The sequence below is a fragment of the Ambystoma mexicanum genome, chromosome 2p (genome assembly GCF_040938575.1).
Source record: "Ambystoma mexicanum isolate Mex_15411 chromosome 2p, UKY_AmexF1_1, whole genome shotgun sequence".
Taxonomy (NCBI): domain Eukaryota; kingdom Metazoa; phylum Chordata; class Amphibia; order Caudata; family Ambystomatidae; genus Ambystoma; species Ambystoma mexicanum.
Genome location: NC_090923.1, coordinates 1089257200 through 1089401378, shown reverse-complemented (window position 1 = coordinate 1089401378; position 144179 = coordinate 1089257200).

Genomic DNA, 144179 nt, shown 5'->3' with positions numbered 1-144179 from the left:
TACATGTTCCTGCTGCGTGGATTGCGACGACATAGTTGAGCTTGATCCACAGCTGGTTCAAATGTTCAGTGTTTCTTGGGTCTCTAATGTAGGTGAGTGTGTCCGTGGTTCTCCCGACGAGTCCTGGGCACTCTTCTATGATACAAAAGAAAAGCGTATATGTAAGTTCATCGATGATCACCTGTGGTGGAAGCATTTGTGTCCTTAGCACTGTATTCGGGCAACTCAGCGAAGGCCTCCGCGAGGACAGTCAGCAGTTGCCGTATTACTTTCTTGTTAGCAGGATCTTGAACAAAGTCTGTTCCACTGGTGACTCTCCCTACAAATGATGTATATGTCTCTAGTACTAACTGGAAACAGGACAGCATATCCCTTGTGATGTTCCTACTGGGGATTTCTGCAAAACAAAGTCTTGGTGTTGGTTGCTTCAGGTGACTGTTTTATGCTCTTAAATGAAAAGTCTTACAGTCTATCAGGGTCTTGTTTTCCTACAATGCTTAAATGTGGCTTGTTTCAAAAGTTTGTATTGTCAGTGCGTTGTGGCTTAGATGCGTGATTCTCTTCTTCACCCTGCAACTACGATGCACAGAGTGTCCATTATGTCCCTATCCCCTTTTTGCTTAGAGGATATGTCCAGTTTAAAGCCACAATTTTCAAACAGAGTTCTTTTGTCTTGGCTTTGCTGCTTATGCGTCCTTCTTCCTCGCCATGGATCTTGTCTGTAGGTTCTGAGGATCTTCCCCGTTGTTGTGATTTCTTTGCGGTGGGGTGCAGCTAGAAGGATCTCACCGATATAGGGTTTAATGTCATTAAGGAAGATCAATGCTCGTCTGCCTTGCAATTGAACGGCTGACGGTGTGCAGTCCTACGATGAAAGGGCAGTTGAATCTTGGCTCGTCCCACCTTTTTCTCGTGTGGTTCCTTACCAACATGGCATCTCCAGGGAAGACGAGAGGCGCACATAGACCTTGAACTGTGTCTGTTTCAGCATCTCTTGCTGGGTTTTGTGCTGTGCTGCACCCTTTTCGTCGTCGCTGTAGTTGGCCTGCAATGACATTAAGGCTTGATGTCATGCAGTTCAAGTATTCATGCAGTTCGGTCCCTAAGACCTCTTGGGTTGACTGAGCATCACATCTAGCTCTATCTCGTGGGGTACGGGGGGTGTTCATTCTCCTTCCCGTAACTATCTCGTGCGGCGTAAAATGATGGTCGGAGCCTGGTTGGTTCCAAAGAGCATACAATGCCAGTGGTAGACAGTGCAACCATCCCCTCTTTAGAGTAAGCTTCAACTTGGCTATCCTTTCCTTTAACAAGCCGTTGAGTCTCTCACAAATACCATTACCTTCTGGGTGATACGCTGAGGAGAACCTGTGCTTTATACCAAGCAACAAGCTAATCTGTTCAAAGACTGAGTTTACAAAATGAGACCCATTATCTGACCTCATCACCTCACGTACCCCCCATCTAGGAAACCCTTCCCTCACCACGAATTTGGCAGCACAGGTTGAGTCTGGGTGTGTACAGGGACCTGCTTCTATCCATCTAGAGAATGGACACACCACTATGATTAAGTACCTGTACCCGTTACACACTTGAATCATGTCGTCATAGTCGATATGTAAGTGCTGAAAAGGCCCATTTGGCCGGGGGATGAATCCTCTCACTACTTTTAATGTGTGCCCAGCGGTGAATTGCTGGCAGATTACGCAGTTCACCATAAAGAATGCAACATGCTCTGCTAAATTCGGTATAAACCAGTCTTCTGCAGTGCTGTCTTGCCTCCACAATCTGTCCGAGGGTTTTAAAGAACACCCTCGACGCTTCCACAGGTTCTTTTCATCCTGCAGTGCCTCTCCTTGCAGCTCCATCAATTGAGTCTGCCCCATACTACTCTAAGCCTCTGGTGTGGCTCGAGCTACCATCATTCGTTCATGGGTGCGTGCCACTTCTACTTCCATGATCGTCGCATTTTTAGACGCCATACGCTTGGCCTTCGTGTCTGCTGCATGGTTTCCGCGTGATACGAAATCTGTCCCCTTGGTGTGGGCGGCGCATTTCACGACTGCTATGCCCACTGGGAGCTGTAGTGCCTTTATCAGCCTGTTCAATAAGGCTGCATGTTGCACTGGTGTGCTGTCCGCTCGGAGGTAGCCCTTCCTTTTCCAGCGTGCTAGTCCTGCGTGCACTGTGGACATCACGTAGGCGGAGTCACTGTACACCATTACTTCCTGATCTGCATGATTCTCAATGGCGAGTATCAACGCCAATAGCTCTGCCGCCTGCGCTGAATAATGAGATGGTATTCGTGCACTGACAAGTATTTGAAATTCTCCGTTTGTTATGTGTTTCATTACAGCCACGCCTGTATATCTTTGTCCGTCTTCTTGGTCGATTCTTGAAGAACTGTTAATAAAAACGATCTCACCACCCACCAGGGCATTCTCTTTCACCCTGGGGATTTCGTCATAGAATTCTTCATAATTTGCACAGTCATGTATCGGCTCTCCTTCAGTGACTGGCTCGGCTATGAACATAGCTGAGTTTACTGTTTTACATCAAACTATTTTGATCAATGGATTTGATATGATCACCTCATAGGCAGAGGCCCTTTGAGATGTCAATGTACCTTTTGGTTTCTCTAATATGGCAAATAATGAGTGCTCGATGTACAACGTCATGGAGCATCCCATTACAATAGTTGTCGCCTTCTCTATGGCGAATGCTGAGCTTTGTTCGCATTGGAACTGGCCTCTCATTACTGGGTCCAGACTCCCACTGTAATATGGCAGGGGCTTGTACCCCAATGAGGTTCTTTGGGCAAGTACTGCCGTCATAACGTTGCCATTCGTGTGCGAGAACAGGTAGAATTCTTCTGCATAATTTGGAATCCCGAGAACTGGAGCTACGCAAATTGCTCTCTTGAGTTCTGTGAACCCTTTTTCCATTGGCTCAGTCCATTCAATTTTTTCCTTTGTTGCCTGGGCTTTCTTTAGGGCCTGGAGCAAGAGCTTGGTATACAATCTGTATTCGAAGACACATGCTCTAACATAATTGCACAGGCCTAAGAAGCTCTGCATTTGCTTTATCGTGAGTGGCTTAGCCATGTTCATGATGGCTTCAGCCCTTTCTGGGGTCACCTTTTTCCCTTCGTGCAAAATTAACTGACCTATGTACAGCACCTCTTGTTGACAGTATTGTAGCTTTTCCTTGTCAACCTTATATCCTTTCTCAGCCAGTATAGTCAGTAGCTGGATAGAATCGCATTTGCATTGCTCTTCAGTGGTGCTGCAGATCAGAATGTCATTCACATACTGCAAAACAACACTGTCTACTGTAATATTGCTTAGGTCCATTTGCAGGACTCTGTTGAAGATGGACGGGGATTCACAATACCCCTGTGGCAACCTCGTGCTTTTCAGACGCATTTGTCTGAAAGTAAATGATGTTAGATCTTGTGAGTCACGATGCAGCAGGATTGAGAAGAAAGCATTTTTCAAGTCAATCACCGTGAAATATTTTTCCTCAGTTGGTATGTTACATAGAATTGTAGATGGATTAGGGACCAGAGGGAACTCGGCTTCAACAATATTGTTTAATGTTCTTAAATCTTGGATTAAACGCCAAGATCCTCCCTTTGATTTCTTGACGGGATAAATCACTGTATTACAGGGTGATTCTGACGTCACTAGGATGCCCTGGTCCATCATGGCGGCAATTGTCTTTACAATCCCTTTATCCGCTTCTCTGGACATGGGATATTGTCGTGCCCTTGGTAAAATTGCTCCTGGTTTTAGTTAATTTTCACTTCCCCCACCCCTTTCAGAAGGCCCACATCATAGGGCCCTGTAGTCCATACTGAGACAGGCACCTGGGCCATATCGTCATCAAATTATGCGGGACGGACCAATGCTAACATCATCCTCTGTGGCACTTCTCATTTGATCATTTTGACCCAGAATGTGAGACTTACTTCCACCCTCGCCTCTTCTAAGTCAGGGTGTTCTTCGAACAGATCGTCGTCGGTGAGGTCAGTCACTCGAAATCCTTCTTCAATGGCAATAATTGCACACCATTGTCTGCCTTAGTCATCGACCCCTTCGACCATTGCTACTTTCCCTCGTACTGCTGCAATATGTATCGTCAAGGGAAATACTTCTCCCTCTTATTCATGCATAGGTATTCTCTGTCTGAATAGAAACTCGTCAGGGGTTCTCATGGTCCTATCTGAAAGACCCGGCAACCCCACCATGAGCACACATATGCCATATGCGAAGACCTCTGGTTCTAACAGTGTAGCTCTCATGGCTATGTGTCCTTAGTATGCCCTGATCATTTCGCACACGTTTGAATAATACATTCCAGGAGTGGAGCATACTATGCCCTCCTCCGTGAACAAGATTGTCATATTCAATTTTGTCATTAAGTCTCGACCCAAAATGTTTACTGGGGTCTGGCGAGAATTTAATAAGGGTACATTCATCTCACATTCTCCTACAGAGACTGGGAGATTGTCCGTGAAGGGAACTCTGCTGTGAGCTCCTGTAAAACTCTGAGTATCTATGGCCTGGCCGGACAAGGAAAACTTGCCATCTCATATGCACGAGCGGGTTGCACCCGTGTCAACTAAGAAGGAATATTCTTTCCCCCCTATGACGACATTCACCCTTGGTTCCTTGTTAGGGTCTGGTGTCACTGATAGGATAGAGCACATCAGAGTTCCCAGTGAGCTGTCCTAGTTCCTATATAAGTTCGGTCCACTGTATGCTTGTGGATTTTCTCCATTCCCAGGGTTTCCTCCCCTGCCGGAGTTTGTGCCCTGAGACATTTGTGGTGGTGCCTGTTGGGATTTTCCTAGTGGCAGGTTCCCCATGTTCGAGGGTTGAAACCCTTGTTGCGCACCTTGCTGCAAGCCTGCAAGCCTGGTGCTTGCTGCTGTACTGTGTGATTTTGTGCAACGCCCTGTTGTGGTATAGCAGGTGGATTCACCGTGCTTGCTCCAATTCCTTGTCCATTTTGCCACGTGCCTTGGCTTCTGCACGCGCGTGCCACATGTCCTGTCATACCACACAGCCAACATACTGGCGGTGGTCGGGCTATCTGTCCATATGACATATCTGGATTGCCCATCTGTACGTTTTGAAAGCCTCCTTGATTATTCTGGAAACCTCCCTGATTACTCTGCCATCTTCCTCCTCTGAATCCCCTTCCCCTCTTGTAAAATCCTGCGTTACCCTGGTTGTTCTGCGGCAGGTTAGTCGCCTGTTGTACGTTCGGTTCAGCTGGGCTTGTCAGCATGGCTCGTTCGAGAGCATACTTTGATAATTTCTTTTGCGCCAGCTTCGCTTCCTTACCCTTACGAGTTGCCTCCTTTTTTCGATTCTTTTCTTGCAACAATCTACAGTAATGCGCAATAGTCAACTGTATTTCAGCCCAAGGTTTACCCTCTACTCCTACCAATTTCTTGAGCTGTTTCTGCACCGGTTCTGGTAACCCTTGGCACAATATATGGTAGAATACAGGGATAGATTTCGTCCAAGATTTATGCGTTTCGAGCACCCAGGCATCTTGAAAATTCTGGATATAAAGCAATGGATCTTCTGACTGCTTCATTTTTCGAGTCATTATAGCTCCCATATCGGAAGTGTCTGGATACAGCACTCGTAGCGCTTTGCACAATGCTGCTCTACAGTTATTGAATGGTGCTCCGTCATGGGTAGTGTTAATTATGGTTACACTAGGGTACCCTGCCCGCTTCCACACATCGTCTGCTCTCTCACTAAGTATGGCGATCAGGAGACCCTTAATGTCCCCTATAGCTAACATGACACCCCCTGTCATTTTCTCTAACTCGTGTATCCACTTCCCGGCTCCCAATGTCAGCATTGGAAGTTTTTTTTTTTGTTTTTAGGTTCTCTTGATCCATGTGTGGCCATGGAATACATTGTGGTCTTATTCCCCCTTTTTCTAGCAGCGGGAATTGGAATGCGCAGTCTTCCTTCTCTTTCCCCATGGCTCTCCTGTCTATCGCCGGGGTAATATTCCAGCATCGCCTTCTTCCTGGCAATATCCTCAATCTGTCTGCATAGGTGGGTGCTGACACCGCCCTCTGACCGTGGGTTTTTCCTTCATGCCGACTGGGCTGCGTGGCAGACTCTGATGCCCTAGGTGCGGACTCGCTAGCATCTGACCACCGTACCCCTTTGTCCCTTGGGAGCCGCTTTTCGCACCATCTCTCGTCTTCATTTGTCTTGTCCTCCATTTCCCCTCCGGTGTCGGACATTGATTGTTCCCAATTCACACAACTCCTTGCATCTTCGTTGTTCTTACTAATTTCTAGCCTATAATGCAACAAGAATACCACAAAAACAGCAACCCGCCTACACACGTGCCAGGTGTGTCTAGTTGCACAACGTGCTACCTTTCATGTCGATCAATTATTTGCGACAGAAAACATAGAGAAATACATATTTTAATTCATGGATACAAAACACTTAGAAAAATTAAAAACAGGAGAGACAAAAATGCACATAACATTCCATAAGAGAACCTACACTGAAAAACAATTGTCTTGACCAGTTGGTTTCAACTGAACACATTCGTCAGATACTGGTGATGTAGTGAGATTAGTAAACAAATAAGGTGACATCCTATTATTAAATGAAACCTTGATGCAATTCACTATCCTTGACTTTGTTAATTTTTCTGTCCTTGACTTTGTCGACACCAAAGAGTGTGTTTCTGGGTCCTGGCAAAAGATGGTTAAACAGGCTCAGTAGCTAGTTATTTGACGCTATCAGGCATGCTTCGGACCCGTCTTCAGGACTTGAATATTTTTATAGATCTCCCAAATTGGGATTTCAGAAATAGTTCATTGGTAAATTTCCTAAAAACCAAACGAAAAAACCGTGTTGCTAACAAGATAAAAACAAAGAGTAGTGTCTCTATGTGTGTGTGCACATGCAACTAATTCAACTAACCTTTTCGTGGTTCATTTGGCGTGTGTGGCCTTGATTTTAGAACAAATGCGGACAGGATTCACTGGTCCCAACTGTGATTTCTTTTCAAAGATTTTGAAACTGCAACAAACGAAAATGATTTTTATGAAAAGTTTGTTTTTTCTTTTGCGCTACATTCATTAGAAGGCAAAAGTTCAAAAATGACTGACAACAGAGCCACCTAAATGAGCCAAATCGAGTTCATATTTAAAGCGGTACAGACTGCCTTTGAGTGTTTGTCATTTGTATTACATTCGTTAGACAGCGGGAGTTCAAAACGAAAATGGAAGTGAAATAGCAGCGAAGCCTACTAAATGAGCCAAGTTAAGTTCGTACCTAAAGTGATACAAACTGCCTTCAAATCAATTATGTTGCACTATTGTTTTGAGCATTTTTTAATAAAATACTACATGTTTTTTTGAAAAGGGAGGGACATACCTCTTGATCCAAGCGAAGATATTCTACGATATAGCTTCATTTGCGGACACACATGTCCCGTATGTGATGTTTTTCGTATTGTAAATTGAAGTTTACCTAATTTGTTAAAGGAAATACGGAGATGTAACAGTCCGGTAACAGTCCGTATATAGCTAACAGAATAGTGCTGTTTGCATATCACAAAAGCGCGATATGAGTGCTTACAATTGCTGCTTTTCAAGGAACTTACTTGATCACAAGCATTGTTGCTTCCACTCGAAACCGAAGGGGGGAAGTTACTGCCGGGTTCGCTTTCACTTACGTTAGGAAAAGGCTAGACTTGCTGTATTTATAAATTCATCTAATCGCGACCGCCATCTTGGAAGGAACAATGGCGGACGCGGCCAGATTACTAAAGGGCTGAAAAAAAGTATGCTGCACAAGAATGGGGCATCCTAATTGCAAACATTAAATAAAATTGTACTTTGGTAATATTCTATTTCATATTTCAAAGGAAATGTGAAAAAAAGTGGTCAATATGTATTGTGACATTTCCACCCAATAATGTGCACTGAGGGCATTAAAAAGCTGTGTTGTAAACATGCATATGTGATGGCTCAGCATGCACTAATGAATGTTTTGCGTGTGCTTCATGAATGTCACTTGTGCAAAGGAGTTACTTATGTAAAAACAAACTCCATTCAATTCCGATGTTAAGGCCAGCTTGAACAGTGTTTAGATTGTAAATCCACTTCTGTTCAAGCTGCCTCAGCTTTCGGTCGCGGTCTGCCCCACGAGGCTGTGATGGAACTGTTTGAATAATATACCACTCAATATCCTCACAGGTGTGTTTTGCTTTTACAAAATGAGCAACTAAAGGTTTCTCCGGAACTGAATTTTTAACACATGACCTGTGCTCGCAGATTCTCTGCTTTACAGGTCTTTTTGTCTTCCCGATGTAAATTAATTTGCACGGGCAGATGATAGCATAGATTGCCCATGCTGTGTTGCAATTGGTGAAGGCTTTTAAGTGCCACGTTAGACCCTTTAAGTTGACAGTTTTCACGTTTTTTGTCAAACCATACACCGAACAGTTACCACATTTAAAGTGACCGCTCACTGGTGGCAGATGCCACAGTGTAGCTTGTTGTTGTACTGACGTAGTTTTTGGCACTTGATATGTATGTACCAATTTGTCTCGTAAATTGGGCATACGCTTGAACGCAAATCGGGGTTTGTTTATAGAGAAGTCTTCAGTTTGAATTAAAGACCAGTTTTTTAGGATGCAGCGACGAAGGTCGTTGCTAATTGGGGAAAACGTGGAGACACATGTTATTTTGTCTTCTTGTACTCTATGGCGTTTCTCCAGACATTGGTCTCTGTTTGTGTTCCTTGCTCTTTTAAGTGATCGGCGGATCACGTGAGATGGATATCCTCGTTCTTTTAGTTTTGGCGGTCGCGATTAGATGAATTTATAAATACAGCAAGTCTAGCCTTTTCCTAACGTAAGTGAAAGCGAACCCGGCAGTAACTTCCCCCCTTCGGTTTCGAGTGGAAGCAACAATGCTTGTGATCAAGTAAGTTCCTTGAAAAGCAGCAATTGTAAGCACTCATATCGCGCTTTTGTGATATGCAAACAGCACTATTCTGTTAGCTATATACGGACTGTTACATCTCCGTATTTCATTTAACAAATTAGGGAAACTTCAATTTACAATACGAAAAACATCACATACGGGACATGTGTGTCCGCAAATGAAGCTATATCGTAGAATATCTTCGCTTGGATCAAGAGGTATGTCCCTCCCTTTTCAAAAAAACATGTAGTATTTTATTAAAAAATGCTCAAAACAATAGTGCAACATAATTGATTTGAAGGCAGTTTGTGTCACTTTAGGTACGAACTTAACTTGGCTCATTTAGTAGGTTTCGCTGCTATTTCACTTCCATTTTCGTTTTGAACTCCCGCTGTCTAACGAATGTAATACAAATGACAAACACTCAAAGGCAGTCTGTACCGCTTTAAATGTGAACTCGATTTGGCTCATTTAGGTGGCTCTGTTGTCAGTCATTTTTGAACTTTTGCCTTCTAATGAATGTAGCGCAAAAGAAAAAACAAACTTTTCATAAAAATCATTTTCGTTTGTTGAAGTTTCAAAATCTTTGAAAAGAAATCACAGTTGGGACCAGTGAATCCTGTCTGCATTTGTTCTAAAATCAAGGCCACACACGCCAAATAAACCACGAAAAGGTTAGTTGAATTAGTTGCATGTGCACACACATAGAGACACTACACTTTGTTTTTATCTTGTTACCAACACGGTTTTTTCGTTTGGTTTTTAGGAAATTTACCAATGAACTATTTCTGAAATCCCAATTTGGGAGATCTATATAAATCAAGTCCTGAAGACGGGTACGACGCATGCCTGATAGCGTCAAATAACTAGCTACTGAGCCTGTTTAACCATCTTTTGCCAGGACCCAGAAACACACTCTTTGGTGTCGACAAAGTCAAGGACAGAAAAATTAACAAAGTCAAGGATAGTGAATTGCATCAAGGTTTCATTTAATAATAGGATGTCACCTTATTTGTTTACTAACCTCACTACATCACCAGTATCTGACGAATGTGTTCAGTTAAAACCAACTGGTCAAGACAATTGTTTTTCAGTATAGGTTCTCTTATGGAATGTTATGTGCATTTTTGTCTCTCCTGTTTTTAATTTTTCTAAGTGTTTTGTATCCATGAATTAAAATATGTATTTCTCTATGTTTTCTGTCGCAAATAATTGATCAACATGAAAGGTAGCACGTTGTGCAACTAGACACACCTGGCACGTGTGTAGGCGGGTAGCTGTTTTTGTGGTATTCTTGTTGCATTATAGATTCATATTAGTCCTTTGCCACACAGCCCCCTAAAAAAGAGGACTCCGCAGCTCTAACTGCTTTATTTCACTAATTTCTAGCCTATCCAGGGACAGTCCCTTGTCTCCACTACTTCGGGTGACATCCTCTGTGTTATACAGCTCAGTGCTTTCCAAGTGCTCGTCTTCTCTTCTCCCGTCGGAATTTGATTCTAGCCCCATTTCATTGTATATTTTATCGATCGTTTCCCCGATGCTTCTGGTGTAGAAGTCATCTTCAATATTTGCCCCACTCGTGCCTGGTACTGAGTCCTACGCAGGAAAGAATTCTTTGATCTCTTCCCATTCTACAACAGGATTGGGTTTTTTAACTTCCCGCTCCAAATATTCAAGATCTCGTACCCTCTGTCTACGCTTACGTTCTATATCATCGTCGACTTCCTTGCGTTTCCTTGCATCTTCTCTAGTCCTATCTTCTTCCCTTTTTCTTTCATTCTTACGTTAATTTACCCTTCTAACTTCCTCATCCTTTCGCCTCTTTGTCCTTTTTTCACGTACTCTTTGCTCTTCTTCCAAACTTTGCTGATTCTGTCTGTGCTGGTCATAGGCTGCCTTCTGTTTGCGAACACGCTGTTTTTCTTGCTCTTTGTGATATAGCTGTTCTCGCCTCAGCCTATCTTTCCTTCTTATTCTCTCGTCCCTTATTTCCTTTTCCTTTTCCCTTCTCTGTGCCTCATCAGACCTCTCTCTCGGTCTCACATCATCACTTCCTTTACCATCGAGTTTCAACAATATCTGTCCTCCCATCCATTCGTCTTTTGCGAATGCTATCTCATCAGTTCTGTCTTCACTTCCTTTCCGTTTCTTTCCCTCTCTCTCCTTATCGAGAAGTGCACTAATCTGTGCCTGTGCCTTCCTTTCATCATCGCGCCTCTCCTTGTCCCTCGGGACTGTGGAGGTAACATTCATTTCCTCATCCTTCCCCTTATTGTCATCACCACTGTACGCAGGTGACTCATATGCAGGGTTACTATATCCCGTAGCTGCCTTTAGCTCTCTTAGTGAGTAGAGTCCCTCTGACTTACTTCCCTCGATTTCTGGCTCAGGCGGGGCTGGCGGCGCGGTAGGCGTCTCACCCCCCTCCGTGCATACGTTTAATATCCAGTCTGCGGTGGCTCTTCCTCCTTCGGCTGTTCAAACATTTTCCAAAGTTCTAGAACAGCAAGACGTTTCTCTAGTTTTTTACCTGTATATGTGGCATCTAGATAAGTCGTCATATGCTGTAATACGGCTTTAGATAAGGACCCGTTCTGTGGCCACGGCATAAACATCTTGTGGGCGGTACCCTTAACCCACTCAGTGCTGTATTTTTTAAGCTTGGGTGCATGTTTGGGCGCTGCTTACATAAGTGGGCAAGTGGGGTAATCTCCTCCATTCTAAAATTCCATTAACAGCAATATTTTCATGCAATTTCAATACTTCCAACAATATGAGCGAGCACCAAATACGGACGCTCCAATCCAGTCTTTTCCCGCCAAAATTCTATATCATCAATTTACTCAAGAACATCAATCCATGTGCGATCCATCTTAGTTACAAAATCGCGTAAAACCCAAACTTCATTTCAAACAATCAATGATACAGTCCTTTACATTTGACATATAACAGAACACGCACGACAGATACTTGACAGACCGGACAGACACCAGCTGGACACATATATCTCTGCCTTGTAATCACTACCCCGACATGGAGTTTAAACAAACCCCTTTTATGACATCTTTAATCGTCATAGTAGCCTAATTTTTCCCTATCATGTGGGACTATGAGTTCACGTTTCTTCTGACCGCTATATTAAAGCGCAGGAACAAGGCGAATCCTCTTACTTTTTTATCTCAGGTGTCCTTCCTGGTATCCTCAGTTTTCTCTGGGGTGTCCTCCCGGTAACTACAGTTTTCTCTCGGGTGTCCTCCCGGTAACCACTGTTTTCTCTCGGGTGCCCTCCCGGTAACCACTGTTTTCTCTCGAGTGCCCTCCCAGTAACCACTGCTTTCTCTCAGGTGCCCTCCGGGTAACCACTTTTTTCTCTATTATACTCAAGTCATTATCCCCTTATATGTATACAGTCTTCTCTACTTCTGATTATTTTATCTTCCGCCACCCTCCGTTACCTTTTCCCTTACTTGTTCTAATGCCTACAACACTTTTTCCAAAGTATTGAATCTTTTCGTTCACTCACCGCTCGCATTGGTTCCTCTCTGGATCTTCGGGATCTCCTGCCCCTCCGTTACCGCCTCTCCAGTCTTTTCGTCCGATCGGATGCCCGTAGGAATGAGAAGGGTTATGCTCTGTAAGGCAGGTTCCTTCAGACCCACTGCAGATTTTATGGACTTACACTATCATTGTCCATGGTAAGCTTCTCAGTCTACTCAGCCGAATGGCAAAGGACTTGTGATATTGCCGAAAACCTAGAGTTACTTCGTGCTGTTGGTCAATAGGTGTCTTATTAATAGTTAATCAATACTCGATGGTCAAAACCATCCTCGTCGCTACCAAGTGTACTGGAGGGCGGAGTGACCTCTGAACGGGCCCATTGAGATTCAGAGCTCGCCCTCGGGCACCTTTAGAACAAGATAGCTGCACCTTGAGGAGGATGAGGTGTAGGATTCTCTTACTCCGGCACAATCAATAAGGACAACTCAATGGTTTGACAAAGGGAAGTCCGTTTAATGACAAGTACAAAAAACGGGGAAACAAATGGTAATCAGCAGTGTTGCGATCGCCTGTCTCGCTTCAACTCCCCAATTCTTCATGCAAACAGTAACTTTTATAGTAAATTCTCATCATCATTGACGTGTAACACTCATAAGTTTGGCATAAAATTCTATTGGTTGGAAAAGGTAACTTAAGTGTAGGTGCTATATCTGTATATGGTAACAAAGCGTGAGGATTGGACAACTCTTATCGGTTGGGCGTCCACGCCCATACCTCTACATCACTCGTGATAGTCGTCACTACAACTACGATGTCTTATTGGTTATACAGCTATAGGACCCCAGATTATTTGGTCCATTGTGATTGGGTGGGTTACACCCCTAGGCATAATCTCCACTTTAATTAGCAGCATGCAGAATGGACACCCAGGTGCCTTGTGCCCCAAGATTCACCCTGCCACCTTTCTATCAATCAGTACTTTAGGGCTATGTGTCAATTAGTTGGCTGAGGATGGCCTCAAAACTGTAGCTTCTTATCAGGAAAAGTTATGGCATCCTCGGGTTCTGGGTGACATCAGACGTTGGTACCTCTTCGCCCGAGGCTGGTCACGTGTCTGTTCACTGTGAATCTGCTTCATTTTCCTTCTTTTCGTGTATTTGATTCTTCCTCGCCACCTGCCTGGGTCCTCCTTATCTCGACCTTCACTGGCTGGCTGCTATGCTCTGAAGTTTCGATTCTCTGAGGTTGCCGCTCTCCTCCCTTCTTGGAGTTGACCTTGAATTCCCAAGCATGAGCTACTTCTCACTGAGTTTCGATTCCGCTCTTCCCTTCCGGCTTTAGCTGGAATATGAATCTCGGCCTGTTTTACCGCTTCCGGCCTGGGCTTAATTCTGCTTTACAAAATGGAATTGCACTTCTAATGTGCTTCATTGAGGTAGATATATAGTTGGCCCTTGCCGCTCTATTAATCTACTAGGCATTGTCAGCAGTACCGTTTTCTTAGCTTCTTGTGTTCCAAGCCTATTTACAGGCATTTTAGTCAGTTATGTCTTTTCATCTCACTTCATGGTTACGTTTCTTTATATTAACATTGTTTCTTCTTACACATCCATTACATCATTATTCCTAGCATTTCGCCCTTGTGTGTCAACTTTCGTTCGTCGTTTATGTTCATTTGTACGTCTGTCTGGGCTCTTATGTCATCACCATTAAGACTCTTTGGGTCTCTTCAGGGACAGTTTGTAAGTAGTTTTCATTTCGTGTCAGCTGCTGGTACGGTTGTCTCAGTGGGTACCGAGCTGCCCATGGCTGTCTGGTTATAGGCCCTTCGACAGGTATTGCATTTCTGATGGACACCGGGCAGAGGCCTAGAATTGCTCTCTGTTGGTTCATTTGTTCCTCATATGTCACATATCTTGGCGAGTATGTCCCTGGTACCTCGAAATGGGGGGCTGGGGACGGCCATGTCTGGGACCTCCTCTACAGTACCTCTCTATTGTGTATTCTCAACCAATAAGTCACACACATCTCAAACACCATCTCGGCCTCTGACCTTTCGTCCCTGAATAGCTTTTCGTCTGTTACTGTCGTCAGCCTACACCCTTCTACCACCTCAATCACTGCTCGCCATGGTCTTCCTGTGTTGTCCATCCAATGGACTGCTATCCACTCTTCTCTCACAACCACTGCCTCTGGCTCTATCGCAACTATTGTCCCTTCTGCCGCATCCAGTGGTATCTCTGGTCTAAACAGATACTCATTTGGGACACGCCACATCTTCCCTGCAATCCTTGGGAGCCATGCAATGGCAATCGCCGTCTCATACTGGAACAGCTCCTCAGACACTGGCACCCCCCCTCTGTACCTTCTGTCCACAATAGGCTGGAATGATCTCTCTTACGTTGAACATGTGTATTCCTGGTGTGGAGCACCCTTGTCTGTGAATGAAATTGTCATGTTTAGTCTGCTCATATTGTCTCATCTCAATATATTGCCAGGTGTCTGTCGAGAGTAGAGTAAGAGCAGAGATAAATCGTGTTTCCCTATTGAGAGAGAAATATCTTCTGTGAAAGGAACCACTTACCAAGCCCCAGAGAGTCCTTGAGTATTCATGGCATCGCCTGACAATCTAAATGCTCCTTCTCGGATGCAGGACCTAGTTGCCCCTGTGTCTACAAGAAAAGAAAAAGGTTGGTCACCTATCGCCACCCCTATGCGAGGTTCCTCCGCAGGATTGGGTGTGATCGACAGGATGGAACACATCAAGTCCATCTGTGGGCTGTCCTATTGAGGGTATAAGGACATCCCATTCCCTGTAAAGGGGTTGTTCCCCACCATTGTGACCCCTCCCAGTTTTCTAATGGGGACCGTTGCTATGGATTCCATGTGTCCATGTAGTCCATTCTGTACCATCGTCTTGCTGCATGCTGTCTTGTATCTGTGACACCTGCTGTGTGTTTCTTCGAATCTGTGGTGCTTGCAAGTATTGTGGTACAGGTGCTTGCATCTGTGGTATGGGTGCGTGCATCTGCAGCGCCTGCTGGTGTGTGCTCTGTATCTGTCCTTGCTGTTGTTGGGGTTGGTCTTGTGTGTAATAGTCACCCTGGTCTCCCGCATATGCCTGCTGGTACTGTGCTCCCCAATTCTGCTGAATCCTCCTGCTTCTACAGGCTCTCAAAATGTGTCCTATTTGCCCGCACGTCCAAAACTGTGGTGGGTCCCTTGCCCTTGGAAACCCCCTGTATAATCCCCTGGGCCCCGCTGTACCTGTCGCCCATATCCCCAAAATCCTCCTGGGAAACCCCCTTGGTTGTGATGTATCTGTGGTCCGTACCCGCATCCTCTCGATGGCACTCCTCTTCCTCGAAACCCTTGCTGCATGTCCCCCCTAAATCCTTCCCCTGCGGGCAGCTGTGTGTACTGCTGCTGCTGTGCTCCCTGTGCGCTCGCGCTTGTCAGCACTGCCCTTTCCATGGCGTACTTTGATTGTTTCTTCTGTACTAGTTTCGCTTCCTCTAACTTCTTTTCGTGTGCTTTTTTTTGTTAGCTTTTCTTGCAATAGCCTACAATTCTGCCCATGGTTTTGCTTCCATGCCTACCAACTTCGTTAACTGTTTCTGAACTGGTTCTGGTAACCCCAGGCATAATATGTGGCAGAATACTGCTACTGTTGTGTCCCACGGTTCTCAGGTTGCGAAGCACAAAATCTCTTGGATCACCCGAATATACTGTAAGGGTCTTTGTCTATCTCCGTTTTGCAAGACATCATAGCACCGATGTCTGATGTGTCTGGGTATTGTGTCCTTAAGGCTTGCCATACGGCAGCCCTGCAATTTGCAAATGGAGAACCGTTGTGCGCCTTGTTCTGTGCTGTCACTGTGGGGAACCTCGCCCTTTTCCATACATCATCGGCAGCTTCCGTGAGGATAACTACCAACAGTCCTTTCACATCCCCCACTGTTAACCTCTGGCCTGCTGTCATCCTTTCCATTTCATATATCCACTTCCCAGCCCCCGCTGATAACAATGGTAACCTACACCTCACATTCTCCTTGTCAATGTGCTTACATGGTATATACTGAGGTCACCCCCTCCCTTTTCGAATAAGTGCATCTGTGTAAACCCTACCTCTTCATTCGCACTTCTAGTCAATCTGACCTGTCTGTCCTCGCTCCTAATGTCGGTGTACATGTCTATTGGTTCTGTTATGGGTGTTCGGATGTTGTTGTTGAGTCTATCCGGGATCCTCGTCCTGCAACATACTATAGCTGTCTCCCCCTTCTTTTATACTGGGAGGTCTCTGAGTCTCGCTACGTATGGTGCTAGGGTATCAATGTTACATAGCTCATCTACTGACCGTGGTGTGCCATCGTCCCTGCTTCCTCCTGTTCTCCGTGCACCAGTCACACTCTCCCATGTCACCCTCTTGTCTGTTCCTGTCCCAGTTGATGGAGGCCTATGTAACTCTCCCTCTCGTCCCCACTGTTTCGTCCTTCATTGTCAGACCCTGTGCCCATGTTGCTGCAGAAGTCATCTACAAAGCTCAGCCTTCTAGTTGTCATGTCCGTGTTGGGTTTCATGTTAATGTCAATATCCTGCAAGTCATATCTACATCTTCCCCCCAGGCCTCAAGGCCTGTTCTGACCGTTTCCATGGCACTCTTGTCCCGTGAGGTCGTGCTATCTGGCTCCGCTCGTCTGCCCCCCTCAACTCTGTCATTTCCCTGATCCATTGTCCATGTGTCTTTACAGCCCTTATTGCTTACTCGTCCTCCTCCTTGCTTGTGCGTTCCCTCACCAATCTGTCCACCTGCAACTTTCTTTGTTCTCTCTCAATCAACTTGCGTTTTTCCTGCTCTGCTACTTCCATCCGTCTCTCGATCTCTTCTACTTCTCTTATCCTCCTGTCCCGCTGCTCCCTCTCCTCTCTTTTTCCCTCTATGATTCCTTTCTATCCTCTCTTCTCTTTCTCTCTGTATCTGCTCCTTCTGTTCCTCTCTTCTCTTCTCCCTGTCCCCTCTCTCTTGCCTCTCTTCTCTTTCCTTCTCTTTTCTGTCTGTTTCTTCCATTATCTCAGCCCAATCCAAAGCTTCTCCCCATACATCTTCCCTTCCAATTTCAGGAGGATCTGTCCCCCTACCCCCTCCTTCGCATCCTTCTGCACCCAGTGGCCAGCTGCCCTGCCCCTCTTCCCTAGTGTATGGTGTTGGCTTATATGTTGGATTTGAATACCCTCCTGCTGCTCTTAATTCTCGTAATGGCTACATCCCCTGCTCATCGTCTGTGTCATCGGAGACCACACTCAGAGGGACATGTGGGGGAGCAGAGGGTGGGGCCGCGGGCCCCTGCACCTCTTGCTGGCTCAGCATATACTTGCGCCTTGCTGTGTCTCCCTCGCCCTCTTGAAAGGTCTGCCAGAACTCAAATATAGCCACGGGGCTTGCTAGTTTCTTTCCCTTATAGGCATCCTGTATATGTGTCAGCAGTGATTGCTGCACATATTTGGAGAAACTTCTGCAGGGTGGCCATGGTTTATTTAACTTCCCCTTTGTGCCCTTAGACCATTCTATGCTATACTTACATATTTTGTCCTTGTAGGGTGATGCGTCTTACACAGGTGCTGGAGGGGCGTGTTACCCCGCACTTCCCTTGATACATTGCTCTTGCGTTTACCTGACCTCAAATTGAGGGCTTCGATAGTCAGCTGTTAAGGGAGGAACACAATGCAATCACAATGTTATCAATTTGCTACAAACCTCTCTGGCTCCACAACCTGTCAGGTGTGCTTCGCCATACCTCACAATGACCGCCTCCTCAGGCACGCCCACACTCCTGTGCATGTACCTTCCGCGCACCACCACTTGTTTACCTTGTCTGACAATCTCAATTTTTCCAATGCTAGTTTCTCACCGTCTCATGCTCTCTGTGTCCTATGTACCAACCTACGGGTAATGTCACCAATTTACTAAACATGGTAGTGTTAAGAAGTAAAACACTGCGCACACAATGCTATAACCCGTTACCCCAGAATACACACAACCCCAACACCAACCCCACAGCTGTCTTTTTGCCTCCGGGCAGAGCATATCACTATTCTCTTGTGTTCGATCTGTACCTGCTGCGACACTTAGCAAATAATATACCTCCTCTCGAGACTTAACCAGTCGAATCACCATCCACAATCTCGGTCAGCTCCCTTGCTATACCTTACAGGGATACCGTCATCTATGACTCGAGCTAAAACGCCCAACCCACAGGAAGCCACTATTTACATACTTCTGTCATCCATGCTTTCGAGTCAATAGTCTAGGTTGTTCACCAGAACCGTTTACCTCTGTACTTGAATTTGCCCTAACCACAAATAATAGCGTGCACCTTTGCTCCTGTCCCTACTAAGTTTGACAATGCTGAACAGTACTTTGACAATATTTGACAGTGCTAGACAATACTAAACAATGCTCCACAATCCTCAAAACCCTCCCTCACACCCACAGTTGCCACGTTACTGGGTCAATACTTACAGTCCACGGTCTACTGGCGCTGCTCGGCTGCCACGTCCCTCAAAGCTGCCACTTCGGGCAGGATATTCTCCAACCTTATTCCTGACGGCCTTTCCACAGGTACGCTTTCCCCGTCTTTCTCGAAATATGCGAGGGGCCTGCAGCCTCTCAGGTTCTGCGGCAGAGGAAACGGCTTCATGCTGGGTTGGCGCAGCCAACCATCAGCTCTGCTGTCAACTTGTTGGGTGGGACTCCCAGGTATGCCAAAGAGATACTGGGGTCTGCAGGCTTCGAAGGCCCAACATCCTCCCAGAAAAAACAGAGGACTCAGTCAGCGGCAAGTACAAACTGCGGTTTATTGCAAATAAAGCCAACAGGGATCAATACAAGAAAACAGGAGATTCTGGTACATCTCATAGTCCATGGCACGCAGCCAGGTTTTGTGTGACTCTGGCGTCACCACTTGGGCCTTTCCCCAAAAAACCTATTCCCTCGAGGGTTCAGGTATCAAGAGCGTTATTACCTATGGGGTCTCCTATATAAGTTATTCTACTGGTCCTCACATGTCAGGTGGCTGGCCTGTCCCATCCCCAACTATCTATTACATTGTTGCAGAGTAGTGGGCTTAACATTGGTTCTTGCCCCTTGCCATCCACCCCTGCGATTCTTTTTTTTTTTTTTAAACTTTTATTTTTGGCGGCAAAGGTTACGTGGTACATACATCAAGGCAACAAGAAAAAAGTAAGAAACATTAGGTGGAGCAGTGCATGAGCAGTTGTACAAAATCACAGTAATGTCAGACAATAATCATACAAGATACATATGAGTACGAGTTTATGTTGTAGCAGTGGACACTGAAGGGGTGGGGGACAATCCAGAGCCGGGTGTGTCTTCACTACGACTGTTAAGGTACGAATTGAATTCCGCCCAGATATTCTTGGGTCGAGAAGTGACGGGGAGCATGGATATAAATTCCTCCTCACAGTTCCGTGCCCAAGTAAGCATATGGAGCCATTTCTGGTGGACCAGGGGGATGGGACTTTTCAAGTTCTGAAGTATGCATTTTTTGGCTATCATGCACCCAACATTAAGAAACTTGGCCAAACGTCTGGTGTCATCCGTTTTCCAGGCTCCAAAGAGGACGGCTAAAGGATCAGGGTCAATCACTGTGTCAGTGATAGCCGTGAGCGTTTCTAGGATGCTTTCCCAGAACCTCAGCAATTTATCACAAGACCAGAACATGTGTAAGTGGTCAGCTGCCGTCGCTCTGCAGCGGGGGCAGGGGTGCGCCGTATCACGGGCGAACCTCGAAGTCCTGTGAGGAGTGTAGTAAAGTCTATTTAGAAGTCTTTACTGCATGGCGCGAAAACGGAAATTGAGGGAGACTTTCCGAGTGTGTAGGCACATATCCCCCCAAACCCTATCTGATATTTCTAAATATAGTTTGCCAGCCCATTCATCACGTGCCTTGAGAGTGGGAGTAGGGGTAGCCTCCTGTAGGATCTTGTAAAGTGATGAGACTACTCCATGGGCACCTCCAGAATTGGCAATATATGCAATGGCTGAGTTGTCTGGGGGCTCATCGGGGAATGTGGGCCATTTGGTGCGAAACGCAGCTCGCAGTCTGTAGTATTGGAGGGTCTCCAAGGCGGACCCGGTGTGCCCCGGTTTCCAAGTTTGGGGGTCGATGAACCTGCCCTCGGGGTAGAAGTCCGTCAGTGCTTGGTATCCCAGCATCCCCCAGTGTCGGGCCAGTGCCGCATCATGAGTGGGTTCCAAGCCGGGAAAGGCCCATACAGGAAGCCACTTGTAGTATGGAGAGGCTTCAGGTGTCTGAAATAGCAAGCGAGCCCAGGCTTGAATGGTCGTGCTGATAGGGTCAATGGGAGAGTCCGGTGTGTAGTGCCGATGTAGTATGAGGGACATTAGATTGATACCAGCAGCTGCCGTTCGTTCCAGTTTGATATGGGGACGCACCGGGGTGCCAGGGTACCAGTGGGTGGCATGTTGGGCCTGGGCTGCGGACCAATAAAGTGACAGATCTGGAGCCGTGAATCCCCCTTGTTTATAGGGGAGTGCCATGTCCGTCCACTTTTTGCGTACTGCGCCAGAGTGCCAGAGAAACTGTGCACATAGTGTGTGTAGTCTAGTAAAATATCGCCTCCCGGGCCATACGGGTACGTTGCAAAAAGTATATAACAGTTTGGGGAGTAGGATCATTTTTATGAGGGAGACCCGTCCAGCAATGGATAGTGGGAGGGCACGCCACCGTAGAAGTTTAGTCTCAGCTATTTGTGATATCGCGGAAGAGTTGTCGGCGATGAGGGTGGATTTGTCTAGCGATATTTGCACACCCAGATATCTTATACGATTCGGTGACCAGCGGAGGGGGTATTCAGTGGTGGGTTGTCGAGTGGACTTAGTGAGTGGGAAGATCACTGATTTGGAGTAGTTAATAGTGAAACCGGAGTGGGTGCCAATGCGGGTGATGTCCCGTAGTATGGGGTCAAGGTGTGTTGCGGGGTCTCTGATGTATAGTAAAACATCATCCGCATATAAAGATATAATCTCAGGACTGTCTTTCAGTCTTATTCCCTTGCGGGCGTGATGAGCACGGACAAAGTCTTCCATCGGTTCTATTGCTAGGGCAAACAGAATAGGATGCCCCTGAAGAGTGTGAAAAGGTCAGATGTCAGTGTATTGGTTCTAACCCGCGCCACAGGAGAAGTGTACAGTAATTTGATGAACCTAATCATGTTTGGGCCTATGCCCATGGTCTCCAGCACTAGCCACGTGCATTTCCAGGAGACCATGTCAAAGGCCTTCTGGGCATCAAGCGTAACCGCCACAGCCTGTACATCTTGATCAATGCGGGACATCACGTTAAACAGTCTCCTGATATTGTGGGAGGTAGACCTACCGGGTACAAAGCTGGCCTGGTCTTCATGGACTAAATACGTCATAATGGGCAGGAATCGGTTGGCTATAATTTTTGCAAAAATCTTTGTGTCGAGATTCATAAGGGAGAGGGGTCTATAGGACCCACATTCATTGTCAGGTTTGCCAGGCTTGAGCAGCACTGTAATGGCCGCTTCGCGCATGGAGAGGGGGAGGATAGAGGCACGGAGCGATTCGTCCCAGACCTCAAGCAGCCTGGGGGCGATTATGGCGACGTGCTCTTGGTAGAAATCGGCGGTTAGGCCGTCAGGTCCCGGGGCCTTGCCTTTGGGCAGGTCAGAAATGGCTGTTACAATTTCATCTAGTGTGATTGGGGAGTCCAATTCGTCACGAGTAGCGGAGGAGATCTCTGTGGTGGGGATCTGGTCGAGGAGTTCACGCATATGTTGTTCTGTGTGTTCAGCGGGTTGCGAGTAGAGGGACCTGTAGAAGTCAGCGAACGCATCTAGGATTTGTTGGTCGGCCCATTGTGCGTTGCCATGTTTATCTTTATAGAGGTGATCTGCGTCCGGCCAGATTCCCATTTTAATAGCGTCGCTAATGTTCTCCCAGGCCTGTCTCCCTTTCCATATTTCCTGGCTGCCTGCGGGCGGGTAAAGTATTGTGTTTCACTGACGGCGAGCTTGTTGTATGCCTGGAGTTCATCGGCGACCTGAGCAAGTATGGCAGGGTCAGCCCTAGTGGCACATTGTAGTTCCAATTGCTTCAGTTTGGTTTCAGATCGATCCAGTGCGGCTCTGATCGATTTCAACACCCCAGCCTCCCGGGAGATGGACATACCCCTAATATACACTTTGAAGGCGTCCCACCTAACTGCAGCCGAGGTGTCCGAAAGAGAGTTGTTTTCAAAGAAAGACAGAATATCAGCAAATATTTCAGCCCTAAACACAACATCCCTAAGGGCCTCGGATTTGAAACGCCAGGTGGTGAACGTCGGGACAGGTATCCCCAGTCTCGCTGAGAGTGTAATTGGGGCATGATCAGACAGTGTGCAAGGTAAAATCTGGGCTTCCACCACCCCATCCATGACTCCTTTTGATACAAGAAATAGGTCTATTCTAGAGGAGCTATTGTGCACTGATGAGTAGTAGGTGTAGTCTCTCCGTTGGGGGTGTAGCTTTCTCCAAGCATCACAGATGTCAAGTGTCATAATGTGGGCTTGCAGTCTGCGTGCGGCATCGGACAAGGAACGAGGAGCAATTCCAGTTCTGTCCAGGACCGTGTTGAGGATAAGATTGAAGTCCCCACCCCACAGGATCGGTATGCCCACAAATCCCAGCAGTATGGTGGTGATATTGTCGAAAAATTCGGGGGAATCCACATTAGGGCAGTAGGTATTAACAAGTAAATATTCTTTGTTAGCCAGAGTGCAGTGCAGTATTACATAACGACCTTCGGGGTCGGTGTAGTTTTTGTGCAGTGTAAACTTAATGGATTTGTGGATCATCGTTAGAACACCCCTGGATTGAGTGGAATAGGAGGTGAAGAATCTCGCCGGTCCCCATGCAGGGGCCATGGTTCTTGGTATGAGGCCATTGGAGTGCGTCTCCTGTAGGAACAGTAACTTGCAGTTGCGTCTGTTAGTGTACGCTATGATTTTACGGGCCTTGGTGTGGTTGCTTAGCCCACGGACATTCCAGGACATTATGACGGTAGACATTGCAGTAGTAAATATCCTAACATACTGCACACATTTTTAGTGGACATCCCAGGGCAGTGGTGTGTGCCCCAACGTTTGAAGTCGAACATGCATTCATGGGCCTTTAATGCTCGCACCATGCAACCTCGTGTGCCTTTTTTAGATAACACCCCATTCCCACCCACCTCCCTCACCACTAACCCAAATTTAGTAGTGTAAGCGCCAACCCACCCTCCCTGTGCACTGCCAGATCGACCCCAACCTGAGCCAGCTGGTGCAGGAGCCCAACAGGGGCTAACCCATAACAACAGTATAACAAACAGTGCAATCACAATGGGGTGCGCTATTGCCGTGCGCTAGCACGCTTGGAGCCCGGTGGGATCCCTGAGAAAACAAGCAGTGTTTGCGGTATAAAAATGCAGGTCGCTGCATCTATGCCGGGCCTGTGTGTGGAACAGAGGAACGTTACACTAAACAACATTAGGAAGTCAACATAGACAAGATGAGAGGTTCAGTATTATGGTTATCTGTTTTCAAGAGATTAGGTGCAATAAGTACAGCCAGGGCTACTTAGGAAATGTAAATAGAACAACCAGATACTTGTATAGCCATAAGGACGCCCGGCCATAGGGCGATCAGAGGGAGCAAGCCTCAGATGGAGTTCAGTCATTCTGCATCATATCCTCAGCGGGTGGATGAAGGGGAATGTGTGCCTCTATGAATTTCACCGCCTCCGAAGGCACCGTAAAGAAGTAAAGTTTGTTGTTGAATGTGAATTTCAAACGTGCAGGGAATAGTATGGCATAAGGAATGTTCCTTTCCCTGATCAGTTTTTTAACTCCAAGGAATTGGCGACGTTCCTGCTGGACTCCAGTCGAGAAGTCAGGGAAAATTCGGATCACCTGCGAGTCCATTCTGAGCTCACCCTTCTCACGTGCGAGGCGGAGGATCTGGTCGCGATCTTTAAAACTCAGGATCTTTGCAATGACGGGTCTTGGAAAGTCCCCAGGCCTGGGATGTGGGGCCAGTGCCCTGTGGGCCCTCACGATCATGAAGAAAGGGGACAAAACCGGGTTGCCCAATAGATCCTTCAAGAGGTTCTCGACAGCCAGTTCGAGTCGGCCCTTCAGCGCGTTTTCCGGGACCCCAATAATGCGTATATTATTCCTCCTCGATCTGGATTCGAGGTCATCACACTTAGCCTTCGCTGACTTCATGTCCGTGACAAGGATGGCCACTGTACTCTGCAGTGTGGCTACAGTGTCTTCGCTGGCACCAATTCTATTTTCCGCCTCAGTGAGTCGCGTCCCCTGTTGATCCAACTTGGCCCTAAGAGATGCCACATTCGCATTGATGTCGTCGAGATTTTCATGAAATGCAGCGAAGTTTCTGGCCATAGTTTCCATCATGACCGTCAGGTCCGCCTGAGGCCCCTCCGCAGGGAGCGGTGTGTCGGTCTGATCGCATGAAGAATGGGCCGATTCAGATCTCGAAGTGGCTTTTGCAAATTTATCCATAGCCCCAGTCTTGCTGGTAATCCTGGATCTGTTGGACATTATGTGATTTATGAACTGGGGCTATGTAGAGTGAAGGCCAAATGGAGGAACCCACTCTCTTCTAGATGGTGTCGCAGTAACTCACAGAGTCATCCGGAGCTATCAGGGGAGGCCGTGTTAGGGGAGATGCCTCATTAGGTCACAGGAGAGCGGGCTGGCGTCGCGAGGCCCCAGGGGTGTATAACACGGGTGAGGGCGCAAGGGCCGCAAGCGGAGCGGAGGGATCTCAGAGACGCCCACACGTGGCAGCCACCCCGGCTCCTCACCTCAAGCCAGCGATCAATCCAGATGACAGGGTCCCCAGCGATTCCACCCGTCACCCGCGGGTGTCACACGCGTCTGGCGGCACAGCAGGGGGAGATGTCCTCGGAGGTCCCGCGGAGAAACAGAGGGAGGGAGGGAGCCAGGCAGCGGCGCCACGAGAGCGCAGAGCGGCAGCCGGCCACGGGAGATCCCAGGTGGTGAAGTTCGACGCGGGATCCACCCACGCGTAGCAGGGCGGTGAAGGTGGCCCTCGCGCTCCAGATCAGCCCCAGCCCCCAGGCGACGGTAGGCCAGCGTCGAAGCGAGGGAGGCGGGTAGTAGGATCACGTGAGCCGCAGGGCCGCAGGCAGCGGCGAGCCCGGCCCAGTCGGCCCACTACGGGGGGCAGCGCCGACGGACCAACCCAGGCTCAGAAGGACCGGTTCGGGCCAAAATTTCACAGGTAGGCGGCTCCAAGTGTCTGGAAGGCAGGAGCCGGGTTTGAAGATGGGGCAAGATGTGAAACCGCAGATGGAAGCAGATATAAAGCGGCAGCACACGGAGCTGGAAAGCTAGGCAGCCCTTTTGTCGGCTTCTCAACAGCGCCCCCACCCCTGCGATTCTAAGTTGTGATTGGTTAGAGCTGATTCCCCCGGGCCTGGGACTCGATCGAGTTCTCAGCTATCTGTGCACCTCTTTAAGGTGATGTGAACAATTATGTTTCTGTATTGTAACTTGTGTGTACCACCTTTGCCTATGAGAATATGCTCATTATGTCGCAACACTTGTTGCAGTCTGTGTCTGGCTTTCTGGGAGCGGCTCCTCTTTCCCACCATGGAAGACTGTCCATTGTCTCATTTGGATGTATAGGGTTTTTAGAGACCACAAATTGAGCTTTGCAGCTCACAATTATGAGGATTTATTCTATTTCTGTGCAGCTGGTCACCTTGTCATCTGGAGATTGCAATGTGTCCTCGTATCTCTGACCTTGGCTGTGGGCCTGTCGTGCACGTCTTGCTTTCTGTGCAGCCTAAGTCAGCTCGGCTCGTCTCATGTTCAGTGGCTTGAGGCCTGCTGTAATTTGCCTAAACCTTATAATGTGGTTTCTATATTGTTCATGGTATGCTATTTTCTCTGTATGTTAGTCATACTTGATCCTATCAGGTTAAATATGCATCCATGTAGTTTCATAGTGTTATTCTCATTATGCATCTTCAAGCTTGCTCAGGATCTCTTGTGCATTGTGGTTCTGCATTACTACATTTGGCTAATGGAAAAATAATAAAAATCAATGACAGTATGTATATGTAATAGAACTGTACACTCATGTTCTTTGTGTATACGAGTGTGTGTTTGTGTGATGGAGTGCAGGAATGCAAATGAGCTTCATGTCTAATGCTGCTACGTCGAGGTGTCACTAATGACGTCAACATCATGGCATCTTGGTACTTAGTCAAGGCTGCCCACATAGGCGTCTCTGTCCACGATCACAGGCTCTTCTCCCACACATGGAAATATTTGCATTGTATGTGTTCTCTATGGCTGGCTGAGAGGGTATCTCTCAGTGTATTTGTCAATCATTGGTGCACTTGGGATTTGTCTGAAATAAGATGGGTCGCTGCGAACATTTCTGGGCTTTCGCCTCATCATGAATTTCAGGGGTGTAGGGGTGGTCTCAGGACCCCGACTCCCTCTTCAGCATTGCCTGTTAAATATCCCTCCGTGTGTGGGGTTTTAGATTAATAACCCATCCAATATCTTCTGCACACTTTGAGTATAAGGTTTTTTTTTCTTTCATACCGTCTATTGAAGCACATTACTGAAAGTATCCAATAATGCGCTCAAAATGAGCATTATACTGTCCTGCCCTGATATTTGAATCGATAATGCTATTTTGTCTTGCCTGGTCTGAGAATTTATTACAACTTGTATTTCAGTTTTCCCCCTGTTCTTTCAAATGTGGGGTGCTGGTCTCTAAAGCGGCAGATAGCTTTTTTGAACATATTGCAATGTTCCATTTTGGTGCCCCTATTTAATCAAGAGGTTGCTGTCTTTGTACAGTTCAATTTGCAAATGTGTGTCCGTTTTCTATGTTGTTTTTGAGGACAAAGCTCTTGTCGGTTTTTAGAAAGCAGCCAACGGGTTTTCCGGTTCGCCTGAGGTTTTTTAATTGCATATACGAAGGTCTGTTTGTGGTAACTGGAAATGGTAGGTAGTAAAGTTTAATGCTCGGCACTTGAGCTTTGCAGGACTATTTCTTTGGAATGCATGGAGGACTTGTGACTTTTTGGATCTTTTAATCACATTTTATGGTGAATGTAGCGAGTAACGTGGCACTAGCGGCATAACTTTTTTCTGGTGGGGGGGGGTGAATTCTCATGCACACCATGTTTCTGCCCATAAACTGTTGTTGGTACTGATGTTGGGACTAGAGGCCTGTTGGTTCACTGGCGGTCATGGTTCACATTACAAGCATAGCCTTTTTTGCCTGCCACAGAGATTGACTGGAGCGTTTTGAAGTGTGGCCCTAGCACCTAGCACCTTGCTACCATCCAGGTAGGTAGGGTCCAAGGTTGGTGGAATATTTGTTGGATATTGTGGGGGGATAGAGTGAGAAATCATAGTTTTTTGATTGATACAGGGTACTCTCTTTTGTGTCATTGCAGTGTTTGGAGGGGGAAATCTTGGGATGACCTTTTGAAACTGAAACCAGCCTTACTAAGGAGGAACAGGATTGCATTGATGCATTAAAGGAAATACCGAGCACAGGAAGCAGGTATTGAGGATCAAACTTGGTTTTTTGATGGTGTATTAAAGTACACATATCAGATTGTTTTCCATAAGTGGTGCAGTCTGTGAAATTTGTGACCATGAAATTGTGCTTTTAAGTCTAAAAAGAAACACTTGGGTGACTCTCTTGTCCTTTCCTTTTCCCTTAGTTTATGGTGTGGTTGTTACGCTGTGGAGACCAGTTTTCCCACTCGCCAATCATTTTAGAATCTGTGACAGTTGAGCCCCTGAAGAATGCCCCAGTACCTATGTATGGGGACTGAAACATGTCGTGCTGTTGCTATAACCACACAGTGTGGTCTACTATTGATTTGAACTCAGGCCACTGTGTTGGTGTAATTATTAATGTAAATGTATTGTTGGTTGTATGAATGTGTGTAATATTTGTTCTATGTCTGTAGTGAGTGTTATGTGATAAAATGTTACGTAACTCCTGTTTTAACACATTCATTTTTACAATAAAAGTATGTTTTAATAATGTATTTTGATCTGTATAGGAGTAAATGGGGGATTCGATGGGAGTCACTAACATTTGTGTTTGAAAACTTGTTTTACATTAACTCTTTTTGTTATATACCCATAGCTATTCCCCAGACTGTTGGAATATTTCCACAACTAAAAAGCGGCTGTAAAATAGGTGTGTCAGTGACATGTAGCTACCTGGCCAATCTAGTTGAGCCCCATCCCTTGCTCACACACAATTAACTACAAATATGACCTAGCAATCAACAGGCACTTAAAAAGAGAGCTAAAACCTTTGAGTGTTGTCTGTGGGTATAAGGGACCTGATAATAAAATATAATATTTGTTTATGCAGAGGCAGGCTTATTGCAAGTACCCCAGCCCGGTCCTTAACAGAAAAAATAAGGTTGAGTGCAGTACAGGCAGCATGAGTGCATGGGCAGTAGAGTCTCACATACAGAATAGGCACAGAAATTGCAAGCTACACTTACACATTTCCTTCTCCTCTCTCGCCCACTGCTGACCTTCCTCATTTCACACACCTCTATTGTAATTAAAATATTTTGTAAAGTTTTTCTTCCATGCAGCTCACCCACCTACATCCCAGACCTATCCTTCGATATCCTTTATGCTTGAATGACGCCCTTCAATCTGGACCTCTGATTCTGAGGCAACTTGTAGATTCCATCAGTATTTAGGGCCCTGAACCCAGTATTCCCTGTGAGTTAGTCAAGCCCAAAGAGTGACTGTTGAGCCTTCACTCAAGAGCCATTATGGTGATTGCAGTGCAGGAATAGTGTGGGCAGATTTTTTCAAACCTCGGATGTCTGGCTGCATGATTTATGACTAATTAAGGGTTCTTCTGACATCTGGGTGCAACCTCAAATTACACATTTTGAGTTCTGGAAGAGTCAACTTGGTTCTTCATCCTTTAGAAGTTGATAAATTGAGTAGCTAGAAGGTCCTTCTCCTTCCTATTAATCAGGCTGTGGAACTCATGCCCATGAGATTCCACACAGGGAACGATCACGTAATCTTCCGAAGTGTTCTCAAAACCTTACTGTTCACTAGACCGCAACAGACAAAGTAGCATGACAACCTATAAAGACCCAACAAGGCAGACTTGGCAGAACCTTAAATCTCCATCCACCCCTGGTATTGAAGAAAAAAAAAAAAAGGACTAGGAAGCCTGTAAAGAATGGACAAATCAGTTCCATTTATTGGATTTGAAAGTTAACAAACAGACAGCACTCCTTCATGTGCAACGATCCGAGCCAACCCGCCCTTCAACTCACTTGCCCTTTTATTACTCTAGTGGTCAGACCCCCTTACAGAACAGGTCACTTCTATTTAACATTAAAAAAAAAAGGGGGAGGCGAGGCATGCACTCCAGTTCCCAGTCAAATATACCTGATGCAAGATATACCTGATGCAAGAAGTAACTGGGTTAAATCCCAAAAACGAACAAGGATTAACAGGGTTGAATCCCATCTTCTGCAGTTCAGTTGCTCTGTTGTTCTTCTCCTCCAAGCGCTTTCTTGTCACAAACAATCATCAGGGAGGCTGTATTTCTTTTCAGGTGTTACTAATTAGTTGCTCCTTATCACTACAGCTACCAGAATCCTTTGAGACCGAAAGAGCAACTAATTAGTAACACCTGAAAAGAAATACAGCCTCCGTGATGATTGTTTGTGACAAGAAAGCGCTTGGAGGAGAAGAACAACAGAGCAACTGAACTGCAGCAGATGGGATTTAACCCTGTTAATACTTGTTCATTTTTGGGATTCAACCCTGTTAATACTTGTTCATCTTTGGGATTTAACCCAGTTACTTCTTGCATCAGGTATATTTGACTGGGAACTGGAGTGCGCACCTCGCCTTCCCCTTTTTTTACACTTCTGTTTAACCTTTCCCATCCCTCAACACAACAATTGGGCCCCTTGTATCCTGTCAGAGTCTTTCCTCTATTTCCAGTTCATTACTAACAGTCATGTGATGCTCCTCTTCCAGGTCAGTTAACTCGATCTGATAACATCTGGTGTCCACCCCCTCAGGTGAGGGGCATCAAGCCCCTCCTTCGTATGCCCGTCTGCTGGAGAATAAGGCTCCATTGTGACAACCGGTATTGACCAGTGAAATTCAGAAATGGCAGCTGGGTGTCCTTCATCCAGTGCACTCTAGAGCTTCTTAAAGCACTGTGTCAGTCGTCCTACAGCACATGCCCCATCAAAGTGCCCTCGAGACCAAGCATTGGCCACAGTCCACCGATGGGGGTTACCTTACCAAATGTCTGCTACGATTTAAAGAAATAAAATTAACACGCAGGCTCATATGATGTCAATAGTGATTCAGGCATTTGGTGTTTGGAGCAATGTCCCATAATACATGAGACTTTCCCCTCCCAAAATCGTCATTGACCCACATGCCAACCGGTACATCATATGGTGCCTTTATTGCACTACATCATCACTGATCCTCCCAACTCCCTCGGGGGCTGCCAGCTGGCTAGGACTGTAAGACCCACCTGCAGCACTCCGATTTTAACAACATAACATCCATCACAAATCTGGATACATTGGCGGATCGAAGTATGGCCCTTGAAAACCAGACGAAATAGAGATTGACCCATTTGGGTCAGGATCACTGACATATGCAATACATGTGTGCACAACACATACATCAGGAACACATTGGAGATCGTGACCCTATCAGGTCATTCCTCTCACACTGTCACCACACATCAGACACTGATACCACACAACATCATAAAATGGAACCCAGAACAGTAACAGAATAGTATTCCATGAACAATACACAGTAAACCACAAGACTACATTCCTTTCAATGTGTTTTGGAGTACCTTTTTGCAATTGTTGAACATGAATTCACGTTTTAGGGTGTATGTTAACTTGAAGCAAAACTTGTATTACTTCAAGCATAGTCTGAACGGGAATACAGTCACTTTCTTTTAACATGCATGATAAAATATATGTTTACTTAACTCTGTGGCCTGTTGACACTTGTCCTATGTGCCAGCACCCCAGCCGCATTGTTCCATTTTCAGCCATTGCCCCCCCTTACCACCCACCCTTAATTTGGATTTCTAGAGAATGGAGGCAGCCCTACATCTCCACGCACGATCCTGGCAAGTCTACATCCAAAGGGGGACGGACCCAGGAAAGGAATGCGGTTCAGGCCATTGAGGAGAGGAGAGATGCGATATTGATGGCGTGCCAACTATATTAGAGTTGTGGCGACGAGCCCTATGTGGTGCAATGTACAGTGGAGATGTAACATGAGAGGAAGAGGAAAGAGACCCCTCAGCTCCTGGCCGTGTCAGTCACAGCGATACAAACTGCACGCGCTAGTCTTATTTCATGAGCTCGGCCACTGTGAGCTCCCAAAAATGTGCAGGAATGGACAATCCCAGGTCGATGCATGTACTGGTGCTGGCTGGGAACAATTCTATCAGCCTGGCTGCCCTCAGAATTAATCTACACTTTTGTGGTATCACCCTAGACAGGTGAGTATCCAGCATTGAAAGGAGAGGGTGTGTGTGTGAGGGGGAGGGGTGGGGGTAAAGGGTGGGGGTTGAGCATGCTACTTGTGGTGCAAAATACCCAACTTGCACTATTATTGTTTATGGAGCAACTCTATAGTTATTAGGCTTTTTTTTAATAGCAGCATGGTACATTAACATAAGCTATGAGATGAGTGTGCTTAAATGGTTTTGCCAGCATCACACACTTTGGTTAAATGGTGAAACCGGGATGTGGACAATTTAAGCAACTGAACACATCTTCCCAGGTTTAGCAGCAGGGACATCATTTGGGGGTTGCCAGAGGTCGCAAGAGCAACCGCTGGTGAATGGCCAGCGACCCCTGTCAATCTTTTGCGACCTCTGGCTGTTGACCAATCAGAGGAGGAGGGGGCGTGGCCACAGCGTGCTGCAATGCTTGTCCTCCATTTTGATTATTGATGCATGTGCGCGCCGAAACGTATGCTTCTCCTCCAGTTTGTTTGTGTCCATGCAGGCTGCAGGCATCCACCACGATCCGACCACCCACCCCCCCAGTGCCCCACTGAAGAAGGCCAGGCAGGCGCGGCAGGCCAGTGACTACTTCGACGAGGCTCAGGCTGCAGTGCAGGCAGGTGAGTGAGTTGACCGGTTGTCCGTGGTCGCCGCTGTCGCCGACGGTCACGGCCGCAGCACCAAATTCATTTTTACGAAAGTTACAAATATGTGGCGCTGGCGGCAGCTTAACCACATTGCAAGCCTCCGCCGGCACATATTTGCAACTTTAGTAAAATGAATTTGGTGCCGCAGCCATCCGACGGCAGCACCAAATTAATTTTACTAACGTTGCAAATATGTGCCAGCGGTAGCTTGTTAAGCTGCCGCCGGCTGCACATATTTGCAACGTTAGTAAAATGAATTTGGTGCCGCAGCCGACGACAGCACCAAATCCATTTTACTAACGTTGCAAATATGTGCCGGGCAGGCAGCAGCTTGTTAAGCTGCCGCCGGTGGCACATATTTGCAACATTAGTAAAATGAATTTGGTGCCGCAGCCCACGGCAGCACCAAATTAATTTTACTAACGTTGCAAATATGTGGCGGGCCGAGTCACGCAGGATGCAGCACCTGTTTGCCTTACCAACTGTCACAGTTGCCCAAGTCTTGCATCCAGTTAAATAAAAATAAGATGCTGGAATATGTTACTGGATGATTTAAAAACAACTGAAGTGGCTGAAGGCAACAGTGTTTTGCATTTTCCAAAATATGTATTGTCACTTGCTGAATGCCTCAGAATTGGTTACTCCAGCTATGCTGTTGGTGGTTCATTCATGCTTTCAAATTGAAACCATTAAAACGGATAATATTAGAATAAAAATGTTGACTTGGCTTCAGTTTGTTAAAAGTTCTTTTTATTGGCATTTCAACAATACAAAACAGTTTGCACAACTTTGGCTCTGAAAATATATTGCCGCATGTGCGGATTGCATCATTTAGGCTTGCTGTCTAAGCAGTAAGCCTACTTCACATCCTTGCTGCATGCTGGCACTTCCCTCTGAGTCTATTTTACGCCTTGAAAAACACATTACACTCAGCCGTGCTGCTCTCCCTTCTCCCCTAAACCCCAATTTATAAACAAATAACAAACTATGCCCGCTTCTCCCGTGTCCCACCCGCCCTCCATCTATCTGTCTCCCCCTCTCCCAACTCTGTTTTCGCCTTCACTTTGTCCTTTTATGGCAGAAGCACAACATACAATACCATAATGTCTTCAGCCTCTGTTATGCTTATTACTGCTTGATCTGTGCCTTTGCCTATATAGACTGCTTCTTCCACCCACAATTTCCACTGGGTCGCCCTCCGCATCTTTTTGCCTGCGAGCATTGACCCCTCTACCCACATTCGGCCCTCAGCCACAATGAAAAATGGCACGTGACTCCCAATTATTAAGGAGCTGGTTGTCTGCTACATGCTCCTGTTACTAAATCTCTCTACTCCAGGCCCGCTGAGGATTTATTTAGTAATCTTTGCCTCATCCCTTATGTTATCCTTTATTAAAACATGCTTTGCTTGTGCTAGACGAAACAAGGCCCATTTTATTGTAACCTAATGTCTGAGCTATGGCAAATGCGGATGAGAGCATCCCTTTGTTTTCTTTGTATTTTTGTGCATTTATTTTATTAAGACTTTTTATTTAGTGAAAAACGAGTACAGTAGAGTAAGGTGGTAAATACTGCCAGCACTGATTTACCACCACCAGGACATAGGAAAGCCTAAACATTCCTTTATATGTTCTAACTTTTGACTTTTAATGGAATTTAGATTGTAATCATTGTATTTGTTATTAAAGGATGAATGATAACCTTATGATACATGAATGAATAAGTAAATAAATAAACATTCCATTGATCACTCTATCTAGAGATACTAAGGGGGGGTCTCATGGTCACTTTCCAGTGTTCCAGAATATCAATTATTTCCACCATAAAGCTTGGTAGCACCACATCTTGTGTAATTGGGCATTTTCACAGTCAAATGACATCACTTCCTGTGGGGGTGTGGTCAAACGACACCACTTCCTGTGATGTCACTCTTGGAGGTGTGGCGCTGTGATGTCACTTCCGCTACCCCTGGCATTTTGGTGAAATGACGTCCCTGTTTAGTAGCCATAAATATTAAGGTTTTGCTTTGAATTTCATGCGCTTAGATAATACTTTATTAATAGCAATGCCTTGGAAGCAAACCACATCACATAATAAACTAGCCTTTCATAATAAACGAATGATACACTATATACCTCGTCATCAAAATATGATGAACAATAAGAGTATGGCTTTAGTTTTATTCTCCCCCATCCTGTATGCAAAGTCATCATGCACATTAATGGAGCCTGACAAATCCACCTTGGGTTTTGAAGCTATAATCATTTTTTTGTATAAAGCATGCACCATTATGCTCCCTTCTCACTTCTGATCACCCCCATTCACATGTCTTAAGGGACAAACGTCCCTTCTAATAGATAGGGTCTTCATCTGCATTTTACAGTAATGTGGAATGGAAACACAATGGAAAGGAACATCTCTTACAGAGAGCTAAACAAACACAAATATTCCAAAGAATATGTCTCCGTTCATTTCTCCTTTTCCAATAGGTGTCTGTCTAATTTGGCCGCACCCTCTTTTATACCTCAGTCTCTGGTCAGTATGGTGTGTTACACAAACGTGTCTCCAGGGATTCACCTTCTGGGTAACTCATATATCCCTTGCTTGTGTACATTGCGTGAAACTTCCCTCTGGGCGAAGGGTACCTTTGGTCACCTTTTGGGACCTCTCAGTTATTTGTGGATAGTGCTTCCAAACTCAAAAATAAATTGGCAATTTTTTCCCGGGCGTCTCCCTGGCAACACTCACATTCCTTGGCACAGACCTTGTCTGATGAAGGCAGTTCTGGTGGATGAGTGGACCCCCCAGTGGAGTACTTTTGGGGAACTCACAGTTGTTTTAGGCACTCTTGCTGGAGCTTGAGGCTTTGCATAAGCAAGTTCCACAGAGTTTCACTGGAGAGTGGTTGGTCAGGAGGGCTTTGAGATACAGTTGGGCAGAAGCGTTTCTAGGGGGGGCCAAGAAGGCTATAGCCCCAGGTCTTTCGGGTGTATCCCCGGATAGAAGCTCAGGGGTTACAACCAAAAGGCTAGCTAGCCCCGAGTCCCGACATTAGCATAGCCCTGGATCTTTTCCAGACCTACCAACACCCCTGCAGTTGGGTTCTTGTCAGTCTAGAAATACGGATACCTCTACTTTGAGACCGCAAACGCATTTTTGTGGCCGAGGGCCAACCGTCTCATGCACGATATGACAGAATATAGGTTTTCGAGTTTGCCAATGAACAGCCATTTTGATGTAACAAGAATCGCCATTTTGTTTTCTAACCATTGCTCATTGCTTTCTGTTCCTATTGCTTCGCAGTATATTTTCCGCTTACACTGCTCGACTGTGAAACATTGTTGTCTGGATGTGAAAAGGACAAGGCCGCAGGGCCGTGAGGATAACAAGAGTTCGCTGAAACACAAACGTAGGCACGCCAGGAAGAAGGCCCGGCTCCCTCCCGAATGTAGCCTTGAAGCAGAGCTGCAGGGCATTTAATCATTTCACAGCTACCAGCCAGTCTCGTTATATGGTAGAATATGTTAGAATAATACCGCTAAAGGCTTGAATTATGCTTTTCTTACGGCCCCCCCTTTGCTGAGCCCGCTAGAGCATGTCGGCTCCCAGGACGCGAATAGCACCTGATAGATAGCAAGGTCCGGAATGCAACTCCCCCCCGTATGTAGTTCGCTTCCAAGAACAGAAGCGCCGTGTTCTATTCAATAACCGAAAGATGCCTTTGCACTCACAAATTGCAAATTGTTACTAGAATAGATGTTTGAAGGTGTCATAGTGGTCGGAGATGTCCATCATCACACCAAGTTCAAAGAAACCCAATAAAGGGGGGTGTTAAACATGTCATAGCTGATTGTCTGATATGCATTTTGTATATATGTAACTGATGTATCTAATTCACTCTCTTGCGTCCCTCGAGGTTTAGAGATACACGTCGCAGGGCGTGAGACCGAGTTGGCCAACTGAGACTTTTCCTTTGCAATAAAACCCTAGCTTTGGGAATACAACCTTGTGTCTGGCGTCTCTATCGTGTGTGGTGACTCGCCTTGTTTCCATAGACGTCAGGGTCCCCTAGGGGCCCCTTTCATTCTGACTCAGGTCTGTGTCTCGAAGTTCTCAAACTATAACAACCCAAGCCTGTCTTGCTTCCCTCCTTGTTGAGCCATGCTCTTTCTTACTTCTTTGACATTTCACCACATTCTCACTCCTCCACCCACTTCAACCATCCTTTTCCCTTGGTTTTTGCTTCTTTTCCTCTCGTCAAACTACCATTCCATCCTCATCACCACTTTCCCACCTTCCTATGTTCAGCTTCTTTATCACTCTCAACTTGATTCCACTTTATCACCACCTCCACCCTCTTCTCCTCTCTCCTTGCCTGCTGCTCCTCTGTGTACACCTTCGACTTTCTCTCCACCTCGGCCCCTTCACAGCCAGCGGGGCTTCCTTGAATAAAGCCCTTTTTAACACACATGTGGTCACTGTGGCTTACGTAGTGCCAGGAGCACATGGTGTGAAAGGGGACGTGACACATTTCTGACAATATATCCTTGTAAAAAACGGCCCTCTTTAAAAGCTATTTGACAAGACTCTTTTTCCTTTGATGTTGTGCCACCAGTCTCTATAGCGATATTGGAAGTGACGCACTCAAAAGTATAGTGCTGTCCTCATCCGACATGGAGCCCTGACTTCTGGGACGCACTTTGGAGAAGCTCGTTTGTATTTCTCGGCTCGCTGCAGAGGTGCGTCACAACGTCGGTCCCTAAAATGATGGCCTTGACGCTTCGTTCGATTAGTAGTTGTTCCTGTCTGTTCCTCCCTGACATCTTGATCTCGTGCTAGTGTGAGTGCCTGCCTATCTTGCTGTAGCCATCTTCCTGGTTCCTCGAGCTTCAACCTCTTGCACAACTTCCTTCCTGGGCTCTGAACACCGGCACTGATTGGTTCCGCTTCTGCCGTCTCGAACCTCAAGCAGGGTTTTGCTCATCCCGGGTTCTTTTCTCCTGCTCTCATCGTCTCGTTCGGGGGTCCCTCTTCTGCTCCCAGAAAAGAACAAGAAGACGCTAGGGGGCGAAGAAGAAGAAGGTTCTAGTCCAGAACATGACACTACTGTCGAGTTTTAGATGTGTTATCAGGAGTTCCGATTCAGTGCTGCCCAACACATGACAGTATAATTTCACTGTGACGCTGCTAGCCATTCTAGCCTTCAATTCTGCATGCCTCCCCAGTCTGCAGCTAGCAGGATAGGACTGAATCCGAGCATCAGACATTGTATTGCAGAGGCTTTGCGAGTATGGCTGGGATGATTCAGAACATAAAGGCTAGAATAGTTTTAACATGCGCATTTAATGAGGACCTAATCAGTGCCAGACATGCCCTAATCAAAGGTCGCCCAGGTTAACCTGGCATTAGCAATTTCTTTTACTTCGTTGCAATGTAATTACATTTGTTTCACATGCGCCAACTACAGGGTCAGCCTTTCACACTTAAAATGCACCAGTCTATCCAGCACTGAGCACACAGTGGAGAGTGTGAGAATGTAGCAAGTCCTTTCAGGAGAAAGCATGCAAGAATACCCAGTCTCATGCCTCTCTGCAGTATGTTCCCGAAAGCTAGAGGATGGAACTCCTAGCTGCCGTCCCCTTTCACCAGATGTGACCCTCATCCATTGCTAATCATTGTCACGGTTCCGTGTCTCTGCAACGACTGCATCCACATCTCGATCATCGCATCTTTATTTTCTTCTTTAAGAAAATTGGAGTAAAGCTACCTATATCTGCCTTTCTGCTGTACTCAGGTGGGTATTTTGACCAGCTCTACCTGGAAAATATGTCATGATGCATCCTTCAATCAGGTATTTCAATATTAGCCAGACATGCTTATTATAGACGAGCTAAAGGCCAGACATGGAATACATATTTGTTGTTATATTTTTCAAATAGGTGTTTTTTCCTAAATGTATCATAAACAAATCCAAACTAGTTAATTTTAAATCTGGACTCTATAGTCCAACTGATCGACCGAAAAGATCTTCCTAGTGTCCTTATTTTTCGCTTTGTATTTATTTATCCAAAGTAAATGTTCTGCAGAATATATTTAGGAGCCTCAAAGATCATCGATGCACTATAGTTGTTTAATCTACTAGGATCTTTCATTGACATAACTAAGCTTGTCTATGTGCAGGGCTCCAAGTTGGATTGTGAAGTGGAGTATTTCACTACCTGTTTTTCAAGTTGTCAGTAAAAGCATTTTTAGAGAATACAAAACTAATTCCCATTCCCAATAGGGGTATTGTTTAGGCAAGTAAATATATATTTTAATCCTAAAACAGAAATCTTTTTTTAATGCATAATTGTTTTGTACATAGTAGTTCATGGAAATTAAAAGATGCATTTGTACCTCAAAGTTCCCCTTCAGGTCAGTCCACACTACTAGCGCTCCTTCCTGTGGCCCTGCTCTGCTGCTTACACTGAGCAGAACATATCTGTGCAGCGTTGTGGGGGAAAACTGCGGGCAGGCTTCTATGGCCCTCATTAGGACCCTGGGGTTAAGGGGTTAACGGCGCTGTAAAAGGCTGCAGTGCCGTTAACCCCTTAACGCCTTACTACAAGGTCCCTTTGCGGCTCCCGACCTGATCGGCTGGTCTGGACCTGCCGTTAAAGTAGGGACCCGCAAAGGGACCTTGATGGCAATTACGGTACCGCAATTTGCGGTACCGTAATTGCCGCCTTCCCCATTCCCATTGAGCCCTATGAGGCAAAAATGGGAATGGGGACGGGCCATGGAGAAAGGGGGAATAACCACCCCGCCAACCTTGGAATGGGGTGATAATTCCCCCTTTCTCCATGGCGGACTCCGGCATGGACCATGGTGCTAATAGCACCATGGTTTAGCGCCGGAGTCCTAATGAGGGCCTATGTGTCCTCTGTTTCCTATTTATTGTTGGGAGTATTTATATTCCCTATTTTTTGTTGATAATGTTTGCCTGCTTTTAGGGAGTAAATGTAGCCGATATGCAACTTATCTGCAGGGCTGCCTATGCTAGGGTGACCAGATTTTAAAAATAAAAAAACGGGACAGGCCACTGACAGAAGTAGGACTACAGATTCACCTGTGAAACTACTCCTACTTCTATGTGGGTGGCCTGTCCCGTGTCATGTTTATCGATCGAGGAGAGTGCCCGGGGTCCCAAGATTATTTAAAATTTTAAAAGCCCGCTTGGGATTTGCAGATCGGTTGGATACCATCCCATTTTTTGGCTAAACTTATGGAAAAAGTATGACATCGGGCCAAAACCCGGGAAGGTATCCACCCGATCCCCAATTCCCGGGACAGGGTTTTTAAACTTAAAAAAGTATCGGGACCCCGGGACGGAGGCGCAAATACCCAGACAGTCCCAGTAAAACTGGGAAGTTTGGTCACCCTAGCCTATGCACATGGAAAATATGTCATGATACATCCTTCAATCAGGTATTTCAATATTAGCCAGACATGCTTATTATAGACGAGCTAAAGGCCAGACATGGAATACATATTTGTTGTTATATTTTTCAAATAGGTATTTTTTCCTAAATGTATCATAAACAAATCCAAACTAGTTCATTTTAAATCTGGACTCTATAGTCCAACTGATCGACCTAAAAGATCTTCCTAGTGTCCTTATTTTTCGCTTTGTATTTATTTATCCAAAGTAAATGTTCTGCAGAATATGTTTAGGAGCCTCAAAGATCATCGATGCACTATAGTTGTTTAATCTACTAGGATCTTTCATTGACATAACTAAGCTTGTCTATGTGCAGGGCTCCAAGTTGGATTGTGAAGTGGAGTATTTCACTACCTGTTTTTCAAGTTGTCAGTAAAAGCATTTTTAGAGAATACGAAACTAATTCCCATTCCCAATAGGGGTATTGTTTAGGCAAGTAAATATATATTTTAATCCTAAAACAGAAATCTTTTTTTAATGCATAATTGTTTTGTACCTAGTAGTTCATGGAAATTAAAAGATGCATTTGTACCTCAAAGTTCCCCTTCAGGTCAGTCCACACTACTAGCGCTCCTTCCTGTGGCCCTGCTCTGCTGCTTACACTGAGAAGAACATATCTGTGCAGCGTTGTGGGGGAAAACTGCGGGCAGGCTTCTATGGCCCTCATTAGGACCCTGGGGTTAAGGGGTTAACGGCGCGGTAAAAGGCTGCAGTGCCGTTAACCCCTTAACGCCTTACTACAAGGTCCCTTTGCGGCTCCCGACCTGAACGGCTGGTCTGGACCAGCCGTTAAAGTAGGGACCCGCAAAGGGAACTTGATGGCAATTACGGTACCGCAATTTGCGGTACCGTAATTGCCGCCTTCCCCATTCCCATTGAGCCCTATGAGGCAAAAATGGGAATGGGGACGGGCCATGGAGAAAGGGGGAATAACCACCCCGCCAACCTTGGAATGGGGTGATAATTCCCCCTTTCTCCATGGCGGACTCCGGCATGGACCATGGTGCTAATAGCACCATGGTTTAGCGCCGGAGTCCTAATGAGGGCCTATGTGTCCTCTGTTTCCTATTTATTGTTGGGAGTATTTATATTCCCTATTTTTTGTTGATAATGTTTGCCTGCTTTTAGGGAGTAAATGTAGCCGATATGCAACTTATCTGCAGGGCTGCCTATGCTAGGGTGACCAGATTTTAAAAATAAAAAAACGGGACAGGCCACTGACAGAAGTAGGACTACAGATTCACCTGTGAAACTACTCCTACTTCTATGTGGGTGGCCTGTCCCGTGTCATGTTTATCGATCGAGGAGAGTGCCCGGGGTCCCAAGATTATTTAAAATTTTAAAAAGCCCGCTTGGGATTTGCAGATCGGTTGGATACCATCCCATTTTTTGGCTAAACTTATGGAAAAATTATGACATCGGGCCAAAACCCGGGAAGGTATCCACCCAATCCCCAATTCCCGGGACAGGGTTTTTAAACTTAAAAAAGTATCGGGACCCCGGGACGGAGGCGCAAATACCCAGACAGTCCCAGCAAAACTGGGAAGTTTGGTCACCCTAGCCTATGCACATATCATCAAACCAGGATGAGGAAAGTCTTCAACTAGAAAAGGCAGAAGAGATCTGAGATTTACACATTGAAGAAGGGGGGGCGATGATACACACCCATACTTGAGCCAATGGCAGATATTGATTTTTCCAGACAGAGTGCCAGACTCATTTAATGAAACTTGTATCAATTTTTCAGAGTGAACAGTGATTATGAGCTGAAGTAACCCCCTCTAGCATACCTTAATTAGTTAATATCTGCCACAAGGCACCACGATTAACACAATCAGACATTGTAAAGAAGTTAATGAAACAACAGAAAAGATTTGCTACATGGTTACAGCTTTTTCTGTCAGAGAACCCAGAAAAAAAGCAGTGTGTGGTTGTACACCAACTCCTGGTAAACATTGTTGAAGCCCCTGATATGGCGCACCCAGTGCTACAGATAACATTTGCAAGTGGGGGTATTTTACTCCCTATTTTTTTAAATTGTGAGTAAAACTGATTTCTCATGGAGTAAAAATTAAGTCCAATTCCCAATGGGAGTATTTTATAAGCAAGTAACTGGAAAACGGAAATGTGTTTGTAATTATTTCTTTGCACCTATTTATTCATGCACATTAAAAGATACAGGGCCTCATTACGACCCAGGTGCTAATGGGTTAACGGCGCCGTAAAAAAAGGCTGCGGCGCCGTTAACCTATTAGCACCTAATTACGAGGTCCCTTTGCGGGACCCGACCTTAACGGCTGGTGTAGACCAGCCGTTAAAGTAGGGACCCGCAAAGGGACCTTGGTGCTAATTACGGCACCGTACTTAGCGCCTTCCGCATTCCCATTGAGCCCTATCGGGCAAAAATGGCAATGGGGAAGGGCCATGGAGGAAGGGGGAATTACCGCCCAGCCAACCTTGTAATGGGGTGGTAATTCCCCCTTTCTCCATGGCAGAGTCGGTAACTTACCGGCATGGACCATGGTGCTAATAGCACCATGGTCTTCTGCCAGGGTCGTAATGAGGCCCACAGTCTTCCGATCAGACAGCAATGATAGGAGTTTCCTCTTGTGGAGCTACATCCATTGCTGCTCCAAACCTATCCATGGAGCTGTGTGGCTGAACGCAGAAGCACAAGGTTCTATGTGTCTGCTTCTTATTTTTGTTGGGGGTACTTTTACTCCTTATTTTAATTTTTTGGGAGTATTTGCCTATTTTTTCGGAGTATAAGTGGCTGATAAATCCCTTATCTGTAGGGCTGGGTGCACCTGTGCGTTAAACAGGACTGGGGCATGGCTCCTAAGGTAGCCACCTGAGCATCTTTGTAGCCTCCTATTCCAACCCACCCTCCTCCCCCCATTTGTTAATAATAGACAGCTGTGCCTCCACTATTTGCCTTTAGGGGGGGAACAAGACCTTTGTAATTAGGAATATGAAAAAAAGAAGTTGCTTAACGACTTGCCGGCTTTCGCATCCTCTAGTGGGTTAAGAGAATGCACTTTGCTTCCTGTTTCATAGCAGAGCACAAGAGACGGAATCGCTGATGGAGCCGCTGGGACTCAGAGTAGTTAGGTAGTCCTATTGTGCAAAATACACAGGAATATAAATCCAACAGGAGCATATCTGAAGAACCTCCCAGATTGGGTCTGCATTTCCTTGCCAAGCCTTAGCTCCGGTCTGAAACCATCTGTATAGCTTCTCTCCATGTACTAAATAGTCATAGTATCCATATTGTTGTACCCTATTAATCTATCCCCTTATCATGCAGCGCTCTGTTACTTCACAGCTAGATTCACACTATATAAAACTCTGCAAATGCATAGATATAGGGCCTCATTACACGTTGTGCACTAAAAACTGCAAATTAGCGGCATGGCGCTATTAACGTGTCCGCCCTCGCAAGAGGGCGCTAATGGCGTACCATTACGAGTACGCGGACACGAGCATAGCGCCATGCCGTTAATGACCCTACCGCCATGCCGCTAAAGTCCCCAAAAAGTCATTTACCGCCTTCCGCGAAAGTGCAGATAGCACCTCTGCCCTCGCGCCATTAGCGGTCACCGCTATTAGCTATTAGCGGTGACTGTTAATTTGCGGAACCGGAAATAGCGTCATCGCACAGAACGGGAAAGAGCACGGCGGCCATCTTTAAAAACACAATCCATTGCCATCCTCTGCACCCTGGACCTGTTTTGAATTGGGAGCTGTGCAAATTCATCTGGGACACCTGCATCATGCCCAAGGCTCTGAAGAAAACCAGTGACAGGCAGCGCAAGGAAAAATATACCAATGAGGAATTGGTCATGTTAACACAGACCCTTGCAGAGCATGCGGAGGTAGTCTTTGCAAATGACATGCGCCGCCCAACCTTGCTGAAGAAAAAAGCTATCTGGGAGGAGGTAGCTCTCAAAGTCAGTGCTGTGGGCACCAGCACGCGCACCGTGCGCGAATGCAAGAAGAGGTGGGACGACCTCAGGCTGCGGGTGAGGGGCATCCTGGCTGAGAACCACCGCATTGCCAGTGCCGGTGGAGATGGCTCACCAATCCGGATGAAGGAATGGGAGGAGACATGCGCAAACATGATTGCCGTTGAATCCATTGAGGGAGTGGGCAGCATGGAGATCGGCGTGGCTACCACGTCAGATGGAGGTGAGTGTACACATGACAGGATGCGGTGTGAATGTACTGTTGGACACACATCCACACATGCATCCATCCCTCACCATGTCAGTGCCAGACCCAAACACACACACATGCACACATCACCAGAGACAAGTCCCAAACACACCCATGCATGGATGAGGCACTGAACTGGCACATCACCTGCATCCACAACCACTGAGTCCCAATGGCCACAACTGCATCATTCATGTAATCTTCATTAAGTAAATTGAATCGCAACCAATGATATCCCCCTTCTCGTCCCTCACAGGCTCACATACAGATGGGGAGGATGCCGCTGATGCATCAAAGGCACCAGCTACATGCAAGAGGGCAACGGCACAGGAGCCGGAGGATACCCCAACAACATCCAGGGGCAAGGGGGGGAAGGGCACACCTGACGGGTAGGAAACATCGTCATGGTGCCACTGCCAGGGCAGTAGTAGCTGTACCACCAACTGCGGCCCCACCACCGGAGGTGAACCCACTGGCACCAATGCCAGCCACTGAGGGACCACCATCAGCTGCGGCTAGCTCCGCTGGTGAGGCAGCCGCCACTGCCCCCCTATCCGATCCGGAGGACACCCTAGGCCAGCACATGGAGATGCACACCCCAAGCCCCCCTGGAACCCCAGCGCCTGTGCCATTCCAGATCCCTGGGTCTGATGGGACTGTTGAGGACACAACCCTGCAATCATGTCCCCCATGTTACCATCACCTGCTGCAGTGGATGCATCGGAGGGCACAGCATCCAGTGCACGGTCACCCAGCACTGCCCCCCAACTCACCACCATCCTGCAGCGCCAAAACGAGCTGACTTTGCTGGTCGGCCAGCATGTTGAGGAGGCTGCCAATCTCAGAGAGAGAACATTGTGGAGGCGGCGAGGCACTGCACTGAGCGGATGGACGCCAACACCGACAGGCTATGCGATGAGATAGCGAGGCTCAGGGAGGTCCTTGTCCGCATGGCTGACACTATGGACCGCCACTTTTCCCAACAAGGCCAGTCTGCCCCGTCCTCATCTTCTGGGTCGAGACAAACAAGCCCCCTTCGGCGCTCATCGCGCACCACCAGGCGCACGTCTGGCAACCCTCAAGATCCTTTCAAGGACAATGGAAAATAGGGGGTTGATGGAGATTCCTCTGTATGCATTGTCCAGGGAATACATGGCAGACACATGAGGGACTGTAGTGGGGGGTGGTGGGAAGGGTGTTATGGGTCTGTTGTGGGGGGTGGTGGGAAGGGTGTTATGGGTCTGTTGTGGGGGGAAGGGTGGTGGGATGTTTTTGGGCTTACACTACTACACCTTTGTCACTCAATACACTGGTTTCTGATCAAAACACAGGCTTGGACATCTTCATTGTGTGTGTGTACTTTATTGGCGACAGGGTCCATTGCGTGCTTCAAAACATACACCAGTGCATTATCCCCCATATACATGTGACAGTACGGAAACATGTTCCTCAGAATATTTGGTTGATCAGATGCTGTCTCACAGCACGTCCCTCCTGGCCATCCCCTCTTGCAACACCTGCATCCCCTTCACCTCCGTCCTCATCACCATCATCATCCTCATCAGGTGCTTCTATTTCAACGTCAGGGGGCAGTGGCACATTCCATCTTATACACATATTGTGCAGCATTACACATGCCATGGTGATCTTGCCCACCTTCTCATGTCCATACAGGAGAGCACCACCAGACCTGCTAATGCACCTAAAACGTGACTTCAAAAGTCCAAAAGTCTGCTCGATCATGATGCGGGTACAGGTATGTGCACGATTGTATTCCTCCTCGTGCCTGTTCTGTGGGTTCCATACAGGTGTGAGGAGCCAGGACTTCAGGGGATAGCCCGCATCACCTGTATGGGGGAATGAACGGGGTCCTGTTACTGTTCACCTCAAGATCGGCCTGTTCACATCACACAAATTGACATTGCATTGTGATTCAAGTACTGAATTGACAGCATACATGCAGATGGTCTGTGTGACAGCAACGTGCAAGGGGGAGGTCGACCCTGCAAGTAGAAATGCCACATTCATGCCTCCAACAGTAATTGACATGTCCTGGGTGAGGCCAGGTCTTAGGTGTCCCTGGCCCATCCAAATTAGGTAACACACTGCTAGTGTACTGACATCCTGACACCGATGTTGCCATGCTGTGAAGCATCACTTCAGTGGTGCCATAGGTGTGTGGTTCAGTGCTATGTCTAGGGGTGATCCCTTTGCATACATTCAAGGGCGCGTTGCTGGATTGATGCAATCTCCTGGCCAGTGTGTGGCATGGATATGTGTTCAGGTGCATGCTTCAGGAGTGCATCGAGTACCTGGTTCAGCATGCGTGAGAATACTGGTTGTGAGATGCCATGCATCTATCCCACTGTATGCTGATAGGTGCCTGTGGCCAGGAAGTGGGGCACACTCACCACCTTCAGTAGCGGGGGGATGGCAGTTCTGATGTCTATGAGGCTCACAATGTCGTCGTGGATCATGTCCACGATGCTGGTGATGGTAGCCCTGTCCAGACGGTACAGGGTGTGTATCTGCTCAGGGGTCAGGTTGAATGGACTGGCTCTGATCCTGGGTATTGGTGGGTGCCTCTGTGGTATGATTAGGTGCCGTTGTGGTGCCTGCTGTGCCTGTCTTGCCCTCCTCCTCCTCCTCCTGCGTCTCCTTTGTGCTGCCTGTTGTTGTAGCAGCTGCGCTGCAATGAGGTCCTCCAGGCCATGTAATGCTGCCAGTATTGGAACCATCTTGGTGTGGGGAGGGGTGTGGGAAGGGGTGTGGGAAGGGGTGTGGTGTGATCCTTTTGAGCTGCCACAGTCTCCATTGCCTTCACCTGTGCTGATTTGGTCCACCTGTGGCAGGTGGGAACGCTGCTCATTTCCCTTAACGGGTGGTCCGCGATGCCGGTATTTGCACCATGGCGGTAAGGGGTTTGGGGGGATTTACCATGCCGCTATTAGCATGTGCACTGGCCTTGTGATGCTGTGCTAATAGCGGCATGGCGTAATTAACGGGATTAGTGGCACCGTAATTAGCGGTGCCGCTAATAGCGGTGTGCCGGGTCGTGATCCACATGGGGATTTAACGTTACCGGTAATACATTAACGTTAACGTTAAATCCCTACCGCCATCCGTGTAATGAGGCCCAGAGTTATTTGTTTATTCAGAATGTATCCATTACCAAAAGTTACCAACAACACAAAAAGCAAAACAAGGCAAGTATACATGAAATTCATACCTCAATCAACCTTTTTCTGAATGCTGACTTTTCATAATATGCGACATCATACAGGAAGTCTATATCATTACAAGTCATAAACAGATTCCTTGCATCCATGCATGTCCTCATGTTATTGTTCATAAAATGGGCCTAAGCCATTTTTTCCTAAAATCTGTAAAAAACGAACAAATGAATAGAACATATATGAAATATTCACCTCTACCCAAGCCAGACCTGCATGTCCTATCTGGGCTCAGCCGGCTTATCCTCGCTTTTAAAGGCAGCATATTTAGCCTAAGCATCAGTATTATCCTAGGCATGCCGGTGATGTGATTGTATCTAGAAGAGCAGCTGCCTTTGCATGCACGCAGGAGGGAGTTGTGTATGTAAATGATGGCAGTGTGCAAATTCTATCCTGTGTTCTGTGGGGTGCATTCAAAGTCCCTAAACAGAAATCCCTTTCACCTGAAAAACCGCATTTAAACACTGCCACCAAAAACGTCCGTGCTTTGCTTTCCCTGTCACATGAGTGGCAAGCAATTGAACACTGTAACCCCAAAAATAGACCTGCGTTGCTTTTTTTTCACCTAAATGACAAGAAGTTATGCACTGTAACCCCTAAAATGGCTCTGCATTGCTTTCATTTCATCTAAATGACAAGAAGTTATGCACTGCATCAAAAAAAGAACTTTTAATTCACATGAGGGGAATGCATTTCAACACCACAACCAGACACGGTTTTTGCTTTCCATTTCATTTGAACAGCAGCCCTTGAAACACTGCAAACGAAAATCAGCTTGGCTTTTTCTTTTGTTCATGTCAAATCAGAGAACCGTGTGGAAGGGGGCCTACCCCTCATGGTCAATGGACCAAATGCAAATTTGCTCAAAATTGTGGAATTAAAGAATCCCATGACATATAAGACAGGATTTCAAACATTAGATGAAAAAACGGCTTACACACGTGTGAAAAAGAAAAATGACTTTTAAAAGGCCACATTGATAAGATAGCACTGCTCGCACAGAAATGTCAGGGAAATGTGCTGTAGGGGGGTTGACTAAAGCAATGTACATTATGTTTCCACCGACAAGAGTTCAGTCACCTTTGAAGAGGCACAGAATACCAGAAAAAAGCGGTTTGGGCTAAGGCAGGAAACTTCACAATTAAAAGCTCTGCTTCCCACTGGAAGTTGCACCTACCAGTGAACCATCCCACAGTCAAATGTGATGTTACTGAGGGCGTCATAATTCACTGCTCTGCTAGACTTGAAGGCAGGGGCTCACTGATTTCAAAGAAAGCAAGTGTGGCTAAAGCTGGACTAGGAGGTGTGAGCTCCTTAGTACACCCACTACCAAGAACAAACTGACAACTTCAAAGGGGGTCACAACAATCTCTGGTCACCGGCTGTGGGGAATGAAGCGCCACTTCCACATAGGGGACAGATCCTCCCAATTGACATTAAAGAACTGATTTCATTTTTAGGCTTTTTTCGCAGTAATCAGAATGAGAAATAATTTTGTTTTATGCTATGTATGTTTTTATGCAATTTCCAGGTGGTTTTAAAGAGATAAAGTGCATTTTTCTAGGACTTTGGAGACTGAAATGGCCAGTTGGAATGGTTTTCTGGCTGATCTAAAAATGGGACAAATATGACAATTGGCGGAAAGATGAAAAATGAAATTATGAACATGCTTCATCATTTGCAGAGTTATAACTGTTATACATTTTGTGAAAAGGACAAAAACATGCAACCGGGCCATGCTACATCGTACAGAGTTGGCGGTTGGCTTACCTAATTCCCTATAACCAACTAAAACCTCATATCTAGTTCATATGTAAGGGGCTAGTAGAACTATGGAGTTATGAAACATAACTGGTCTTTGTCAAAAAGTGGCCAAGAGAACAAAGAACAGTAATAAAATTAACCAGACAGATGGTGCTCTCTTCCCTTGAACCAATCATGCCAGGGGCTGGAGAGAGGAATGCTGAACTGTCCTATCCGAGTTGTAGGGATAATTACAGGGTACTCCCCCTAGATTGTAAAGTGATGTCATGTGTGCTATATAAGGGGGATTGTACCAAATCAGTGGACACAAAAATCTGGGGAGACAGGAGAAGGAGGACGGAGAGAAGGTGGCTGTACCTTACTATCTTTGAGTGTGCAGTGACCAGACCCCTTGCCTAGCTAAGCAGAGTCTCCTAAGATCGAGCTGGCTTTCCAGAATCCCAAACCAAAGCAGAGCGCAGTGACCAGACCCCTTGCCTAGATGCCCAGAGCGTCCTGAGATCCAGCTGGCTTTCTAGAATCCCAAACCAAGGCTTAATTTGTAAGTAGCAAATAAACCAGCCCTAGGTTGCATAAGCCCTTCCTTTTGTAGCATTGCACCGAAAAATCCCCCCTTTGAAAACCCCACATTGCTAGTGTAATTCAGTCACTTTCCCATAGAAGAATCTGTGTTTATCCTGTGTATGTTAGCATAGAGTGCGTGCTAGGGGCTCGAGCTTCCCTTCAATGGCAGCCTCTCTCTGGAACAACCTGCCAAACGAGATCAGATCAATCGAATGCCATTCTGCCTTCCCCAAGGCATTAAAAACTAGGCTCTTTGTCTAGAGGGCCCACCCATGTGCGATTCCTGACACATGCTCCATCTCTGAATATTAAATATCACACCTTACATTGCATGTATAAGACTGTTTCTCTGTAACGTACCAAGCAAAGCAAAGTTTTTCTGGGCCGCTTATTGTAACCCTCAAGCAAGCCTTCTTAAGTATCCTTGATAGCGCCTCTATGCCCGTGGGCTGCAGTGCGCTTTACAAATGCAAAATGAATAAATACATACATATTCCTTTTGGTTAACCTCTATGTGTCTGTGTAAATCCTTAGCATATTTTTAAGTACATCAACTAATTCCGCCATTGAAATTCACTTTACAAAATGGTTGAAATTCGAAATTAACCACCTTGTCCCTGGTGTCTTTCTTTAATTATTATAGTCATTAAAGTGGTGCTTAAAAAATGTGAGTCTCCTTGTAACTGAAAACCGGGTTTGTCCGTGTATTGTGAGCATCAGCCCACAAATTCCTATTTGCATCTGTCCTATTAAAACCCCAAACCGTAGTCCCATTGAGAGCAATCGCTTTTGCCTACAAGTCAATGGGCCTCATTACGACACAGGCGGTACAGAAATAATGGTGGCGGTAAACCCACCGCCACCGTTGTTTCCGGACCGCCTGAGTCCGACCTCTGCAGGCGGGAGGTGATGTTCCCGCCAGGTCTGACCTGGCGGGTTTAACACCTCCCGCATGCAGGCGGACGAGGAAACACCGGCAGCATTACGAGATGCTGCCGGTGTTTCCATGATCCCCATTTCCATCGAGTCCCATAGGACTCAATGGGAATGGGGATTTACACCATTCCGCCTCCGTGATTCCCGGAAAACCGGGGTTGTAATGCCCCGGTAATTCCGAGAATCACGGAGGCGGAATGGTAATACGAGTCCGGCGTTAACCAGGCGGTTTTACCGCCTCGGTGAACGCCGGACTCGTAATGAGGCCCAATCTGTTATGTGCCTCTGTCCTTGTCATTGAAAACCGATTTTCCTATTCTGAGCTAAACCCCTTTCCTGAGCTGCCTGTCATTGTGAATCCAGTGTAAACCAAATTTTCATTTGCCATTGTATGTTTCCCTTTTGCATTGCTTTCTTTCAAAACCGATTTTTCAACTTTATTTCTACTTTGCCCTGGTGTGCTTGTTAGTATTATCTAAGCTTCCCTATCTCTGCAAGTTTAAGCAACACAAATTTCCTTTCATTCTGTCCCCTAGCAGTTGTGAGTAATAATCAAAATCCCAGTCTGCCGTTTTGCACCAAGAACGGGTTTTCACTTTCTTTGCTGGCTTCCCATCTTGTGATGGTGGGCTTTACCCCAAATTCGATTTTCTCTCTCTATTCCTACTCCTTGCCACTGCCTTTCATTCAAAGGAATCAAGTTAGCTGATGTTTGGGGGTGGGTATTGCAGGGGTAAGTGCTAAACCGCTGGTGTTATCTATTTAGAAAATAGTTCTTTTTCTGTGTTGCAATTAAGGATTGTGTGAATTGTAACAGGATAGCTTAACCTAATTGTTTTGTAGTGATTAGTGCATTTGTGTAACCACAACATTGGTGGCAGTGAAATTGTTTGATTTTTCCTTTTTCATTAAATAATAAATTAATAAATATCTGATTGAATATTTTATTGATATACACCGGCCTGATTCCTAGTCCATTGTGACATGGGGTGCTTGTAGTGGTGGGTTGCGAGACGGGTTGGAAGCCTACTCAAAAAGAATCTGTGGTATATAAATAATAAAAAGCGCTTTATTGTACGCCACATTCATTGTCGGGGAAGGAGTCCCTGGCTGGAGTGTGCCGTGTAATAAAACCGTGACAGTTAAAAGAAGCTCTATTTTGACTGCCCTTGTCTAAGCAGAGTGATGTAATATGCATTTGAAGATTTACTAAGGGCTGCTATGTATATATACATAGAGTGTCATCTACTATGAATGTTCTACACTCCAGCAACATACGATTCCCAGGTGAATTGTCCTGCCTTGCGAGAAGTGCACTCAAACACTATGGGGAAAGCATGAGTGACTGCTCTTGTCTTAACTCATTTCATGAATTTAATTAACATTTTAGCTTGCTTTTATTGTCTATGTCCTTTATTTAAATTCTCCTTTTGGGCCAATCCCACCTTTCTATAAAACAGCTATTTATTACATGTGTAAAGTGATGTATTTGAGCCTCAGAGTTAATTGTTGTGCTTTATTTGACATCTTGATTTTCCTCAGAGCAGAATGATCAGATCAAGCCATGCATATCTAACCAGTCGGCTTTTCTATGAGCTTTCTAGGGAATCAGGATTAGTCGTCTTTAAAGGGAAGCTTGATTGCAATCTGCTGTGGGAGAGTTTGCATTCAATGCACCAGGACATTCCAATCACATTAGCGATACACTTTTAACAATTTTTGGTATCTCACCAGTAGTGTTTGAGTCGCATGGGTCACAGACATTGTAGGAGCTGTGGGTATGTGGGTGCAGCACACTTTTAAGCACCTGGGCCCTTATTGGGGAGCCATTCTGTCTTCCTTCTGTCACCCATAATATGTTACTCTAATCTGTGGAGCCTAAATCCTGCCAGAAGCTCTGATCTCCGCACTGCAGAAACGGGTACTCTTCTGGGAGGCTTTCACGCTTGTTCTGTCCTGAGCTCTCTTCTTGAGAGGGCAGGATATTTGGGCCACCCTTCCTGAGCTACAGGGGGTGACTCTTATATTGGTCCCTCAACATGAGATAACCTATCTCAGGTTTTGTTGCACGGTCACTCTCTAGCTATCCCCCCTAACAGCTACCTAGGTGCATCAACAGCAGCACTTCCTGTTCTGGTCTCTCTGCATCACGAACTCCAGACTGTCTTTCAACCAACTCTCACTTTCTGTTAAGGGTGGCATAGATCTGCTGTTCTTCTTACTGGTCGTCTCTAAGGATAACTTACTTCTTCTATGGACTCACCAACCTGCAACCTAGTATACAGGCTGGGGCGGCTCGTTCATAATAGGCGACAGGGTATTGACCTGGCACCCGTTATAGAGGAGCTACCAACACAGTAAAGGGAATCTTGGTTTCCCCTCCTTTGGTTTTCAAGTCTCCAATACGCATGCTCAATGGGCCGTGCAAGGTGGGGGCGTTTTGCTTCCCCAGCCTTGCATGGCCCATTGGGGATGCACCCTGAGGACCTGCAGGCCTAAATGTGTTTATTAGGTGCTCCTGCACCTCGCTGCGCATTTAGGTCTATGTGGGCAGCGAGATGGAAGCACTAGAGCTCCACTGCACATACCAGGAACCTTTCCTGAGTGCTGACTGCATGAAGTGAGGGAGGCATGCAGAGCAGTCTCAAGTCCTCAAATGGAGGGAAACAGGTAAGGAAAAACCCTTTTTGTATGTGTGTATGCGTGGATGAGTGTGAGGATGTCAGATGTGTATGTATGCATGCATGCATGTGAGGGGTGTCTGTCTAAGTGAGTGTATGAGAGCGCAGTGGGAGTGGTTCATTGGGTGTGACTGCGTGTCAGTGTGAATGTTCTGGGTGTGCGTGTGAATGATTGCTTAAGGGATATTGTGTGGGAGCATGACTGCTTGTGTGAATGTGTATGAATAGTTGTGTGCATGCGAGACCGGGATCTGGGGTGGAGGGCTGGTCCACGCAGCTAGCAAGGACAAGTTTTCTTACTATAGCATGGCATTTTACAATGGCATAAAGGGCAAAGCCACCATGATGAGTGCTCTTACATGGGGGCAGGGAATTTCTGTAGCCAGGAAAAAACATGTTTTCTTAGTGTGGCATTGCATTTTATTTTGATGCTAAGGGGCAAAACCATGATGAGTATTCTTACATACAATGGGGGGGAGCATGCATTTTTGCAGCCAGTAAGGGCATGTTTTCTTACTGTGGCATAGTATTTTAGACTGGTTTTAAGGGCAAAGCCAACATAATGAGTGCTCTTACATGAGGGGTGGGGGGCGTTAGCATTTTAGCAGCCAGCAAAGATTTGTTTTCTTATTGTGACTTGTCATTTTTTCCTGGCGTTAAGGACAAAGTCAACATGATGATTGTTCTTACATGCCAATACTGGCCTACATTGGTACAACCAGTCTGGACAAGCTTTCTCACTAAGGCATGGCATTTTTAACTGGCATTAAGAGCAAAGCCAACATGGTAAGTACTCATACGTATGGGGGGTGGCAATTGCTCAGTCAACACGGACATGTTTTTTTACTGTGGCATGGTACCTTATACTGGCATTAAGGTTAAAGTCTATATAGTATTCTTTCATGTGGGGGTAGAGGAACATTTCTGCAGCCAGCAAGACCATGTTTTCTTACTGTACTGGCATTAAGGGCAAAGACATTTGATGAGTATTCTTACTGGCCATACTGGCTACATTGGTGCAGCCATTCTGGACACATTTTAATTTACTGTGGCATGACATTTTATACTAACATGTAGTACAAAGCCAACAGGAATATGTTGTTAAGTGGGGATGTTTTCATGTATTGGCAGAGTATGGGAATGTGCATGTTTTTTCTGATAGTATCTGATAGTATCATTACTGGCATTATGGGTAAAGCAAGCATGAGTTCACTCTTAGGTGGGAATACTAGCATATATTTGTGTGGCCGATATGAATGGACACAGTCACTATGAAAATGTTTTACACTGGCAGAATACTGGCATATGCTGGGAAAAGGCATCGTGGAAATACACTGGAAAATGACCTTTGTACTGTTGGGGACTGTCAGGGTCTTTAGAGTGTGAATTAATTTTTTTCACAAATCTACCCAACCAAGTAAATCTCGCTCCAAGATAAACAACTCCCCAACCCCGGCCACACTCTAAAGGTCCTGACAGTGACTTAGCATCTAATGGATTCTTCCATGTTTTAATCTACAAAACCTGCCAGTGCCAGCTCCACACAGCGCATATCACTGCCACCTCCTCACGCTGGCCACCACTGCCAGATCTTAAAACTATCTGAGGCTCAAGCCCATTACCTACACGCTACGCACAGATCGCAACAGGAGGCAGGCAACCCACCGAGCGTCCTAATCATGCGACAGATCTGTATAGGTCTAATTCAAATACAGGCACCAGAAAGACATGGGACTATAGATCAAAGACAAAGAGGGACAAGAAAAAGCAACATTGTGCGTTTGTTTACAGAACATGGTTTCTCTGATCTGCCTCTTCCTTTCACTGTAAGAGCAACATGCTATCCCCTTCTTACCCACTGTCCATCCTACCCTTCCTCTCCAACAAGACCCAAAGCACAGCAAGGACATTTGGAGCCAGTCCCACTACTAAATGACCAAAGCTGCCTACATTTTTATAAAAAATTTAATTTCTGATTTGCAGGTTTTGAAACTGAGGGGAGCTGGGAGCCATCTAGCTCCTGCATGTTGCCTAGAAGCGCCTGGTTAGCTTGATACCAACCTCTACCAGGAGCTACTTTTGACTCCCACGCCAACTGATGTCGAACAAACACACCTATTTGAATTTAACTCTGTGCATTTGGGATAATCTATAAATAACCTTTAGGACAAATCTATACAACATTTAAAGCATAAGGGGTTATAAATATTGGACAAAATGAAAAGTGTGCATCTTGTGTGGAAGTTAGATTTGTGTAACTCTATGTACTATCTCCTTGTTCTACAGAGGTAGCTCCTGGTCACTGAATAATGCTGGATATCCAGGAGCTACTTTCAGCTCCTGCTCGCCCAATCATAATGTCGATCTCTGGCTTTGTAAAATGTTCAGAGTATATGACTCAACATATGAAGAAATGCTAGCTCGCTGTAGTCAAGAGTGGAAATAATAACCATTGTATGTAAAAAAAAAAAAAAAAAAGCTCTTTAAATGCCGGTCGAGGCATGCTCCATGTTAGGTTAATGACTTGTGGTTATAGCAAAGAATAGCATTTTCAAACGCAGCATGACAAATAATATAGAACACGGGCTGCCTCTAGACAAAAAAGAAGGTTGAAAAGAGAGATTTGCGATTTTACGGCGCTTTTGAAAAAAAAGACATGAAATAGCAATAACACAGAGAAGGGATGACCTTTGCATGCGCGAGGTATAAGCAGAAAATGCCAGAACACTTTAATGTGACACAGACATTAAAATGAAGTTTTTATGCACCGCAATTTCTTCCTTTTGCTAAGCTTTGTAATAAATACAAAGTGTAATTATGACTCACTCTAATGGTACTCGGACCGATGAAGGGCTGAGACAGCCCCATCATGATTGGGGCCTGTATCCTTCTGGTTAAACACAGATACATATCGTGGGTGAAGTTTTAATTTGCTGAGCTATCTTGTTTGCAGCTTTACAATTCAATTAGCTGTGTTTTTAGTTTGTGTTCGCCAGGTTTTAAGTGCCATCGCTAAACATTGACTTGAAAGTACACTTACGAGTTTGGTGGTGTGGCCAAAAACAGTGGTAATGTAGTGCTACTGTCGCATTACCGCACCGCTGAACTATGGGTTTGGAGGTAAGGTGGAGGAAAACCCCCCAGCAAAATGCTGATGGTAATTCCTCCACCTTACTGTCAAAAAAACGGCCAAATCGCCGAAATCTCCATGGAGTCCTATTGTGCCCCAATAAATATAAATGGGGACTAACACAACCTACCACCACTTGTAATCCAGTAGTAATTGAGCCGGACCAAGTGGTAGTAACAGTAAATCCGTTTAGCGATATTTTGGCAAATTTACCACCGAAATACCACCAAACTCGTAATGAGTGAGGCCCACTGTTTGAAGCACTTTATTTCAAAATGTCCTGTGCTGGTCCCCCCAACCTTAATGCAGACCCTATCTTTACTGCTCCCACCGCTTTTCTTCAGGTGTCATGCCCCCAGCCCAAATATTTTTAAAATCACATTTCTGCACTTCATGACCAAAATATCAATCCCATAATCACATCTGCCATCAGCTTCTTTTACTGCAACTATATGGCTATGTTTTCTAGAGAAAGCATACGCGTCGTATGTCTCTCTGCAGGTCCCTAAAGCAGGCATCTCAGATGCATGCTTCAAACAGGAACACGCATTTCCAAAGCCAATCATTTTGTCATCATAAACTGGAAATATTTTTTGTGACAAATATATAAGTTATGATATGATATGTTATTTATAACGTGCCTGTACACACATGTTTTTAGGCGCAACAAGACAAGGGAGGGAAGACAGAGGGAGGTTAAGACAAACAATCTTACCAGGCCTTGTGTCATTCAGATCGTGCAAAGTGCAGCGGGAAGGGAGAGGGGGAAGCGTCGGGGAGAGGAAAGGGGGACATGCAATCATGGCAGCAATGCTCTTAGTAAGTGCAGCCGGCTCTGGGTAGTGCAAGGAGGCAGGGGACTGTAGGAGCTACAGTTACATCCCCTAAGTGCGCAGTAGGCCCAGAGGCATTGCAGGGGGAACTAATCATAGAGGAGCCTGGTACCCGGTGAGACTCTGAGGGTAGCCAAGCAATCAGTCAGCACAAAATACAGACAGGTAGGTCCGCAGGTGAGGGTGAGAGAGAAAGAAGAGGAGAAAAGGAAGGTCTTGAGCTGCTTCTGAAACTTCAACTGGCCCGGCTGAATTTTGAGAGGGGTAGGGAGGCCATTCCAGAGGGAGGCACCTGCAGAGTAGAGAGATCTACTCCCTACTCTCTGCCTGGAGAAGCATCTGACCCTGGGAGAGTTGGAGGTGGCTGAGCAAAGGGCTGGAGAAGGAAGGTATCTGAAAGAAGTTCCGTAGGTTAGAGGGACACAAGTATATTTCTTATTTGGGCATGGAATGTGTTATATTTTACAATGTTTTTAAAACTAATATACTTGATTTTTATGTTTATAAATGTTTTTCAATAATTAATGGATAAAACAAAACATGCCCGCACAGCGTCGTGACAGGACCACAGATCAAAGGCACAGCTCTTGATCTCATTAAGAATGTCTTCTCTGAGTATGATACAAGGCCCAGATCCTAAATATAGGCCCTTGCAGTTCAGAAAAGGGACAACCAGAGAGAGCCGGAGCTGTCCGAGTTCAACACGATGGAGGCACTGGTGAAAGGGTGACTGGGATCAGGGCCGGATTTAGGTAAAGGCAGCCTAGGCACCCATCCAAGGTGTCATGTCTGACGGGGGTGCCTGGAGCTGCGCATTCCCCTGTCCGCCAATTAATTTCTTCTTTTTTTCAAACTCTGAGATGTGGAGCTGTCCGAGTTGAATACGGTGAAGGAACGGATGAAATGGTGACTGGGATCAGGGTCGGATTTAGGTAAGGGCAGCCTGGGCACCCATTCAGGGTGAACAATAGAAAAAACCTGTTATTGCCAACGGATAACCCACATGCACTGCTAACGGAGTAAGTCATTCAAGAAAATCTTCACAAGATTATGCACAGATCAATTTGTGATTTTAGTAATATTCTTGCAAACAATATAGTGCTATACATTTAAACAAAACTCCCAATTCCTGGGCTTATGTGCATATTTGATGGCCAATATAGTTCAAACAATTTTGAACTCAAAGGCTAGTGAAAAGCAAAAAGACTTGAACAAACAGTACAGTACAGCTTAATTATAAAAAATGAAGTCAAAAATTAAAATTTTAAATGCCAATGCATTTCAGATACGCCGTTTTATCCATCTTCACGGCTATAAGCCGTTATATCCATCTTCAGGGCTATAAGCTGTGCTTTCACTGTTGTTTAACAATCTCGAACATTCAACTGTGACCTTAGATGCACGTTGATACACAAAGGTAGAGTCTAACCCAGCTTGTATCCGATGCTGGGTATCACAGAGAATGGGCCTCATTCCGAGTATGGCGTTAAGGGATAGCGGCCACCGGTAACGAGACCGGTGGCGGTGATCCCTTACCGCCATACTCCGAGTTCCTTTTGCGCCCTCGCCCTTAACGCCTGCTTTGAGCAGGTGTTAAAGTCGAGGGCGCAAAGGGGCCTCCAAGCCAATAACGGTGACCGTAATGAACGGTCACCGTTATTTGCATCTTCCCCATTCCCATTGAGCCCTATGGGGGCTCATTTGGGAATGGGGAAGAGCCTTGGTGAATGGGGAATTACCGCCCCGCCAACCTTGGAATGGGGCGGTAATCCCGCCATCCACCAAGGCGCTGCCGGTCCGGGTACGGCGTCAACCAAGGCGTTAATAGCGCCATTGGTTAGCGCCGTACTCGGAATGAGGCCCAATGTGTTCCTCCTCTCAGCCTCTCACTGTTATTAACCATGTATTTAGATGCAGTAGATTTTTCCGTTTGATCCAGGTGCAGCCTTGATGATATCTCTTCTGCTATCATTGCAATTGCAGGTTCGCCGGTTGACGGAGTGACGGCGTGACAGGAAGCAAGCTTTATGTGTGTCAGGGTGGCAAGTCTGGCGGCTGCCTGGAACAGCTCATACTTAATCCCCTCAATGACACCATTTCAACTGTTAATTTTTTTCAAGGCACGACAGCCCGTTTTCTGGGCCCTTTTGTTGACCGTTCTCACGGTTCTACATTGAAAGACTGAATAAAAAAATAACAAGGCTAAAAAAAAACAAATTTGTTTTAATCAATTTTCCAAAATGCCTTTTCTTTTTTTGCTTTTTTTTTAGACCCCTCGCAGCCCTCTCCCCACACCCAATCCTCCTACCTTTTTTTTTTTTAAAACACTTTTTATTTGCCTTTTTGTAAACACATCAGCCAAAAAACAGGTCGAATTCCCCCCCCCAACACCCCTTCTTACAAACAATTTTAATTGACAGTTCAGTACAACAGTCCCTCGGCCATCCCCCCCTCCCTATCCTCAAAAATCAGTCCCACCTCTAAATCGTCCAGGCTTACCCAACCAAACAACCCCTCCCCCTCTTTAAACTCCCCCCTCCCTACCCCAACTCCCAAAAAAGATCTTCAGTTTTCTCTAGCCACAGCAGCCCAGCACAAATATCGATCGTTCGTTGAGATTAGAGTCAGCCCATCTACAAACCACATCCCCGAAATCCCTCCTCTCCCTTATCATCGCTTCTCCTCCAGATACGTCATCTCACGGAGGGCGCAGGTCATTGCCTCTTGCAAGGTCGCTCAACAATTGGGACCAATGAACCGTTACCTCCCCCGCATCCTCCTCCATCTTCAAATTCTGCAAAACCATCAACTCCGCTAAGCCCCATCTTCGTACATCCTTCCTCCACAACTGAATTGTCGGACCCAGGGGGGACTTCCACGCAATCGCCAATCGACGTTTCGCCAGTATAAGTAGAAAACGACCCATTCTGTTCCGCAATTTATTACGTTTCCCCCCCGGTAGGTCCCCCCACAGACAAATCTCCGGGTTTCTCTCCAGGTTGGCTCCCAGTAGCTCATTTATTCCCTGAAGCACCTCATCCCAGTACTCTATTATTACCCCACATTCCCAAACCATATGCCAGAACCCCGCCTCCCCTAACCCGCATCTGGGGCAGTCACCCGAATGTTCTCCACTCATCGCCTTAAGTTCCACTGGGTTAATATACACCCTATGCAAAATACTAAATTGGACCAACTGAAAATGGGCATTCCTCGAGGATTTCCGAACTAGGTCCCAGACCCTCTCCCACTCCTCACTCGAGATCGGGCGCCCCATGTCCGCTTCCCACTTCTCCTTAACTTTCAGCTTTCTTTCTGGCGGTCTCTCTCCAAGGGCCTTATACACCCGCGAAATACGTCCTCTTCCCCCTGCCCGATCGAGTAACACTCGAAGAACCGGGCATGATTCCGGCTCCACAGGTATCCCCTCCCATAACTCTGCCATCCTCCGAATCACTGCCCCATATGCCAGAAAAATTCCCCGTGGCAAGTCAAACTTCTCACACCACTCGCTGCAGGTAAGGAGCTGCCCTCCCTCAAAAAGGTCCCCCACCGTTTCACATCCCTTCGCCCATAATCTTCGTATCCCTACCCTCCCAATTGCCTGGCGGAGTTTCTGATCAGCTCCCCATGAGAGATTCTTTTCATAACGACCCTTAGCTCCCCTACCACCCACATATTTCCTCCACGTTTCCCTTACCGCTTCAAAAACCACCGACGTCCCCACATTGCCTAGTGGATACCACAAGAGGTCCGCCGGCCTACATTCTCGCTGCAAAGGCCCCACCAATGTTCCCAGGAGTTCCGCCTCCGGATGATCCCACACCAGCACCGATTGCAATTGTGACGCCACAAAATACTTTTCATAATCCAGGAGACCCAGACCCCCACTCTCCCTCGGTCTCCGCAAGGTTTGCAGGGACACCCGTCTCCTCCCCGAATCCCAAAGCAGTTCCCTGATCTTGACATCCAACATCCTAAAGAACACCTTTTTTACCACATACGGTATATTTGCAAAAAAATACAGCAGCCGCGGGAGGATTACCATTTTACATAATGCCACCCTACCCATCAGTGAGAGTGGTAAAACCCTCCAGAACTGGATGGAGTCTCCTATCTTAGATAACGCCCTCACAGTATTGTGCACAAACGTGTCCACTACCTCATGGAACACCCGCACCCCCAGATATCGAAAGGATTCCGTCTCCCATCTTATACCCAGTTCCGGTAGATCCTGCACTGAACATTCTCGTAGCGCTCCCAACGGAAACAAAACCGACTTCTCTGGGTTTATACGGAACCCCTACATGGCTCTGAAGTTTCTCAAGATTTCTAAGAGGTCCGGGAGGAATAACCTAGGGTCCGCCACATATAATAACAAGTCATCTGCATATAGGGACACAATGTGCCTCTGGCCATCAACCTCAATTCCAGCCTCACCCATCTCCTGCCACAGGTATGCCGCCAGCGGTTCCAGCGCCAAAGCAAACAAAATTGGGGAAGCTGCACACCCCTGCCTAGTCCCTCTCTCCAACTCCCACGTCTCCGAAACCCAGTTGTTAGTTTTTACCATCGCAAGCGGTTTTGTATACAACAGGGACAGCCATCTACACATATTTTCCCCAAATCCAAACTCCCGTAACACCCGGAATAACCACTTCCATTCCAGGGAGTCAAACGCTTTCATTGCGTCAAATGACGCTATAGCCATGTCCCGCTTCTGTGACTTCATCCGATCCTTCACATGATGTAGCCGGGAGATATTCCCTGAGGTGTTCCTGCCCCCTATAAACCCACATTGATCAGGGTGTACTAGATTCGGCGCAACCACCACCAGTCTGGCCGCCAAGATTTTCCCCAGGATTTTCCCATCTACATTCAAAAGCGAGATGGGCCGGTACGCCTCACAATTCCTCTGATCTTTCCCCTCCTTCAGGATCACCGTGATCACTGCTTCTCTCATCGATTCCGGGAGACACCCTCCCTGAAACGCCTCCTCATAAACCCGCAGAAGCTGTGGGACAAGTAGATCGGAAAACTCAGCATAAAATTCCACCGGGAGACCATCACTACCCGGCGCTGTACCCCTTCTCATAGCCCGTATCGCCCATCGTTAACCTCCTCCCCTATGGGGGCCTCCAACTCCTCTCGGCTACCCTCACCCAGCTTCGGCAATTGGAGCATCTCCATGAGGTCCTCCACCTCCACCTCTACATACCCCCTCTCACTCGTATAGAGCCCCCTGTAGTATGCCACAAAGGCCGCATTGATCTCTCTTCATTAGACTGGACCTGAGTTATGACGCGGCTCAGGGTTTCCCTGCTAATTAGCCATGCTAAAAGTTTGCCCGCCTTATCTCCCTCCCCGTGGAGCCTCACATCTCGTCTGCTATCATCAAAGTGTGACAGCTCTGCCAAGGTCTTCTGGTGAAGCTCCAGTGCTTGCGTCAGGTTTTCCCCCACCTCTGCCCCCCCCCGCTACCTCCCTATCCAAACTCGCTATCCAGGCCTCCGCCCGCTGTAGCGCCTCTAAGAGACGTTTCCTCATCCCTATTACCATGGCCAGACACTTCCCTCTAATGGTCGCCTTAAAGGCCTCTCATAACATTCCCCTAGTGCCCACCGTGCCCTCGTTCAGTTCAAAGTACCGCCCAATATCCTCTCTGAGCACTGCCACAAACGCCCCATCTCGCAACACTTCCCCCCTCAACCGCCACAACCGCCACGGTGGGTGTTCACTGGGCCCGCCCAACGTCGTCACCAGAGGAGAATGGTCGGATAAAACCCGCCCCAGATACTCCGTTTCCCCAAAATAGTGACAATTCTCCCTTCCCGCTATCAAGTAGTCCAAGCGCGAGTAGGAACCATGTGCATTCGAGTAGTAGGAGAAACCTCTCTCCTCCCCATGTTTCTCTCTCCAGAGCTCTACCAAGTCCAATTCCCGCAGTATCTCCCGTAGTGATCCCGCCATACACTTCTTTGATCCCCCTCTAGTACCATGCCCATCCAGTCGCTCATCCAGATGACAATTAAAATCTCCCCCCCATATTATAATTTCCCCTCTGTAAGCCCCCACCATCCGTAACACCGAGGGGAAATACTCTTTGTCATCCGCATTGGGCGCATATGAGTTGACCATACACAGAGATCTGTTCTCCCATGCACCACGTACCAAGACCGTCCTACCCCCCCCATCGGTCACCCCCTGCTCCAGTTTCAGCGGGACCCCCTTGCCACCCAAATAAGAACCCCCCTCGCCTGAGTGGAGTATGTTGTCCCCCGTACCTGACCCCCCACTGCTTCTCGATCTTCCCCAACACCTCTACGTCCGCGTATGTCTCCTGCAACAGGGCCACCCTTATCCCCTGCCTCTTCAAATATTCCCCCACCTTCCTCCTTTTCTGATAACTCCCCAGCCCCCGCACATTCCATGTCCCAATCTTCAATCCCCCCATTTTATTCTGTCGGCATACCAGAACCGTGCCCCCCAGACAACTCCTCCTCCACACCTATGACTCAACCCCTTCCGCCTCTTTCCATGCCTAGCTGCTTTATCAAGGTTTACCTCCAATAGCCGTAACCCCCTTCCCCCCTGCCGCACTGATCCCCAACTTGGTGCCTTCCACCCTAACTCCCCCCCACCCGCAACCCTCCCCCCACCCTCCCTTCCCCCATTTCCCCTCTCTCCCCTATGCTCCTTTCCCTCCCCTCCCACCATAACAGTAGACCCACTTCACTGTTCCGCCTCCCTTACCTCTCTCCCCCGAGGCTGGAAGTTAGTGGCATCGGTTAAACCAGGGCCTTCCCCACCTGCCCTATGCAGCCCCACCTACAACTCCCCTCTCCCTCCCCCTTACCACCTCACTTCCAGGAGTCTCGCCTGCCGGGGGCCCCCCTCCGTGACCCCATATCAAACTTAGTCCACCCCTTCCCTGCCTTAAACCGACCCTCCCCCAGGGCTAGCCGGAGAGGGATCCTCTTTATGTTGCCCCATGTCCAACCAGTTCCACACCTCCTTCGGACTAGTGAAAAACCAGGACTTCCCTCCTGACAACACCTTCAATTTTGCCAGGTAAAACATCATATACTTTAAATTGATTTCTCTCAGACGGCTCCTCACCGCGTCATAGGATCTCCTCTGGCGTTGTACCTCGAGCGTAAAGTCAGGAAAGATCCTCAATTTTGCACTTCCAATCGCATATTGACCCACCCTGCGAGCATCCTGGATGGCGTCACGATCTCGAAAGTTCATAATCTTAGCTACCAGCACTCTCGGCCGGGCACCCGGCAGCGGAGGCCTCCCCGGAACTCTATGTGCCCTCTCCACTGTGAAAAGATTTGACAGGCCCCTGATTCCCAAGACTTTTAGGATCAGGTTTTCCACAAGCACCTCTGCACTAGGGCCCTCTTCCCTCTCCGGGACCCCCACCAGACAGATGTTGCAGCGCCTGGAGCGACCCTCTGCATCCTCAGCTCTAACTTCTAAGGTACGAGTGGCGCCTATTAGGCCCGCCACCTGGTTTTTCAGCCTTTGGACGTCATCCTCCACCGTGCTGACCCTCTGTTCCTCCTCTGTAACTCTCTCGCAGACTTTGCGGAGGTCCGCCCTCACTAGCGAGACATCCACTCGAACCTCCTTAATACTTTCCTGAAGAGCATCTCTGGAGACCTGTATTGCCTCCATTAACGAATCTAAAGTCACCGGACTTCTTTCCTCCCCTAGGGGGATCTCCTGCCGGTCCGGGCCCTCTTGTCACTGAGGCCTCTCTTTCACTTCTGTGTATTTCTCCATCCGTTGCTGGTTTTTCCCCATGGTTCCCAGCTCCCAGAAGGGGCCCTCCAAGCACAATTCCGGAAGCAAGGCCTTGATCCTGTGTCCACTTACTTCTCCTGTGTATCCCCTTTGGTACCGCCAACCTCCGCCACTTCCACCCTAGCAGCCTGGCTACAGCACTGTCCTCCAATCTGCACTCCCACTTCTTCAAGGCTGATCCCCCAGGCCCTCTCCGCACTCCACACTCCAATCCAAGGGAGGGGGGGCCTCCCTCCTCGTGATCCCCCTCAGGGTGTCCTCGTTGGGGCTGGGTGTATAGCCCACCCAAAATCAGGTAAGGAGACCCCCAGGGCCCCCTCCTCCAAAGAGGCCACAGTCTCCCACTTCCGTGTCTCCTCCAAGGGCCCGCTCCAAGTCCACCCAGGATCAGTTAGGGAGACCCCCAGGCCACCTCCTCCAAAGGGACCTCAGTCTCTCACTTCAGTGTCTCCTCCTAGGGCCCGCCCAAGCCCACAGCCAGGGGGAGTCGCCGCCTTATCCCACTGCCTCACACCAATGGCGAGTCCATATCACTCCCAGCCACCTCGTCCTACGTGCCGAGCCGACACCTGGGCTCCCTTCCTTCCAGGGGCTTGCCACCAGCAATACAGTCACTCTATAGGGCTCCTTCGGTGCGGGTCCCCGTCCCCCTCCTCCTCCCGGGGACCCGTCTCACCTCCGGTACCGTTGCCGCCGCTCCGGCAGCACCGCCTCCTCGGCTTCCCACTTCGTTAAGGAGCCTGTTCCCTGCAGTGGGGCTCGAGCTCCAGTCCCCGCTGCAACGCTAGACAGTCCCTCCTCTCCCCGTCCTCCAGGCCGCTCCTCCTCCGGCATCAGCCTCCGGCTCCCTGCCGGGTCTCCTCCCACCACTGGCCCCGCGGGTCAACCGACGTCTTCTTTGCCAGCAGCTCGTTTCGGCGCCCGCTGCCTGCTGCCGGCTCCGAAGCTCTTCTCCCTCCGCTTGCCCAATCTGTTCCCCCACCACAGTGAGGGGCGCCTCGGGATTCCCCGGGATCCTCACCACGACTGGGAGTCACCCTTCAGCACCAGCCCCCACGGGCTCCACACGACTCGCCGTCCTCTCCCTTACAGATCCACCGGGGCCATCTTGGAGCACTCTTCCCGCCGAGACGCTGAATTTTTCGGCTTTACAAACAAGACCCCCGCAGCTCCACAGCTCTGCTAAGTCAGATTACTGGACTCCCCGATAGTTCAGCTCCACTCCCCAGCATTCCGTATCGCATCTATGGGGAATACACACAGGATTTCATACGGATTTCAGCGGCCGCACAGGAGCTCCTGAGATTCACCTGTGCATGGATCGGCAGTTGGCCACGCCCCCCCCAATCCTCCTACCTTAATGTATTCCCTTACCCAACCCCTATCTATTTTTTGCGAAAGAGTGCAAGGAAGTCAACAAATTCGATTAAAACAAATGCAGCCTTTTCAGCCTTGCTATTTTGTCATTCGTTTTTTTGAGGGAATATCATTCTCACCTGCTAATCATCTGACTTTGGGGGAAATAAATGGAATGAGGCTACAAGCGCCAACAGCTGTAACTTGCTATCTAATCTGGTAGCAGGCATTTTGCACAAGTGATCTCCTTTTCTTTTCAAATGGATCAATTAATTACTTCTACGTCGGTGCTGGACTGGCCAAGTGGGCGGGACAAAGACTGATATGCAAATGGATATTTCGAATCTATGAAAGGTACAGTGAGCTCAAATGTGGCTGCGTACTCTAGAGTAGGTACCATCCCATGGAACAGGCAATTTTGCCATGTTTTTTCTCATGAGGGGCGCCCATGACTATTTTTTTTATTTTTTCAAGAGCCTTAGGTTTAGTCACCCTAAGTTTCCCAGGGTCATACAGAAGTGGACCCCTTGCTCACTGTGCTCAGAGAGGCACAGCTCCACCTCACTGATGAGGCCCAACAAGGCTGAAACATGTGTATGGGGTTGCTGTTGGTACTCTTGTTCAGAGAGGAATTGCCATAGCATTTGGCGCTGGACCAGGGCTCAAGTCGCGGGTACATCGTCCACCCACTTTTTTCAGAGAGTCGACTCAGTCCCCCCTAGCTAAAAAGAGAAACATTGAATGTCCTCTTTCAATTTATAAATTAAAGCCGACCTCAGGGATCGAACAGCAGTCGTCAGGTTTGCAGGCCAGACATTTGGTCATTGCACTTTATAACCTGATGAAAAATTACAAACAACTAAAGGTGAAATGTCCAGTTCCAGGGAAAACGTTGGTATTGGTTCTTGGAGTTTAAAACATGCACACCTTTTTAATGTTTTCATAAACACTATTAGAAGAACATATCCTCTCTTGGTTTTGTGTGTGTTGATTTTATGAAAGGCAAATGCTCTTCGTCCTGTGCATTTTGGGTGGTAATGCAAAGTCAATTTAATGAAATGTGCATATTTCACCTTGATGTGCTGATTTCTGGCGACGTCGAATCCCCTGGCGTTTGTTGATGAGTCCCCCACTTTAATTTTTAGGATTTGACCCCTTGACTGCCCATGTGGGCAGGACAAAGACTGATATGCAAATGGATATTTCCCATCTGTGAAAGGTACAGTGAGCTAAAGTGTGGCAGCAGACTCTCAAGTGGGTACCTTCCCAAAGAACCGGTCAATGGGCCGTGTTTGTTCTCGCAGAGCGGCGCCTATGGACAATTATCTGATTATTTAAGGGACTTGGGTTTAGTCACCCTAAGTTTCCTAGGGTCATCCAGACGTGGACCCCTTGCTCACTGTGCTCAGATAGGTACAGCTCCACCTCACTGATGAGGCCCACCAAGGCTGAAACACGTGTATGGGGTTATGATATGATATGGCATTTATAACGTGCCTATACACAGGTGTTTCAAGGTGCGGCGAGGCAAGGGAGGGGCATAGGGGGAAGACAGACAACGATCCTACTAGGCCAGGTGTCATTCAGATTGCGCAAGTGCATGGGAAGGGGAGGGAGGAGAAGTGCGGGGGCAAGGGGGAGAGGACAGTGCAGTACATGGGAACAGGCGCTGCAGGGTCCTTTTCTTTTCTTTTTTTTGTGCAACGGAAGGCTGCGGGGGTGTCCCCCGCAGCCCCTGTTCACTATACTATAAAATATAGTGAGTGGGCGATGCGGGGGACACCCCTGCAGCCCCCGTTTTTTTTTAAACGCAAGGCTGCGGAGGTGTCCCCCGCAACCCCTGCCCAATATACCATGAAGTATAGTGAGCGGGGCGATGCGGGGGACACGCCCGCAGCCCCTGTTTCTTTTTTAAACGGAAGGCTGCGGGGGTGCCCCCCACAACTCCCGCTCATTATACCATGAAGTATAGTGAGCAGGGCGCTGCGGGGGACACCCCAGCAGCTCCCATTTTGTTTTCAATGCTACCACCAAAGGTTCGAACTTTTGGTGTTTGAACCTTTGGTGGTGGCATTTTTAGAACTTTTGGTCAATGCGACCATTTTTTTTAAAGGTCATTCTGACCTAAACCGAACCTGCAACTCTTAAGTCGCATAACAGAATCCCTTTCCCTGCGTGCGTGCTCTGACAGGGAGCTGACAGTCTTTTTGTTATCTACTTACTCTTGTTTAGCCAGTGTGATATTAAAGATGGACGTCGAGTCCTCATCCATAGACATTTACTGGATACAGGTGGTGGGACGCCAAGATAACTAAGGGAATCGGTATCCCCTCTTTCACAAGCGCTGCAATGCTTGACAATCCCACACCCCACTCCTCTTAGTGAAAGACTTTATTATCCAGTGGCGCCAAGGAGCTAAAACTAAAAATTAAATAAGTCTTGTTAATCAGCATTGTGCTCTCCTATACACACAACCTTATTGCTGCGTAAACTGCCCCTTGATTCTAAGGAAACGTGGCATAACGCAGGTATTGGCTGTGAGGAATTCAAGCATCCACACGTCTGGGCATTTTTTTTGTAATTTTAAATGAAATTGAATGATGGTAGATCAACCTCCTGGAAATGTGAGCGGCCAATCCCCACACATTTTCCTATGATCACTGCATGACATACGCATACATCCGTGTACTCTGGGTGGACACAGCCCACAGGCGCAGTCCCCCCTGTCATATTTAGTTGGGATATGACAGCCAGGAGTACACCATGTCATCTCAGAAGCCGGAGGGCAAAACCTTCCCCCTGCCATGGCCAGCCTAATTAACTAACAAAGGCTCCATCAATCTGTGCTGTCCTTTTGTTGAACCCTATAGCTGGTGGCAGAATGTGCATACTAATCAGAGTTTAATTCAAACAGACCCACATGGGGCCTGGTTGCAGAGGCTAACAAAGGAGACAGGAAACCCCAACACCCTTTCAGATGCACTGTGTCAACCTGATGCCAGCTCCCACCCTCACTATTGATTGACAGTGAAATGTCATGTCTGGGACTGCTTTTTATAGTAGTCATCCCTGCAGGGAGACCCCATTCAGAAGATACCAGTATGTGGATTGATGGCACCAGAAAGTCTGGCTTTGAGCAGGTTCAAGGGAGACCTGCCGTATTAATCAGGAACTACAGAGAGCTCCATTAACCAGAGGGACCCTTTGAGCTACAACAGACAGGAAGATGGGTGGGACTTAGTATTACATGCTTTCACCCACTTATCTTTTCTGTTGCAAAGCACTCTGGTTATGACCTCACGCACACAGGAGATTGTTGGTGGGGACTCAGGATTGTTTGATTAAGGTAGGATTAGCCTACACCAATCCCTGTGGTCCACTTGGCTTTAAATGGGGGCTTACACACTCTTTTGGCAGATCATCTGAAGACCTCACAAGGACTCACAAGAAGAACTCAACATTGGACCCTGGCTGAAGGTACAGTATGCCTTGCATCTTCCACAAGTGAAAAAAGGACAGGACCTCCAAAGAGGGAAGCACAATCCCTCCCCTAAACATCTCCCAGGTAACAGACGGAGATGCCGAATCCAGAGGACCGCAGCTCCAGAACCGGTACACAGCCAGCACTCAGTGTGCACTGCTAGGCGCTGCAGCAAGCTTCCTCAGTTGGAAGTTCCAGAGAGTCTCTGGACCAAACCAAGGGCAAGGCAACTGCCTGCAACACTCTCCTCAGCTTTGGGCCGTCGTCCGCCTTAAAGGACAACACAAACCCAGTGTAGGAGGAGTGCATCGACAAGCAGCTACCAATGCCAGCCTTAAAGGCCATTTTTGAACAAGTCGAGCCCCTCGAGCTGCAACTGACTGCACTGCTGGCTGTTGTTACGCTGCAGTCGCTAAAGCCACTCAAGATGCCTCAACCAGTGCTTCAGAACTGCCAACCAGCACTGAGATGATTCCTGACCCTGAGCCGCCATTTAGGCCAGCCTGCAGCCGACTGTCCAGCTTTACTTGCCTAACTGCCTGCTGCCTGATACTTGCAGCTGTCTCTCATCTAGAACTCTGTCGCAGAAGCTGCAAAGTGCCCTGAAGCTGACTCGACCCTGTCGAGCACCAACAACTCCTACAGCACATGGTACATTGTGGTTCTGTCCCCGTGGTCCTTCTCTAAAGGCCCCTGGTGACATTTTATGAGCCATTGCGCCCTTTGTGTTGAAACCAATTATCCTTGAACTATTGCCATTGTTTACTATAACGGCTACCCTCCTGTCAATATCCAGAGTGCATCCCTTTTCCTTCTTTGAAACTGTCTGTCCTCTGTGTTCCTTTATGGGGGGTGGGGTTGTATTTTGTAATGTTCTAGAACTGTCTGTTGTGATAATGATAAAGTAGATATTTTTTATACAACCTTGACCCGACAGTCCTTTTTATCATTGGGTAATAATTGTATTTTTGCTGTGTTGATATTAACCAACAATGCAAGACCAAGCCTGCCATTCCGTCCACGTTACCAAAATTGGACAACAAGGTTTATAATTTGCTCCGATGCCTTCTGGTGTACTAGAGGTGTGAGGCTGATTGATGGTTTAGAAACCGATATTCATCCCTGGACCACTGGTCTCGAAGAAGTTGATTCGTCACCCTGGCGCATTCAAGAGAGGGAAGTTTGTTCCACCAAACCCAGGAAAGAAGAATTATTCCAAGTTCCCTGGGCTTGCCATAGACCATCCGCTGCAAAGACAAGTGCCAGAGATAGATAATAGACGTGCAGCCTCTTACATCATGGAACAGACAGGGTAGAACCAAAAAAAACACAACTCTGGCGACTTCACTACATTAAGAGGGGTCCCTTTTCCTACATGATGCATTTCAGAAAATAAAGAGTGGAGGAATTTCCCTCAGGTGGTTGGGGACCTGAACACCCTTAGAACATTCAAAGAGAGCCAACTACCAGGGAGCCCCAGGTATGTGTAGGTTGATGCTTCACTGTGGACACTCTTCTGCCGAGCTATTTGCAGGCAGACTAGGTCGCATAAAGAGAGGACTATGTTACGTCATTGGCATGTATGCCGTGCAGTGCTGCCATTTGCATGATCTCCAGGCTCTCTGTCGGATCTGAAAGAGAAGAGAATGGGTGAGGTTAGTGGGGAGAGAGGGAAGATCCAAGATAGCTTTGCTGTTGTGTTGATGCATGCAGATGCATAGTACACTGAGCTCAATATGCAGGTCTGTTTAAGTGCCTGTGGAAGAGAGCACGGAGGCATATCTGTCCAGAGGGGGGATTTGAGTGCCTGTGGTGCTAGGATGCATTCACCAGGACTATGATGCATACGTTGATTGCAGAGGTGTAGCATTCTGTTGTTTGATGTGTATTGCGAGGGTTGCCCTAGCACCTTGAACCAGAGGTGTAGACAGGGTATGGCCTGAGCAGGCAAGGCCCACCCAAAATCTGTAGATGCCCACTCAGCAGCGCTGTGTGGGCTTTTACAAATGTTAATGTCACTGCGGTGGGTCCAACTACATTAGCTTCAGGCCCCACTTGTTAGATAATCCTGGCTACGCCTCTGCCTTGAACTGACTGCGATTCACAGGTGACACCTGATAAATTTACTACCAATACATATTATTTTGCCATGTGTGATTGGTTTAGTTGGCATGGTTATAGTGTGTTTAAGTCTAAAGATTTAGGAAGTTAGTGCAGGGAGGTTACTGGAGGACCCGGTGCGCAGCTCCGCTCATACATTCGGTGTGGCCATGCCAATGTCTCAGAAGGGGTGCCTCTTGGGCAACATACCGTGGTCTTGCCCTTCAGGTGAGGCACCCTTGAGGAGGCTGGTGTCTTTGGCAGTGGACAGTAACTGGCCCTAAGTGAGAGTGGGGGGAATATGGGGAGAAGTGTAAGCCATGGGAAGCATGCAGCAGTGGGTAAGAAGTAGAATGTGGTTGAGAATATGTTCCCAGGGAAGTTCAGAGTAGCTATTTCAGAGAAGCAGAGTCTTAGTTGGGTCCCTACAAACATCTTAGTATGCTATCTGCTCAAGGTGCGATATCTAAGATCCAGTTACGAGAATTACATTGGGCATTGGAGAGCAAAAGCGCAGCATCACTAATTGCATTGTGCACCAATAGGCCAAATCACAGTGGAACACCAGGGAGCAAGACCTCAGAGGGGGGAAATTGGAGTGGGGCAAATACCAGGTAGAAAGTAGGATGCGTACAGGTTATTGAGGGGAGTAAATAATCACGCCACCTATAGCAAGGCATAACATGGCCTAGCATGGCATAGTAAGGTCAGGACAAGGCACAACAAAGCAATAGATGGTGCAGAAAAGCATGCAAAGACCTAATAAGGCAAAGCAGCCTGGCCTCCTCCACACACTGCTAACACTGTCCTCGGCCGACAGCTACCATTTCACTTTGGAATTTGTCCACAATCAATCTCTCTCTCTCTCTTTCTCCCTCTCTCTCTCTCAAGTAGATACATTGTGTAATGTGTACTGTGGTAAAGTGACACTTCCCACTCTCTGTGGGGTAATGTAGTGGAGCTCCTGGAAGTGCGATAGATCCATGAGATGGCTTAGCTACAAACCTGAGGCAGCGGTGCCCAAAGCCCCATTCACTTTTAAGTCCAAAAGATGGAAATATGTCATGTTGGACTACAACTCCCATAAAGCACCCGTTTATTGAACAAAAGTGGCAGACTGAATCTGTACAGCTTAAATATAACATGGGAACAGAGGGTGAGAGAGGAGGTTGTAGTAATGTGATTCTAGTTGCCGAATTCCGAATGCGTCCAAGGCTTTTGCACTGATCTACAAGCTAACTCCCATGCATATACCAGAGGGTAGGGAGACCTAGGAGGATGAGCTGGAAGACTGCAGTGGGCAGTTTGGCCCAAAGAGCCAGAATAGGATAACACCAGATCCACAAGGTAGTGTTTAGCAAAACACCAGCACCTATTCGTCTTCTTTTTGCTGATATTTCTTGGGGTGCCTTCCATCACACATGACGATGTGGTTGAATCCCGGTTGAATCTTACTTGTTTGTGTTCCTCAGGGATTTCAGTCTTGCTGTCTCTTTTATTTTCCTGTTTTGTTTATCTTGTATTCTAAGATATCTGCAACATTCGCTACATTTAGTCCTAACAACATTATTGTTTGCATTAATAGCTTTGTTTGTATTCTTTATTGGTCATATGCCAGGAGATAATGGTGAACTATTTTATCCTTCTTGTAGATGGGGAGCCAAATCTCACCCTCATGCCCCCCACACGACTCTCAACATGAAGGCAGAGAAAGCACAGATGTGCCTCACTCTTAGGCCCATCACCAGAATAATCGATGTATCGCAGGTGAGCAATGTGTTATTCCCTCAGCCAGCCATTCAGACCATACCCAATCAATGACTTGGACAATATGGAAATTACATCGATCGAGCAAGCCGACTGCAAAGCCAGAAATCAATGACTTCACCACTGACATCACGACATAGCTGCACTTATACATGAAGTACATATTAATTCATTCATGAAGTTACACGAACATGTACTAGTTTGTTGCATATAGGCACAAAGCACATGCTTTTGACCCATGTAGGTAGAGGACATACACACCTACGTATCTCTATAGTCACATTTTTCACCAAAGCTGAAACCGCAACATGCATAGTAGTCATATATCTAGCTTGCACATGCTTGACTGCTAATAACATGGAGAAGCCATAAGGAATGATATGGAAACTATAGGCCTCTAAAACGAATGGCAAAGGATAGACAGGTTTTTAGTACATGGAAAGGCGGACATGATTTCCGATGGCCCAGCGCCACAAGTCCTGCACTTCCTTGGAGAGTGCTGGGGATCGAGTGCCCCCTGCTGCCTGATGAAAAACATGGTGGTGGGGTTGTCTGTAAGAGATCCTCACCACCTTGCCTTTCAGAGACGGTAGGAACGACTTGAGGGCCCAGAACACTGCCCGTAGCTCCCGGATGTTGATATGAAGATACTTCTCCTGCGGCAGCCACCGGCCTCTGGCATGCAGACATACGGTGTGCACTCCCCAACCTTCCAGGGAGGCGTCCGTGGTGACCATCTCCTGTTATGGGGGGGTTTGAAATTCTGTGCTTTGGGCGACATTGGAGTGGATGCCCCACCACTCTATAGCCCATTGGAACTCTTTGTTGAGAGACATCTTGTCTGTGAAGCTTCTAGACACCTGTATACAGCAGGCATCCAGAAATTCCTGTTGGGGTCACATCTGCAACCTGCAGATACGGACGAGGTTGATTTAGGATGACATCATGCCCAGTAACGACTTGTTGGCCCACACCATGGCCGTCTTTGCCTATGATAGTCGTTGCACCTTTCCTTGAATGGCTGCCAGCCTCTCCTCCGAGAGCAGAGCCAGGCAAGATGCTGTATTGGGTCTGGCACCTAGGAACAGCACATTGTGAGATGGCTTTAAGTAGAGCTTTGGATAGTCGACGGGGAATCCAAGATCCATCAATATCCATCGAGCGGGCGTGTATCAGTCAGTCGTCCAGGTACGGGTATACGTGTATGCCCTGTAGATGCAGGTGGGCCGCCTCTGATGGCAGTCATTTTGTGAACACTCTGGTGGCCAACTTCAAACTGATGTTTGAACTGATTTTTCTTATGAATGGGGACATGGAAATAGGCATCATACAGGTTCAACAATGTCAGGAAGTCTCCTTTTTCTAGCTGGCTGAGCACGTGTTGACCATCCTGAACTTTTGGGAGTTTAGATATTTGTTCAGACATCGTAGGTCCAGGATGGGCTTCCAGCCCCCTGTTTTCTTTCTGACTAGAAAATATCTGGAATAGACTCCAGATCCCGGATGATATTGGTGATAAAGTGGCCCAAGGGATTTTGCAAAGGGCAGTATTCCATGATATTGTAGAAGTCCCACCAAGATACCACTGAGAGAGGGACAAAGGGATTTGTTGAGGCTGACCAAGCTCCAAACCCGAATATAAAGACCACAAGCCACAAGAACAACGATGCAGAGACAGAAATAATCCCATACTTAGCCTTTGCGCAACAGAACAATACGATATTAGCGGAGGCATTCCTCAAAGTAATATCGGAAAAGGGAGCAAGGAAGAAAGAGGGTCCATTCTTCTTCATCAAACAAGGTTTGCTATGTAAGGGGGACAGTACTAATGAGGCATTTATTCGGTTCCAGATAGTGGTTCTCACAGTTGTTCTGGAGATAGACCATGCTCACCTTACATCTGGACACTTAGGGACCTTCAAGACCCAAGAACAAGTCGTCAACAAGTTTTACTGGCCCGGAATTTTCACGGACATCAAAGGTTTTGTTTTGACATGCCCACTGTGTCAAAAGACTGATCAAAAGACTGATCCTAGAAACCTCCCCCAGCACCCTTGTAACGCCTACCTATTATAGATGTCCCCTTTTCCATACTAGGGATGGATATTGTAGGACCCTTGAAAACTTGGGAATCAGTATATACTTGTCGTACCAGACTATGTCACCCGTCATCCGGAGGCTTTCCCCATGCGAAGCAACACCTCACAGAAGATCTTGAAACATCTAATTGCATTCTTATCAAGGATAGGCTTTCCAAGGGAAATTCTTAAAGAATAAGGTACAAGATTCATGAGTTTCATGAGTTAAAACCATCAGAACATCTGTATGTCACCCACAGTCTTTTTTAACAATTCAATCAAACACTTAAAAGAGTCCTTAAAAAATGAGTCAACGTAGACGGGAGAAACTGAGGCATGATGGTACCATGGGCCCTGCTCGCCATCAGAAAGGCCCCACAAAGTTCTCTGGGATTTTCACCCTTTGAGCTTTTGTATGGGCTAGATCCCAAGGATGTGTTGGATATGCTTAGGAGACATGAAAAGAGAGGAGGCCATATTACCCCTAACCCAAACTGCGCAGAGAATCAAAGAACATATGGCGCTTGTTAGGGATATCGTAATTCCAATTTAACCAATGCCCAAGAGAAACAAAAGGGCCTCAGTGGTAAAAAGCAAAACACCAGCTCTTTCTCCATTGGACAAAAGGTCCTTGTCCTCCTTCCTACATCAGAACATAAAATGCTGTCCCGTTTGTACGGTCCTTATGAGATATTAGAACCGACTGGACCATGTAATTACTGAGTCTCTCAACCTGACAAACACCTTAAGTCCCAAGTCTACCACATAAATCTCTTAAAGGAGTGTTGACAGGATCCTGTAGAGTCATCCTCAGTGGTTATGGCTATAGTTGTCTACCTGGGAGCGTCAGAGGGATTTATCATCCTAGCTGCACACCCCGTGGGAAGGTTATAAATATAAGACCATACAGGGTACCAGAGGCTGAAAGGGAAATAGTAATTCAGGAGGTAGAGAGGATGTTGGCAGGTGATATCATAGAACCAAAACACAGTCCCTGGTCCTCGTCAGTAGTCCTGGTAGCCAATCCAAACAGACGTTGTGGTTTTGTATCGATATTCAAAAATTAAACGCAGTGTCCCAGTTTGATAACTGCTCAATGCCAATGATTGACAACCTCATTGATCGGCTGGGCACCAGCGTTTACATCTTCGAGATTGATCTGACCAAGGGCTACTGGCAGATCCCTCTGAACCCTGACGATAATGAAAAGACAGCCTTCTCCACCTTCAGAGTATTATTTCAGTTCAATGTCCTTCTCTTTGGGCCTCACAGTGCCCGAAAATCTTTCAAAGGTTAATTGATCAGTTGCTCCAGCCATATACCAGGTTTTGTGGGGCCTACCCAGACGACATTGTCATACACAGTTAAACTTGGGAGGAAAATATGTCCCGTCTATACTAGATCACCAAGGCCCTACGTCAGGCCACACTAACCGCCAACCCAAAGAAATGCCACCTTGCCCAGTCGGCTGCAAAAAACCTGGGCTTCTTACTGGGTAACAGAATGGTCCAGCCTCAGCTAGAAAACGTCAAAGCCATGAAATAAACTCCCATACCTAAAACCAAAAGGGACCTAAGGGCTTTCTTAGGATTAGTATGCTATTATAGAAGGTTAGTTCCCAATTGTTCGTCTATTACTTCATGCCTAAGTGACAAACTAAAGAGCGCAGAGCCACAAAAGATAAAATGTGGAAGGAAGATCAGACTTGCTTCAATTTTGTGGAGTGAACCCATCCTCAAAGTGCCCAATTTTAACAGAGAGTTTTTTTCTCGAAACCGATGCCTTAAAAGTGGGACTAGGAGCAGCTCTGTCTCAAGTCTATGACGGAATAGAACATCCTGTGCTGTACATCAGCCGGAAGTTAATCCGCAGATAAAGAATCTATGTCACAATAGAAGTTGAGGCTTTGGCAATCAGATGGGCAATAGGACATCTCTGTTATTACCTCACTGGGAGAAAATTCACCCTAGTTACTGAACATCTCCCTCTCCTGTGGCTCAGTTGGAGGAAAGACACCAACCCCCGATTATGCATTAGTTCCTCGAATTACAGCCCTTTTGTTTCAGCATGGAACATCACAAAAGTAAAGACCAGGGGGATGTGAATTTCCTACCCCGGGTACCCTTTAGGGGAGGAGGTACCAGACAACATGAGATGAAGTGTATGTGACAAATCTCAGGATGTCGTCATTGCTTTCCAAAGGGGGAGCCCCTTTCCATGAGGCCAGGGTGGTCAGGCCGTTACCTGATAGTCCCTCTGGGGGTGGTACTCAGTGGGTGGATCCTATGGGAGTGGAAACCATGGGATGACCATGTTGGTAGAACACTGTATCCCTCCCAAACACCTGACCCTAGGCCCCCTCCCTATAACAACCCCACCTCTCCTCACCCTCCCCACCACTACTCTCATATAGCATGTATTTTTGTAGTCCAACAAAACTAGAAAGCACTGAGACAAGGAAGATCTATCTCTGCAATGTTATAACATCATAACTCACTCAGTAACGGGATAAGCAGGAGGCGCAGAGCAGTACAGATTACTTACCATAACCACTTTTCCAATTCTAGTGGTTCTCGACAGCCAATTGGAAGAAGCTGTATTAAAAGCAAAGAAGGATTTCACGAAGTCTCAAGCCTGCCCTGGTGGAACCACAAGATGGAGAATGCCCAGGGAAGAAGAACGACAGACAGAGGAGCAGAGCAAGGAGAAGATTACTGTCAAGCTGGTCCAGTGTGCAGGAACAGCATGGTGAGTAGCAGGGAAGAAGCTCCTGGCAAATCCGAAGGTTGGCAGCCAGGGAGGAACAGTCCAATGCTGACGATAGTGAAGCAGGTACGACAGGGCTGCCAACCTACAGAAACAAGAGAAGAAAGCAGGGGAAACCCCACCACTGACGGCAGGTGCACAGGACGTCTCAAGAGCATTGTGGACCACAATGTCCACAATGAAATAAACAAGGTACACAGATGAGCAGGGAGGCACTGGGGGCTTGTAAAGTGGCAGAGACAGTCCAAGGGAGCAAGTGAGCCCATAGAGCCACATGAATGGATCTGGCACTCTAGCAAACGTCAAGACATTCAGAAAGCCTAATCAGGTAAATGATGCTTGTCAGAACAGTGGACTAAGTTCAGAGGAGTATTGGCGGAAACCCGCAGTGTGTGTCTGGGACCCGCACCCATATAAAGAGAACGGTGAAAGTGATTTTACATGCAGTACTTAGCAGGTGAGTAAACCAAGTCTGTATGTGATGTCATAGCTTGGGAGTGCATCCAGGCTGTTCTTCTTCCTTGAAGTGCCTTGTGGGGGGAAACTAGGTCTGCCAACCAGGGTCAGAGACCCACCACAGCTTGGGAGTGTATCCAGCCTGTTCTTCTTCATTGCAGTTGGCCGGTGGCAGGAAACCAGGTCTGCCAACCAGGTTCAGAGACCCACCACAGCTTGGGAGTGTATCCAGCCTGTTCTTCTTCAATGCAGTTGGCCGGTGGCAGGAAACCTGGTCTGCCAACCAGGGTCAGAGACCCACCACAGCTTGGGAGTGTATCCAGGCGGTTCTTCTTCGTCGCAGTGCCTGGTGGGAGGAAACCAGGTCTGCCAACCAAGTTCAGGCAGCCACCACAGCTTGTGAGTGCATCCAGGCTGTTCTTCTTCACCACAGTGCCCGATGGGAGGAAACCAGGTTTGTCAACCAGGGTCAGGGACACCCTGCAGCTTGAGGGTGCATTAAGATTGTTCTTCTTCGTTGAAATCCCTGGTAGAGAGGCAGTCAGGTCTGCCAACCAGGGTCAAGAATCCACTCCAGTTTGGAAACATATCCAAACTCCTTTTGTTTTTTAAACTGTTCCAGGTGGAAGGGAACAAGGTCCACCCATCAGGTATGGGGGCCCAGGGACCGGAAAGAAGCCTGAGAAGGGTCAACAAGGGAACGGAGTTCTGCCAACAATTGTTGAACTTTACAAGAAGCCTGAACAAGTACGGGGAAGGGAGATATTGCCCAATACTTCAAGGCCTGAAGAATCCAGAACTGTCTTTTATCCAGGGGAAGGGTGTCACTCTGTTTGGGATACAAAGACACTCTTTTCCTTTATTTTAAACTTGGAGTGTGAGGGACAGAGTTAGGATTCTGATATTGGACAATGGAACTTTTGCTTTGGACATTCTAACACTAATTATTTCAGTTGATGAAGGGAAACCCCTCTTATAGTTATGGCGGGATAGGCTTTTCTTTCCCTTTTTGCACTTGAATAAAAGTTTCTAAAAATCACCATGACCGCTCCATGTCAGAGTCTCACTTCGGCCCCTCGGACACCACCCGAATGCAATTCTACTTCACGTGGGCCGTTTTTTTCTATCAAACAGGAGGGCCGAAAAAATGTAACTTAATACACAGACTCTTACATCGATCCGTGGGTTTTGTGTGTTTAAAACTTTAGTTCTTTTTAATTTCGTTTCCCCAGGCTGGCTGCAGTGCTTGTTTTAAAAATGGACTAAAAAGTAACAAACAGAAATGGGTCACGTTGCCCAGACCTGTCATCTATGCTACCCTGCCCCTGCCAGCTTTTCACCATGGTCATCGCCAGCCCAGGGAAGCATCAGCAGCCACCCCAAGGAGGAACGTGAGCTTCGTGTAAGGCAGCGCGGACTTGCTCATTTTAAACTATTTGTCAAGTTGCTGCTGCTGATCGTGTACATGCTGCTGGGCGCGGAAGGCAGTGGTCGCTGGATTCGGATCCGGATCTTGTTAATGATACAGGACAGAAGATGAGGGAGGGAGGGAGGCAGGCGAGCAAGCAACGACGAGTGAGGACGGGGTGACTGACTCAAGGAGGTCAGCCAAGTTTTAAACTAAACTCTCCCTAACTTTACTTTCCTGACAGTTCTGCTGTTTCTGTTACTTGGAAATCCTGTAACATTGGGCACAAAGGAGCCTCGTCTTTCTGGGCTTAATTCTGCCACCTTTCTGTCTTCATCTCTTGCTGACTCTTTTGGGGAGTGTTAATGAGTTTGAATAGATCTTTAACACTGCTTCCTTCATTCTCGGAGATGCTGTTAAAGGCACCACCTTATTACAATGGAGCCAACTGTAGGGGCCAGACTGGCCCACCACAAGGCGCAGATGTATGTACATGGAGGATGACTGGGGGTAGGGAGGTGTCCTTTGGCAGTGCCAAACAGAACTGTGTCCTCATTTGTGATGTGCATTAAAACTGAATTGCAGCACTTTGGTGAAGAAAAGCAAAAGCTGACTAATGCTATTGTGCAAGGACAAGAAGTACTAGGCTAATAGGTTTATTAATTCACTTAATAACTGTAAATGTTTCTATAAAGACTTTATCAACTCAGCTTTGACAGCTTCATAGCGCTGTAAATAAGAGGTGACAGTACGACGATTGCTCCAGCAAGTGCTCAAGTCTGTGTGTAGCTCACAATTGACAAATTGTTGACTCCTGGCATGGCCCACTCAATCATTCATTCTTGTGAGGTCGGTATGTTGGGTATATTTTAATTTAAATGATAAAAAAGTCATATCATTATAGTGCGTAGAAGTGAGGCCCTTTTCCATTAAGCGCTATATAAATATGAGATGGTGCAACATTTGCTCAATTTTCATGTGAACTAATTTATTTATTTATTACATTTGTGTAGCACCCAAACTTGTGGGTGTCAGGGGGGATGAACCCAGACAGATACTGGTAGTCAATCATGTAGCATGAGCAAGAGGCATAAGTACCGAGGTGTGATATTAGTCACATTTGTTAAACAACCCGGTTTTTGAGAGGTTTTATGAATAAGATGTAGGAAGGTTCATCTTTGATCGCTGCTGGTGCTCAAAGACCAGCTCATGCCACGAGTGGGGTTCATTTGTTTGTTTGCTCTCATCACAGCCTGAGGAGGGGGTTTGCTACAGGGCTGCCTATGGATTCTTTCACTGAGTCCAGCGTAACCCCAGGCGGCAGGGCTATCTTTGTCTGTGACAGTTATCGTTCAGAGTAGAATCCCTCCTCTTATATGCATACATTCACATTCCCCATTGCCAATTGAATCCTATTACGGTCACTTCCGGTGACAGCACGGCATGGAGTAACTTGGAATTAGTGGATACTTGTCAAAATCTTCCTCTTTCTGTTCCCTTCCCACTCATGATATGATATGATATGATAAGTCTTTTATAACACGCATGTACACAAGTGTTTATAGGCGCGACAAGAAAAGGAGGACAAAAGGGGGATAAAACAATGATCTTACTAGGCCTTGTGTCAATCAGATCACGCAAGTGCATGGAGGAGGGAGGAGGAGAAGTGTCAGGGGAGGACGGGAGAGTGCAACAGGAACTCATAAGTGCTGCCAGGGAGGTGACTCATAAGTGCAGAGAGTCATGGGACTGCAGGGTTGCAGATACAGTCCCCAAGTGGTTGGGAGGCCCGGAGGCAGTGCAAGGGCAACTGGTCGTACAGGAGCCTGGTCTCGTGCTTTCAGTGGGTGGCAGGTAACCAGTATGTGCAGCAGACAAGGATATCAGCAAGGGCGAGGGAGAAGAAGTGGAAGTGAAAAGGAAGGTCTTGAGTTGTTTCCAGAACCTTAGGTGGTCCTGCTCAAGTTTGAAAGAGGTAGGGAGTTTGTTCCCGAGGGAGGCCCCAGCCAAGGACAGAGCTCTACCCCCCACCCTCTGCCTGGAGAAGCATCTTACCCTCAGAGAGTTGGAGGTGAATGAGCTGAGGCTTGAGAAGGCACATGTTTAGGAAGAGCAAACTGGATGTAGTGCGGTTCCCAGCCCCAGAAAGCCTTTTGGCCAATGCAGAGGGTCTTGAATATGATCTTTGCAGCCACAGGGAGCCACTGGAGAGATTTCAGGGCTGGAGAAATACGATCCCTGGGCTTGAGGCCAAGGACAAGTCTTGCAGTCCTATTCTGGATTAGTTGTAAAGGGTGAAGAGTAGATGCAGGCAGATTAAGAAAGAGGCTGTTGTGGTAGTCGATCCTAGAGAGGACCAGGGCTCTGGAGACAGTGAGCATCTGGAGGAAAGTGAGAAAAGGAAGGCTATCTCTGAGGAGGTGGAGCTGTAGTGTGACTTCATAGAGAAATCAGAGATGTGAGGAGAGAAGGAGAGGGTGAAGTCAAAGATGACACCAAGGTTCTTAGCCTCAAAGGAAGGTGCAGGTATAGAGCATGTGTCCCAAAAAGGAGGATCTCATTCTTACTGGCATTAAGGCAGAGATTATTGGAGGCACACTATTCCTGAATTGCGGACAGACAGTCAGGTATGAGAGAAGGGGCAGAAGAGGCTGTGAGGAGCCTGAAGGAGAGCTGAGTGTCATCTGCATAATACTGAAAGTTAGAAAAGAAGGTAGAGATGCGGTGGGCCAGAGATGCCAGGTAGTGGTTAAAGAGCCAGGGAGAGAGGTTACACCTCTGGGGAACACCACACGTAGACAGAAATATGGAGGAGAGGAAAGACCCAAGTTGGTCTTGGGAGGGTCGATCTGAGAGAAAGGAGGTCAACCAGGCTAGGGCCTGACCAGAGATACTGAGGTTGTCACGGAGACGATTGAGTAGGATGGCATGGTTGACCGTGTCAAAAGCAGAGGATAGATCCAGGAGAATGAGGACAGAAGGAAGGTTAGAGTCTAAATTAGGGAACAAGTCTTCACGGGTGTTCATGGGAGCAGTTTCCATGCTTCTGGCTGCACTGAAGCCAGACTGCTGGTCATGGAGATAACCAACAGATTCAGTATGCAGGTTAAGCTGTGAGATTGCCATCTCCTCCACGTGTTTGCCCAGGAAAGGAGTGATGGGGATCGGGCGGTTGTTAGCCAGAGAGGGAGGATCAGCAGAGGGGTTCTTAAGGAGGAGGGAGTGCTCCAGGTGGGGGTTGCAGTGGCAAAAGAGTGATTGCAGAAATCGGCCAAGGCTGGAGCAAGGGTGCCATTGTGGTCCTTAATGGTTCTGGAGGAGCACGGGATCACCTGCTTTGACGTGACTTTCATAAACAGACTTGTCTAGAAACATTGTCGGGAGTGACCAGGGAGAAAGAGGAGAAAGGCAGAGGAGACATGGCCAAAGAGCGGCCTGGAATGGTAGAGGGAGAGGAAGAGGAGGTAGTGGAAGAGGAGAGGGGGAGGATGTCCTGGGTTTTAGTGGTGAAATGAGATGCTAGAGCCATGCAGAGAGCATGGGAGGGAACAGGAAAGATGGAGAATGCAGCAGGATTGACCAGATCCTTGCAGATTTTGAAACATTCGGCCGAGTTGTTAGAGGCCGCCGAGACGCAGGCTTGGATGTAGGTTCTTATATGTTTCAAATTCATGAAATAAGCACCTAAATGCTTCAGAGCGATTTACTCTAAATCCAGAACATTTCTGGAAGTCTGCAAAGCCCTAACACACAGATAAGAGTTGATCCAGTCACACACCAATTCTAACAACATCAAACAGCAACCAATTATTATCGCAAGGATGCCACGAGGATATCTTGGGTACAATATTTTTAAACATATCTTCATTAACAGGCTTTGGAGTGTACATAAAAGTACACAGTAAAAAAGAAAACATGGACCAAACATGAACTAGAAAGATTTATGACTAGCTGGCAAATAATATAACTTGAATCATGCTCAAACTGGTCTTCAGAGCAATGGGGCTAGGTGTGTTTGGTCAATATGGGCATGTTTTGTTTTTAGTCAAAGAGGGACACTTAGACAAGTTGCTGTTTTATCATTCATACTAACCAATTATGCTTTAAAATACATCACTTGCAAGATATTTGACCAGTAAATCCCGCTTCAGCAGTACTCAGTTGGTACCGAAAAGTAACACAATGCTTTCTGTGATTAAGGGCCCCTTTTTCTATTGTTGCCCCTGCCGATTGTATGTCCCAGTCGGACTATGTTCTGCACCCTTACAGCACTTGCAAAAATGCATCATACACTGAGATCTAGATCTTCGGTTGGCATTTTTGACTCCTTCTCCACATGTATATAAATGTGTAGCGGAAGAAAAAGTCAAGGACATACCACAGTAACCTGATATCCCATAAAGTACATGGACAACCTTTGAACAATGACAAAAGGAGCAGGCATTTGGTAGTGTGGCGAGTTAACTGAATGGACTACCCAACTTAAGTTGTGCGGCAAGCGAGCCACCAGGGACTTGGGTGGTTTTGCTGCAACCCGATTTGCCCCCCACAGTGAGGATCCAGCAGGATCCTTCCCATGTGATTTCTCTACGGGTCACACCATATACTCTAACGCACTAAAACCAGGCAGTCCCCTAACTAAAACATGGAACATACACTAATCCGCTGAAGTTTGTTCGTGGGCATTTGTGAACCCAATCAGGTCGACTTTTGCCCAGATAGGGGTACATCAGAGCGCTTGCCAAGCTGATGGTTCATCACCCCCATAATTGCTGACGCCACACCCAACGGGGGAGACCATAGGACTCTGTTGAACCATGCAACCAGCTGAAAAGATTTTCAAGATGGCGATTCATGCCGAAGATGCTTAGAAAATGTCACGGTTTCTTATTACATCTAATAAGAACCATTACTTCATAAACCAATCCTTAAACCTGACTTATAATAACATGATAAAAATCCTTAAGGCCTTTGAAGAAAAAAGAAACTCAGTTAGGGATACATGATGTCAACGGGAGCAACCAATCAGGGTTAGTATTAGAACAGACCCCACTGACAAAGAAATATAAAAGGCAGAGGGAAGGTTCACTCTTTGGCCCGGACACAGAAGAAAAAGGAGTGTTTCTGAATGCTCCCTTAATACAAGAGGTTAGCATAGGAGGAGAGAAGATTGTTCTATAATGCTTCTTTGATAAAAGATGAAACTGCTGCAGATGAGAGATTGGGGAGTCCCATTGCTCTCTGCCTAAAAACGGATAACCTCTGTCTGGAAGGAGACTGTCATAAAGAACCCTGAGAAGCCTGAGAAACCCACTGGGCCTCATTATAAGGGTGGCGGTAACGGTATGAATGGTGCCGGTAAGGCACCGACACCGTTCTTATCGTCCCGCCGCATTACGAGTTCTGCTTGCGTGTTCCTGACAGCCCGCCAGGTCTTACCTGGTGGGCTGTGCGGTACCCGCGAGCAGAACTCGTAATGCGGCGGGACCGTTACCAACGGTGCCGGCGCAGCCATGCTCCCCATCCCCATTCTTCACTATGGGTCAGAATGGGGATCGGGAGCCCGGCAATACCGCCACCCGCGAATGGGCAATTAACGGCCCATTCATCTCGTAATGGGTTGGTTATTGCCCAATCGCCGGAGGCGGTGCCGGAGGCGGTGCCGGTAGCGAGCGTGGCTGTAGCTGTGAGGCCCATATAATGAGGCCCACTGCCTGCCAATAGGCAGTGCGAAAGGAACCTGAGCAAAACACTTCCTGTTGAGGGTAGTGCCCGAGAAGCAAGTGAATAATGTAATCGGTTGGAGAAGGGAGCAGACAGCCTAAAAGGGCGCAGCACTTGGAGACTAAACTTGGCTGAAAGTCCTAGAAGAGAAGGCTAGCCAAGCTAAATCCAGAGTATCAGAGAAAAACCCAGAAACTAGAAAGTTTGAATCTGGGACTTTACACCAGCAACTCTAAAATGGGGATGTGGGGCAAAGAATGAGAAGCATAGGCCTGCAGAGGGAGGGCTATAATATCATCTGCCTGACAAGGACCCAGATTGAGGGAGAAAGAAATACCCTTTCAGAAACCCAAAGAAAGAGAGAACTTTAATACTAGCCTTCGCAGGTAGTCATATAAAAGAAGGCGGTACATTCGGATTCTAGATAACTAGAGAAAACCCAAGGGAAGTCTGGTACTGTCCACCAGCAACTCTAATATGGGGGTGTGGCGCAACGAATGAGAAGCATAGGCCTGCAGAGGAAGGCTATAATATCATCAGCCTGACAAGGACCCAGATTGAGGGAGAAAGAAATACCCTTTCAGAAATCCCAAGAATGAGAGAACTTTAATACTAGCCTTCGCTGGAAGTGTGGCGCAGTTTTTTATTAAGGTTTGTTATTGTTTAAAAAGACCAAAAATAAAGTTTTTTAAAAAATAAATAAAAGAAGGCAATACATTCTGATTCTAGAGAACTAGAGTAAACCCAGCAACACTAAACGGGGAGGGAGAGTGAGGAGCAGACCCGTGGCATGATGGTCACATATTGTCAGCCTGACAAGTACCCAGTTTGAAAGGGGGGAGAATTATCCTTTCAGAAGTACCAATAAAGGGCCAGTAGAACGCCCGGTGAATCAAAGAAATGTCAAGAAAGGACAAGGAATGCCAAAGAAGTTACTGGCCCTTATTACGAGTCTGGCGCTAGCTGTACTGGTAAAACCGGCAGGCTGCCGCCAGACCCATAGGGATTTACCAGCTCTGGACTTGCCGGAATTTCCGGGGCATTACAGCCCTGGTGATCCAGTAATTCCGGAGCCGACATTCTGTAAATCCCCATTCCCGACTCCACGGGTGGTAATGGTGCCAGTGTTTCCCCGTCTGTCTGCGGCTGGTGGCGTTACGTGCACCAGGTCAGACCCGGTGGGTGTAAAACCACACGGCCACAGAATTTGTAGTTAGCCGGTCCGGAAATCAGTTTCGGTACCGTTTTACCGGCACCGTTATATCTGGATTGGCTAACTTGTAATGAGGGCCACTGTCTCTTACGAGGGGCATCAGAGGTGCCCAAGGACAAAGAGCGGGAAAGCTGCAACCCGTAAAAGAGAAAGGGTATTGTGCGAAAGCACGAAGACTAGAAGGAAACTGAACTGCGACTAACCTCTGGAAGAGTCTTTTTCCAGAGAGCTGTTTTGTTTGTGTTGAGGAGATAACTTGTATTAGCCATTATTTAAGACACTTTCATTTTAGTTTAGGGGGCTAAGGGGCACAGGACATGAGAAGTATAGGTTTTAGATTTTCTGTTAGCCACCTGTTTGGAACTTTTCTTTAAAAACATGGCGTACCAGGAAAAGAAAGGATTTTTTGGATCAGGATTAAGAATCTGTATGTTTGCATAATTGTCTGGGGAAGTGTTTAGTGCTGTAGCAAGTAGCTCATTGCTTCTGTTGCCCCTACCTGTCTCAGTCTATCTCAAACATATCTGAGAACCTTTCTATGATTTCCAGTTAAACCTATAGTACCTTTATGCATTAATCCAGCACTTTTCCTTCAGAATCTAAAATAAATGTATTTGTCCAAAACCTTGAAACGTTGGCAATTGTGTGCATCACAGCTTGACCAACATTCAGCGGCTTAATCCCTGCGTCCTGAAATATGGATTGCTTATTTTTGAAGGACTGATAGTTGATGGGAAGTTGCATCAGATGGATCAGCTAGCAAGGCTGAGCCTTTTTTAAGGTGTGGTAATTAAGGACCACACTCCAACCGTGTCTGAGAGTTATCTTTCCAATAGGGGTGGCAAGGAAGGGTTTGGGTAGGGTTTTTAATAAGCTTTTGTGATTAATCCAGAGATGCTGTCACTTCTCCCCAAAGGGGAGCTCCTTGCCATGAGGCCAGGGAGGTGAGGCTGCTATCTCCTTGCGGTTGTACTCAGCAGGAAGATCTCCTGGGAAGAGACTTCCCTTCTGAGGACAAGGGAGACCATCTCGGGAGAATGCAGTATGATAACCCTCCACCCACACCCTGTAAACCTTCCTATACCATTTTACCCATCTCCCTATCCCATACTTCCATGTATGTCTGTACGGCGACAAGTTTAACATCCACCGAGATGAGAAAGAGTAGGGACTACCCGAGGATGACTCACATGACCAGTACTGGGACGAGGATGAGGTGCAGAACAATGAAGAGCCATGGTGAGGACTGGAATAAACATTCTAGTTGTTTTTATCCACTTGTCATATGTCATATAAAGAAAGGAAGGAATGACATACATGTCAAGCCATCCCCGGAGGAACCGTGAGCGTGGAGGCGGCCAAGCACGGAAGACAGAAGATGCGAGTGACTGGGACGCTGGCGAGGAGGCAAAGACGTCCCTGTTTGTTCCGATGTGGAGAGACCAAATTGAAAGCTGGAAAAGTATAAGCCCTGTCCCCAGGGGAAGTCAGTCTGCGTGGTCGATCACCGATGTGCAGATGGTGAGGTGTCTAAGACTGCAGAGCCAATGAATGCTGCAGAGAGAAGGAAGGCGCAGGAAGCCTGAGGTCTGAAGAATCTGGAGAATAAGAGCCTGAGACCAACCGGAGCACACCGGCAGAAACCCTAACGGTACCAGGTTTACTGGGATGGTTGGTGGGGCCATAACAGGGTTATGGGAGAATAAGGAACAGATAAAGACACACACCGTCACAACATGAGCAAGAAGGGAAACCCTGTAGTCAAAGAAACCATTGAGAACGTCAAATAGAGAAATATCAAAAAAGGGTTTGGAAACCACACCGACAAAAGAAGAGAGATACACGTCATCTTCTTCGTGGCAGTACCTATCAGGAGAGTGAACCAGGTTTGCCAGATTACAATAGTAGCGAAACCCAGGTCTGAGGCCCACACCCATAAGAAATGCATAAACCATCTTGCTTGTGGCAGTACTTGGCAGGAGAGTTAACCAAGTCTGCCTAACTCCAGAGATGAGGAAGCCTGAATCTGGGACCCAAAAACGAGAGAAAAGCCAGGGCAAGCAAGACATTCCCTCTGGTTGTGGTGCATTGAACTGTTAAACCAAGGTGAGAGAAACGCCAGGGGAAGAGAGTCATTCCTCCTGGCTGTGTTGCATTGAACTGTAAAACCAAAGTGAGAGAAAAGCCAGGGGAAGGGAGTCATTCCCCCTGGTTGGGTTGTACTCTGAAATTAAGGTACCAGGGGAAGGGAGTTATTTTCCTGGTAACTAAAGCTGAAAAGACGTTATGATATTGTGTGTTAAATAATAAGCTGCGTGGCTGTCAAGGAGAAGTGTTGAAACTTTGTCTTTTTTGTTGGAGGACAATTTTGACTTGGGCAAGGGAGCCATTCCCCTAAGAAAAAATCAAAACCTGGAAGTGTACTTTTATCCCCAGTCCAGAAGAAGGGAGTCATTCCTCTGGACCAAGAAGGTCTTCTTTGTCTTTAGTTTAGTTTTTAGTGTAAGAGCCAGAAGTAGGGTTTTGACAAAGGACGGTGGACTAGTGATTGGATTCTGTAGACAAAAATGAATCTGAAAAATCGAGGCAGAAATTACCTAATTATTTTGGCCAATTCTTTTCAAAATGTTGGTACAGTTTTATTAAAATATAGGTGTGGTGTAAGGGTATTAGTTAAGGTATAGGGGTCAGGGTGGTGCGGGGGGTCCCCCTCTATGTTATTGAAAAACAAAAGTGCAAAAATCAAGCGTTGAATTTTGTTTTTTTTGGCCTAACAAATTCAGTAATTTCTGCATTCGTTTTTTTTATTCATTCTGACAGAGCCCTTAGTGTTTAGTCACGGCTGGGAAACCCCTCATATAAATAGGGACAGATAGGTTTTCCTTTTCTTTTGGACCCAAATAAAAGTCTATATAATCATCATGCCACCTTTGTGTCAGTCTCCTCCTTCTGCACCCTTACACTTTCCAGTAACCAATGCTGTTGCCAGCATCACTACACTGTGGCAGTTGTAGTGAAATCCTCAAATCATCCAACGTCCCTGGTCATCTCTATTAAAAGTGAGTGCCCACCTCCTCGAGCACTCCCATGCGCTTTGATGGTCCCTTTGATCAAGGTTGAACTCCCAACCTTGTTTGTCACCAGTCAGCACAGAACCTTCACAGCCTATCACTGGAATTGTATTGCTTATACGACGTGATGTGAATAAAAACTCCAATTCTACTTTGTCTATGAGTGGCCACTGTAACATAGGGTAAGGGTTAGGATCAGTGAATGGATGAGGGGCTCTGGGGAGTAAGCAGTGCTTTTGATGGAGAAGCGGAGGGATGGTTATGTGGCGCATGGACTTGATCTGCAACAGCAGAGACGTGGCCCATTTTACACTTGCAACAGGGGGGGGGGGGTGATGGACTCACAAGGGGTTTGGCATCCAGTGCTCTGCAGGGAATAAAGGAGTGGGTGTAAATTGATGGTGCCTCCAGGGTAGTTGACACAGGTATTTGGGTATTTGATAAGATAGGCATTTGAACTCCATCTCTGAGTCCACACTATCAACAGTCAATGGCGAAGTACTTACCTCCAGTCATGGGCCTCATTACGAGGTAGGTGGTAAGGGATTACCGGCACAGGTAAGGACACCGGTGCCTGTAATCGCTTACCACCCTATTCCGAGGTCTCTTAGCGGGTCCCTTCCTTAACGCTTGGTCTAACCAGGTGTTAAGGATGGGACCCGTTAAGGGACTACAGAGCTAATAACGGTACCACAAATTGCGGTACCGTTATTAGCTCCATCCCCATTCCCATTGAGCTTGAATGGGGAATGGTTCCCAGAATGGTGACTTACCGGGTCCTCCAAGGTTGGAATGACCCGGTAAATCCCTATTTCGGGAACCCGGACCCGGAATGTGGTAATGGGGTAGCCATGCTGCTAATAGCACCATGGCTACCTCCTACCTCGTAATGGGGCCCATTCTGTTGAGGAGGTTGGACCATTGGAGGTTCTGTCTTGGTGACTGAGGGCTGGTGATTGGTACTAACTGTACTCCAGGGTGATGCAGTGATAGAACTCTGGGCTGCAAGGGACGTAAGCGGCTGACAGGAAAAGAAAAGAGATTTCAGCCGATAAGACCTGGTGGAGTTTTGCTGGGAACAAGAGAGGAAATATCATAATGTCATAGGAGGGGATAATATTCATAAAGAAATTTGTATAAGTAGCTGAAAATGAAGTCACTGGGCAGAACCAATAACCAAACCCCAAGATAGAGGTTACAGCTCGGTTTCAGAGCATGAGGGCACTGAGCAGGCAGGTCTTATAAGTAAGCCCTATCCCTCCACTTCGAGAATGCCCCAGGCTTACAAGACAAGTTGCAAGTTACAAGTTGCAAAGCGCCTATGTAAACAATGTCTGCGCCGGTTCATACAGGGGGGCCAACACCCTGTCTTTCGCTGCCTAGCTCAATGAGTGAATTAAGTATGTGCTGATGGGTTCCATGTCCAAATGCCAGCACGCAAGTGCACAGCAGTCTTTTCAATGCCCCCTTAGTATGTTCCGATTGTTGCCGCCTTATCGGAGGGTCCTTTATATTGGGGACCTGTCCTGCAGGTAGGTAGTTCCCCCTTAACACTCCATGATTAACAGCAACCTTCACTGGAAGGTGGGGTCACCCTCCATCATCTCTGCCTTTCCACACCTCATACGCCTGCAGCACGCTGCTCCCCAACTCCCCTTCTCACTGTTGGTCAGCTCTATATGTTCCATTGTGACAGGGATGCCCCTCCACCCACTCCAAGGCCTGTCTTCCCTGCCGGTTCTATTTACACTCAGCTGCAATTTCCAGTAAGTTCGGCCCTGGCCGGGGTCCACCACATGTTTGCCAATTTGAGGCAGCAATTGCCTGGTGTGCTGTTGCTGCATTGTGCAGACACTGATAGCCTGGTCGCCTGTTATAAAGTCACTGATGTAAAGAAATGTCCCCACCTACTTATACTGTGGTGTTCCATTGATTGTCACTTCTCACTGATGGTTACCCTGTGATGCTGGAAATGCATTGGAGGGACAGGGCCTCCCTGTCCTTGTCCTGTAGTCCTTTTTCACTTATGTTTTGTATTGTTTTCTGCCCAGGAGTCCAGGTGGGACTCCTGGCAGTGCAGCTCTTCCTGTTTTTGGTTTGGTGTACAGACCCATGGAATACCCTTATGGCACCCATGGGTGGGGGTGCAACCCTGTGCCCCTAGTGTATGTTTTTGGGCACCTGTGTGTGGCCCACAGAGCAGGGTATGGGCTGGTGGCAGCTCCATGCTGAATTTGACAGGTGCTCAGGGTATCCTCCATTTTGGGATACCCAGGCCCTGCCTTTGGAATCAGTTGATTCCTGATAGGAAACAAGATGGCCCCTGTGGCCTCTTGCTTTCTATTGCCTGTTTCCTAGTTTTCCCAAAGTCCTGGGAAGCCCTGGCTCTGTCCCTTCACCCTGACTGGCTGTTGGGTCGATGTTCCATATATGGTGTTGTTGTGAAGTCCAGGCCAGACTGGCTGGAGCCTTCCCAGAGACTGTATGTTGTGGGTACACCCTGTGGGTGGGACCTGGGTGAATGGAGTGTGTGACCAATATGTACTTCTTTTTTTGGGTGTCTGGTTTCTGGTATGAGAGCCAGACTGAGACAGCCCTGCCCAAAACTGGTATGAATGCAGTGTGTAGTGTTGAATGGCTGGGTATTTGTCCAATACACATTCCTTGTTATGAGTGTCTGAGAGGGAGGAGTATGGCCTGAATGCACTGTATGCCTCATTGGCTGACTGACTGCATGAATGCACTTCTGCATGATTGGCTGCTGAGAGTGACCCAGCAGTGTGGATGAGAGACAGAATAGTACATCTGGTGACCTCTCACCATTGGAAATTGTTCAGAAGCTGAGTCTACACTTGAAGAGTAACTGGAACTGCTGATCCTCGATACCCAGCTGGAAGAAGAACTGCTGCTGCATTTGCTTCGACCCGATCCGAAAGCTGCTGAGTTCGCCGAGGACTGATCCGAGAGAGGACCTGGTTAGGTGCCCTCTTCCCGTGCTCCGAGGAACCATCGAGCACCGCTAACCTTCGCCGAAGCTCTTTGCAAGTCAGACCCTCGAAAGGCTGCCGACTGGAGACGGGGACCGCTAAGGAGGATGAAGTGAAGCACCCGGACATCGACGCCATCGAAATCCATTGCAGTCGACCAGGGTTTGGAGTATCGCCATAACTGCTGGAGGCCCGTTGAAGCCGTGTTGCCCAGAAGAGGGGACTGCTTGACACCGTACCACCGATGAGCGGAGCCGTCCGCTCCTTTGCCTAAGACTGTTGAATGGAAGGACTCCCTTGCCCGCACTGTCGACCACTTTTATCCCGCCGGAGAAAGTTGAGGACGCCGACGCGCCAAGGAGAATCTGCCGGTGGGTTTCCCGCCACCCAAAGACCACAAAGACTTTGACAACTCGATGCCCTTGTTGGGCCACAGTTCTTCAAAAACTCTTTGCGGTCCTGAACTATCCAACGCCGAGGTGCCCCACACACCTCATCCTCGCAGGACGTCACCAACGAGCACCGCCTGGATCGACGCCGTGGTCTCGGCACCCTCAAACTTTTCATCGACACCATTGACGCCAAGTTCACCTTCTTTGACGCCTCTCAATGATCCGTGGCTCCTGCTTTAAAGGGAGTCACTCAAGACGGATCCATTGACGCCTCTTTGAAGAACTCTGCTACACCAGGTACATTGGGGGCGGGGTAGAAACATTATAGAAGGATATAAGACTTGTAGAACAATATATGGAATGGGCTTGTTATATTTCTCTATTTTACAGGTTGCCCAGGTGGGGGATCTCCACACAGAACTGTGTTTAACGGTAGAGGGCAGTATTCTGCCAATTGTTCTAACCAACTGCTTTCCTCCTATGTCTATTGTTGGTTATCTTTATTAATTGATTTGTGTGACATTTTAACCAGAGTACAGTTGATGCACTTTAATGAAATCTGATAATTGTGGTACCCCTTAGGTTAATCGGTACAAATCGGTACTGTATATATTTGCCATTGTTGATTTTCTGAGCACAAAGTGAGTTATTGTGATAGTGTACATAACCTTGAATATTAATAATATAAAGACTGTGTTTTCATTAATACAGTGTGTGGCCATTCCTTTGTGTGGCACTGTACTTAAGAACCAGCCTGCATCACCTCCTGAGAAGCTAGGCCTTGATTGCTTGTCCATTGCTACCAACAATAGAGAATCTTGGCTGGGGTCCTCTGTGCCTCTCCTCTACCATATAGAGAGCGGAAGTACAGACCCCCCCCTCCAGTCTTTACAAACCCCACCTGTGCCCCTGAGGTATCAACGGCAAAAAGGCTCACATATTCCTGATTGACAAAATCTGAGACCACCACACTTGTGAATTCCCATGGTAATAAAATGGTATGGTCTCCCTCCTTAAACTAGACAAATCTATCACTCATGACATCATTAAAATTGATTAGAGTCTGATTGCTAATACTATTGCTAATACTATGGCACCACACAAGATCACATCTCAAGAATGCACACCAATATAATGGAGCCTCTGGCCCTTCACCCGGGGATATGAACATGCTTGTCACACATGACATCACTGCATATTTAGAGAGTTCTGACTCATCATTCCTCCAAACATACCACCTTTTGGATTCCGTTTTGGATTCAAAGGATCTAACTACAGATCCCAGCCCTTATCCTTCATACGGGGTGATTTGCAACCTGTTGATCCCAGTACCAGAGCTATACAGATCCTGGCACCTCTACTCGCAAGGTCCTTCATCTTCTGACTTGTCACCTTTGCATTGCTCTCCTAGAGGGCCCCTGCAAATGCAGACAAACAAGAGCGATCCACCACCCAATACAGGCTACTTCCTAAAATGCACCCTAATCATACGCACATTCCTTAACGAATAATGCTATAAAAATGTCAAATGTACTTTAATATCAGTATGAACATACCTGCCACCACGTAGATGGCTTTAAGAACACTTGGGACACAGAGGGCCTCATTACAACCTTGGTGCTAAGTGCACCAACTTTACCACCATGGTGTAAACTCTGTTTACACCATGGTGGATGGCGGATTTACCGCCCCATTCCAAGGTGAGTGGGGCGGTAAATCCCCATTTCCCATTTTCCCTTCCCCATTCCCATTTTTTCCCCATAGGGCATAATGGGAGTGGGGAAGGCGCTAATTTTGCCGCCGTAAATTACGGCGGCGTAATTAGCACCATGGCAGGTTAGAGCCATGGATTTTAACGCCTGCTAAAAGCAGGCGTTAAAATCAGAATCAGGCGTTAAGGGTTAACGGTGGCGTTAACCCTTAACGCCTGAGTTGTAATGAGGCCCAGAGGGTTCTTCCATTGCAAATGTTCATAGACTAAACGCCTTGGGGGTGGTGTTTGTTGCACACTCGACAACAAGGAACGTAAAGAATGGACACAGTTATAATGGTACACGGTTTTTGTCACTGTCAAGTAAATAAAAAGTTCTTTCAGGTCTTTGGAAAGGGTGGTCTTCTGGCTCAACAAACAAAAGTTACTTAAAATTCAGTTTTCTAATGAATTGTGCCCTCCTGCTGATTCCTCATCTTAGATATATATGGCCTGATCACGACTTTGGCGGTAACGCCGGTGGTATTACCGCCAGCGATATAAGCCCTACCGCCGAACTCCCCGGTGCTAATAGCGCCGGATCACAGGTTCGGTGGTAATGTAATTCCCCATTCCCCATTGAGCCCATTCGGGAATGCCCCATTCCCCATTGAGCCTATGGGTCTTCCTTGACATCATGAGGAGTTTTAGGAGGAAGAAAAAGGCTATCTGGTCTAACCTCTGCCCTGCATGACACATGTGGCTTGGACACTTCTCCTTATGTTGGGGTCCCCCGGTCAGTGACCTAATGGAATGTGACTTGACGGACATCCTAGACAAGGGCACAACCATTGATCCTGTCCTTCCCTTGCACAATGCCATAAAAAAATCCCCTCATGGAGCTATGGAAGACTCCCTGCTCGGGGCCATCAGTTCACAAGGATTCTGCTAAGAAATACAGACCAGCCTTGCTTGATCCAGATTTCCTTACCAGCCATCCAGCACATGATAGTCTGGTAGTACAAGCTGTGACTGTTGGCAACAAGACAAGCAGCTATTCCTCTTTACCCCCCCCCCCCAACAGGGATGACAAATGTTATGACACTCTGGCAGTGTGGCACTAAAAGCTGTTTATGCTTTGTGTGCACGGTCTAAATATACACACATCCCATGGTCTGTTATAGCTGAGGCAGTTGAGCACATCCCTGAGGGGGAAATCAGGACAGACTTCCTAACATTGTGGAAGATGGAAAGGAAGTCCCTTCAGTCAGAACTCGACCCTGCCAACTGTGTTTGAAGATCTATGGCAGCCAGTTTCATCAAGCGAAGTTTCGTCTGGCTCAGAAAATCAAGGTTTGCACAGGACGTCCAAGCAAAACTGCTTGACATGCCTTTTGACGGTAACACCTTTTTGGCCAAAAGGCAGATGACAGCCTAGAAAAATAACGGGCTTCCAAGGCTGCAGCAAAGTCGTGGTTGGTGAAAAACACTACTCAGGTTGTCTTACTCACCATCTTCTACCACCCCTTCTGGAAGGCATGCTTGGAGGCTCTTCAGCAGCTCAGGTTTATTAATCCTGGTGCTGTGGGGAAGTCCCCTCTCTTGACATAGGACGTGCAGGACATCTTTGCTCATGCCTTTCACAGTCTCCATGTCAAAATCCATGATTATTACAAATACCTAGCAGTGTTCTAAACTTTGACTGCAACTGTATTTTTGACATTGGGTGACTAAGCTGTGTGCAAGGCTCCAACTATATCTGACCGTCTGCCACCAATGTGATGAATCAACTTCCAGTGGTCCAGGGGGAATGTTGGTTTCTAAACCATCAATCAGCCCCACACCGCTAATACACCAGAAGGGATCCGAACAGATTGGAATAACAAGCAAACTATAAACCACCTTGTCCAATTTTGTTAACATAGACGGAATGCCCTGCTTATTTCCGAAAGGTCATTGGTTATTTGCAACACAGTGAAAATCCAATTATTACTTAATGATAAAAGGAGTGTCCAGTCAAGTTTGCATTAAACATATCTACTTTGTTAATCACTTTCTTAAACCTAGATATAATACCACCAAATGGCTCAGAGAAAACAACCACTAAACACCTTAGTGTTTGCCCCTCACCTTCATGCTCATCAGCATTACCGTATAGATTTGAATGTATATAGTGACTGCAAGTTATCTAACATATTGTATATTATGTAATTACTGACAGATCGCTCTTTTATGTACCTAACTTTTGAACATGTTGTATATTTCTACTGAACATTTTGTAAGGACTATCCTTCGACTCTTGTATGTAGATAGCTGACTGATAGATCCCTAATTGTATCTTACTAGCAAACTCTTGTACACCTCTTTTTTTCCTGTAATTTATGTAACATTAAGCTGAAAGTATTCTTGTACCCTCCTGTTCTCTGCGCCCTGATACATCCGGCTCTGGAGAGCATTACAAATAAATAAACAAACAAAAAACAGACAGACTAATAAAACTATGAAATACAACCCATTCTGCTAAGGAATACAGAGGACAGTATCAAAAGAAGAAAAGGAATGCACTCTAGATACTGACAGGAGGGGAGTCGGTAGAGTTAACAACCATAACAATGTGTTAAGGTTTCTTGGCTTTAGCACAAATGGAGCAATGCATCCTAACATCTCTTTAGGGGCCATCTGGGAAGGACCAGGGGGACGTAACCACAGTGTACCTTGTGCTGTACATATTCTTGGTGCTCAACAGGGTCGAGTCAGATTCAGGGCGCTTTGCAGGCTTCTATGACAGAGTTTGAAACGGGAGTCACTGCGGGTATCAGGTGGCACTACGGTTCGGCGAGCGAAGCTGGACAAATGGCTGCAGGCTGGCCTGCATGGCAGCTTGGGTCAGTAATCATTGTCTCAGTGCTGATCAGCGTTTCTGAAGCACTGGTTGAGACATCTCGGATGTCTTCAAGCGACGATGGCTTGACAACAGTTAGCATTGCTTTCGGTTGCAGATCGAGGAACTCAACTGGTGCAAAATGTCTTTTAAATTGGACATCAGTAGATCCTTGTCAAGGCACTTATCGCAGCTACTTCAATGGGCTTGTGTCATCCTTTAAGGCAAATTGCCCAAAGCTGAGGAGTGTGTTGCAGCCAGCTTCCGTGTCCTTGGTTTTGAGTTCAGAGATCTTCTGGCACTCCCTGTCCAGAGAGTTTGCTGCAGAGGGTAGCACGGCACGCTGTGTGCTGGCTCGGTACAAGTTCTGAAGTGACTGCAGGGTCCTCTGAGTTCTTTTCTCCCTCTGTTCCCTGGGAGAAGTTATGGGGAGGGAGCTTGCTTTCCTCTTTGGATGCTGTGGCCTTCCTTCACTGGAGGAAGCTGTAAGGCAGACTGTACCTTCAGCCAGGGTCCAAAGATGGGTTCTTCTTTCTTACTTCTGTTAAAGTCTTCAGATGATCTGCTTAAAGAGTGGCTCCAGCCCTCTTTTAAAGCCACGTGGGCCACGGTGATTACTGTAGTTTAAGCTTACATTAATGCACCAATCTTGGGGTCCCTAGCAACAATCTCCTGTATGCGTGAGGTCATAACCAGAGTGCTTTGCAACAGGAAAGGTAAAGGGATGAAAACAGGAACAAAGTGTACCCCAGAACTAAAATGGCGGGAACTTTCTCTCAACAGAAAGCTCTATCCACACTCCCTTGTGACACTAATTCCCACCCATCTTCCTGCCTTTTGGGTTCAAAGAGTCTGTTCCTGATTAAAGCGGCAGGTCTCATTTGAAGCTGTGGCGAGACCAGATTCTCATGCTCCTGCAAACCACGTTCTCTGCCTTATGAACGGGGTCCCCCTAGCAGAGTGGCCTACTGTAAACAGCAGTTCCAGACATGACCGCTCACTGTCATTGATACTGAAGGTGGAAGATGACTTCAGGTTGACACAGTTACATATGCAAGGTTGTTGGGTTTCCAATCTCCTTTGCTAAACTCTGCAGCTAGGCCCGGTGTGGGCCTGTTTGAAGTACCTTTTATTGATATGTTAATCACTGCCACAGGCTGCAGGGCCTAATATAAGAGCAGGTTGGATCCATTGAGACTTTGTTAGTTAATCAGGCTGGCCATGGCAGGGGGAAGCTTGGTCCTCCCACTTCGTGGAGTTTACATAGTGTACTCCTGACTGTCACATTCCAACTAAATATGACAGGGCGGACTGTGCCTGTAGGCTTTGTCTACCCAGAGTACACAGAGTACATGGGTCTATGTGTTTTCCGTGGTGTGAGCATCGGAAAATGTTTGTGGAGTAGCCCCACACATTTTCTTGAGGTTGGTCTACCATCATTTCATTTAATTAAAAATGTCAAAAAGCCCAGGCGAGTGCAAATCCACCATCCGGATGGTCGAATTCCTCACATCCCCTCCTGTTCTAGACCCACTGAAAGAGGTTTCCTCTCTTCTGGAGAAGGGCACCATTGAGTTGGTACCTGTGCAGGAAAGGAACAGAGGTGGTGCTACCCCTATTTTTTGGCCCCAAAGAAGGTCAGAGGTCTGCGACCCATCTTGGACCTGAGGCGTTTGAACGAGTTCTTCTGGAAGGACACGTTCAAGATGGTAACACTCTTGTAGATTATGCAGGCCCTAGAAATTCAGGATTGGTTGGTGTTACTCGACCTATAGGGTGCTTACCTCCATGTGCCGATCCATCCAAAGCACAGGAAGTACCTGAGGTTCGTCGCAGGTGTAAGATCTTGACCACGAGGGTCACTCTGGGCTTGTGGGAAACAGTGACAAGATGGTGGCCGTCACGGCATAGCACGTTCGCACACCGTTTTGGAAGCCGGCTCATAGCATATGATTCTACTGGACAGATAAGCGGTGAGTCACAACTATTTCTCCATTGCATTCAGCAGTAGTTTCCCTTTTTCTTACTCTGCTTACCTCTCCTTGCCTACCTTGTACTCTTCCTCTCCTGGACCTTCTGTCCACTCGTCTTCTGCTCTCTGCTGCATTATTCAACCTGGCCTTCCTTTCTACTCCAATGAAGCCACCTTCTTCCACACGCTGCCCCCAGAATCTCGTCCTTCATCTATAAGCTTTCATGCAGCAAAACAGTTTTTTTCACTCCAACTTAAGTCTTTTCCTAAAGACGGTTGGCGCTTCATAGGAGCCACTCTCTTCCTCTGTTCTAACAGAGATCGAGGTGGCTTCCCGAAAGGACCACCTCTTTCTCTTCCCAGACCCATCATACACAGGTGAGGCACAAATCTGAGAGTCCTGATAATAGGCAACACTCATTACTAGTTTCGTGTTCTGCCTTTCAGGCTTACCTCCGCCTGAGGGTCACCAAGCTGTTGACGGTAGTGGCAGTCAGTCTCAAGAAAGGAGGGGTTTACGTCTTTCTCTACCTAGATGATTGGTTAATCACAGCACAGTCTCTGGATCAAGTCTTGGATCATGTCAACTGCATCTGCCACCTCCCTCACAAGCTGGGCTTCTTCCTCAATTTAAATAAGTCTCAACTGAAAACTTCAAAAACGCTGCCAATTCATTGTAGTGGTCCTGGATTCTCCCTCGGGCAAGCCTCCCCCCTATGCCCCCCAGGAGAGGGCTTTACACATCCTGCAGATGGTCACCAAGTTCCAGAATGCCCAATATCTGCCAGCCCTGGACTTCTTACGGTTGTTTGGCCTCATGGCATCCTACGTTTTCCTGGTCCCAGAGGCTCGATTGAGAATGTGATTGCTCGAATGAGCCCTCAGATCTCAATGGCTGCAGTTCTCAGATAGCATGACAGACTTGACCCTCCTGTGGTGGGCTTGCAGAGAGAGCGTGATGGCGGGAGAACCGTTTGGCAACCGTTGTCAGAGGTGACCGTGGTGACTGACATATCTCTGAAAAGCTGGTCTGCTCACCTGAACAAGCTGACAGTGAGCGGGTGGTAGTCACAGGCAGAGACAAAACTTCACATAAACCTGTTGAACTTGAGGGTGATCAGACTGGGCTGAAGGCTTTTTTGCCCTCTATACAGGGGAAGACTGTCCTGATAATGACGAACAAAACTCAGGCCATGCACCACATCAACAAGAGAGGTGGTGTAGGGTAACTTCCCCTGTGCATAGAGGTGATGCAGCTCTGGTCTGGGCGTTGCAAAACAAGATCTCCCTATCAGCAAGTCACCTAACCGGTAAGGAGAATACAAGAACGGACCCCCTGAGAACGCAAGGCTCTGTCTCCCACAAGTGGGAGCTATGCCAGGAATTTCTTCTTGACATCTTTGGCCTCTAGGGAACCCCTCCAATGAAACTGTTTGCCTCCATTGTGAACAGAAAGTGCAAACATTTCTGCTTCAGGGAATTTCTCCTGAGAGGAGCACTGGGTGACGCATTGGCGATGGACTGGAACTTCCAGCTCCTGTATGCATTCCCAATTCCTGTAATTCCTGTAATGTGATCATGAGGTTGAAGTGGTAAGGAGCAGCCATGATCCTGATTGCACTGGGCTGGGCCAGAAGGACGGGGTACCCAGACCTTTTGAATAATGCCATCTGTCCTCCACATCGCCTTCCCTGGAGGAATAACAAAGCAAACCTTTTTGAGATGGATAGTGTTTTGTGTTTCTGAATCCTTCATACACATGTTTGCAAAACATTATTGTCTGGACACAGTATCCTCAAATGAGTCTCGTTTTGGCAGGGCTGTCCTCCAACAAGTGGTAACATAATCACCATGGAATTCACTCCTTTCCTCCTCCGTAAAGTCTTACTGCTATGGGAGTCTATCTTGGATGAGCAATTCGTGGGAGGACACAATCCATTAGAAGATCAAATTACTTACCCCTGGTAATGTTCTTTGTAATAGATGTTCCTCCCACTGATTCCTCATCACCCTCCCAGCCTAACTCATGGTTAAGGAGGTCTCTAATACAATTATATGATGACTCTTCTTTAACGCCTATAGGACTCATTGCTGTCTCTCATCCCTAACACGGCTGTGCAATGGGAAACAATTACAACTGATGTTGTGGGGGCACTGAGCGTGCTATTTGTACCTGCATTGATATCATATCCGGTCACGAAGATGACGACTCGATGACCATCGGCGCCAAAGCACACAATGCCCCCTGCTTGGCAAAAGTTTTCACAGAGCTGTAAAGCAGGAGAATATATATCTAAAATGAGGAATCTGTGAGAGGAAGATCCATCAAAAAGAACATTACCAGGGGTATGTAATTTGTTCTTCTTTAGGCATTGAATGCCAGGTTGCCAGCATGCAAAAATTCTTTACACCTATACTTCCCAATTCTGTGTGCGACTTGTAACTCAGTTTTCAATCATGCAACAATTCTTTATACACAGACTTTCCCAGTTTCAAATAGGATTAGAGGCTCATTAAACACATTGGGCCTCATTTTGTGTCCGGCAGTAAAAAAACGTAATTACCGGCTTGCCAGTGCTACCGTGTCCATGAAGATTTGCTGCCGGAATCAACGGTTGATTCCGTATTGGTGTGAACGCGCATTCTGGCATACCAGAAACTGTGGCACCGGCACGCTGGTAATACCAACAAAACCCTCCAAAATCTAATGCCATCCTCAGTGCCAGTGACTCTGATTCCGGCTCCACGCTCCCGGACCCACTGGCACCTGCGGCCATTAATAGAACAAAATCCATTGCAATCCTCTGAGCACAGGAGTGATACCCACATCCAGAGCACAGAAGCAGAGCAAGAGACATATCAGCAAGGGTACCGGCAAACCGGAGGCACAAGCCGCGCTTCAGCGAAGCTGAATTGAACATGCTTGCTGATACAATAGTGGAGCATGTTGACAAACTCTTCAGCACTGACCTCAGAAGGCAGGCCCAGCTACGCAAAAAGGCAATCTGGGAGGAGGTGGCCCAGAAGGTCACTGTAGTTGGTACAACACCCTGCACTGTCTGTGACTGCCATAAAAGGTGGGACGACCTGTGTCTCAGGGTGCGAAACCTCCTGTCGGCCCAGTGCACCCAGGGCATGGAACAGGAGGCGGCACTGCATCCCCCATCCACCTGCAGCCATGGGAGGAGACCTGCAGTAGTGTGCTGCACCTAGAATCAATTGAGGGAGTTGGTGCAGCGGAGTCCAAAGGCGTGACATCAGAGGAGGCTGGTGAGTACCCGTAACCCCAATGTCACATCAACCACCTTGTCCACACTGCATACACTAGAGTTGGCAAACACGTCAAGTATGTTGTGCACTATGCCAGTACAGCCCTGCCGCCCCCCGTAACTTGGTTGCACACATCCACATACACCTTGCACTCAAACCTCATTCATACCCCAGTCACACAGTGAACATAACACAGGCCCCCTGTTTCACCCTCACAAGATGCTCTTGCAGGCACTCAGACACACATCCACCTGCCACAGCCTAACTTGTGTTGTTATTTCCATGCTGGCATAGGCCCAGAGTCACGTCAGTGCCAAGCACCTACACCACCAACAAATGAACTGCCGCACACAGCAATTAAACATGTGACCCCCTCCGCCCATCCACCACGACCCATGTCGCCAAATCATCACTGACACAGTAAGTGCCACAGGCAGCAGTCACATGTGTAACACATCCATGGCACAACAAAATATTATACAGCTTGTGTGCCACACCCATTACACCCTACCCAAGAAACACAAGTACACCACGGAAGTAACGCTGCACACACCATGGAGGCACACCACACATGCACCCTCACAGTATCCCTGACACAAGCATGTGTGCACCATGCCATGGTCACCACCATGTCCCTGACACAGCACGGTCATCAAAAGGTACTAGAATTCATGTATGTCTCATCAATCCACACCCATCACTGATGCCCTGCCTTTCTGACTCCCTCAGGCACATCATCTGGCAATGAGGCTGGGCAGCCAAGTACATTCAGGGCCACCAGGTATCGCCACAGAAGGACCACCACCACGTTGACACAGGACTCCACAGCACCCTCAGGCAGACCTTAACATTCAACCACATCCGCTTCCCTCCAGCCGCCACCTATCCCAGTGGCACCTACAGCCCAGCTGCCCACCCTCCCAGTGGCACCTGCACCCCTGCCGCCACCGATCCCAGTGGCACCTGCATCACAGCCACAAGGATGTCCACAAAGGTCTCCTGAGCAAAACACTGGTGACGAGGCTGGAGCAGAAACTGTTGACACAGACCACAGCTATGAGGAGGCCATGGCCTTTAATTCCATGGGCCCAATGAGCCCCCAACCTCCACCCTTATGCATTGTAAGGGACATTGAAGGGAGCCTGTCAAGGATGGAGCAATGCCAGGATGCTCTCACATCACTTGTGCAACAGCACCTTCACGAGGCACAACTGATGCAGGAGAGTGTGCAGGCCAGTTAGAGGCGGAATGCACGGGGCACTGGGCCAATACACATGTGCCATTGTTCAAATGTCCTCAATAGCCGAAACAATGGCCATGTTGCTCCAGGCCTTCCTGGACCGAAGGCCCCTGTCAACACCACCGGCTCCCTCCACACCAGGGAGTTCATTACAGACCAGCCCAAGGCGTTGTTCGGTGCGTCTATCTCAGCCTGCACAAAGCCGCACCCCAGAGCATAAAAGGGGCCGGAAATAGGCAATGGGTACATGGGTGCCCTGTCTGAGAACTTTGCTAATGTACATAGTTATCACGGACTGGATTTGGCAATAGTTTGGTGTGGGGAGGGATAGCTGGGGACGGATAGTTGGAGAGGGCGTGAGGGTGGGGGGATAGTTGGGATGTACAAGTATAGCAACTTCAAATTTGTACATAGTTTATAACAACAAAATATAGTTGGTGTGGCAAATAGAAATGACTGGACATTCATTATTCAGTGTGATTGTATTTATTTACGTGCAGTGCCCAGTGCCCAGCGCTGGCCAATTTCCTGATCACCATTACTGTCATCCACCGGTGCATGTCCATGTCGGGGGCAGGGGGGACGTTGCGTCTGATGCACATGTTATGCAACATGGCACAGGCAAGCACTATCTTTCCCACCCTTTCTGGACTGTACATCAGTGCTCCCACCGATCTGCTCAGGCAGCGGATACTTGCCTTCAACGGGTCAAATGTCTGTTCAGTTGTGCCCCGAGTACGTACATGGGCACGATTGTATGCCTACTCGTGGATGTTGCGTGATTGCCTCACGGGTGTCATCAACCATGGCGAGGGGGTAACCAGCATCACCTCCAGGGGGCCAACAGAAAGTGTACAATGTCATTCCTCTGTCCATGTCAATTTGGCCCAGGCTCTATAGTGATCATTTGAGTGGACAGACATGCACATGCAATATTTAGTTCAGCTAACATATGTCCTGTATCAGGTACCTGAAATGCACTATGTAAATATGCGTGTGGGGGTGTGGTCTGCAGTGGCATTTACTTGGGCCATTCACAGTCAACATGACCTTCAACCTTTGTAATACCACAAATATAAATTGAAAAGCTGCATCAATCATCGTTGTGGTATGAAGGAAAAGTGAACAAGAAGTGCATGTACTAGTGCACTTTAACATTTGAAATGAGTAGCATGTGTGATTGTGTGGTTCGAACAGGCAGGGGACATGGACAATTGGTGTGTTGGCTAACACTGGTATGTGGGTGGGTGCAGTGATGTTCTGTGTCTGTCCATCAGGTGGTGTGTGTTTGCTTGAATGTGTTATTGCTACATGTTGCAATCTGTTGTGGTGCATTATGGTACATGTTGTTTTCTTGTTATATCTGTTCCAGTTGGCTGCTAACATGCATGCACTGGATAATTGTGCCCAGAGTACGTACATGGGCACGATTGTATGCGTGATTGTATGGTTCGAGCAGGCTGCTAACATGCATGCACTGGATAGATTTCAAAAATGGTGGCACTCCTGTCAAGGCCTTGCACTCAGGAATGCTATAACTGTGTAACAGCTTCAGTCACACCTGTACACTTTCATGTTTAATGCACGCACAACAGAAACTACATACTTGTCCCCTTACAGTTAGTGACTGTATGTATAGTATTATTGGCTTGATTCCTGACAATCTTATTCATGGCATCCATTCACTCATTATCCTGCAAATGTTCTATTTCATGGTATTTTTCTCATTTAAGGAGCACAGGTAAGTGGTATGTGGGATGGAATCAAGCATTCTATGTGCACAGCCACTGGTGATGGGTGGCAGACATGGCCCCCAATCAAATGTGCTCACGACCTTGTAGGTGGACTAACCCAGCAGCCACATACACTATGCTGTTTCATGCTCCCCCACGTTCAAATGTGCTCATGGCCTTGTAGTTGGACTCACCTAGCAGCCAGGTAAACTATGCTGTTTCATGCCCCCCAACATTCAAATGTGCTCATGGCCTTGTAGTTGGACTCACCCAGCAGCCAGGTACACTATACTGTTTTATGCCCCGCCACATTCAAATGTGCTCCCGGTGTTGTAGGTGGACTCACCCAGCAGCCAGGTACACTATGCTGTTTCATGCCCCCCCCCCACATTCAAATGTGCTCATGGCCTTGTATTTGGACTCACCCAGCAGTCAGGTAGACTATGCTGTTTCATGCCCCTCCCCCCATTCAAATGCACTCATGGCCTTGTAGTTGGACTCACCAAGCAGCCAGGTACGCTGCCCACTGTGACGAGCCATGTAGCGAGGCAGCGTGGAGTTGTGCAGAACCATGAAGTCATGGGTGGAACCGGGATATCTGGGTGATGATGAGGCGGGCATCACACACCATCGGCACGTCCAGTGAATGATATACTTTTTTGTTGCGGTACACAGCCTCAAAAACATGCCTGGCCAACAGCTCCACATGTGTGCAGTCCAAGACAATAATGACGTTCGGCATGCCTGCAAGGGCATGGAAGGCTATTTTTGTGAGATTGACCTGGTCTGTTGTTCTGGGTAGACTGATGTGGTCTCAAATGTGCCGCAGGAGTGCATCAATAACCTGGAACAGGACACGTGAAAAACAGTGTTCTGTTATCCCATGCAGCTCTCCGACTGTGTGCTGGTATGTGCCTGTGGCAAGGAAGTGTAGCACAGACACTACCTTGAGCAAGGGGGATGGCAGTGCGTATATTTATGAGGCTGACCAGGTTGTCATGGATCAAGTCCACTATATTGATGATGGTGTCCCGGTCTAGCTGGTACAGGGTGTGGATCTGCATTTCGCTCAGGTTTAATGGAGTGACCCTCAAACGAGGGATTGGTGGATGTCGGCGTGGTTGCAACAGGCTGGGCAATGGGGTTTTGCTGAGCCATGATTGCCCTCCTTCTCTTCAAGCGCCTCTGCTGCATCCTCTGCCTCCCTGCCTCTTCAAGTAATAGTCCTGCGGGCATGGGGTGTGGTCCTTTTGTGCTGTAGCACTGCTCATGTGTACCATCTCTGCTGATTATTTGCACCTGTGGCATGTTTCTACACACATGAATCTACTTAACGCCTGGTCCACGATGCCGGTGTTTCCGGCATCGATTTCACGTTGAAACTGGCATGTACATGCCGGTAATTGCATGCCCGTGCTGATCGTAATGTACACTTAGATACGCCATGCTGGTATGACAGCCACGGCTGCACTGGCACTCCACAGATACCAGCAACGGTGTTGCCGGATGCCGTGGATCACTTGCAGTGCCGGTGATACTGCCATCCCTACTCATACTGTGCAAGTCCGGAAACGGTGCTGGTACGGAACTACCGGCGCCGTTGTTTCCAGACCGGCACACATGTAATGAGGCCCAATTCTCTTTCACTTCACTGTGGGACTGGGGACTCGGTTTCCAACCTTTCAGCATTTATTTAAACACAGACGCCTTCTCAGACTACGGTCTTCGGAGGAACCATCCTACCGACAGCGCTTCGACACCATAACATATGCCATCGGGGACTATACAAATACAAGATAACATAGCAGACTCTCTCAGTTTTCTATGGGATTGGAGGCTCAGTTTCCCAACAGACATCATTTCTTTCTGTCACAGCCTTTCTCAGTTCATTATGTGGCTGGAGACTCGGTTTCACACCATGCCGCATTTCTTTGGACACAGAATTTTCTCAGGTCGATATGCAAATGGACATTCAGTAGACTTTTTTACTTTGTTATGAAATTGGAGACTTTTCCAGGATTCAGTGTTTCTTAAATCATCGGTTTTCTCAGCTTGCTGTGGTATTTTTAATTGAGTCTCCCAACAAGTTAAAGTAGCATCTAAAAAAGACCAGCTTTCTCAGTTTGCTTTGGGACTTGAGACTTATCTCCCAACATGAATCATTTAATTAAATGCCATCTTTTTGTCTGTTCAGTGCGGGACTTGTGGCTCAGTTTCAACAGATGGTGTTTCTGTAGATGCAGTCTCCCAGTTTGCAGTGGGACTTGTGACTCTGCTTCCCAGCATGCATAGTTCCATTAGACACCCTGAATATGTGTCAACTCACCTGCTTTTGGCGGATGATACCAGCGATTGAGTCAGTTCCCTCATCCGCAATTGTCCTTGCTCTCCAGGTGTCAATGGAGAGCATACCCGAAACACGAAAATCTTCTCGTTTCACCTGCATTTTCATTCCTAAAGGTTGACAACTTGACAGTTATGCCATGTGTTTTAGTTCACTGTGGAACGTGTGACTTTCCCTAGATGTAGCATTTTATTTTCATCAATGTCCTGAAAGATACCTTCCAAGGTGCTCTGCCCTGTCTCCATCCGCTGCACTGGCCATTGTTATGCCTTGCTCTTTGGTACGCCTGCTCTTCAATGGCAAATGCTCACTCCCTTCCTTTGTGTAATTCCGTGCCTGGCGTGTTAGGTGACACCCGCACGCTCATCGCAAAAGGGTCACGTGACCCAAGTTAATGAAACCGCGCTCTACGCTGCAATAAAGCAATTACTGTTAAAGGCCCTCTTGTGTTATTGTGTTATGCCGTTATTCAGCGCACGCATGCTTGTGCGCGATACCTGGGTAAAGACCCGACATTGGTGATGACGAGTCGTCGACTCCGCACAAGCAGCCCTCCTCTTCCGCTGCTCCCCAGCACGTGGCAACAAGCTACTGAGGCTGCCAGCAGCCCACACAATCACGCACTGCAGGCCGTCGCCAGAAGGGGGCCTGAGGAGCACATGGCCTCCACCCAGAAGGGTGCCTGCCTAGAAATGAAGAGTCGGCAGCTCACCCTGCGGTGGCACGTGAGGTCCTGCTGCAAGCCCTGCGCACCCATGGTGAGAGCCCAACAGCAACAGGAGTTGAGCTTGAAGCACCACAGACGCGCACTGGTCAGGCAGACACCACCACAGGCACACAGGGTATACTCAAGCCCGCCATGTATCTGGGCCAAGAGCACAATAGCTCGCTGGGGTCGAATCAGCACTGACCATCTGTCAGTGAGGATACAAGAGAAAGGCCACAGACAAAAACGAGGGTAGTAGGACCCTGAACTTACCGGGAAGATGACCCACAAAGTGGATAGCTGTCAAGCGCCTCCGAACAGCCCAGAGGGACCTCTGTATCCCACCCACCCACAAGACACAAGATGGGCAACAAAGCGCCCGGCCAAGGCCCCGCTGCACCACAGCGGGGGGAGGGGGACTCATTCCCCATACCATCATTACTTCCATTTGATATGACGGGCACCACCAACCTGGGCCACAGGTGGTCCCGATGGATGAAAGAATTGGACATTTATCTCAATGCCCTAGGCCCACAAGAGGATAAGCGCATCATTGGCCTACTCGCAGACCCTTGAGTAGGCCACAAGGCTTTCTGGGGCCTGGGACCGCACTACCTCCAACTCTCACTTCCTAAACATCTCCCTACGAGCCCTCCACTCATCCACCTCCAACTCACTGAGGGTCAGTCGCATTTCCAAGCAGAGATTTGGGGGCAGATCTCTATCTTCGGCTGGGGCCTCCCTCTGGAACAGCCTCCCTGCCTCTCTCAAACTTGAGCAGAACCCCCTCCGGTCCCAGAAGCAACTCAAGACCTTTCCTTTCGCTTCCGCTTTCTCTCTTCCTCTCCTCTGCTGATGCCCCCATTGCCCACACCCTTGTCACCTGGCTACCCTCTGAACTTGGGCCCAGGCTCCTGCATGTCCAGTTGCCCTTCGCACTGCCTCCAGGCTCTCCCAGCACTTGTGGCCTGTATCTGCAACCCTATAGCCCGCCCCCCGCTCTGCACTTATAAGCCACCCGCTGGCTGCACTTATTGAGTTACCTGCACTTAGCCACCCATTGGCTGCACCCCCCCCCCTCTTTGGCACATCTTCCCTTCCTCTTCCCTGCACTTGCACGATCTGAATGACACAAGGCCTAGTAAGATCGTTGTTTTGTCCTCCCTCTGTTTTCCCCTCCTTATCTTTCTGCGCCTAGAAACACTTGTATACAGGTGCGTCATAAATGCCATATCATATCACACTCACAGCAGGCCCGAAAGTAAGGGACATCATATTCGAATTGCCTGAAGACGCAGAATAAATCTGATGCACAACAAGGAGAAATGTGTGTTTAACAAAACCATGCTCACATTTTCTGGCCACATATTCTAACCAAAAGGAAACGAACCGGGCGCTGACAAGATGCGGGTGTGACTGAAGCCCCCCACCCAACAGATGTTGCACAAGTAATTCCTAGGCCATGCGAGTTACTTCATGTGCTACCTCCCTGATGTCGCCTCTACAAGCGCCCCACTACAGACTTTGACAAAGAAGGACCACCAATTTGCATGGGAATCAGTGCAACAAAAGGTGTTCAACAAGATTAGAAAGGACATTGCTGCTGCATTCTGCATGTCATTATTTCGACCCCAATCTGCACACGGAAGTGACTATGGTTGCGATTCCGGTCGAGTTAGGAGCCATCCTAGTTCAACACTCCGAATACCGATTTAACATCATGCATAATGCATAAGCCAGGCAAGGAAGAAAACCCGGGCCGATTTCCTGTCCCTCTACCAGGACTGCAATCCTCAGGGAGTAGAGCAGATGGATACATCAACTTACGCCATACACCACGCCAAGCCGCAGGCCATCTCCATGAAGAGCTGGTGAGGTGCACAGCAGAAGACGCAACCCTGGAACTCGCGGTCATCCACATTCACAGTGGACGATGGAAGTTAGAAGAGACATCGATACAGCACAATGTGCAGCTCTTCAGGACAACTCTGCGATCGAAAGACGAGCTGCCTGTGTCCGCATCCACGCTGATCCTCAAAGGGGACAGAATCGTGCTACCGGCACTCCCACACCAGAGAGTGGTAGATATAGCACACAAAGGCCACTGGGGTATAGTGTTAACCAAACGACTGCTTAGGTGCTTCCCCGGCATGAACAAGACCATCGAGTCTGCCTTGTGGAGCAAATGTTTAGTCACTGCGTACGCATTAGAATTCCCCATGACCCCAGAATGTAGACCACGATGTGAGCAACTGTGAAATACGGAGAAGAGGCAAGAAAGTGAAGGACAGGATGAAGGAATATGCAGACTACAAGTGCAGAACCTGAGAGTCATACCTACAGGTATGGGACCAGGTTCTCGTGAGGCAGACCTCTTCCCAAGAAAGAACACCACCTTTTGACCCTCGACCCATGGCCATCACCAGCATGAACGGCTCTATGATCACAGCCGAGAGAACCGTTAAACATGGGACAGAAGTTACACGGGGAACTCATAGCACCAGATGAGGTCACCTGATGAGGTCACCAAGACTGTTTGCTCTATCAAAGTCTCCTCCAAACAGGTGGTTCCTTGCTGCTCTAAAACTATCAAGGACCATATTGCCACCCTTACTCTCCCTTCTAAAAAAGCCATCTGCGGACCCTTCCTGCCTGGCTAACTACCGCCCTATCTCCACTAAACCCTTCTTGGGCAAACCTTTGGAGAATTTGTCTTCTCATATCTTCTCATCATATGGCATTTCGAAGATAGTGAAGTCGGACAATGGACCCCCTTTCATTAGCCATGGCTTTGCATGATGTATGGACTTCCATCACAGAAAGCCGATCCAGCTATGGCCCCAAGCAAACCGGATGGTTTTATAGCAAATGTCAAGAGGGCCGTCAGGATATCCAACATCACGCATATGCCCATAGAACAGTCGCTATACCAACTCTTGCAAGACTACCAGAACACGCTGCATGACTCTACAGGAGCCTGCCGAGCAGAGCAAATGTTTGGTCACCCTGTACGCATGAGAATGCCCCACGACCCCCAGAACGTAGATCGCAATCAGAGTGACTGTGAAATATGGAGAAGAGACGAGAAAGTGAAGGACAGGATGAAGGAATATACAGATCACAAGAGCAGAGCCTGAGAGTCACACCTACAGCTAGGGGACCAGGTTCTCGTGAGGCAGACTACTTCCCACAAAAGAATCCCACCTTTTGACCCTCAGCCCATGGCAATCACCAGCATGAATGGCTCTATGATCACAGCCGAGAGAACCAACAAACGTGTGACAAGAAACGCCTCCTTCAAGAAGTTACATGGGGAATCCATAGCATCGGATGATGTCACCAAGATTGTATGCTCTATGAAAGTCTCCTCCAAACAGGTGCTTCCCCACACCTCTAGAACTATCAAGGACAATGTTGCCACCCTTGTTCCCTCTTTAGCTGAGTTGTGCAATCACTCTTTTGCCAATGGTTCCTTCCCATCACCTTTCAAGCACTCCCTTGTGCACCCCTTCCTAAAAAAGCCAAATGTGGACCCTTCCTGCCCGGCCACCCACCACTCTATCTCCACTACCCCCTTCTTTGGCAAACCTTTGGAGAATTTGGTCATCTCTCAACTAATCCACCACACTGAATCTGTTGGCTGTCTCCAAGGCCACCATTCTGGCTTCAGAGCGGTCAGAGGCACAGAAACTGCTCTTCTGAACACCCATGAAGACTTGCTCTCAAACCTTGACTCCAACTGTACTTCTGTTCTCATCCTACTTGATCTGCCCTCTGCCTTCAACACTGCCAATCATGTTACCCTCTTAAGTCGACTCTGTGAAACTTTGGGCATCACGGACCACATACTGGCTTAGCTGACCTCTTTCCTTGCTAATCGTCCCTCTCAGGTTCAAATGGGCCCTTTTCTCTCCTCTTCCTCACTCTCTACCTGCGGTGTCCCTCAGGATTCTATCCTATTTCCGTAGCTTTTTAACATTTACCTTGCCCCTCTTGCTCACCTGATCTCCGCCTTCTCTCCTCCCTTCCAGTGTTATGTGGATGACCCTCAGCTCTCCTTTAAATTTCCCTCCTCTACCCCCTCTTCTCCTCTCTCATTCCCGATTGTCTGACTACTATTCAGGCATGGTGTGTTGCTAATGATCTCTGTTTTAACACCAGTAAGACCTAGATCCTTCTCATTTGCCCCCCCCTCCTTCCCTGCTACTTTCTGGCTGCCCTCCTTGGGCCCCATCCCATCACCCTCCTGTGAGGAGGCAAAAAACCTGGGTGTCATCTTCAACTCCACTCTCTCCTTCTCACCGCAAATCTCTGACCTTGCCAAGCAGGCTCACTTTCAGCTTCACCTCCTCGGAGGCATTCTCCCTTTCATCACCTTCCCCCAGAAACACAATGTCTATAGAGCTGTGGTTCTCTCCAGGCTGGACCACTGCAACAGCCTCTTCCTCAATCTGCCTCTTTCCTCCTTCCGCCCTCCTCAACTAATCCATAATAGGACTGAGAGACTTATCTTTGGCCTCAAGCCCAGGGACTGTTTCTCTCCAGCCCTAAAATTTCTCCACTGGCTCCCGGTGGCTGTAAGGATCAAATTCAAGACCCTCTGCATCCTCCACAAGGTTGCCTGGGCCTGGGACCACGCTAAATCCAACTTTCTCTCCCTAAATACCGCCCTGCTAGAGTCCTTCGGTCCTCTAGCTCTAACTCTCTGCGGGTCAGATGTTTCTCCAAGCAGAGAGTGGAGTGTAGATCTCTTTCTTCGACAGGAGCCTCCTTCTGTAACGGCCTCTCTGCCCTTCTCAGACTTGACCCAGATCTCCTTAAATTCCGGAAGCTTCTCAAGACCATCCCTTTCTCCTTCTACTTCCCTCTCCCCGTTCCTTGCTAATGGTCCCCTGCTGCGGCAACTGGCTGCCTGATTACTTCTGAGTCATGCAGGGGCCAGGCCCTCTCTCAACCAGTCTGCCCCAGCATCCCCCCCTACCAGCACCTGCCTTCAGGCACCCTTCCCTGACTAGACTACTGAGTCTAGCCCACCCCCCTCATCGCACTAGTTACTGGCTCCTGCCCCCACGCACTTGCCCTCCAGGCTCCCCCTAGCATTTACCCAGCCCCTGAGGCCCTTCCTGCATCCCACCTCTGCCCCTCCCCTTTCCTTCACTCCGACTGCACCCCCTGCACTTCCTGTCTTCTGCACTTGCACGATCCAAATATCACAAAGCCTAGTAGGACCTTTTTATTGTTGTTAATCCTCCTCTGTTCCCCCTTCCCCATTAGTCTTGTGGTGCCTGGAAACACTTTCTTCTGCAGAGGTGCCATACAAATGTTAAATAAATAAATAAACACTGATGCGAGGATAGGGACTGGAGCAACGACGAAAGCATTGCACGAGAATAGTCGGGATATACGGGAGATGAAGAGGAGTCAGAAGTGAAGAGAAATGCTGACTCTGAACAGCGACAGAGCGGGGGGAACCTGCATCCCATGACTGATGGCCGGCAAGGCCGGATCATCCGGTGAGCGTGACAATCGGTCTAGGAGGTGGGGTAGGACACTGTTATTTTGGAGGGAGATGTAATGTCCTGCCTGCCATGTCAGGTGCCACCGGCACACGCATCACAAAAGTTCCTGTTAAATGCCCTCCTGTGTGAATGTGCCGTTATTCAGAGTGTGCATGATAGTGCGTCATACCCGGGTTAAGGCTGGACACTCTGGATGCCTTTAAGGGTTTCCATTCTGAACTTATGGAGGAGTTTTGCTTGCTCTGTTTCTCTTGATCTGTGCCTCTTCATGACAGTCTCCCTGCAGCAGTAAAATTCGTGTTCTTTTTACTCAGTTCTCACCCTCTTCCGGTGATCCGATTCTGTAGGCCAGAAGCTACTGCTGGAACTGACATACTGGACATTTGAGGCTCTGGGATTCTGCAGCTCATCTTCGGGCAGCAGGATTCAGAGATGTGCTTCCAACGACATGCCTCGTACCTCACATACACGTTGCAACAGGCACTTAGGGTACTTCACAAGTTGAAACAACCCCACCCCCTCCCCTTCCCCTCTAGAACTTTTCAGCTGGTCGTGTCCAAAGGGCCTCATGTATTCATGAAAAAGGAAAAAAGACTGCAGAGGTTGTTCTCACCTGGGTCTCTAGAATCTCAGTTTCATACTTTCCAACATGAGCCATTCCAATCTGTAGGTGCTTATCCAGTCCTGATTTTTTCTATGCATTCTGGGATTCGTAGTTCCACTTTTCCCATTATTAAACTCAGCCTACAAGTCTGTGAATGCAATGGAAAACCCAGGACTGGAGAAGCACCTCCAGATTGGAATGGGTCATGTTGTCAGCTATGCAGTTTGTGACACATTTCTAAGTTTTTTTAAGTCACTATGGGCATTCTTAAATGTGCTTATGGTTACATCTCATGCTGTGATATACTAAGTGCTAAACTCATTTTGAAAGAAAACACTAGTATACAAATCTTTATTGTTTACCGTTCACTCGTGTCTCTGACCTTGCAACAAAACATTTAGACATCAGCTTCCCTCTAATGCACTCATTCACTAAAAAGATAATTGTTGGAGACTTAGGGCCTCATTTGAGAATCGCGGAAAAAACACAGTCATTACCGGCATGGTGGTCTAAGCTTGTCTGTGCACCCTCGACGCCGCTAATAGCAGCTGATTACGAGAGCGCGACCATGCGCGAACCCCCATGCCGGTAATGGCTACACCGCCATGCCACTAAAGGCCCCCCAAACCCCGATAGCGCCATCATGGGACCCGCCGAAACCACCTCCGCCCAGGAGCAACCCCTTAATAAAGGACCCGGCAATACCATCATGCAAATAACGGGTTCGTAATACGTCATCGCGCCGGAACAGGAAATGCGCCGGCGGCCATCTTAAAAAACACAATCCATTGCAATCCTCTTAACACAGCAGTGCTACAGAGTGGAGAGCAGGCCCAATCAACCCATCATGCCAAAGGCAACTCGGAAGACCACCCCCCGCTTGCGCAAGAAGCGCTTCTCCGATGAGGAGCTCAACATGCTGGCGGATACGCTGGCAGCCCATGCGGATGAGGTGTTTGCCAATAACTTACAACGCGAAGCCCAACTGCGAAAAAACAAATATGGGAGGAGGTGGCACGGAAGGTGACAGCGGTCGCCACCACCATCTGCACGGTGAAAGACTGCAAAAAAAGTTGGGACGATCTACGTCTCCGGGTGCAAACCGCAGGCAGGCCATGGCTACAGGCAGCAGGGACCACTAACCCACCAAATTGATGCAATGGGAGGAGACGTGCAGCACCATGATCAACATGGAATCGATTAAGGGCATTGGAGAAATGGAGAAAGGTGTGCCGTCATCGGGAGATGGAGGTGAGTGTCCCCACAAACCTCAGACAACCAAAGCCTGATGTAGCACAACAGATGTGAAAATGAACCAAGCCAATGCATGGGCCATCATACACACATATACAGATCCATGTCCGGATGGTGGCCCAAACCCTGGCACAATGAAATGCATGCTGCGTGCCAATCCCATTACCAACAGACACCCAACAAGCAGGGATCAATCACATGTCACACATCATGCAAACCGCAATACAACGGTATGGCACCTAGTACACATCAGTACAGAATGGAGAGCCCACAGCGTATGCCAATATGGCCCCCCCATTGAAAGTACCCTGTGTGTCACACCTATAAGAATGCAATGCATGAAACATGAAATACTGGACAGCACCATGCATCTTGTATGAAACAGCATCACTGATGCCCTGCATCACTTGTTCCCCCACAGGCACAGACACAGAAAGTGAAGGCCAGGACCCTGCCCCAAGGGCGTCAACATCCTCAAAGGGATTCAGGGCCAGACAAGAAGGCACTGGGCCTTCCACCTCCAGGGAAGCACCAACGCCCAGAGTGCAACCCAGGGCAACAGTACAGCCCAGGCCAGCAGAGGAGGATACTACACCAGCCAACGACACTGCCACTACAGTGTTGGCAACACTTGCAGAGGCAGAGAGTGATGGAACGCAGTCTGCTGCCACCAGTTCCATAGGGGAGGTAGCAGCCATTGCCCCCCTCAGCGACGTGGAGGGCCATGCTGAGGAATTCACCGAAATGGACAACATCCATGTAGTAAGTCCGCACACACCCAGCCCCCAGCCCACCCCCCTGCACTCCACCCAGGACACACCAGTATGCCCCATGCTAGAACATACCACATTACTGGGCACTCCACATCTGTCCACCACATTAGAGGGCAGTCCATTATTGGGCCACCCAGCCACTGCACCTTCCACCTCCACAGCCCCCACAGACATGGAGGCCCGCCTCACGAGGTTTGAGGCCCGGCAGGACAGTCTGATTGAGCTGGTCCGCCAGTATGTGGCAGAGGGGGAACTGACACGCCGTGAAATTTGGGAGGCAAATGCAGCTTCCATCACTGCCATGAATGCCAACACCATAGTGATCAAGAGACAGCCTAGCTGTGGTTACACATGTCCTTGGCAGGATTGTAGAGAATATGCAGCAGCAACCAACTGCGCCGGCGGTCGCACACCCATCAACCTCCACTCCATCCATCACACCTGCCAGCTCGAGTCCCTCAAGTCCTGTGTGCATGACCAGGCGCAGCACACACCAAACGGACATGCTGCCCCCAGACCGGAAGAGAGGCTGAAAGTAGCAGGACCACCTTGCAAGTGCTAGCTGCCACCTTGAAAAACTCACGAATGGCACACTGTGTGTGGGACGACAATGGGTGAGGGGGGAGGTGGTGTTTTGGGTGTTTGGGGTATTGGAGGGGTATGGGGTGTTGGGAGGTGTGGGGTATTGGCAGGGTATGGGGTGTTGGGAGTGTTGGGGGTGGGGGGAGGGGGGAGGATGTGTGTGAGGTGGAGGGTTCTAGCACTATATTGTTAATTTTCCAATACACCTGTTGTGTCAAAAATCATATCATGACTGGACATTGTCCATTTGGTGTGTGGTTATTCAATTCATGACAGCGCACAGTGCCCAACTCCCCACACACCCTGTGTCCATATCCACACGATCCCAGTGCCCAGTGTAGTTCTAACACAGACCCATCAGCATCCCTGTGGTTCAGAAGAACTCGACAATCAGTGATTGGCGCACAGCACGGCCATCTTGTGCATCGCAAACTGACAGGGGTGCTGCTCTTCCTCCATCATCATCATCCTCCTCCTCACCCGGTGCATGCAGATCAATGTCAGGTGGCATTGGTACATTTCTCCGGATGCACATGTTGTGCAGCATGTCACTGTAACGCTCACCTGATTCCCGTAGAGGCGCCGGTCTTGACTGGGCGTATACCGTATCTTCAAAGGTGATGTGTAACACACGGCTGGCTCTTTGGGCTTGACCTCTGTGCACTGTATGTCTGGCTTGAAGGGTAAGATGTCTGCAGATAGAAAATGTGGGATTAATGAACTGGGTTATTGAATGTCTCTCTCTTCTTCCCTTTCTCTTCTCCTGTAGAACCCCAAAGGTTAACGCTCTCACCTTAGGTAAGTGAACGCCGTGCTCTCCATCTGCCTCGAGGCAGGGTGCTGTAACCAGTTTCTTCACTGGATAAGGGGAGCAGGCCTCTTGACTTCAGAGGACTGCTGTCCGTCGTTTACTGCACGAACGGTACGTTTCGAGTAATTCTAATGTCTTTAAAGTCTTTAGTAATGATGTCTCTTGTTTTGCAGGGTTCCGGCGATGGCGGATGGCGGGCTGAAGTGAGTTGAAGATGGAGCCTGTGTGATGAATAGAAGCGCCTGGAAGCACGTAAGTAAGCGCTTGTTGCCTGCTTCACGATGCGCTCTAACTGTCTTTTTATTTTGCAGGTACAAGTTCGGGGCGGCTGCAGGGTGCCGGAATACCCACTGGGTTAGATGTGGAAAGGAGTAATGGCACGTGAGTATTAAAGTTCCCCAATGTCTTTAAACGCACCTTGTTTTGTCTTTCAGATGCGGGATGCAGCGCCGAAGGCCTCCGGAGCGTGCGAAGAGTTGGTAAGCTTTTGTCTTTCAGATGCCGGAATGCAGTGTGAAGACCTCCGGAGCGCACGAAGAGTAGGTAAGCCTTTGTCTTTCAGATGCCGGAATGCAGCGCGAGGCGTTGGTGACAGCCGATGGACCAGGTAAGTGAAGAGCTGTCACTGAAGACCGTAATGCTAACCTGTTCTTTCTTGTCTTTATAGGTGTTGCTGAAGACTGGATTCAGAATGGTAAGCCTTTTTCCTTAGGCCCAGGATCAGATGCAGAAGACACGATGAGCGTTCTGCTGCTGAGGATGCAGAATAACGCAAAGCAAGATTCATCCATCGGGTGTGGTTTAAATAGCCTCCTGTAGTGCTTAGGTGTCTCCTTCCACAGCCACGCCTAAGAAAAGAGTTCCTGCTTTCCAGAAGAGTTCCAGTGTTCTGAATCTAGGGAGTGGCTCCTGCCCCACCCAACAGGAAAAGTAGTTCCAAACAGAAGAGGATCAGAGACTCAACTGGCAGGCAAGTAAGCAGCATGGTCTGCTGCAGGTAAGTCCACCCAAGCATTATGAGCCCGGCGCTTCCAGCGCTGGGACTGGGCATATTTATGAGCCTGGTGCCACTGGCGCCAGGACTGGGTCCAAAAGGTCCCAATTGGGACTGGTTGGCACTCGGAACCTGGGTTATGGATCTGCTTCCAAGGGAGTTGGGAAAACCCTGACCTTTTGGAAGCAGAGATCATGACAGTACCCCCCCTCAAGGCCCCTCCCAAACCGGGCTTCTCCGGGGGTTTTGGCTTGTCAGGAAATGTTCGGTGAAATCTTTTGATTAGGCGAGGAGCGTGGACATATTCAGCAGGTTCCCAGGATCTCTCTTGGGGGCCGTAGCCTTTCCAGTCAATTAGGTAGAATAGTTTAGATTTGGAGATCTTGGAGTCCAGAATGCTTTTAACTTCAAACTCGAGTTCTCCATCAACTAGGATAGGTTTTGGAGATTTGGTTAGTCGGGTTTGAGGTTGCACGGGTTTTAATAGAGAGACATGGAAGACCGGATGTATCTTCATGTGCGGGGGCAAGTCCAACTTGACCGCTACTGGGTTTACTATGGTAGTGATGGAATAGGGACGAAGGTATCTTGGGTTGAATGTGCGTGGCCCTTTTAGAGGTAGATATTTGGTGGATAACCAGACTTGATCCCCTACTTGATATTGAGGGGCTTCCTTCCGATGTTGATCTGCTCCTTTCTTGTATTGTTCTTTAGCCCTTTGAAGGTGAGAAACAGCTTCCTTAAATGCTTGGGTGATTGTAGAATGCAGGTAGTCTACTGCTGGTGTTTCAAGATCTTGGAGGGGATCCAACTCTGAGGTTCGAGGGTGACTGCCGTACAAAAGAAAAAACGGGGTTTTCCCAGTTCCCGAATGGACAGAGTTATTGTAGGCATATTCGGCTATCCAAAGGATGTCTTTCCAAGTTTTTTCAGTTTGTTGCAGCATGCAGCGTAAATACTGTGCCAGAGTTTGATTGGTCCTCTCGGTTTGTCCGTCGGTCTGAGGGTGGTGACTGGTCGATAGTCTCACATCAATTTGAGCCGACCGACAGCAACTTCGCCAAAAATGAGAAATAAATTGACTACCTCGATCCGAAATTAGAACTGAAGGAAAACCGTGCAGTCGGACGATGTTTTCGAGAAATTCTCGGGCCAGAGTTGCTGCTGTTGGCAAGCCTTTGAGCGGAATGAAATGCGCCATCTTGGAGAATAAGTCCACGATTACTAGAATCGTATTGTATCCGGAGCATGGAGGTAGATTGGTGATGAAGTCCATAGAAAGCGTATGCCAAGGGCGAGGTGGGATGTCAATAGGGCGTAAGAGGCCTGCTGGTCTTTCCTTTTGACTCTTGTTTTGGGCGCATACTCCACAGGACATTATAAAGTCTCTGATATCTTTTTTCCAAGACAGCCACCAGAAGTAGCGCTTGATCTTTTCTGAGGTCTTGGCTATACCGGGATGTCCTTCCATTAAAGAATCGTGATAACAAGAGATTACTTTTTTCTGTAAATCTGTGCTGGGTAGGTATAATCGTTCTTGGAAATACAATAAGTTGTCCTTTACTGCAAAGTCCTTTCCCTGCAGATGCCAATTCTGTATGTCTGCTGGAGTTACAAGTTGCCTGGCTTTATCCTTAACTTCCTCTATGGATTCTGTGGCGATTACACCCAGAATTCTTTGTTCGGGAATGATTGGTACAGGTTTAGGGTTGATCAAGTGTTCTTCCACTCCCATCCGAGAAAGGGCATCAGCTTTACCGTTTTTTGTACCAGGTCGATAGGTAATTATGAAGTCAAACTCGGCAAAGAATAATGCCCAACTGAGTTGTCTAGAGGATTGGGCTTTTGCGGTTTTCAAATATTGCAGGTTTCGGTGATCCGTAATCACAGTAACGGTGTGTCGGGCCCCCAGCAGATAATGCCGCCAAGCCTTAAAGGCAGACTTGATAGCCAGAAGTTCCTTGTCAGTAATCGTGTAATTGATTTCAGGAGGCGAGAATTTGCGGGACCAAAATGCCACGGGATGCAACTGATTGGTTACCGGGTCCTTTTGTGATAGAACTGCCCCCATGACAAGGCTTGAAGCATCAGTTTCCACGATGTAGGGGAGTTCGGGGTGAGGGTGTTTTAAGATTAGTGCAGAGATAAATTTAGTCTTCAAATCCTGGAAAGCTTGTTCCGCCTCGGTAGACCATGCAAAACGTTTGTTTTTCTTTAACAAGGCAGTGATGGGCTGGACTATTCGAGAGAATTCGGGGATAAACCTGCGGTAAAAGTTAGCGAAGCCTAACATGCTTTGCACACCTTTTACGGAGGATGGTGATGGCCATTTGAGAACTGCATCGACCTTCTTTGAATCCATACGCACGCCGCCAGGTGATAATATGAATCCCAAGAATTCAACTTCAGTCACGTTGAAAACACATTTTTCCAACTTAGCGAAAAGTTTGTGTTGACGCAATCTTTCGAGGACCATTTTCATGTGTTTCCGATGTTCAGATTCCGATGAAGAATAAACGAGGATGTCGTCAATGTAAACAACAACACACACATCTATGAGCTCTCTGAGGACATCGTTCATAAAATATTGAAAGGCGGCCGGGGCATTACAAAGTCCGAAGGGCATGACCTGATATTCAAATAGCCCATACTTGGTGCGGAAGGCCGTCTTCCATTCATCGCCCTCTTTTACTCGTACCAAGTGGTAAGCTCCTCTAAGATCCAGCTTTGTATATATGCATGCTTTTCTGACTTGGTCCAGGAGTTGAGGGATCAAAGGTAACGGATATCTATTCTTAACGGTGATCTGGTTCAGGGAGCGATAATCTATACAAGTTCTAAGGTCTCCTTCCTTTTTTGGAACAAAGAACAAAGCTGAAGAAGCAGGGGACTTGGAAGGACGAATGAACCCATTTGCCAGGTATTGATCCAGGTATTGTCGAAGGTGAAGGTTCTCAGGCTCGTTGAGGGCATAAATTCTACTACAAGGAGGAGTAGATCCAGGTATCAGGTCGATCTGGCAGTCATAAGACCTATGAGGAGGTAGAGAGTTAGCCTGATCCTTCCGGAAAACATCTTGGTATTCTAGGTATTCGGGAGGTAACTGGGGAGTCTCTGAAGAAATTGCTGCCAGTGCAACACCAGGTGGAGGGTGACAAGTAGAGACACATTCTGGAAACTGGACCGTTCTTGCTCGCCAATCGATCAGAGGATTGTGTTTCTCTAACCAAGGTATTCCTAGAATAATCTGAAACTGAGGGGCCTTGATCACATCGAACACGATCTTCTCATGGTGTCCATCTTGACTTACTAGCGTCACTTCTTGAGTGGTATGCGTTACTGGCCCGGAGGCTATCTCCGTACCATCCACCGTAGTAATGACGTCCTTTACAGCCTTGGGACAAAGAGTTAGATTCATCCTCAAAACCATTTCATGATCCACATAATTGCCGATGGCACCGCTGTCGACGTAAGCTTCAATTGCATGTAATCGATCCGGATTATCAGGGCTAATGAGGACCATAGGTATCACGAAATGCGAGGTCACGGAACTGGTTTTCACGCTCGGCAAGAGGACCTCTATTCTTGTCGGGCGAGGTCGTTTCCCTGCTCAGAGTTTGTAACTTTGGTAACTGCAGCTCCTACTGCCTTCTTGGCAGGTTTCACCGAACAGTCTCGAAGAAAGTGCCCTGAGTTTCCGCAATAGAGGCATAATTGCAACTGTTTTCTCCTTTCCCGCTCCTTTTGTGTTAGAGGACCTTTCAGACCCCCTTTTTGCATGGGTTCCCCGGAGTCTACTCCTTTGGAAGGAGTTGGCGGTTTGGAAAATACTCGAGCCTCAAACTTGGAACGATCGGCCTTCCTGTTCTGCAGTCTGTGATCTATTTGAACGACTAAGTCTATATAGTCCGAACAATCTTGTGGGGGATTCACTACTTGGGCTAACACATCTTTGAGCTCTCCGCGTAGACCTCTATAAAACAGCGTAATCCTTTTGTCCTCAGGCCAGTGAGTTTCCACTATCAGTCTGTTGAAAGACGCAATATAAGCCAAAAGGTCTTGATTACCTTGTCGCAACGAAAGAAGCCCATTGTCCAAGGCCTGCCCCTGTGAATGTCTTGCGAACAGTTTTTCCATACTGAGCTGAAAAGCTTGAAAATCATGGAGGACCGGATCATCTTGATTTACTAGAGGGATCGACCAGTCTGCCGCATTGCCACTAAGGTACGAAAGCACGAAAGCTACTTTAGCTTGATCAGTTGGAAAGGCTGCTGGCCGGCATAAGAAATGCAACCGGCACTGATTGATAAATACTGCAAACCTCTTTGGGTCACCAGAAAATCGTTCGGGCGGAGCCAGAGGTACATTCCCAGGTAGGTTGATCTGCACTGGATTCATAGAGGATGTAGAAGGAAGATTTCCCCCAGATGCGGGTAACGGGGTCTGTCCGGCTTGTGACTGTAGCAATTGTCTAGCAAGATCATCTGTTCGCTCCTTGGAAATAATCAGTTCCCTTCTTAGAGTGTTCGTTTCCTGACGGGCTGCATGCACTTCTGCCCTTAGTTCCCCAAGTAACTGGGCTAGCTGGTCGGTATCCGAGGTTTCCATAGCGCCTGGACGGGAGTTTTGTGGTAGGCTTTGCGTTCTGTAACGCTCACCTGATTCCCGTAGAGGCGCCGGTCTTGACTGGGCGTATACCGTATCTTCAAAGGTGATGTGTAACACACGGCTGGCTCTTTGGGCTGGACCTCTGTGCACTGTATGTCTGGTTTGAAGGGTAAGATGTCTGCAGATAGAAAATGTGGGATTAATGAACTGGGTTATTGAATGTCTCTCTCTTCTTCCCTTTCTCTTCTCCTGTAGAACCCCAAAGGTTAACGCTCTCACCTTAGGTAAGTGAATGCTGTGCTCTCCATCTGCCTCGAGGCAGGGTGCTGTAACCAGTTTCTTCACTGGATAAGGGGAGCAGGCCTCTTGACTTCAGAGGACTGCTGTGCGTCGTTTACTGCACGAACGGTAAGTTTCGAGTAATTCTAATGTCTTTAAAGTCTTTAGTAATGATGTCTCTTGTTTTGCAGGGTTCCGGCGATGGCGGATGGCGGGCTGAAGTGAGTTGAAGATGGAGCCCGTGTGATGAATAGAAGCGCCTGGAAGCACGTAAGTAAGAGCTTGTTGCCTGCTTCACGATGCGCTCTAACTGTCTTTTTATTTTGCAGGTACAAGTTCGGGGCGGCTGCAGGGTGACGGAATACCCACTGGGTTAGATGTGGAAAGGAGTAATGGCACGTGAGTATTAAAGTTCCCCAATGTCTTTATACGCACCTTGTTTTGTCTTTCAAATGCGGGATGCAGCGCCGAAGGCCTCCGGAGCGTGCAAAGAGTTGGTAAGCTTTTGTCTTTCAGATGCCGGAATGCAGTGTGAAGACCTCCGGAGCGCACGAAGAGTAGGTAAGCCTTTGTCTTTCAGATGCCGGAATGCAGCGCGAGGCGTTGGTGACAGCCGATGGACCAGGTAAGTGAAGAGCTGTCACTGAAGACCGTAATGCTAACCTGTTCTTTCTTGTCTTTATAGGTGTTGCTGAAGACTGGATTCAGAATGGTAAGCCTTTTTCCTTAGGCCCAGGATCAGATGCAGAAGACACGATGAGCGTTCTGCTGCTGAGGATGCAGAATAACGCAAAGCAAGATTCATCCATCGGGTGTGGTTTAAATAGCCTCCTGTAGTGCTTAGGTGTCTCCTTCCACAGCCACGCCTAAGAAAAGAGTTCCTGCTTTCCAGAAGAGTTCCAGTGTTCTGAATCTAGGGAGTGGCTCCTGCCCCACCCAACAGGAAAAGTAGTTCCAAACAGAAGAGGATCAGAGACTCAACTGGCAGGCAAGTAAGCAGCATGGTCTGCTGCAGGTAAGTCCACCCAAGCATTATGAGCCCGGCGCTTCCAGCGCTGGGACTGGGCATATTTATGAGCCTGGTGCCACTGGCGCCAGGACTGGGTCCAAAAGGTCCCAATTGGGACTGGTTGGCACTCGGAACCTGGGTTATGGATCTGCTTCCAAGGGAGTTGGGAAAACCCTGACCTTTTGGAAGCAGAGATCATGACAGTCACAGACCATGGTGATCTTTGCCACATTCTCAGGCCCGTAAAGGACTTCTCCTCCAGACCTGATGAGACAGTGGAACCGTGCCTTCAACAGGCCAAAAGTCTGCTCGATCATAACACGGGTACGGGTATGAACCCGATTTTACTCCGATTGTACTCCTCTTCGTGCCTGTTCTGCGGGTTCCGTACAGGGGTAAGTAGCACGGCGTCAAGGGATAGCCACCATCACCTGCATGGGGGCACAATGAGGTATGTGTTAGTCGATATCAGACCTGACACCTTAGTAATCACTAGCATGGCTGCAGCTATTCGGTGTTCCCATGCACATGTCCTGGATTCATGTGCTCAGGTTCATTTGACGCAATGTGTATGGTAATATGTTCTGCTGGTGCGGATTGCGTTGTCCAGCTGATGCAGGGCGTTCATTTGCATGCGGATGCAGATGTACTGTGGATGTGGAACAATGTTTAAACACCCATGTTGGTGATGGGCATGCTATAGCAGCGACGGCCGTCCTTTCAGACCTCCGGAGGCAAGTCCCAGGGGTACTCCAAAGGTTTTGGTGGTGGCTCATCATCCTATCGTCAACCGTTCGGCTCAGGAAGCCTACAGGGGCCGCAGCAAGACCGGAGGAGGTCATCAAGGTCCCCAAGGTTGCGCCCCCATGGAGAAGCAGGATTGAACCGGCTGCAACGTCTGGACCCCACCCGCGCACCCCGGTGGGAGGCCAGCTGGCAAACTTCGTCAGCGTGTGGAAGTCCATCTCCACTGACCGTTGGGTGTTGGACTTTCTGGCCCACATGCACACCCTGAAATTTTGGAATTTCAACAGAAGTGCCTGCGCATTCCACCGGTGGCCAGGAAGGAAAACCATATCCCTAAACATCTGCTGGACGTACAGACATGCTCAAGGGCGAGATAGAACTCGTCCCAAAAAGGCTCCGGGGATCCGTGTACTCCCGGTACTTCCTCGTCAGATAGAGGGGCGGTTGGAGACCCATACTAGACCACCGCCGCCTCAACAAGTAAATCTGGTCCCAGAAGTTTCAGGTGGTCACCTTCGGTTCGTGCTGGGACAACTGGAAGAAGGGGATTTCCCATTGTCACTGGACCTGGAGGATGCCTATTTCCACATCCCCATTCACAAGGGACACCGCAAGTTTCTGCACTTTGTGGTCCAAGGGCATCATTACCAATTCAAGGTCCTTCCCTTCTGATTGAAGTTGGCACCAAGGGTTTTCACCAAGTGTCTGGCGCCAGTGGTGGCACGGTTGCACCTGCAGGGGATTCACGTCTACTCCTACTTGGACGATTGGCTCATTCGAGCGAAGTCGAAAGAGATCGCAGTCTAGCACACGGCGGGGACTGTCCGGCTACTCACGGAACTGGGGTTCTCGATAAACTTTGCTAAATCCTGCATGGTGCCATTGCAGGACTCTCTGTTTCTGGGGTCCCGGCTCAACAGTGTTGTGCCTGGCGTCCCTGTCGGAGGAGAGAATAGTGGCCTTCCTGGGCAAGGTGCAACAGCTGTTTACCCTGAAGATCGCAAGGGTGAGGTCCATAAAGTCCCTCGGCATGATTTTGTTGTGCATATACCTTGTGCGCCTGTGCATGCTGCGGATGCGACCACTGCAGGAGTTCCTCGACGGCCATTGGATCCAGGTATCGGGAAGCTTAGAGTACTGGCCTCCTCTCACATTTGTAATAACCACAGTCAACACCAGAATCCCTAAACTCTTGGTAACTGCAGAATGTCCCTTCATGGAGAAGGTGTGACCACCCTCCGTGTTCCCTCTCTTCCTCTGTTCCTCACAGTGATTCTATATACGTTCTCTGCCTCTCCGGCACTTCCCACCTGTGTTGCTTTGCATTTATTTATTTATTTGTATTTGTAAAGTGCCCACTGCCCTTGGGCATTGTGGCACTGTTAGGAAGGCTTACTTGGATGAGTGTGCAGAGCGGATGAGTGTGCAGAGCATATAGAGCGGATGAATGCCTAGAGCGACTGAGTGCCCAGAGCGGATGGAACGGGTGACGTATGCGGATTGAACGGGTGACGTATGCGGATGGAACGGGTGACGTATGCGGATGGAACTGGTGACGTATGCGGATGGAACGGGTGACGTATGCGGATGGAATGAGAATAATATGCTAAAGGTATGGAGAAGTATGTGGATGGTACGGGTGAAATACGTGGATGGAGTGCATAAAACAACTTTGAAATACACAGAGCGGATTGGAGTGCGTGGAGCAGATTGGAGTGCGTGGAGCGGATTGGAGTTCATAGAATTGCGCAACTTACATGGAATGGTTTGGAGTGCATGGAACGTTGGAAAGAGCATGTAACCCATCATATCACATCACCACGCTTACTCTCTTCCTTACACCATCACTCAACTAGAACACAGAGATACTATGACACCATTCGGTATAGCTGTTCTCATACCAACATCTGCCGCATACTTCCCATCACTCTAATTAAACACTGCTGGTTACACACCCCCCAGCCAGGTGTTCTCCTCAGGCCTAACGCAGCCACAGTTGGTTTGGATAAATTCTGCCAGAACAAACACATACTCTTGATCTCTCAACCGCAACACCTACCGCTAAGAAGCAGCGATTACACGATTGCCACACCAGCTGTACACATATCTGGTGCTCACATGCAGCTATGCCTCTCTCTACTCTCTCTACTGACTTGAACTTCGGTTCCCAAAGGCGTTCAACCTACCAGCGCCTTCAGACCATACCAATGGTACATAAGGTGCTATATAAATGCAAAGTAACATAACATAACATGTGTGGTACTCTGTATGTATTCCCAATAGCAGCATGGCCACAGGTGTGATCATGTTCTGTCATCCAATGCTTGACATTCCTATGGTGGCCTGCTTGTACATCTGGCATATTGTCATTGCTGTGCAGCATTGGTCTTATGTATGGCATTGATGTGTCATGTTCAGGTTGGGATGTTCAGGGCTACAGTGTCTCGCTGTATGTGCATTGTCCACTCACCACCCAATCTCACCCAGGTGGAGTAGGCATCCCCCCAATCTTACCCAGGTGGAGTATGCGCCCCCTTAATTTCACCCAGGTGGAGTATGTGTCCCCCCCAATCTCACCCAGGTGGAGTATGCGTCTCCCCCCCTATCTCACCCAGGTGGAGTATGTGTCCCCCCCAATCTCACCCAGGCGGAGTATGCGCCCCCCCCCCCCCAGTGTCGCCCCCCCACTGCACTGCCATGGGCCTGTTAGGCAACTTACCAAGCAGCCAGGCACGTCGTCCAGCTTGTCGCTCCATGTAGCGGGGTAGCGTGGAGTTCCGCAACCCCATGGCATAATGTGTGGATCCGGGATATCGGGCACAACAATGTGTGATCATCTTGCTGGAGTCACATGCCATCTGCGCATTGATGGAGTGGTATTGCTTACTATTGCGGCTCTACACCGGCTCTATGGCATGAGGGACCACCAATTCTACATGGGTGCAGTCGAGGGCACCAATGCAATTGGGCATGCCTGCCAGTTCGTGGAAGCCAACTTTAGTGTCAGCAAGCTCCTGGGCAGTCCGTGGTAGGGATATGTGGGTGCTTGCGTGCTTCAGGAGGGCATCCGGCACTTGGGTCAGCATGCGTGAAAAGAGAGGTCGTGATATGCCAAGCAGCTGCCCCACTGTGCTGGTAGGTGCCTGTGGCCAGGAAGTGGAGCACAGATACTACCTTCAGTAGAGGGCAGATGGCAGTGCAGATTTCTGTCAGGCTGACTATGTCGTTGTGTATCATGTCCACCATGTTGGTGATGGTGTCCCAGTCCAACCGGTACAGGGCGTGGATCTGCTCAGGGGTTAGATTGAATGGACTGGCTCTGATGCAAGGGATTGGTGGCTGCCTACGTGGTACCACTGGCTGCACTGGTGGGACTTGCTGGGCTTGTCTCACCCTCCTTCTTCTCCTGTGTCTCCTCTGTGCTGCCTGTTGTTGTTGTTGTAGTTGTAGTTGTTGTTGCTGGTGTAGCAGTATAGGCATGTCCTCCAGCCCCAGGATTGCAACAGCTAGTGGGATCATTTTGGTGTAGGAAGGGGTGTGGTGTGTGGGTGTGCTCCTTTTTTACTGGGACAGGCTCCACTGACTACACCTGTGGTGATTGTGTGCACCTGTGGCAGTTGGCTACACTGCAGGTTGCTATTTACGGGTAGTCCGCGGTGCCTGTAATGCCACCATCGTGCAGGCCCTATTTACCACCTTCGGGCTGCCGATATGTGCATGTCCGCGTAACTTGTAATGTCCTCCTGTTAGCGGCATCCCAGTATTTCTGCCGTGAAGGGGCGCATGTACGCACGTATGCCGGTAAGAAGGGGCACGGTACGGGCAGTGGCGGTATTGCCGGGTTGTCGGCTCGTAATGGCCCGGTCCCGTTAGCGATGCCGGTAATACCATTCCGCCTTCCTTTTTTCATTACCTCCATGCTCGAAATTGCGCCCTTAGACTTGGATATGAATGACCCCTCATTGTGCCAAGCGGTATTACCCAAATTGTTCGAACACAATTGTTCGAATTACCGAATTGACTGAAAGTCGAGGGTCCGAATTGACCTTTGCACAATTGACCGCACATATATATATACATATATATATGTATGTATATATAGGTTTGGTAATATATATATATATCCAGACATCAGTTTTAGAAGGAACATTTCGATTAAAGATAGTTTAGTTCACAGCTTTATGGATAAAGAAATACTCGATGATGCAAGCTCCTGGCTAAAGAATCGAAAGAAAGGTTTCTACAAATGCACAAGGTGTAATATGTGCAAGTTCGCAAAAAACTGTGCCACTTTGGAACACCCAGTAACAGGGGCAACTGTGCACATCAACGAAAAAATCACGTGCGACACCGAATACGTGGTATACATTCTGTTATGCAAGTGCAACAAGTGGTATGTGGGAAGCACCAAGTGCAAATTGAAAACAAGAGTGCAACAACATGTCAGGGCTATACACAACAAAGATGCGAACTATCCAATGGCCAAACACTTTACTGAACACCACGAGAACAATATGGAAAGTTTCGCATTCTTCGGAATCCATGCCATTGAAAATGGCCCTAGAGGAGGAGACCGAGAAAAAAAGCTACGACAACAAGAAACCCGTTGCATTCTAGATTTCGAAACAAAACAGCGAAGGGGCCACAACATGGACGAAGAACTTTATACCTTTTTAGGACATTGATTTTTATGATCAATGGTCCTCATGTCTGATACATAACTGATTTGAAGTGATTTCATTAACTGGGTTCCAAATAAGTGTGAACCCAACTTTGTTGCAGATTTTAACTAAATGTTGATCACATGTGTTGTGGTGATGGGTATTTGTGTGCTTTTTGTGGAAAGCCACGATTGTGGAGTGGTGTATATTTTTAACATTTGGACCAGTATGAACTGACACATAATGTAGGCCAGAGACATGCAGGGAACATAAATTGGGATATTTCCAAATAATTAATCTGATCTGAGGCTGCTAAGAACTGAGCACCAAGCACTTTATGGACAATTAAGTCTTTTTGCACATAAGCACCTGGAACTTTGACAAACTACACTAGGCACTTTATTCGATAAATGTCGAATGCACTATGCACCTTATATTAAGGCATAAGACACTTTGAATAAAGAAACCTGGAACTTTGACAAACTGCACTAGGCACTTTATTTGACAAATGTCAAATGCACTATGCACTTTACATTAAGGCATAAGACACTTTGAATAAAGAAACCTGGAACTTTGACAAACTGCACTAGGCACTTTATTTGACAAATGTCGAATGCGCTATGTACTTTACATTAAGGCGTAAGACACTTTGAATAAAGAAAACAAAGTACTAGACGCAAGCTTTGCAGTACCACATTACTCGGATCAAGTGGAACACTATTCGAACAAATTGCAGGCACTATGCTCTCTATTGCATCAATGGTTAAGGCACCATGCACTTTACATAGGAATCAAGCCTATCTTAAGATGGCCGCCGGCACACAACTAACCAGTTACCAACATGCAAGACCCTTCTTTGTTTCCAGTAAATGCCGATCTGCATGTCCTGTTTCTTTGCCTACAGTTGTATTGTTTTGTATTTAAACACTATGGTGATAGGGTACTGGTGTTGTGAGCAAGCGGCGAGTAACGCGGCGAAACGCGTCAACTTTTTGTTGGGAAAGCCGAAATGCAAGGCATATTATATACGTGGATGCCAACTTTTAACTAATAAAGAGGTTATAAAAGACATGCTGAGAGTGATGCAAATCTCTAAAGTAATATCCGAAGGCGAGTGCTCCTCGAATGACTGATGGTAAGTCAGTTACATGGATGACATATATATATATATGTATATATATATATATTTATACATATAATGGGGGGTTGCGGGGGGTTTCCCCCCGCATATATGTAACAATTGACCTTCACAATTCGGTCAATTGTGCAAAGGTCAATTGTAATTCGAACAATTGTAGTTCGAACAATTCGTATACATCCGTGCCAAGCAGCCAATTTCTCATCCTTGATCAGTGCCCAGGGCTTCCAGCAAGCTGTAACCTTTCCCTCTCACAGCTGAAGACGCAGCCTTCGTTTATGCTGCCTCAGAATTCCAAGCCACTTACTATTCCAGACAATTTCTTTGCTTGTCCAATCACAACACAGATATTTTCTACTAAATTAGAATGACACCCTATCAAAAACACACTTTGCGGGAAAATAATCTTTTTCAGCCATTAGTCTGGACTGTGCAGCTCTTATTAAACTCTATGAGCGCAAACTCACATCCGCCATGGATGAGGATTCTCCAATTAAACTAAAATGCTACTACACACTATAAAAATGCAAATAAGAAGAACAGGAAGAAAATGGAGGAAGACAGCTATTACAGAAGCAAAAAATACCTTCAATGCTAACCAAATCACTGGAGCAGATCACTGAATGAAAGAGTTGTTCCATGTTCTGAAACAATTAGCCGAACCTATGTGACGAATTCTACTCATTGCGGCTCTGCTGAGCTGAGGCACCGGAGTGTTTCATCTCATTTGAGGGTTATTTAAGCTGGCAGATTGAGCAGGGCTCAAAAAACTCATTGAATGCAGTGCCACTTGTCTTCGACTTGCAATCATGGCTTGTTTCCTACAGCCAGAGGGAAACCCGCTACAAGCTGGGGGCGAAAACAACCATGTACCAGATTTCCCAAACCTCCTATGAAGAAGACCGGAATCTGTGGGTCCCTGGAAGAAAGCAAGGGGCCCAGGTTAGGTTGGACAGCCAGTACTTCTCCAATGAAAAGGAGGAAAGTGGAAATGCCATCCAGACCATGGCGACCGGAGTGATCCCGTAGCCCTGAAACTAAAGCCCCAGACAAAAACCCCAGATGAGAAAAGAGGTTGATCCAACTCCAACACCGACATTTCTGTGAATAGGGTCCCGAGCTGAGGAAGGCTGTCGGCCGCAGTCCAGGAAGATCAGAGTGTGGCAACCGGCAGCCCCTGCAAACGCCTCGGCGCGACAGCCGAGAAAGAAGCACAGCGGAACGATGTTCAGGTACCAGGCGCAAGGGTGTAAGCTTAAGCAGATGTGTCGAAGAGGATGGACGGGAGCAAGCACCATAGCCAACAGCAAGCCCAAAAAGCACTTGGTGACTGCAACACTGCAGGTTGGGCAAATCAGTGGAAAAGCCCACAGTGAGGTACAGAGGCGTAGCTAGAATTGCCCTTCAAGTGGGTTCTGAAGCTAATGTAGTTGGGCCCACCACAGTGAAATTAACATCTGTAAATGCTCACATCGCGCTGCTGAGTGGGTAGTTACAGATTTTGGGTGGGCCTGGCCCGCTCATGACCTAGCCCGTCTACGCCTCTGGTGAGGTACCAAACACGGAAGAGGAATGTGAGCAGATCAGCCAAAGCAGATAGCTTGGAGCACGTTGCCAGGTACTATGGCTCCCAGCAAACTGCAAACGTGTGTGATTTCTAAACCTTTGCAGATTTGGAAACTAAGCCCACAGTGACTGCAGAAAGCATGTGAAGAGTGAAACTCTACAGGTTGGGAAATTGGGGTTGGACCAGCAGCGAGCTGAGAAGGCTTGTGATGGCTGAAGCAACGCAGGTTGGGAAATTGAGTATTGCATCCCAAAGGGAGGTACAAAGCGTGAAGGGTACGGCTGGCCAGATCGGCCAAAGCAAATTTTCAGCCACCATAGCACACATCAAATCGAGAAAGCGTATGATTTCTAAAAAGCTGAAAATGGGGAAACTGAGTGCTTAAGATCACAATAACATGAGAGCACATTTTATCACTGAAAGGCTGCGTGTTGGGAATCATGCTGCTAAAGGCCAGAGAAAAATGATAACGAGTCGGGTTAGTGAAAGGCTGCACGATTGGAAACTGCAGGTAAAAGCGAACATTAGACTAAAAGGCTCTCTCAGAACTACAATCTTTTATGTTGCAAGACTTAGCCGAAAAGCCCACACTGAACGTTGAGAACATCTGTGAGTACTTGCCAGAAAGCCTGACGAAAATATTGGCCCATTTGATGACTCAGCGATAAGACCAGAGAAACATTCCCACTCAAAATAGTGCATCTTCCTTAATAAAGATCTAACTTTTAAGTCCATTTTCTGTTTCTATTGTAATTGAGTCTGTCCAACACGATAACAGCAAACGTAGATCCCTGCAGCAGGAGGCTTGGTGTAATGAGTTGCAAAAGTTACTAACTAATCAAATCTCTAAGCTCCGCGAAAAAATGTCTGCCCGAACGAATGCGGTATCTGTTACCATCACAGGCAATACCATTTCCCCATATGACACACAAAAGCAACAGTGTCATCACGTCTTCAAACAACATTCCCCTTTTTTCTGCTGTTGCGGATATCATGGACCTCATTATTACACTTAACATCACTGTGTGTTGGGAGAACTCTTGTCTATTGAGGACTTGTGGAAAAAGTATGCGAGGGTGCTTGTGCTCTCCTCGCTATAGAAATGAGGAGCTGGTAGTTCACAGACACCATTGTCCTAGAGGCGCTTAGACATGCCTAGGTCACCCCACTTCTGAAAAAACCTTCCCTATATACAACTTGCTACGCATAAACACCCCTACTGACAGGCCCAATTTGAGGGACCGGCAACTGCCCGGGTCCCAGTTGGGGGGCAGTGGGCACAGAAGGTAGCCTGATAATGCCCCACCTGAGAGAGCAGGGAGCCATCGTATTTATCATTGAGTACTACAGAGAAAGAGACGGGGACAAATTCCTGCCCTGCCCATATTCAGCTACCCCCAGGATGCAGCCAATGGCTTCATACTTTCGTGAGAGTTTTTAAGAAAGCTTACACCTCACAAATTAGCATCTCTTTGTGAAACATATCATGTGATCATTTCTGAATAGCACTGTCAGGCCAGAATGGAGGGGTCAGGTGAGAGTTAATGGTGGACTGAAAGGGCTGCTTTTATTTTTTTCTATCTTACTCAAAAGGGCCAGAGGTAGAGCCTGCAGGAGTAGACGGTTGTGAGGGCAGGAGAGGAGTACCAAAGTAAATGGCCAAAGGAAGGCCTACTATGTGAGGGGGAGGAATTGGCATCTGTTTATGGTCCGTGTGGCAGGTGCTAGGGCTCATTTTCTTGTTTGTGGGATGTTTTAGGTCAATCAAATAAGTGACTCCATGCATCTAAACACCACTGGGGTTTCTTCTGAAAATCATTGTTTTCTGGAATGTCAGTGCAGTTGAAACAAAAGGCTACATCTCCCATAATGCCTTCATCTGTTACATGAAAGCCTAGGGCTGGACATAGGTGCTCGTGTGATTAGGAGTCACCTTCCCAAACCGTGCTCTTTACTAGGAGGCAAAAACAGTGTAAGTACAGAAAAAAGTAATATTTGTAAACAATATGTTTGTTACTGGCCTGTAACTTTTAACCAAGTGTTCAGGAGGTGGACACATGTAAGGGATGATGACTGAGGGGACTGCAATTAATGGGATTACTTTCTTTGTTTCATGGTGGTGTGTATGTGCGTGGGTGTGGTGTTTTATTTACTTTGAACAACACATGTTTGTGCGATGGTAGAAAACAATTATTGCAGCAATAATTAATGACAGAGCAACCATTTTGACATGTGTCTAGTGAAAATGTTTCCTTTCCTGCTATTGTAGGTATTCAACTCACATGTTCATGTGCATTCACAATTTGCCTAGCGTTACAATTGTGTGTCCAAGTTGCCATCATTTCACACTAGGGGTGTTGCTAGGTCTGAAAAGGATCTGGGGCTACGCTAAGGACGGGACTGTCGGGAATCGGGGCTAGCTAGCCTTTTGTTGTAACCCCTGAGCTTCTATCCGGGGATACACCCAAAAGACCGGGGCTATAACCCCCCTCAGCTCCCTCCACCCCCAGAAACGCCCGTTTCACAGGTTTTTCCAGGATGTCTTAATATAAAACCTATTACAGGTATTGTGAACATACAGTTAGGAGTTTGCATCACTGCCAGGTCTTCACTCAAATGGCCTGCTTTTGCCATCAGGCCTGAACAACTTGCCCAATTTATTAGGCATTTCAATATGTTGGTATTGTACTTGAATCATACAATTATAATTTGGTGATTTGTATAAAGCTTCATGTAAATGGAGCACTTCTAAGCTCTGTATTAATCAGCGTTATCACCCACAGATGGTGCTGAATTGATTGTCTTCAGAATGAAGAAGGGCCTAGTCAGTGATATCAGGGTTTCAAACTTGTTGCATGGCATTGTCCCATTCCCAAAACAATACATGCCCAGCAACACACCCCAGGAGCAGCTGTTGCCATCACATCATGCCTAAGTACTCAGGCCATTTTCTAGATACTGCCCCCCTATACTCAGGTACTTTCACCATATACCAGGGTTTCCCATTAAATGCTCATGCACTCACACAGACCACTGGAAAGCACCGTTATACTTTATCTAGGTACTCAATTCATGTGGCAACATGACTGCTTCACCTCATAGCCTACCTACTTCTTTTGTCAACCCCGGTAGAAGCAGTTTCACGGTATCCTTTATAATCTAACTTACTTAATGTAGCTGAGAAATGCCTTCTTTTTCACCACCGCCTAACTCTTTCCCTTTATTTCACAACCATTATCCATTCTTCCGCCAGAGCATTTGGGATGGCCACTAAGCGCTGTGTTCACCAACTGAAGAGAGCTTTTGGTTCTTGCTACACTTTCAATTCTCAGCAGAATTGATGGAGGAATAGATCAAGCAGCAGCAATAGACCTTTTGTGAAATCATAATCTAGGAGAATGTCCTTCATTTAGAAAACAAAAACCTGAGATAGAAAATGAATTCCTGTTCAAAATATTGATGTATATGTTGTCCACTTATTAATTTAACGGGCAAGTCAATAAAACAGCATTTAATTTGCAATGATCAGATCATTTTGGTGAAGGAGTGCAGTGCAGCAATAGAGGATCAATTTGCGAGAGGCGTATTCTGGTGTTTCACCCTGGGTGCTATATTGTCTAGAAACTGCCCTGCCTGTTGGATGCCAGGGAGAACTTACTTCAGTTCCTGGATAGTGACAGGGAGGCTATACTGATGCTATTAGATTTGTCAGCCGCGTTCAATACTATTGATGACCCCAGCGTAGAATGAGGAAGTTGCTGGGTACATCAAAAGCAGGCTAAACATTGACTAATGGCTTCCCCAGCTAAAGAATGTCTAGGAATCAAGGAAAAGGCAACATCCCACGTTTCAAGTTTGTTAGAGCCAATGGGAGCTCCTTTCAAGTCTTGGTGAGGAAACTCTCATACTCCTGCCTAGAAAACATCCATTACATTGACCAGATGAAGCCTATTAGACAAGAGTGAAAACTCGCCTCTTCTAAGCACATCTGCTTCCCAGTATACTGTATCCCAGCGGTTTGATGCCCGTTTAAAGTTGCCGCCTGCCCGGATTTAGTCCAGACTGACCTATTTTGAGGAGCTTTGCCGGTTGTCTGGTGGACAGACAATACATCTGGATTGTATCTGTCTCCTGGGAGACCAGTCTGGCTTTCAAGACTCAGAAGCCAGGGGCAGCAGTCTGTAGGGCTTTAAGGTGTATGTCAGCCAGAGCTGAATGAGGTTTCTGCAGTGTTCCTTGGTGCTGTGATTTACAGCTCTACACTCAGATAAGGGCTGCCCAGTAGGCCGCAATTAATGGAAAATGGAAAATGGGTCATGGGGGCAGGTTCACCTTCAGTGACCCTTTCATGTGCAAAATTCCAACTCTTACTGCGGAATGCAATTGTTGGGGGTGTTAATTTTGATGGGCCATTTTATGGGCCATTTGCATTTAAAGCCAAGCCCAGACAGCAGGTCTCCCCAGCTATTTGGTTTATATGTTATGTTCTGTTAAAGGTTCTTATACCATGCACTGTTGCCACCTGTGTGGTCTCTTGCCACTCTGGTGTATCTGTAAAGCAAGGAGGGAGTTGGGTAAGTTAGAAGGACTAAGTGGGAAAAATGACAAGCGAGCTGTGATGTGCTTTTAGCAGCTTCAGTTCTGTGACACCGTTCATTGAGCGTAGTTGTGTGTGTTTTTGGGTTGGTAGCCTATGGGGCTAATTCTGAGCCTGCCGGGTACGGAAACAACAGTGCCGGTAAGCTTATCCGCATTGTTGTTTCTGGACCGCCATATTACAGGTCTGCCTATCGGAGCAGCCGTGCCCGACAGGTCTGACCTTGCTGGGCACAGCGACCACGGTAGGCAGACCGTCATGGAAGCACCGGCACCGTGCTTCCGTGGTTATAATTTACCGGCGCCTGATTTTTCGGGCTGCAGGGGTTATAATCCCGCAGTGGAACTGTGAAGTCAGGCACCGGTAAAAATGTACAGGTTCATTGGCAAGCGCCCGGTATCACCGGCACGGTTACCACCAGACCCGTAATGAGCACCTATGTGTGGTTTCTTTTGTTGTTGTGGTGTTGTGAAGTTGAAGTGGAGGGGTTCGTTTATTTCCCCTAACTTCAAGCAAGAGGGACTGGTTCAGGGGGAAATCGCCACACCCAAGAAATGGAAAAGTCCAGAAGTATGACAAAACCCACTGTTTCTTAAGAGATTTCACAAAACAGAAAAAACACATGGGCATCTCAGGATTTCCAATGCTCTCTCTGGTTAAAGGCTTGTTGGAAGGTTTTAATGGATGGTGATGTCAGCAATCATAAAATACTCTACGAAACCTAAGGTGAACTGGGATTGTTTAGTAATGTAGGCTACATGTCAACGCTATATGAGGTTAGTGCTTTCATTAGCTACACACTATCGGGTGGCTCCATCTGTGACCACCTCCTAAATGTTGCAAATACAGGCATGTCCAGTGACAGTGCAACAAAGTGTGATCTAGCACAGAAGATGGGTAGGGTTTGGTCAGTGAAGGTCTTCTCAGCCTTGGCATGTTGGACGGTTACCAGCTGTGTTGCTTTTGCTTGGCCACGTGGAGGGACCTCGAACCTACGTCCACCTAGACCCTAACAAAACGAGTTATTGGACTCAGATAAGCAAGAAATCACACTGAGACCAATAGTTATAAGAAAAACAAATGACTCATTACAGGCCTTTTATTCACACATTATACATACACACATAATTAACAAATAACATATAGCCATTTATATATAAACATAAAGAAAATGCATCACTATTATAATAGTTGCAGAAGACACCTCCATCTCGGCCACCTCAACATTGCTTAGTCCCAGAGCAGGTAGGCAGAGAGACCACTTGTGCTAACGGGGTCTGGAGCGGAGCGTCCTCTCATCGAGACTGCATCACCCGGGGGTTCAAATTCTAACTGCCTTTCCAAGAGGAATATCTCTTCTCTTTATGGGGGAGTCCCTGCCATCTTGGTTATGACTGCCCTCGGCTGAAGGCCAGACCACAAGCATAAGGAGCACACAGTGGAAAAATCCAGCTAGAAGTGGAAAAACCCAGCTTCCCTTCCTTGCTTTTGTTCTTAGTACCCCTTATCACTGCACCTGCAGAGCGCTCCGACTCCCTTTCTGGCTCGTCCTTCAGGGGACAATACAACAACTATTCTCCACAGTTAGTTTATTTGACATCATTATGTGACCTTGTTTCTGCTGCAGGAATGCACGTTTACTGAGCCCACGAAAATGTAGGCATTCATCGCGGTAATGGAAGTGAATGTCCAAATTGGCTGCGCACCAGCGCCATGCTGTTTTTAGCTCTTTCTTGCGCAAAGGCACTACAATGCACCCCTTGGACAATCAACTACCATAACCCTTTTGGCAAAAAGATGGTTCCCAAAACCTCTGGCACATTCTCCACACATTTGGAATACAGGAAACACAACAACAACAACAAATCAATATACCAAAAGCACCAAAAATCCAAAGTAACACAGGCCATAATGCCTCAGGAATCCATGCAAACAGCTGATCCCACCAATCCCCGCCCTGATCCTGGGTGACCCGGGCAACAAGATCCTTTCATTCTTTAATATGTTTTTCAATAGAACGGGAATGGTCCTCCAAATTAAAACCGCACATCCATTTTACAGCATAAAACCCCAAATTGTGTTCAAAAACAAATAACCAATAGCAGCCCTATTCTGCAATATGTCTTTTCTAAAATATTTATTATCTAACAACAACTCTGTTAAAGCCTGCGAGGTCTCATTAAGCCCTTTCACTACCAAGCAAGCTGACTTAATCATGGTTTTATAACCCTCAGCTGCCAGACCCCAAATCCCTATCAGGGAAATGGCTAGCGCCAATACTTCAGTTTTAGACAACAAATGCACATCAGAATTTCAATCAGTTGATAGGGCGGTATAATGTATAGATTGCGTAGACTACCGAATAACAGCCTGTAAAGGAAACATCATTAAGCCAACCCGCGTTAAAGCACATGGGCCCCCTGAAATATTAGCAGGAATATATGAATAGGTATAGTTCCCGCAGGAGACTGTTAGGCGATCCTCTGCACACCGATCCACTGCACACCAGAACACTGCTCGCATTTCCCCAACACCTCCCTCCAGGGTTCGAGGCTCATGTGATTCAGTTAACCCAAAGGACCGAAAGCTCCGTACCAGGTATGGTGTACGGGCTCGATTGCAACCCTTCCTGCACTGGCAGTTGCCATGGAGAACATACAGCAGAAGGGGCGGCGTTACACCTCCACGCCGATCACGTGATCCAGAGTGGCGTTCCTCACGTGACCTTGGTGGACGTCACATGACCCAGAAACATCACATGACCCAGAAACGCACAGTATATAAGGCTTGAGACATGGAACACTCATTGCTTCTCAGCTGTCTTCAGACCCTGTTTGGCGTTACGTTTTGCTCTACTGTTTACCTTGATCTCGGAACTCTATCTCGGACTCCTTCGGATACTCCTTTGTACCTTTGCTTGGAACTGTTTACCTGTTGCTGGATTTTGGACAAGACCCTGACTTGCCTTTGGATCATCCCTTGGTACCTTTCTGAACTCCTACACCATTTCCCTCTTGGGATTCAAGTCACGCCTTCAGTCCTACAGGTGGCTTATCCTGCATCCACGCTAATCTGCGGTTCTACTGTTCTAGGGACCACCTCTTCTGAGTCTCGAACCTCCCTCCTAGGTTTCCTGGGTTTTCCTAACACCGGATAGGTAAGACTATTCAGATCCTTTGGTTAACGTGATATATTGTAATTGCCTGGTACTTAACCTCGTTCCTTTTTGACAGCAGCATCGGTGTTTCAGAGGTTCCGTGGATCCGGGAAGTAACATCTCCCACCTGTGGCCCCAAAGGTCGCACAGGGGGTTTCTTTTAGTTCTCCTGTGCGTCACTTGAGGACAGAGGTTTCAACGGTCTACACGACACTCAAGTCAGAACAGAGACCAACCAGCCTGTGGGAAGTTTTACATGGTTCAGGTGACTGGCAGTTAAAATAGTAGAATTACACAACATGTGATTATATATATCAATACAAACACTTGTTGGTTGCACACATAAGTGCTGCTCAAAACCAGTTCTTCCATCATCTTTGTTCAAATCTAGCTTTTGACATTTACCAATATAGTCCCGATCACAAGTCATTTGATCACAGACATCAGCAGGACCGATATTGTAAGTGATGATGTGAGTCATATTTTTCCATCTGTGGTCTGTGTCTGCACAGAACTTCCAATACGTAAATAGAAAGAGAATTTCTGACATCAGAATCCTCAACCAAAGGATCTTCATGCAAGACCCTGAATAGATTCTTCAAAATCGGGGAAGGGGTTGGTATAGCCACAAGGCAGGTGTAAATTAGATTTGCGGACTCGTACACATCTGCCAAACAGAAATACGAAATGTTCAATACTTGTCGAGCGAGGTAAACCCATATATTCTCAGGCTGCCTGACAATGACTGAATAGCCGTGATGTACAAAGGACATAGAAACTGCAGAGGGGGGCAGGAGCAAAGCATTGCTCTTCTGCCCTTGCCGTTTTCTCAAGGCACTGTGATATGCTGTAATGGACGCATCATCCGGTGCAAAGGTGTTAGCTGGCGTTTCAGTCTTCATCCATATCCCCAATTCCATCTGTAGATTGGAGACATTTGCCACCTCTCTCAGCACGACCCCGGACCCTCCCGAATACACTCCATCGTGCTGCACACAGACAACCAGCATGCTCAGGATCTAGAAAATCAGAATTCAAAAGCAAGGTATCAACGGAGTACATCATTAGCGCAAATAACATTTGTCAGCGGGAATATGTGTCCATTTTCGTTTCCCAGGTTCCAAAACAAGAACCACTTGATCATTTCCTGATGCTATCACATCCGCAGGTATGGGCAGACCATTAGGTTTTTCCACCCACACCTTAGCCTCCGGAACCATTGTATCTGTTGATCCAAACCCTCTGTCTCTATGGGTTGTTCCCACTGTTGGTGGCTCCCCTTTCTTTACCAGGGACAATTTCACGGCTACCAGTATCAATTGTGCCATCCGATCTCACTTATCAATATTTAACAAATTCTCTACACTATTCATGAGAATGACTTTAATTTCTCCTTGATAAGCTGCATCCACAATTCCTCCACCTGAATACCTCTCAGGGCTAGTCCAGTACTAGGGGCAATTAATCCCATATGTTCAGATGGAATTTGCACCCCAAACCCTGTCTCAATCACAATTATGCTTCTGGGCTCCAGTCAAATTTCTTCCCTTGCATGCAAATCCACCCCAGCAGACTCAGGAGTGGTACGATAAGGAGCCAACTACCCAGGAGACATTTCCCAATACAAAAGGGTTTCCATTGCTTTGTTAGGTCTGAATTACAAGGCTGGCGTTAACATGCTCATCAACGGTTCTCACCGTTCGCAATGGGACGGTTATTAAGTGTTTGAACTGCCTCTAGCACACGTTCTCGCCACCCTCTCAAGGTACCTTCACCAGTT